Source organism: Populus nigra, chromosome 17 (assembly GCF_951802175.1).
Source record: "Populus nigra chromosome 17, ddPopNigr1.1, whole genome shotgun sequence".
In the NCBI taxonomy this organism is placed as follows: domain Eukaryota; kingdom Viridiplantae; phylum Streptophyta; class Magnoliopsida; order Malpighiales; family Salicaceae; genus Populus; species Populus nigra.
In genome coordinates, this window is record NC_084868.1 from 13,986,427 (window position 1) to 14,102,621 (window position 116,195).

Consider the following 116,195-nt stretch of genomic DNA (forward strand, 5'->3'; position numbering starts at 1 on the left):
TAATAATAATTTTACCCTTTAAATCAAATATATGATTTTTTTCAATATTAATAATATTTTTTAAATTTATAATTATTATATTAATAATATTAACTATAATAAAAATAATAATATTAAACTTGTATGGCCTAAGTTTTTATAGTTTTTAATATCTTTAAATAAAATTTATGGTTTTTCTTCGATAGTAATAATTTTTTTGTTCAAATTTATTAATGGTAAAAATAACAATAATAATATTTTCTCTTTACGATGTGAAAAAAAATAAGAAAAAAGAAAAAAATATATAATATTGGGTTCTGTTGGGGGTAGGACCCAATGCCATGGGGTCCTGCTGGCAACAGGACCTAACGATCCAGTCATAATTTTTTACTTATAAACATCAAAGATAATACCCCCTGAGCGCTACAGTGTCGTACATAATGCAAACACTTTACGAATACAGTATCATTTATAGTGCAATAAGTTTATGTCCACACTAAATACACAGTATTTTGTATAGTGTTTTTCCCATACATTTTAATATATAGTATAATAATAATAATTCACACCATTAATTATGATGAAAGAGGCCAACACATTAATTATTTATTTGAAAGAGCTCAACATTGAAAGAACTTTGAAAAGAGTAAATACAAATAGTGTAATTCATGGTGAAATTATTTATAATCTACAGTAATTGTTGATTTTTTATTTTTTATTTTGTTATAATAAGGAAAACCCCTTCCCTTTTTATGTGATGTTTGTTTCTACCGATTAGCCTACTCATAATTCTTTATCTTATAGATGGGCAGCTCTGCTAGGTTTTCTGTTTGTTTCTGTATCTACCTCTATGAGCTCATATTCTTTAGGCTTAACCCTTTTCTTGAACGAATCCAAAGGTTCCTTAGCTTTGAACAAAATGATTTGAGATGAAATCTAAGTCTTAAATTAATTGCTTTTTTGTTTTTCAATGGATTTTATTACTCGAATTAGTTTCTTATTGTCGAATTAAAAATAGTAGTAGATAATGTAATTTTGGTCCCATGGTTGAAACGACGGTTGGTGTGATAAAATCTTCCATGATTTTGAAGCTAATCCAAACAATTTATAAGTTTGCTTCGTCTGAAATAACATAACATTTGCTGATAAAAAATAAAAAAAAATGACTGTAGTCTACATTATTGTTAATGAAATTAGAATCATCAATTTGTTTTTCAGAGCAACCATGTGCCATGAACATTACAGGAATATTCAGCCATAAACTGCAGTGGGAACCCAACTGGTTCCAAGAACCCTATACAATTTTAAGGATTAGTTCTTCTGTTGAAAGAGATGGTTATGTATGATCCCGTTATTGTTTGTATTTGCCTGATCAGTAATCATCAATATATACTGTTTAATCTTCATTAATTTGGGATTATTGTATATCCAACATAAATAATAAAAAGGGAAAAATCACTGCATGCGTTGAAAGGGACAAGCACTGTTGCAATAAAAATCCAAGTGATTAACGAGAACCTACTGCTAGTAGTTGATTGCAGGAGTTGTGTTTTGCTTTTTGTGAGGAATCGTAGCCCCAAGTCTTTGGATTTTTTCTTTGTTTATGAACTCATAGTTTATTGTTTTTTATAAACATGTGAATTGATTAGAGAAATATTTCTATTGCTGAATTAAAAAAAAAAAATTGCCAGTTATCACTACAATCTTGATCCACTCTGAAAATGAACTAAATTTCTTGTTCCCAGAATAATAATCATCATAATAAGATCACAAAGAGAGAACAAGCTAATAGTTAAGTTAATAATATAGTAGTAGCAGCAGTAACTCTTCTGACATCGCATTGGCAAAAACAAGGTTAATTATGGGATTGTCTACAAATGAAGAGAAGTATCGATATCATCGTCATCAGTAGCAGAATCATCAAATTTATCTAACAAGCCATGACTAGAAAGAGTTTTTGTTGGGGATGAACTCATCAAGGCTGGGGTGTCCAGCTCGCACCAAAAGCCGGCCTGCTTGCTCTGTGGGTTTGGCCGAAGAGAGAGGCATATATGGGGCGGTGACCTTGGTTGAAGGATCAATTCAGGGTGAAAGAACAACCTGCTGGCTGCTGGTTCATATTGCATGGAGGGACTTAATTGCCTAGGACTCTCCACAAGAACTTTTGATAGCTCCTTTTCCTCTCTCATTGCTTTCACTCTTTGTAACTGCCTAAATCTCTCTTGCAATAGAGCAATAGAGGATTGAATGACAACAGGGTCATTATTTTCATTGCCCATTTGAGAAGAAGATTGTTTCTTTTTCTTTTGGTGGCTCTTTAGGGTTTTTGGTTTAGCTATCAAAATGTGTAGTGACAATGGAAGTGAAGAACTCTCTAAGAAGCCTCGAATAGCATTACGTGTGTATTTATAGCATGCTGGCATGGTTGCAATAGAGATGAATAGATTAGCATATGATAGGTTTAGTTTTTCAATAAAATTCTAAATGCTTTAGCAAAGGAATGAGAATCGGCAGCCAAGTTGCAAAATCCAAAAGGAAAAGGTTGTGAATCCAATCTAAAGAGGGTGGGGTTTCTTGGTGAATTGTGAATGGGGAAAGAGGTAAAGTGGAAGAGGGTAAAAAGAAGAGTCCAAAAGAGTGTTGAAATTAGCGAATGGAAGGGTATGTTTGGAGGAATAATATAGGTTGTCTGATACTCTGTCAGCTTGCCGCTCCTACAAGCCCTTTCTAGCATTGGAGATGATGGAGACTATTCCTTCAATTTACAAGTGCTTCTCTCCTACTTTCTTGAGGGTTTCCCTTAGTTGAAGGGAGGAGGGTGAAGGGTAGAGGACAAGGGTTACAAGAGAGAATAATCTTTTGAGGAGCTCATACTCGTTTGATTGAACAATAATGTCTTGACAAGGACAAGGTTACCAACATTCTCTCTCTTTTCATACACTTTTTTTTTTGTCTTCAACTCGTTGGATTGAAATGGCATGAAATTTGAAAGCTGCAGATGCTAGTTTTTAGTGCATGATGGATTGGATGCTTCTTTTTTGCAACATCAAGCGCCCCACTTTGTACTCTTTTTTTTTTTTTTTTTTCTTATTTTGGAATTTCGAAATTTGAAGGGTGAATCGATCGAGAAGATAAAGCATTTTTTTTCTAGGGTTTTTAGACAAGGCGTGCATTTGGAAATTTTTATTATATGCTTGCGTGGTAACCTTTTGCTTTAGGAATAAAGAAATGGAAAAGACACTTTGTAGGTGGATTTGTGGCATCTCTTTCTTGTAATCTTCTCAGGTGATGATGATCATGCATCGACTGCGTTAAATATATATTTATGGAGGATATTCTTCTCTTTAATTCTTGTGTTCATGTTTATTAAACTTCAACCTGTTTCACAAATTCTTCTGTAGTTGGTTAACCCGAGTTAAATATAAAAAAAAAATTAACTTAAAATTAATATAATCAATCCAATTAAAATAAAATAAAATAAAATAATATTATTTTGATTTATATCAATATATCCCATTTATAACCTACACGGAATCTAATTACTATACATAGGGGTAAGATTGAAGGGAAAAAAAAAAGAATGATTAACAAACATAAGCAGTGTATATAGCAGATAATTAATGAAACAATGTTACATGCACACATGATATATCCTATGAATGAGATCGAAAGAAGAGATTCTCTGTATATTCATGAAAAGTGGTCCAATTTTTTTTAAGAAATTAAAAGAAATAATATCATTGGGCTTATTCTTTTAGACTATTTGACAAATACTTGTGATAATAAAGTTATTCACTGTCAGATACTCCAGACGGATGCCGTCACTGGAGAGCAATTTCAATTTTTTATGATAAACCTTGATAATGCACTTGAACATGCAATCAATCACCCAAGAAAATACCCGAAATAAAGCACAAATGCCCCATTTTTCTCAATGTAACCTTGCATTACCTTTGATGATGCCTGAAATCTCTACAAAGGCAACCTGCAGTGCTAGAAGACCTCATGTCGCCACCCAAAACCAATAGTTCTGATGAACGTTTTTAAACACATTAACCTTCTCAATCTCCCTGGAATTGAATTGATTGAAAACCTGTAAAAGAACAAAACTATTGAACATCATAGCTTTCCTGAGTTTCTGGTCCGTGCCATAAATCACCTGTCCTTTGAATTGGACTATCAGAAAAAACACAACCTGATAAACAACTTGAGCTATGATGTTTCTCCGCATGGCCTTGGTTATAAGTGGTTCTGTTTTCTGAACTGGAGACCTGTTCATTAGTTTTTCTCCAGGTGGTTCGGTGATCACAGCCATGCCGCTGAGGACAGGCACAATCAAGCTAGTCCAGGACAACTGAATTGGTGTCACAAGAGCTTCTCCTGATGGTATTGTTAAGATGGTAGTTGTCGATAACCCAGATAGGATCATGGTTAGCTCTAGTTGGATGAATTTCTGAATGTTTTCGTATGAGCATCGACCGCATTTTATGATGTTGGGAACTGGGCTCCAAGTTCCGTCCCATACCATGAGGTCTAAGTAGTCTCTTGCCATTTTTGTGCTCCAGTCTGCCTTCACAAAGCCAATGTCTGCTTGTCTCAATGCTGGAGTGTCATGAAGATCATTAGCTCCAGTCAGTGCAACCACGTTTCCTTTCTTCTTCAAGCACTGCATAAGAAGAAGCTTATCAGATGGGAGACAGTTGCCTTTTGCAGTGATCTGATCCACCATTCCTATCCTCTCTTCTTCGGAGAAATTTTGAAAGTCTTCGCCTTTAAGCATCGCTGCCTCAGAATTTTTTGTGAGGATTTCAAATTCAATAGCTGCAGCTCTCACCACTGAAATATCGTCTTGTGATATGAATTTGACATTTACTCCAGCAGTCTGGCAATCTCTTATTGCTTTTCTTGTCTCTTCAAGCTCATCTTGCGATATTAACTTTCTAGCCAGGTCAGTGCAGATTGTAGTGACAGAGCCCATGGTAAGACAAGCAGAGGATTTGTGACAGAGCCCATGGTAAGACAAGCAGAGGATTTCTGGACTACACCCTTACAGCCACTTGACATAATCTTCCTTTTCCAATAAGCAACACAAAGAGCCATGAGAAATGGCATCTCTTCCTGCATTCCCACCGGCAATACAGTAATTGATGCATATCAGTATTGTTGGAAGCATTAATCAAGAAATCATTAAAGAACACCATAGAGGAGAGCAAGGCAAGACACTGGCCTGAGAAATCCATGGCAGTTAACAGTGATCAATGAGGCATGGAAAAATTGTTCAATGATAATTTTTTCCTTCATGATACTGATTTTTAGAGACTCGAATTAGCAACAGATTTCCGTCGTGATATTTTTAAACTTTTGGGGTAGCTTAACCTTCCTTTCCAATACAGAAAGATAACATAATAACATAAAATTGAAGCTAGTACATTGAGCTGCAAAGAGCACCACTAGCTGAACTAGTTACATCTAGTTTCTAACTTCAGGAAGTTCATCTAGTTTATAATTGATTTAGAAATCAATGCCATGGCACTTGATTGTAGATTTAAAGCAAAGGTTTGGTTTTATGACTAGAAAATTGTTAACAGAAAAATCTGCTTTCCCACGGTTTCTGATTTGGAGTAGCTGATGGTCAAGCCCTGATGGAACCAGTTTCCCTGTTGGAAAATGACTCAAGTCAGAGAATGAGAGTGGCATTGTGATTGAGTGGCTGAGCAAGAATTCTTGAAGGTGGTCTGGTCAATTCTTGATCAGTTGGAATGAGAAAAGTTGAGTCCTGATACTTGTGCACTGATTTTCAGCATCTGTAGCAGCAATGCAAATCCAAAGAAATTCTGTGACGTAATGTCAGTTATTGCTGCTTCTATATCATTGGGGATGGGAGTGTGAGAGGCAGGTTGTGATTGAGAGACTGTGAAGAGAGAAACAAGGATGAACAAAACACAAAGATCCATTTGAGATCAAAAGAGTTTGCAGAAGTGGTGATGGGGCTGGAGATGATTGGCCCCAAGTGGGGTATTTCAAGACATGCATTATCATAGATTAGTTTGAAAGTAGATTACACATGAATCAAATGCTTAACAAAAAAAAAGTCTCACGTTTCGCCTTTCCTGTGCCAAATTAACAAAGAAATGGTCTTCTTTCTACTGCATTGCAAGCAAAAACAGCAAAACTGCCCTGCCCATCCATCTTGCCGTTCACATGACAAAAGATGTAGTTAAAGGCTCATTGCACATTCCATACCTGTAGCTTTTTGAGCAAAAGACCAATCTAGCCATTGTATTTTTCATTTTCTGATGCTATTTAAGCTTTGAACAATGCATAAATGTTAAAACAAACCTCCACAATCTTTCTGAAGAAAAACGATTTCCATGTGCTTATGAAGCAAGTTTTGGTTAAAAAAAATATTTCATGCATATCGAACCATTCCAATCTAAAAAGTTAAATTAGACGAGATATTTTTTAACACATCTTAAACCTTAACTGTTGTGTGTATTAAAGTTCTAATATCATATAAAAATTAATTCAACTAAAAAATTTAAGATGATAAATGAGTCTCAAAGATATAATTTATATCATTCTCTAAATACATAAATTCATAATTGGATTAACATTGGATCATTAGAAACTAGCAACTTGCTGAACATGAAAATATGGTGATGTTTGAGGGTATTGCTGCATAATTACTTGGCAGGACATGAGCCCTGTTAATCCTCTGTCAGACTAGTATTGAAGAGAGAACTGCAGAATGTATATGCACTTACACGAATTGCAAAAAGAAAAATCCAGGGCACTTTAGTTATTGTAAACAAAGCCTGAATTCTTGCCGTAGAACCCAAGAAATTTAGCTGGATTGGAATCTCAACTTTGTAAAAAGTAAACAGCTTTGATGTTTACAAATTTTCTTCATAAACATACAGAAGCAATCAGAACTGTTTGTGATTATATGAATCTCCACTTCAATGGATACACATAAGTTCCTGTCACAATGACAGCAAGTTTTCTAAGGATTCTTCTCCTAGCTCTGTCCTTCGTTGCTTTAATGCCACAGAAATCAGGTAAATCAGTAGGGTTGTGATTCTTTTTTTTTTTTTTTTTTGCCTTGTGATTAAGGTAATGTGCATTTCAATTGTGGATTTTGGTGTTTTCTGTTCATATAGAGGGTCAATTGGGCCTGTGGAAAGGGAGGTGCAGATTGCAGGAAGATACAAAGGAACCAACCCTGTTATCTGCCAAGCACAGCAAGGGATCATGCCTCCTATGCCTTCAAGAACTATTACCAGAAGTTTAAGCATGAAGGAGCAACTTGTTACTTCAATGCTGCTGCTCTCATCACTGATCTTGATCCAAGTAAGATAATTCTTCTTTGAGAAAGCTTCAAATTAGTCCCCCAACTTTTAATCGATACTCAATTTAGCCATTAAGCTACAAAGTTTCTCAATTGGATCCCCAAAGTAGGACTTTGCATCTCTCAATTTAGTCTTCCCTTTAGGATCTTCCCCGTTTTTCATGAACAAACATCATTCCCCCCTCAAATTGCGTCTTTTTTAGTGCATAATATTCATGCAAATTAGATGGAATACATTAATTGATATAGATGCACAAGACTCAATTGAGAATTATTTAATATTTTAGGAATTCAATTGAGAAAATTGATAGTTCAGCACTCGGTGGAGAGTTAGTATATTGTTAGGGATTTATATCATTGGGACCATAAAAATTAATTAATTAATTGATATACTATTTAAACTTTAAAATTTAAGTGGAATCAAACAAAAATACAATTTATTCAAATCAAGGTTATTAATTTATTAAAGATATACTGTATTTCAAAATTTGAACAAGAAATTAACATAACCTTATAGACACCGTAGTGTGAAAGTTATTTGAAGGGTTTTTGGAAACACAGTATAAACTATATTTTTTTATATTTAAATTTTTTTTATTAATTTTTTTATATTTTTAGATTGTTTAAATATATTAATATCAAATAATTTTAAAAAAATATTATTTTAATATATTTTTAAATAAAAAATATTTTAAATTATAATCATTATCATAATCTTAAACAAGGGGCAATAAAATTAGTGTTCTGGGGCATGATTACTAGTTTTGGATTGTTATTTTTTATTATTTTTTTTTTCATTTTAGAGATAGAGTTGTACTGTCGTTGCTTGTTGCATTCGAGTCACGTCCCACATTGATCTTCTTGTAGCTGAGGAAAGCAATGTTGGTGTCACCTTCTTTGAATCACCCAGTGATGCTCGTCACAAGACAAGATATTTATTCAGACAGGATTTGACGCTTCTTAGATTACAAGTAATTATTTTTTTGGTTTTTTTAATGATATTTTTTAATGAATTAAATAGCATTGACTGTATTCTATTTCCTTCCTTCCATTTTCATTTCCATATATAGTGAAAAAGCACTAATTGTATGGTATGATTGTAGTTATTTTTAAAGTATTTTTAACTTAAAAAATATATTAATAATATTTTTTTATTTTTTAAAAATTATATTTGAGATCAGTAATTTAAAAAAAAGTTAAATTTTTTTAAAAGTGTTTTTCAAACACGGTGTTAAACACCATAGAATTGATTCTCTTTAAATTAAGAGCATTAATCTTCTTTTTTTTTTGTTTTCTTCTTTTTCAATAACTCTTAAGGAGTTAAATTTCTGTATTCTTACAATCAATTAATTGATATCTTTAAATCAATTCATATTAAACGGTGACTAATTATAGTTTTTTAAGAGATAACACGCAAATGAAAATAAATAGCAACACATATAGTCATGTAAGCATAGCTTGTAAGGATAGAATTAAAAAGAAATAAAGTTCAATGATCAAATTGCAAAGCAATAAATAATTGAAGGACTTAGAAGGACAACAAATGTAAATCTTGCAGCTCAAGTCTTGCCGAAAGTGTATGGCCAATGTGACAAAGACCCTCCCACTGTCTTCCAGCAGACAGACATTCAATGTATATCTTCTAGCTCAGCACGCGTCCCAGGAGAGGTCATCCGTCTTTTTGTTACCTTTTTAAAAGTATTTTTATTTTTAATAATTGAAAGGATAAATCCATTTGATCTGAGCGAGTCATCCTAGAGAACAATGTCCTGCAAAGTTTCTATTAATATTGCCAGGTGGGACTACAATTTTATGTCTTTAGAGAATATATTTCGAAGTTTTTTTTCCTGGGAATTCTATAGACTATACTCAAATTTGGTAAATTGTATAATTTTTTATCGATTTAGTTGTGGCACTTCAAGAAGTGGGGGATCAGTGATTAAAATCTGGTTCCAAGAAGTCTTTTATCAAGTATAAAAGTCCATGAACTTTATGGAGACGTGAGTGGAAGTTGTTGCTAGTGGAATGGAGTAGGTGTTATCATCTAGCAGGGTTACCCCTGAAACCATTCTGGCCCATAATTATTAGAAAAAAGAAAAGAAAAAAGAATGCAACAACCATTCACACCGATCCTGCTAATTGATTCAAGTTGATGTTTGTAGTGTTTTAATACACAAGTTACGTGTATAAAATGAGTTTAATTGAATAGATTGAGATGGATATATAAAATAAATATTTTATGAGATAGCTTTAAAATAAATTTAATTCTTTTTAAAGTAAGAGGTAAAGAAAACATATTTCTCGTTTGTTTTTGCTATTTTCTATGTTAACAAATAAAATTGATGAAGTAATAAGGTGTAATTCAATTGGTCAAGTTCTAAATTTGTTTTCTAGAAATCACTAGTTCGAGTTTCACGAACTTCAGGGTCTTTGGAGGCTTACATGATTATTAACTTCATGGCCCGTAGAATTAGTCGAAGTACACGCAAGCTGACCCAAACATCCACGTTAATCTAAAATTTTTTTGATGAAATTGATTCATAAATACTATCATAATGTGCATTTATATATAGAGCAATTGTGTATCTTACAAGCTTCCGTTAATGAAGGTTTAACTTTATTGAAAGGCTTTATTGCATAGTTTAATCATCGTGAAGAGCATAGTTTAACTACTTATTTTACGAGCAAAGATGTGTACTTCTAGTAGTAGTGTCCATTTTGCTCTTTCTGCTACATGCTGAAAAACAAAGGAATGGGCAATCATAAAATCCTACCATGAACCCTAAACCCTTCTCTCATTAAGAATATGTTTTGATACACGTTAGAGTTTGCATTTTTAAAAAAATACACTAAGTAAATGTTTGGTTAAAAAAAAAATTACTTACTATGCATGGATCCTATAATAAATTACTTGCGAAACATAGAAAGATAAAAAGATAAAAACCACTGCTGTCTTGTGAGGCTAAGAAATTCAACTATGCTACATTGTTCACTGAACAATATAACATGCCTTCACTATTTAGTGAACAGTGGAGGCATGCTTCACTGTTTCGACTAGATCGGGTCCGGTCCAACGTGCAAAATACATTAAACTGGGTCCGACCCAGTAAAATAATATATAGTATTTGCAGAATTTGATAACAATTCTAATTTGTTCCTGATTATATTTTACAATTATGTTGTTGCGTGTTAAAGAAACCAAGAAAATTGTCGGATGTATTTCAGACATGATGAAATTGTAGATAGTTCAATGAAATAATAAAAAATATTTTATATAAAATATGATTTATTTCATGATATAATAGCAATAGTTAAATCCACAATATTTAAATTTAAAATCTAAATATTAATATATATTTTTTAAAATTATTTTATAACCTCAATTTCAAAAATATTATTAACCAAACAAGTTAAACTATTTTTTCTTCAACCTTAATTTCAACCACAGTTTCAACTAAACATCTATTTTTTTAAACTAATCTCAACTAAAAATATTTTTTATAAAATAATTTTTTTAAAATCACAACCACACTAATTATCACAATACCTCAGACACTTTAAATACTTCTATCAACACACTTTAAATACTTCTATCAAGAGATATTAAAGATGGGCCTCGCCATCTATCTGACCCTTCTCCCTTGGGACAAGCAACTGTTGCCTTTCCCCAGAAAAAGGGAGTCTTCTCGAATTTTCCCTCCTCCACATCGGCCTTAAATGCTGCCCTGAATGTGTTTCAATGCTCTTTCTACTGATTTCTGCACGGCTCCTGCGTTTGACCATTTGGCATTCTCACGGACTTGCATGGCACCAGTTTTTTATAGTTAATTCTTTTTTTTTATCAGAGTATATTCGGATTAATTTAAGTGCCAATTAAAATTATATTATTTTTCAAATGATTTTTAAAATATATTTTAAAAAAAATTATAAATTTAAATAATATTTTTAATTTAAAAACACGGGTATTGCTACAACAATACTTGCATTTCTAAATAAATACTTGAAACTTTCTTAATTTATCTCTCAAAAAGTATAACTTTTTATTAGAAAACAATATCAAATATCAAAGGAGGCGTTAATCTTGTCTATTTATATCATCCATGTCTAGATAAGCATATGTACATGGGAATTTTATTTTTTTTCCTTTTACCTTCCTTAAATTTCAAGCTATATTCAATATAATATAAATGGTAAAAAAGCTTACTAAATGCAAAACCCATGATGACTACCGTAAGTGGCAACAGCATGAGTTCGGAGACATGGATTGAATTCAAACTTTACATGTACATAGCTTGTAGAATTTCTAAATTTATAGACTACAAAGTATAAAATTTATTTTTCAAAGAAATTATAAAGACTTCCATGGATTTTACATGATTGGTTCTAAACCGTGAGGATATAATTGCGATGAGGTAAAATATTCAAGATACCCCACCAAATTGAAAGGTCCACAAAGTCCATTATCATGCATTTGGAGTATAAATAAATGAGAAATTTCATGATACTTGACCTACAATCTATAGTTATCAATATTTATGGAAGCTAGATCATCATAAATTTTTTCAAAAAATTAAACCAATGATTTTTATTTTTATTTTTATTTTTTTTTCAAGATAGGAAACATGCACAGCATTGTTGTTGAGGGGGTGCTGCCTATTTAAGGTAGTGGAGCTTTTTACTTGTGAGATAGTGCCTTGTGTGTGGTGAGTTGAGCCTGGGGGCCTAGAGTTACATACAGAAAGTTTCACTATCTCTTAGGTTGTCTCTAGTTAACTCTTCATCTTCTTTGAGAAAGATAAGGATGAGTTATTTAGGTGTTGGTGTTAGTCCTGGGAATGTACCGGTGTATCATGGCACTGACTTGAAGGTTATTGATAGGAGAGTGAGGCTAGCAGAGTTGGTTTTGAGGTGTGTGATCTGTTGTTTGGGAGTTCTTGCTGCTGTTCTTGTTGGTACAGATACTCAAGTTAAAGAAATCTTTTCAATTCAAAAGAAAGCAAGATTCACTGACATGAAAGCTCTTGTGTAAGATTCTGATCAACCCCTCTCTCAATTTTCTTTCAGAGATGGTTGGAAATTTTCTTACTTTATTGAAAGATGGTTCCAAAGACTCATTCTTTCTGTTTCATCTTCTTTCTTCCTTCAAAAATGGTTCCAAAGATTCAATCTTTCTGTTCCTTGATGAGTTTATGAAGTTTGGTTTTATTTTGATGCAGCTTTTTGGTGGCAGCTAATGGGATAGCAGCAGCCTACTCATTGCTTCAAGGGGTGCGCTGTGTTGTGGGCATGGTTAAAGGAAGTGTTCTGTTTAGCAAACCCTTAGCTTGGGTTATTTTCTCCGGTGATCAGGTATTGGATTTTTTTTCTTAATTTTTTACTTTTTGGGTATGGTGGCATTTAGGTTAGAAATTTAAATAATAGCATGCATGAGAGGTCAGAAACATTTTCTTGTGTTGTTCACTTGTGGTTTATACTCACAATTATCTACTTTCTTATGGGACGTTGTTAGCTCTTGCCCCAGTTTCATTTTGTTTTCAGATTAGTTAAGCAAGTGATATGTTGGGGCCAACCTGACAAATAAACATTAATGCCTTCATCCATATTGTGCCTTTCTCTGGGCTCTTCTTGTTCATTTCAATCTCTACCAATTACCATTTACTAGTTCAGTTAAACAATTGTCTAACTAATTTTTCAAAATAAAAAATAAAAAATTTTCCCTAGATTAGTAAATTTTGTCAGAACTACTCTTAACTATTAAGAGTTAATATTTTTAAGGCAGATGTTTGCATTTAACGTGTTAATTAGAATTAGTGTGTGCATAAGGCAGTTGGTGTCAAGGGCAAGAAGTATATTTAATTTCTGGGAAAGCTGAAACCACATCAGAGCACAAGTAGATTATTATTCTTTGAATGGCATGTCACGAAAATGATTCCTAGCAGTAATGGCTCCCAGTTTCCCACCTAAGTTCATTCAGTGTGACACCATACTTGTTAATTATGAAGTGATCGGTGGAGATCACATGTATTGTTAGAGACAGGCATTTCAAAACTTGCTGCAGGAAATCATTTCTCCTTTGTAATGGTTTGGTCAAGGATTCAAGCTGGACTTAATGGTTTTAGGTATCACATGATTTGAACAGCTAATAAGGGTCTGATTTTAGGATTTAAATGCCAGTACTAGTTAAGTATGGTTTAGCTAATTTGCTGTTGCATGTTTAAGTATCACATGATTTGAATTGGTATCACATTAATAATTTAAGTATCACATGATTTGATACTTAAACAAATCATGATTTGAATTTCAACCATAGTTTTAGGTTAGAAATTTAAATAATAACATGCATGAGAGGTCAGAAACATTTTCTTGTGTTGTTCACTTGTGGTTTATACTCACAATTATCTACTTTCTTATGGGACGTTGTTAGCTCTTGCCCCAGTTCCATGTTGTTTTCAGATTAGTTAAGCAAGTGATATATTGGGGCCAACCTGACAAATAAACATTTATGCCTTCATCCATATTGTGCCTTTCTTTGGGCTCTTCTTGTTCATTTCAATCTCTACCAATTACCATTTACTAGTTCAGTTAGACAATTGTCTAACTAATTTTTCAAAAAAAAAATTGCCCTAGATTAGTAAATTTTGTCAAAACTACTAACCATTAAGAGTTAATATTTTTAAGGCAGATGCTTGCATTTAAGTTGTTAATTAGAATTAGTGTGTGCATAAGGCAGTTGGTGTCAAGCGCAAGAAGTATATTTGATTTCTGGGAAAGCTGAAACCACATCAGAGCACGAGTAGATTATTATTCTTTGAATGGCATGTCACGAAAATGATTCCTAGCAGTAATGGCTCCCAGTTTCCCACCTAAGTTCATTCAGTGTGACACCATACTTGTTAATTATGAAGTGATCGGTGGAGATCACATGTATTGTTAGAGACAGGCATTTCAAAACTGCTGCAGGAAATCATTTCTCCTTTGTAATGGTTTGGTCAAGGATTCAAGCTGGACTTAATGGTTTTAGGTATCACATGATTTGAACAGCTAATAAGGGTCTGATTTTAGGATTTAAATGCCAGTACTAGTTAAGTATGGTTTAGCTAATTTGCTGTTGCATGTTTAAGTATCACATGATTTGAATTGGTAAAGGGTCTGATTTTAGGTTTTTGAATGTCAGTGCTAGTTTGGTATGGTTTAGTCAATTTACAACCAGAGCAACTGAGCAAGACAATTGAACCTGCCAACCTTCCTTGTGAGGGAGGATAATGGAGTACTGGTTATAATGGTGAATTATGCATGCTGGTCACTGGGATCTATGAATATTTGTGGTTCCAAGTGAGGCTCAAATCACTCTCTATTTCCTTAATATAGGTCTTTCTGTTCCATACCGACAGATGCCATGTGTCATCGTGTTTTCCAGGTGTGTGCTACGTGAAAATTTGAGCTGACTGCATTGAGTTCATGGGGTGGATGTTGTTTGCCATACACAATTGGTGAGGACTAATATCTACCACATGACATGCATTCAATTAAAAAAAAATAAATGGTGAGGCCAAGCTATATAGGAATGGAACAGAGAGAATTTCAGAATCAATTACCCCAACAGCACCCATACCTTTCAGCAGTTGGAATACTAGGTGGTGGAAATTAAATTTCTGAATAATTACTAGGCTTCTATCAGATTCATTATTCAATGATATATCTTTGTGACTTTTAGAGAATGAGAAACACTTGTGAATTTCAAACTTATGCTGACAGGCAGCTTTTCTGAATTCAGATATAAAATAATTTTGTTTTGAAGTACGGAAGGGCTCTTAAATATTGTAGGAGTTTGATTACTCCAGCATTCCTGAGTTTACAGAGACAACTCAATACCATCTTGAGTGGTCCTTGGAGAAGTACTGATAAATTACAAGGCCACTTATGTATTAATTAGATATGGAGGAGTTTTCCAGCAGTGAACTAGGCATACACAAAGAAAATGGCAGTAAACTAGTACTGATTTCTTTGGTGAAATTGCTTCAATGGATTTAAAGAAATTGGAGTGCTTGTCAAGGAGGAATCGATTTTGCTTATGAAGCTCTTTAAAGTATAAAATTCATGCGAGTGGAAACAGAATAAATATTCAGAATGATTTGGTTTTCATTTGCTAATTTTGATGCTTGATGATGGTTTTAACATTCCTTGAATAACTTGGGAGATTTTCGTGCTGAGTTGAGAAGAACTAGATGGTGCACTTGTTGCCATCCATGGAAAACAATGAGATCAGAACATTTTGAAACAATCACCTGACTCTTCCACACTAACTTGTGCAGATGATGGCATACCTGACTATGTCTGCAGTGGCAGCTGCTGCACAATCTTCAGTGTTTGCAAAGTTGGGACAGCCTGATCTCCAATGGATGAAGATATGCACCATGTACGGAAAATTCTGTAACCAGGTTGGTGAAGGAATAGCAAGCGCGCTGTTGGTCAGTGTTAGCATGGTTGTCTTGTCTTGTATCTCCGCCTTCAGCCTCTTCCGCTTGTACGGTGGCAACAAGGGCAAGGATGGGGCAAGGTGGTAGCTTCTCAGAGATACCGTTTCTAGTCATTGCACTTGCACCACCAGAAAGTTCTATAATATGGTGGCCTTTTGTTAGATATGAGATGATGGTGAAAAAAAGAGTGCATGCTTTGTGACTTCAATGCTGACAATAAATGAATGCTGCGTGTTCTGTGGATCCATCTACAGATTGTGTCTTTGGCAAGCTTCCTCTATCTCTAGCATTATAATCATCGTTGAAGTCTTCAATTTTGTACTTCATGTGAGAGACCAAAATTCATGAATAATTATACTTTTCTTGGACATGGAAATATCAAAATGGCCATGAGTTCAATTATGATAATAACAAAATCACATCCTTATCCTCCACCAAACTTTACTAAAACTTTCTTATTAAAAATCATTATATATATAAAATATTAATAATTAACCTAAACTCTAAATCGGGGGTAGTAATTGCTTTTCAAAATATTTTAAATTATTTTTGATATCAGTACATCAAAATGATCTGAAAATATAAAAAATATATTAATTTAAAACAAAAACAAATAAAAAATTCAAAATTTTTTAAAAATATTTTGCAACCACAGTGCTAAACATTGCCTAGTTTACTATGAATTGTTATAGTGAATTTATCTTTGTGCCTCTAAGTGGAAAAGTAAGTTGAAAGATTGGGATGAATATAGAGTATTTTGATCTTTTTATGCTGATTTAATGGTCATTAAAAAATTAAACATGAGTATTATTGTCTTTACATATTAGTTTGTAAAGTAAAAACTCATCTACCTCCAAGGTCAACCAAATTTAAACATGTTAACCAAGTGGGTTTTTTTTTTTACTTTGCACAAACTTTAAAATAGCTTCTATGCATTCAGGGGTGTTTCGGTACTTTCACATTGATTTATTTGTTATTTCCAGGATTATGAGGGTTTTTTTTTAGTAATTTAAAATTTATTTTTAATATTAAACTCTAAAAAGTTGGTGGTGCGTGTTTCCCATGCGTCAACGTATTGGTGGCGTCCACGCTCTTTCAACGGCGCGCGTGATGCCACTGTTTGTTCGAAAATGACCTCTCATCATGTCACTGGAAGCACCGTCACGTGATGCACCCTCCTGGTGTGTCGATGGTGGTTCGTTTCTTCTTTCTTTTTCTTACTTTTCTCTCTTTTCCGGTTAAAGTGCATGTTTGTTCTTTCCTCTTTTTTTAAAAAAAAAATTCAATTCTTATGTTTTTTGTTGCTTATTTTTGTACTTTATCCTTTTAGAAAAAGTTTTTTTATGTTTTCAATTTAGTTCTTAAATTACAATTTGTCATATATTGTTTTCTTCAATTCGGTCCTTATTCTTTTGATTTATCATTTTTATCCTTTGATCTTTTGCTAAAGCTTTATTAGTGTTTAATTTCATCCTTAAATCAAAGTTTATATTGATGTTTTTTTTCAAATTAGCCTTTATTATTTTGATTTTTTTCCTTTTGTTAATTTTTTTTCTTTTCAGTTTAACCCTACAATTTATTTTTAAATTTCCTCAAATTTTTTTTTATTTTGGTTTCCACCCTTACTTTTTAATTAAATTTTTTTATGTGGTTAATTTTTTCCCGGATATTTCCTTTGGTGTTTGATTTATTTGGGATTGAGTTTCATAGTTTTTTTCATTTGTAATATTTTCAATTTAATAACATAAGTTATAAGTTTCAAGTGTTAATACATTTAATATTTTTTCCTCATTATATTTTGCTATTTTATCATTCTATATTGTTTTTAAAAAGTTGTTTTGTAATTACCTTCATATTCTTTTCTATCAATTTATCTGTCTCATTACCCAAACCATGAGTTTTGAAAGTTGTTTTTTGATAAAAGTTTTTTTTTTTTAAAGTTGTTTTGTTTTGTGTTTAATTTTTGCTTATTTGTTATTTTACTTTATACAAGTAGGTTTTGTTTTGTACAAAAATAGTTATTTGAAATAATATTTCTTATATATTCGGCTATACATTTTTTTCTTTTTATTTTATTTACTTTGTTTCATATGTGTTTTTATTTCTATTATCTTTTATTGATTTTAATGAATAAATTTAGTGGACACAAATAGATAAATATCTCATTTTACAAGATCAAATATTTTAATTTATGTTCATCTTTTATTTTTTCAGTTTCTCTTTTAGTTATTATTAATAAATATTTTTTATTTATTTACATAGTTAATTATTATATGTTTGGATAAACTTTTCAATTAACATTTATAATTTATATTATGTAAAAAAAAACATACCAAAATAGTATGTATACTCAAGGTTGTTTTTAGAAAGAAAAATTATGACCCATTATCAAGCGCATATCAAATCAAATTTTTAGTTGCCCACTAATTAATGTTTTTTTTCCACTCTTATTTTTTAGATCATTTTTTGTAAGTAATTTTTTTTAATTTCATCTTTTAATATTTGATTTATTAGAGATTTAACTTCATACAATCTTATCGCTCTGCAATTTTTTGTAAGTAATTTTTTTTAATTTCATCTTTTAATATTTGATTTATTTCTTTTTAATTTGTTTTTTAATTTATTTTTCAAGGTGTTTTCCTAATTCATTTAGAATTTTTTTAAATTTTTATACAAATGAAGTTTATTTTTAAAAATAAAAATATTTATTTTTAAATAATATTACTGATGTGTTTGACCTTACATAATATTTTTTTTTGACATGAGTTTATTTGTCAGTTTTATTTATATTTATCTTTTAAGTCATGAGTTTTTTAGGTTATAGATTTATCTTTTATTGATTTTAATAAACAAGTTCAATAAATATAATTAGATGGATGTTTCATTTTATGTGGTTGAATATCTTGATTTACATCTTTTAATTTTATCAATTTCTCTTTTAGTTATTAGTTATTGTTAACTATTTCCCCCTATTTATTTATATAAATGATTATTAATTTATTTAATGAAATATTTGTATAGGTTTTTCAATTTATATTTTGAATTTTTTATGTTAAAAAATATATTAAAATAGCCTAAAACTGATTTTTAAAAAAAAAATTATAAAGCGTAATTTAAATAGCTAATAAATATACTAGAAAAGAAGTTGATTTTCCAGTTCCTATAAACACACGTTACCATTCACTTATGTCTATAATCGCTAAAAAAATTGATTGTCTTTAAAGTAGGGATATTTTCATATTTTTACATAATATATTAATCATTATTAATTTATTTAAATATATTTTTATCTATTTAATATTTTAATCAACAATAAACATTTATAATTTATATTATGTAAAAAAAAACATACCAAAATAGTATGTATACTCAAGGTTGTTTTTAGAAAGAAAAATTATGACCCATTATCAAGCGCATATCAAATCAAATTTTTAGTTGCCCACTAATTAATGTTTTTTTTCCACTCTTATTTTTTAGATCATTTTTTGTAAGTAATTTTTTTTAATTTCATCTTTTAATATTTGATTTATTAGAGATTTAACTTCATACAATCTTATCGCTCTGCAATTTTTTGTAAGTAATTTTTTTTAATTTCATCTTTTAATATTTGATTTATTTCTTTTTAATTTGTTTTTTAATTTATTTTTCAAGGTGTTTTCCTAATTCATTTAGAATTTTTTTAAATTTTTATACAAATGAAGTTTATTTTTAAAAATAAAAATATTTATTTTTAAATAATATTACTGATGTGTTTGACCTTACATAATATTTTTTTTTGACATGAGTTTATTTGTCAGTTTTATTTATATTTATCTTTTAAGTCATGAGTTTTTTAGGTTATAGATTTATCTTTTATTGATTTTAATAAACAAGTTCAATAAATATAATTAGATGGATGTTTCATTTTATGTGGTTGAATATCTTGATTTACATCTTTTAATTTTATCAATTTCTCTTTTAGTTATTTTTACATAATATATTAATCATTATTAATTTATTTAAATATATTTTTATCTATTTAATATTTTAATCAACAATAAAATAATTTAAATACCTCAGAAATTAAATAATAAAAAAAAAACTATATGACACAGTAAAAACTGAACGCATATCACAATGGATAAAAGAAAAGTACCATGCCATAGTAAAGTTTCCCTTTTTGTACAAGCTAGAATCTAAAACAAGGAAAAAAATAAAAAAATTGAATATTCTACAAGGCCTGTGGTGGGCACGTGCATGGAGACAAATATTCAACAACCATGAACACGTAGGATCGATCATTGACTTTCCTTTTCCACACAACTCTCACATCCTGTTCCTGTTCGCGACCAACCTCCCTAACTCTACATTCTACAACCGCCCGCATCATAAGACTTCTCTCTTCTTAAGAACAAAAATAACAGACAGCTACACCGACAGGTCTCATTAGCATTTCTCTCTCTCTCTCTCTCTGGAAAACCCTAAGCGGAATCTCTCAGTTTGATCTTCGATTTCTCTCTCGGGATTATCAAAAACCCTAAATTGATAAACGGCATGTCGGAGAAATTCTCACCGACGTTGAGAATTGGGGATCTGAGTGACTTTATAGCTCCTTCTCAAGCTTGTGTTGTGTCTTTGAAAGGCCTCAAAACGACAGCTCCTAACACTGTAAAACGCGACAAACATGAGGTATTTCTGTAACTTCTTCAAACTCTTGGGTTTATTTTTAGCTAATTAGTTTTTGTTTTGCTTAAAGTTTTCAACTTGGTGAAAAAAACTGGGATTATTTAGTGAAATTATTGATTTTTGTTTTTTGGGTTTTTTTTTGAAGGTTGCTATTGCTAATAAGGAGCAAACTGACCCTGTTAAAATTTCGCTTAAGGACTGTTTGGCTTGCAGGTTTTATTTTTCTACTTTTTTTATTGGCTATTTTTTTTCATTGGTGTTTGTTGTAAATAAAATTAAAACAAAATATGGTTTTATTGAATCTTGGAAATATTGGGATGTTAATAAAGGGAAAATGAAATATGGGATTAATTGGAGTGTGGAAATTTTTTGATGTTTAGGGTTTAAAATTTGTACTTATTGATAGTTAGTTGGGAATTTGGGGTTTTGATATTATGATTTAAATTAGAGATACTTGGTTATTAATGAAGATGTGGGAATTTTGTTAATAATGAAGGTGAAAGAAGATCATTAATGAGATTTTGGAAAATTGCGATATTTATTGTTTAGAATATGTTTTTGCTGCTAGTTAGTGGGTGATAGGTGGGGGTTAGGTATGAATGATTTAATAGATATTTTAAGTATCAGTAAAGAACTGAAGATAACATGTTGGGATTAGTGGAAATTTGGAAATTTTGTGTTGCTTAGGGTTAAAAGATGTTTTTGCTGTTAGTTTTTTAGTGATTGAGTAGAGGTTTAGGATTTATGGTTTGTTGTGATATTGCAGTGGATGCATAACATCAGCGGAGACAGTTATGCTTGAGAAGCAAAGTTTGGATGATTTCCTATCCAATATTGATAAAGGGAAAGCTATAATTATTTCGTTGTCTCCACAGTCGAGAGCTTCTCTCGCGGTTTATTTTGGCATCTCTCCCCTTCAGGTGGTCTCTGGGTTTTATTTGAAAGGATGCGCGATAAGATAATATATAGTGTTTTGTTTGTGCAAGATTATAATGGCTCAAGTTATTTTGATTTTGCAGGTTTTTAAGAAACTCACGACATTTTTTAAGTCTTTGGGAGTGAAAGCTGTATTTGATACAAGTTCAAGCAGGGACTTAACACTTATAGAGACTTGTAACGAGTTTGTTAATCGGTACAAACAGAGCCAGTTGAACAACAATGAAAAATCTAATTCAGCCTTACCCATGCTTTCTTCAGCATGTCCAGGTTAATTTCGTAGCTTAATATACAGAAATTGATGCTCTCACCTTCGCCAAGAAAAGATAGAGGAAACAAGAATAAGAAGAGAATAAAAAAAAAATAGAACTACTTGCCAACATATGAAACTATATCAGGAATGTTTCCGATAGCATAATCTGTAATTATCTGTGGTTATGTACAGGGCTGTGGAATGTTGGGGACATGATAGGAGGGATTGCCTGATTCATAATCACTGATATTTTTTTTAATTTTTTTGTAACTGCAGGTTGGATATGCTATGCTGAAAAGCAACTAGGATCCTACGTTCTGCCTTTTATATCTTCTGTGAAGAGCCCACAACAAACAATTGGAGCTACCATCAAGCATCACATTTGCCAAAAAATGGGCCTCAGGTAATCATCCAGTTTAATGCTTTCTATTCTTGCTTGATCTTTTTTTTTTTTTTTTTTGCAAAGCATAGCTTTTTAGGAATTATAGGTCAGTAAGAGATTTTGTGTCTTCTAAGCATTAACGTTGGAATAATTGATGCTATTTCATGAGGAAACCTATATCTTCAAGTACCTCATAATAGTTATACGCAAGATTTAAGATCAGTAGTCATGATAATACCATTTGATTCCACATTCTTGGTCTTCTTTTGTGCATACTAGGGGACCAATCTCCTTCACTCCTCTTTAGTCAACCCCTACACCTCTTCTGTGCCCCTGAATAAATCAATAAAGATGATGTGAAAACATATTAAAGTAACAGTGCCTTCACTGCATCTGAATTCACACCCTCAACATTTAAAGTAAAACCTGTACTGACCAAAGACTAATTATAGTTCACAGGGCCTTGTAGTCTGTTATGAGTTTTGAAGAATGAAGAAAAAATGAGTTACTTTTCCAATTTCCTGCATTTTTGGATATGTAATTGGTGAAAATTTATTTGATAGGCCTGATGAGGTTTACCATGTGACCGTGATGCCATGTTATGATAAGAAGCTTGAGGCTGTAAGGGACGACTTTGTTTTTGAAGTGGAACAAGAAGATGCAAATAAAAATGGTCTCAGGATTGCAGAGGTTGATTCAGTTTTGACAACTGGAGAAGTCTTAGATTTGATAAAGGTGAGATTGAGATTCCCAATTCTGGCAGTTTATATTAGCTTTGTTGCCCCTCTTTTTTTTTTCACCCCCCTTATTATCCAGCACATTGATAAACAGTAATTGGTGACTAGTGTTTATTCTTTCTTCTTTTTCTTGGGTTCAAATTGCAGTTCAAAGCAGTGGATTTTGAAACCTTAGACGACTCTCCTCTAGATAAAATGTAAGAAATCTCAATTGTCCTGTGAACTACAATCTTTTTATTTTTTGACACTCCATCCATCTGTGGTTGAGCTGTTGATATAAAAGGAATATGTGGTGATTGTTCTACAGGTTGACAAATGTTAGTGAAGAAGGTTATCTCTATGGAGTAGCTGGAAGTTCTGGTGGTTATGCTGATACAGTGTTTCGGAATGCTGCTAGAATGCTACATGGAAGAGAAATCGAAGGCCCTTTGGCCTTCAAAAGTCTTCGAAACATGGATTTTCGTGAAGTGACTTTGGAAGTAAGTTATGCTCTCTTTAATCTGGCACATTTCTTGTAAGAAGTCATTATGCTCTCCAATTTTGATACAGTTTCTTGATGCATCATGGGTTTTAGAAATGCATCATATTCAAGAAAGTTAAGAGGTAAAAGTTTATAATGAAGAAGTTTTTATAAACTAAGTAAAAAACTAAAGCAATAAAGATAAATGAAAGCTGTAAAGGAAAGATGTAAATGGCGATAAGTAAAAGAATGCGATAAATTGTAAAAAGCTTGTAAAAAAATGTATATATAGGGTAGACTCTTTTTTTAACTTATAGATAACCTATTTATAATGTTATAGAGACCAAGTTTCACATATGCTATAAATCTTAGCCCTATACAAATTGTCTATGGATATGGTAGATAAGAATTTTGCAACCTAAATCCTAGTACAATTCACACATCTTATTCATATGCCTTCTCCTAGCAGTTGTATGTTAGAACTCTAATCATACTGCAACATTTGCCAACGTTAACTGCTAAAGAGTCCAAAAACAAAACAAAACGAAGAAAAAGAATAAAGAAAAAAAACATGCTGTTATTAACTTTCCATGTCTTGTTTAACTTAGATGGGTACCTTAAGGCTTAATCACATATACTTGGTAATTCTATGCACATACTTTAACACCTGGTTCTTGCTTCTAATGTGATATCTCTCATTAATGTAGGTGGATGGAAAAGTTGTACTGAAATTTGCTCTTTGTTATGGCTTTCAAAACCTACAAAATATTGTGAGAAAAGTCAAAATAGGAAAATGTGATTATCACTTTGTGGAAGTTATGGCGTGCCCATCCGGTTTCTTTCTTTCCCTTTCAATTTTTACTTTCACTTGATTGGTGCTTTCAGTTTAATCTAATTGGTATTCGGTTTTCACTCGAAATTTGACACATGCGGTACTAACTAGGCTTTGTGATTAAATAGGATGCCTGAATGGTGGTGGTCAAATCAAGCCAAAGCCACAACAATCTCCAAAAGAGCTGCTTCAGTCATTAGAAACTATTTATATGGAAAATGTGAGTTTCACTAACATTGCAGATGGTTTTGTATGCCTTTATTTTTTCTTCCAATCTAGAGGGTATTGTTAAATAGTTTTGGCATCATGTATGATCAAACATGTTACCATTTGCAACTTTCAGCTTACTACTTACGACTCTCGACCTTATGTATCTCTGCTTCTGAGATACTTTTACCATCACAACTGTTCTCAAAGGCAGATATAAAACCTGACCTATTCAGGGATTTGAATTCTGCTATCCTCTTCTAAGTCTTGACATTTTTGGTCGTGTCTTAGATTATCTTTTGTCATGCAAGATCTCATTGGAGATTGCTGAGCATAGTAGAATACCATAGTGACGTAGAAAGCTGATGGTCTGTGGGTAATTACATTAGGACTGCAGTCTTTATTTTGATGGTTGGGACAAACTGTCTTGGATACACTAAAAACAGTGATGGTTACCCCCCCTCCCCAGAAAAGGGTAACTTGAATGGGATTATTTCATGTACATGTTTTGCCTGTACTCTGTGTATAGTATGCTTGTTTTACAGTCATTTTATCTTCCCATGACTATGCTTTTGTTTTTTTTGGATATGCAGGTTTTGATCAAAGATCCTTTCGAGAATCTTCTTGTTAAATCCTTATATGATGAGTGGCTTGAACAACCTGGTTCCGAAAAGGCTAAAAGGCACATGCATACAGAATATCACCCTATGGTAAAAAGCGTAACTGCACAATTGCATAATTGGTGAACACTTTCCAGTCTCTTCTTTCCCTTCTACAGACACAACTAGTTGCAATTTCCATGTGGTTATCATCCTTGGGCTGAGCTCTCCAAGGTTACAGGCGTGATCTCGATTACAACACTAGTCACTGCTGGCAGAATATTTATGTGGGATTTCCTTTAGCAACTCACTCCAATTTTGATAAAGTAAACAGATTTGTTTTTTGTACCCTCCTAACTCGTGTATATGTTTCATACTAGAAGCCTTTTAGGTAGATGATGTAATCTGTACACCTTTGTCATCTGTGTCCAAATAATGTTCTCAGTTCATGTACATGCCTTGGTTGAGCATTTTTCTCATTTTTTGTATAATTCAAAACAAAAAATAATTTCTCATGTATCAGCAACTACAAGTTTAAAGGAATCAAAGCACAATTTTTTATATTTTCCTTTCTATATTTTGATGGATGATGATGATGATTCAGGAGTTCATTTGAGCATTTAATTTCTTTAATCTGCGGTTCATTTGGGTTGCTCATAGCATGTTTAGAAATTGTGTTCTTTTATTTTGAATTTTTATTTTATTAAAAATTATTTTTTTTATGTTTTTAAACTGTTTAATGTGTTAATATTAAAAATAATTTTTAAAAAATAAAAAATATTATTTTAATATATTTTTAAATAAAAAATATTTTAAATTATTACTATAATTTGAAACAACTATGAAAAAAAAACTTGATTCGGCTGTATTTTTTCTTCATTTTCTATTATTTTAGTTAGATAATATAAGCAAACAATTTCTAGCAATGGGTTTTTCAAGGAAATATGAAAAAAAATAAAAATTTAATTTGATTAATTTTTATGTAAAATACTTTACTTCAACAAACATAGAAAATCAGAAAAGCATTCAAACAATCACACTTGCTAAGTTATTAATTATTTTTATATAAAGAAACGAATCAGGATTGGATTTCTTTCCAAAGTCATGAGGAATTTTTTACCATCATCATAATGAAAGGTATCTAAAATAAAATCCTAGTACCCTAATTTCTTTCTTGAAATATTTGCAAGTGAATATTTCATTTTCATTTTTACAAAAATAATAATGAAAAATCCACATTACCTTTTCTGTCCCCGCTTACCGACCCACCTAGTCTCGAGTCAAGGACAACTGGTTATAAGAAACAGCCACATGGTTCCACGTTTTATCTCTAAACTCAACTAGGAGCAGCAGCAGCAGCAGCTCTACTCTTGTTAGAAAATCAAGAAAGCAGAGAAACCCTTAAGACAATGGCACTTACATCTCTCCCCTTAGGTTTTCTTTTCTATTTTTTTTTATTGAACAGTTAAGGGTTTTTGTTGTTGTTGTTGTTGTAGTTTATTGCTCTACATTGTACTTGTGCATGTTTTTGGGTGTATCAGTTGTTATGTTTCAGTTTAGTTGATATGTTGGGTCTAAAAATGTGAAAAGAGGCTTCTTTTGTTGAATCTTGAATAAATGTTTGATTTTAGTGGATCATTTTGCTAAAACTTGTCCAGTGTTTATATATATATATAATTTTTTCCCTTGAACAACTTTTTTCTCTCTCTGAACAGAGTTTCAAATGGGAGAAAAGAAAGACGTGAAAATGGAAATGTAAGGGGATATTTAGAAATGGATATTGCTCATATCAATTGTGTCACAGAACTAAAGTGTTGGTGTTAATGGTAAATGCTTAATTTTGACTTTAGTTTCGCAGTTTCATTGGTGAGCATTGCAGCAAAAGTGTTGATCTCTTAGTGGAATTTCGGCAAGTTTTGCAGTTTTGTTTGCCTTGGTTTGCCGATTGATTGAGGCCTGATGGTCAAAGTTTTGATATGATATTTTTGTTAGTCTATTCACTTGTGTCTTCGCCCGGTTAGATAGAAGTCTTAGAAACCTGTTTTTATTTTCATTTGGATTTGACAGACAACTTCAAAGCGCCTTTCAGAGAGGAAAGTGGCTAAGTTTCAGAAGAACATCACGAGGAGAGGATCTGTCCATGAAACTTCGACCAAGAAAGTATATGACTAACCAGTTGGGCCAGTATTACTTGGATTCTTTGTCTTTGTTGTAATTGGATCGTGTATGTTCTTTCTACCATGTTGAACTCTTTAAATTCTGTCTGTCTCATTGTTGGGCATTATTGATATGAAATTTTCTGCTCAATTTTCCACCCATGAAAATTCATATGTCTGCATATTCCATTTACCGTCATCATCTGCTCTGATTCTGTCTGCATATTGTGAAAGTTTAAGAAGTCAATTTTTGGAGGTGAAAGTTTATCTGTCACTGCTTAAGTGAGAAATAGAGAGATACTGCGGGTGATTTTAGTCTCTCTTCCCCCATTCTTCGCTAAAATAGAGAGATACCGTGGATAAAAGTTTATCTGTCACTGCTTAAGTGAGAAATAGAGATTGTTTGAAAGAAATGTTTATCTTGGTTAGTTGTTAAAGGTACTAAAACATCATTATCTTGCTGTTTCCGAATTGTGTTCTATACTGTATTGGTTATAACTAGATTTGATATCAATGCATCCAGTGCTGAACTTCAATGCATTCCTTTGTGTGTCCTGCAGTTCTTTTTCAGATAATTAGAACAGCTACTAGTGGTGGGAAGGCCTAAGGTACTGGAGATTATGTTTATGATGGAGATCTGCAGCTATGTAATGAGTTAGGGAATAACTACTTTTAAACGCAAAGTTAGAACATTTGTGAATGTCTAAATGAAAAATGATGAATAGCTTATGTTCTCCACCAGTTCTGTACAGTTCTCCATTTCTGGAGTTTTCAGTTGCTTACGCATAATAATGTGTACTGTCTTTCAAGTGTTTCCATATAATATCTGATCTTAGTTGCATCTGTGACCTCATCAATCACCAGACATTGATTTAAACATGATTAATAACCTGCTCTTAGAACTGGACCAAAAACAATATAGGATTTGGTTGTCCATGTAGAACTCTTAAACAGTAAAGATTTTTGTGTTAAAATCATTGAGTAGCTGCTAATTGATTGAAAGCAACAAGCAATAAAGCAAATGAACCTCGTGGAGTTTGAAGTTCTTACAAGGAGACTATAGCTTGTAGTGTCCTGCCTCCAACGCTATTGATCTTATGAACCTGCACAAGGGATTAATAAGCTTAAAGATCACAAGCTAGTGGTACAGAAACCCCAGTAACATCCTGATGGATCAAATTACCAATTCTATCATGCAATGGGTCTTGCTTCATGCAGATCCAGGACTTGTTCATCACAAAACACAAACCACCCTATTTGGTTTGATTTGTGAGACCTCCTCCTCTGAAGGATTATTTTCCAAGCTTAGTTAAACGTTATAAGAATTCCCAACTTTACTAGTGCTCCTACCTCTTCTATACACTATTTGAAGATAATTTCTTGAGAGATAGAGGATTGATTGATGCCTTTTGGCTCCATGATTAGGAGGGGGGACCCAGATATTGAAGTGTTGCCATTTAAGAGAAAAGTATGTGTGAAACGCTTGTCATGTCTGTATCAGTAGGGAAATATGACAGCCACTTGTCTCCATAATGAAAACTTCCAATCTCGGTTGCATGTGGTGTAAACTGCATTACAATGACCTGTGAAAAGACAGACCACCCATATTTGTTCGGACGGAGGACCCTTGCTTCATGAAGACCTTTCCTTTAGTACACATGAAGTCAAGGTTGCTATTTCTTTTCTTTTTTCGGTACAGAATATCCGGTATATCTTGTTTCAATTCCCAAAACAAAACAAATAAGATTAAATTTTCGCTCAAAATTTCAGTTTATTTTAGAAATTCCGCTTGAAATCTAAGCCATTCCATCCCGATCAAATATATATATATTTTTTTTTGCCTTTTGTTTTTCTTTTAAATACTATTCAATTTTACGGTATCAATTATATTTAGTAACTAATTGTTGGATCGAATTAAAATTTTACGAGGAGTCTTCTTACGTATTGTTATATCTCATGTTAGAATTTTAGGTTAATCGAAGTTTAAAAAGATCTTACTAGACTACCAACGATGTTTTTATAATTTTTTTCAAATTCTTAATTTTGTTCAGAAATGTTATTTTATTTTGTTTTTTTAGATTGATTTTTTAAAAAATTTCATCATTCAACAATAAGTTTATTGATAATTGAGTTTTGTAATTTGTTTTATTTTAGGTTGTCATTATCTCATGACCTTGATCACGGATTTGAAAGGTTAACTCAAGTTGATATATGTCGATCCAATATATTGTCGTCTCAATATTATTTTTTTAAATATCATCTCGAATTTTGTTTGAGTTAAACTATATTTTTACTGGTAGTCCAAGTTATTTTTAAATCCGTAAAGTCGATCTATGTTGTCGTCTACTCGTCTCCTACTTTTTTTTCCTTGTGTTTGGAATTTGAATTGCATATAGTTTATCTTTGGATTTGAAGTGAAATTATTTAAAACAGTATGCTAAAACACTCAAAAACCAAAAAATACTGTTCCAATTAGAAAAATTAAACACCAATTGAAATGAAATTGACACCCTTGCATGAAATGGTACTTAGATTAGGCTCAATCTAAAGCTCGGGTTCTATGTCAATTGGATCTGCTACTGGGTTTGATTAGGATAACGTGGGTTTGATCAGGATAACGTCTAAATCTAAAATGAAACCTGACCCGAGCGAAGATTGTTTCTTTCTTTATCGTTATCTTAATGTTTTTTTCTTTTCAACTTGTTTTCAAAATGGTTTTAAAATTATTGAATTTCAGAATATATCAAAACGAAACTTTCTCTGAGAATTCTCAGTTCTTGTTTTTATTTTTTTACACAGTGCGTCAATTAATATCAAAGGATACAATAATAAAGGAAGGGAGAGTGGGAGACCATGTGCATGGTCGTCCATAAAGAGCGGCATCTCATTAATATTAATTGATCAAAGAATATCTGGCTATATAGGGAAACCAGCTTCACAGGTAAAGAACTAAGCCTGCAATTTATGAATATGGATGTAGGCGACGACTAGCTACACCTCCTTACAACATGGAACCACGCCTCCTTATAGCATGGGATAATGAAAAAGAAACAAAATAATGAAGAGAAAAATTATCAAAATGTAGATTTGCATATGTAATTTCGTCAGCATAAAGAAAGACTTTTTAAAGATTCTATGTAGATTTGGAGGGGGAAATATATCTGATGAATTCATGCCAAAATCAAACGCAACCTATTGAAATGTTGAATTTTAGGGGGAAAACGTGTGAAACGTTCGTTAATGTACAGCCATTTGTCTCCATGATGAAGACTTCCACTCTCGCTTGCATGTGGTGTAAACTGCATTACAATGACCCGTGAAAAGACAGAACCACAATAATTTTTAATTTTTTATTACCTTGTATATGTATTCGGCTTGGACGTATCTTGAGTAATCTTATGAGTTCTGAAATTAACAACTATATAAATGTTTAATTATCTTGAAAAGACTTAAACTCATGACCATTGAAAAACAAACTCAAAACCTGACCAGTTGAGTTACTTCTTAAATTTTCCATATTTATTTTTACTCGTACAGATTGAGGACCCTCGATTCATGAAGACCTTTCCTTTAGTATATGAAATCAAGGCTGCTAATTCTTTTTTTTTTTTTGGTTCAGAATATCTGGAATATCTTGTTTCCATTTAAAAAACTAAACAAATAAGAATAAATTTTATCTCATTTAGAATTTTAGTTTGTTTCAGAAATTCCACTTAATTCCATCTAGATCAAATATTTTTTTTTTTTGCTTTTTTAAATACTATCCAATTTTACGGTATCAATTATATTTATCAATCAATTGTTGGATCGAGATAAAACTCTACAAGAAATCTCCTTACATATTGTTATATCTCATGTTAGAATTTTAAGGTAATCAAAGTTTAGAAAGGTCTTAAGAGACTGTCAATGATATTTTTATAATTTTGTTTAGAAATGTTAATTTATTGTTTTTTTTTAAATTGATTTTTTTAAAAAAATTTCATCATTCAACAATGAGTTTATTGGTGATTAAGTTTTGTAATTTGTTTTGATTTGTTTTATTTTGGGTTATTATTATCTCATGACCCGAGTTACGGATTTAGAATTATTGATCCTCATAATTATTGGATGTCATAAAGTTAATGTCAGCATCATTGATTATCGGATGCCATTGTAAAAATTAATTATTATCTGAAATTAACGACCATATAAGCTTCTAGTGGCCCTGAGTAGACTCGAACTCATGACCATTGAGAAGCAAACATAAGACCTTACCAGTTGAGTTACCTCACAATTTCCCATATTTATTTTTACACGGACAGATTGAGGACCCTTGATTCATGAAGACCTTTCCTTTAGTACATGAAATCAAGGTTGCTAATTCTTTCTTTTTTTGGTACAGTCTGGTATATCTTGTTTCAATTTAAAAAACCAAATAAATAAGAACAAATTTTATCTCGTTCAGAATTTTAGTTTGTTTCAGAAATTCCACTTAATTCCTTCCCGATCAAATATTTTTTTTTGCTTTTTTTTTAAATACTATTTAATTTTACGGTATCAATTATATTTATCAACCGATTGTTAGATCGAGATAAAATTCTATGAGGAATCTCCTTACATATTGTTATATCTCATGTTAGAATTTTAGGGTAATCGAAATTTAGAAAAGTCTTACCAGACTGCCAATGATATTTTTATAATTTTGTTCAGAAATGTTTTTTTAATGTTTTTTTTAAATTGATTTTTTTTAAAATTTCATCATTTAACAATAAATTTATTGATGATTAAATTTAGTAATTTATTTTATTTTAAATTATTACTATCTCATTACCTAATTATTGATTGGATGTAAGTTAATGTCAGCATCATTGATTATCGGATGCCATTGTAAAAATTAATTACTGTCAACTTGCTTGTGCTTCATGTCATGTAAAAATAGGTGTCAAATTATCAGGCATGTACCTAACACACTTCTTTCTCCACACACAACCCAAAATGAAAGTTTTAGCAATGGAAAGTTTCTTTCTGGGGCTAGTTCTTGTATGCATGATATGGAGAATACTGTCAACCAGTCACAAAAGAAACAAAACCTTACCACCACCTGAACCCTCTGGTGCATGGCCTTTGATAGGACATCTGAGGATTCTCAATAGTCAAATTCCATTTTTCCGATTTCTTGGAGACCTGGCTGATAAGCATGGACCAGTTTTTTCAATCAGGCTTGGCATGAGACGGACGCTTGTTATTTGTAGCTGGGAATCTGTGAAGGAATGCTTCAAAACCAACGACCGAAAATTCCTAAATCGTCCGAGTTTTGCTGCTTCAAAATACATGGGTTATGATGATGCCTTCTTCGGATTCCATCCGTATGGAGAATACTGGCTTGAGATGCGAAAGATCGCAACGCAAGAGCTTCTGTCGAACCGCAGGCTTGAGCTGCTCAAGCATGTGAGAGTTTCGGAAATAGAAACATGTATCAAGGAATTGCACACGACTTGTAGCAATGGTTCCGTGTTGGTGGACATGAGTCAATGGTTTTCCTGTGTAGTTGCGAATGTGATGTTTCGACTAATTGCGGGGAAGAGATATTGTAGTGGTATTGGCAAAGATTCAGGAGCATTTGGAAGATTAATCAGAGAGTTCTTTTACTTGGGTGGGGATTTAGTAATTTCTGATTTGATTCCTTTTACTGAATGGATGGATTTGCAAGGACATGTGAAATCTATGAAGCGTGTCGCCAGGGATTTGGACCATGTTATGAGTAGTTGGCTTGAAGAACATCTTCAGCGTAGGGAAGTGGGCAGGGTGAGGAAAGAAGAGAAGGACTTCATGGATGTCATGTTAGAATCTCTTGCAGTAGGTGATGATCCCATCTTCGGATACAAAAGAGAAACCATTGTCAAGGCAACTGCGCTGGTAAGTGAACTCACAACATTCTGTATAACATCCTCGTCAACATTATTGCATTTCTAATTGCTGATATTGTTTGTGCTCTGCAGAATCTTATATTAGCAGGCACAGATACTACTTCTGTCACCTTGACATGGGCACTGTCTCTTCTACTTAACCATACTGAAGTGCTAAAAAGAGCACAGAAAGAGATTGATGTCCATGTAGGAACAACAAGATGGGTAGAAGAATCAGATATCAAGAACTTAGTGTACCTTCAAGCCATTGTGAAGGAAACCTTGAGACTATACCCTCCTGGCCCCCTATTGGTACCACGTGAGTCCTTGGAAGATTGCTACGTGAATGGCTATCTCGTTCCTCGAGGCACTCAATTACTAGTTAACGCGTGGAAGCTTCATCGAGATGCGCGCATATGGGAAAATCCATATGAGTTCCATCCTGAGAGGTTCCTTACGAGCCATGGATCAACAGATGTTAGAGGTCAGCAGTTTGAGTATGTTCCATTTGGTTCAGGGAGAAGATTGTGCCCTGGGATTTCTTCTAGCTTGCAAATGCTTCACTTGACGCTTTCTCGGTTGCTTCAAGGCTTCAATTTCAGCACCCCAATGAATGCTCAAGTTGACATGAGTGAAGGCTTAGGACTCACTTTGCCGAAAGCAACGCCATTAGAAGTTGTGCTTACGCCGCGCCTTGAGAATGAGATCTACCGACATTAGAGCATGTCTTTGCTGTCTTTTGTCTAAGAACTAGTGATCTGAATAAAAACTAGTGCTTAAGAGATGTAAATTGAACTTCTATAAAAAAATAAAAAATAGCCCTCGTGCTGAGTACGCATGGCTTAAGTCCAAAAACCACTTCATCTATGACCTTCTTTTCTGAAAGTCTTGCCCATTTTTAACTTTCAACTGTCTACCATAGAAGCTACAAGAAATGTAATGGCTGAGGAATTTGTTGACCATCTTTTAATTCATTGCCAAAAGCAGTGTAGTATCTGGTCAAAATTAATTTATAGGCTGGTGGGGGTCTCTCTTGGTGTTGTCTTGGTAGTCTATCTGATTTGTTTCACTAATGGGAATTTTTGGTACATGGAGCATTTCAAAGAAAAGTCTGGACTATGATATTTTTTGCAATATCGTGGTCTGTTTGGCTTATGCGTAAGATCTCCTCTCCAGCCATTAAAAGAAAATGATGATTTTGATTGTATTTTCTTCTTAATCCTTACCACGCTTTGTGTGCGGGTTAAAGTATTATTCTCATATTTTCCTTATTGTGCAACTGATCTTTTGTTATTTGCTGGTGGCTTGATTAGTGGACAAATTGTCAGAAATCTCAGCCTCTTATTTTATGGTCGGCTCCTGAGCTTTCTACTGTTAAATGGAATGTTGATGGTTTCTCCTTTGGAGGACTTGGGTCCAGCAGGTATAGGTGGAGTCTTACGTGATCACATGGGAATGGTTATGGATGTGTTTTCTATTTCAGCCGGGGTCAAAAACTCCAATAAAGCAGAGTTGATAGCGGTGGTAAAGGCATTAAGATAATCATCTTTGAGAGGTGATTTGTCCAACAATAAAATATTTATTGAGTCTGATTCCTCTAATGTTGTAAGCTGAATGAACAAACCATCTTTTAGGCCTTCATATTTCCATGAGCTGTTCATCCTTTCTGCTCGCTTCTCTTCGACCTTGGGTGCTGTGTTTTCTCTCATGCCCTAGGTAAGGCAAACCACTTTGAGAATGGTCTTGCTAAGCAAGGAGTCTCTCGAGTTGAAGAATTTATTGCATGGATATGATTGAAAGTATTCAGAGACTGTCTTATGGAAGTTTCTATGGTTCATATTCTTGCTATTCTGTGATCTGTGCTCTATAGCTTCAGTTTTCTGTTCTGAAAGTAGCTGGAGATGAGTATCAGAGTTTGTGTTGGGGAGATGATGCCTGCTGGAGGGTTAACCATGTTTTCAATAGCTATCCTTGGTGGTTCGTGTGGTATCTAGTGATTAGGCTAGTCTAGTTTTGTCTTTCGTGGGTGCTAATTAAAATTTTGGCTCTGTGGTTTTCCTTCCTTCCTTTTTGTTTTGCCCATCTCAGGTATTCTATGCCTTCTCAGGCTTTTTCGTTCAGCTTGTATGTTAACATGTGCTTCTGAGCGGGGTTGGTCCACAATTTAATACCTTATGATCCTTTAGTCAAAGAATACATTGTATATGTGAAACTCTCTTGTATGGCTTGAATCCAAACTGAAATTCTATACATTAATAATTGAGAAGGAGATCACTAGATTATTTCTTGCCAGTCCACAAGGTTGCAGAGAAAACTAACTTCCCTGAGTTGTAGCTTAGCCATCGACGGTAGAAAACTTTGAGAGATTCTGGTTGAAACTCCGTACCGTTGAATTACTCTAGACCAAAAATACCAGGAGCAATGACAGTGGAGGAGAAGGTGTGATGTTGATTCAGTAAATCTACTGCAGAAACGACATCTTGTTGCACCCATACTGATGGGATTTCTTCGGGCTAGAAATCCCCTTTCACCAAGTTGGGAGCCATGCTTGTCCATATATTAGCTAGCTCTCTAGTTACGGTCACTCTTGGGAATAGAATTCTGTCTAATATCAAGCTGTAATTTCTTACAATATAAATCAATCTCGTCTTTGCTCGCTTTCCAAATCTTCTTATCTGACTTCACTTGAGATGATGCCTGTGATATATTGAACAATATCCTTCAAGTCCATAAATGTCTTTCGTGTATCGTGCAAGGTTATTTTAGTAATTGTATTTTTTAATGCATAGTAAAATTTATAATGCAACCCTTGAATAAAATAACAAATAACTTCTGCACAATGGTATTTTTGTATTTTTTTATTTGATAGATCAGTAGAATTATTACATTACCCTTGCTATTTAAATTTCCTAACCTTGGTTTCAGGGGCTTGGTTGTAATTTCATCATGGTTTTTTTTGTTATTATTGTTTAGTTCTAATGGTATTTTTGGTTTTTTACAAAAAAAAATAAAAAAGCTGTTAATGCGTGCCTCCCATGCGTACTTGTCAGCCGCTTTGTCACCTTCTGGTAGTCCGTGCGACTAGCTCCAGTGATTGTAACCGTGAATCTGCCGCATCATTTGATTCGTCTCGACATCTTTTTTCTCTCTGGGTGGCGCGTGTATGGCAATTCGTGCCGCTTTGTCACTGTCTGGTGGTTCATGCAACTGACTCCGGTGATTGTAACTGTGAATTCGCCGCACTATTTGATTGTATCGGCGTCCTTTTCTCTTTAGGTGATGCGTGTGTTGTGGTTCGATGTGATTTGACCTAAAATTGCTTTTTTTTCCTTCTCTTTCTTCCTTGAATTGTGTGCCGGCTATACAAAAAATAATACCCACCCTTCAATTTATTGATTTGGTCCTTCTACTCTTATTATTATTTCTAATTGTTTATTTACATTGATTATTTCTAATTAGATTTTATTTTTGATTTCATCCTTGATAATTTGATTTTTTTTTAATTTGTTTTCAAATTTAACTCTCATTCTTTTAATAGATATTTATTCTGTTTTGAATCATTTTCTTGATTGATTTGTTAATTTATCCAATTCCACCCTTAGAAAAAAAAAATCATGACCATATTTGGGTAGAAAAAAATAAAAACCAGGGAGGTGTAAAGTGTGTTTTCCCCAACTACACTGTATTTGCAATAATTAATTGCTGATCTTATGTAAGATTATCAGTATTTGCAATAATTAATTGCCCAATTGACTCTCCAATGCAGATCTCCCCCACATCATGCTCAACAAGGTGAAAGGAAGGCCAGAATTTTTCTTTCCTGCTCCTAACAATTGTATGGGCAAGGCCATTCCATTTTGTCCTCCCATGGTGGCCGACCCCAATTCCTGGATTCAATCCCCAGGTCTCAGCCAACAATGATATGTCCCTTCAGTGTTCTCTTACCATGACTTAGGCTCTGAGGTCAAAAGTCATAGATTTGATTTTATGCAGCATTGCTAGATAACATGCTTGGCTAAATCCATAATCACAATCTTCTTGTGCCTTCAGAGTTTTTTAACCCACATGAAGTTTAATAATATATTTCAATTCGTCAATTGCTATTTAACTTTGTTTTCTTTTTATAGCATTGTTTTGCAAGGTTAACTTCAAGATTTTGGTACAAGAATGAAGAAAATAGTTTGAGCTACCAAAATACTCCTTTCCAAGCTCATGACTTTTTAAACAAAAATAGCTGTAGACTAATACCATAGCACAACCCTACAGCATATCCTATAACATGTTTTTCCACTCACACATATATGGCTTTGCACCCCTTATTCAAGTGCTTAGACAACAACATTTACATCCAGGAGATATTGCAACAATAATACTATAGTCCATAATCATCATAAAAAAAAGTACAAAAAAAGCATCAGTTGATACATATATGCCCCATGAGAACAGAATGACCGGTAGGATGCTAGAAATGTCTTTGTTGGGTTTGCTTTCTGTATGCTCCTTTGCTTTCATCTGACCTGCGAGTTGATCGGGTCATTGTGCTTCCTGAGCTGGAGTTCTGGTAAAAGTCTGAACTATTGGATAACTTCCTCAGACGAGAACTGAAGCTAAGTTCATTGCTAGTTTGCGTATTGCTCTCAGATAAGCTTACATCAAGAGAAGAGTCATAGCCCATTGTCTCAAATTCCTACAAGAAATGTCCATTCTGTCAGTATTTTCCTTACAAGATTGCATAGAGTGCATGTCATAGGATAGACATTTTCGGATTGGATTTTGTCAAAACTCAAAGGAGCATTGTCTGCTGACCTTGGATTTTTTCTCGGCACAATAGGGTGTTAAACATGGATTTAAATCCTTGAGAAGCATGTCATTTGGACTACCCGGTGTTGCACCATCGCAAGAGCTAAATTCCTGAGTTGTTATTGACAGTTTGTCAAAGAACAAGAGCTAAGGGAAAGACAGTTTGAATCAACAGGCATATAAAGCTCGTAAAGCAGAACTTAGAAGCAGATCATGGCATTTCCGGTTCACAACATTTCAGTGCTTAACCCACAAGAAAACTTCAACAATTTTTCCAAATGGCCTACACGGTGAAAATAGTAGAATTCAAAAATATCCTACTCTTTTACTGTAAGTTTAATAGAGTGATCGAACAATTTGAATATGAAATTTGATTTAAACCAGTTCAGTTCGAGTACAGCCGGTATCCTCCCCACAGATTTGAAGACCCACCCCACCTGGTGTAATGAACACTGATGCTTCTATCTGGGATTAAGAGTCATTCTTTTGTATGTGAGAAAATGTGGATAGAAGGCAGGTCCAGATGAGATTATTGATTTTCTATTTATGATGTAAGCAATGTTTCAAGTTAATTATCAAATTATAACTTCATTCTAAAAAAACAAACAAATAAATAATTAAAGGAAACTGTGACTCCTTGCTAGGAATTGAACACTGATGACCTATAATCTTAATACTACAACACACTTAGGAGAACTCTGAAAACTATAATAACTTGTTTGGAGGAGAATTCTGTCAACTATAAATTAATATCTGAAAAGGAAAACAGCACACTTACCAAGGAATTAGCAGTTTCTTCATGGTCATATGATGGTGTTCCCGGTGAGCTGCCAGGATATTGGATGCATGCCCTTCCATATTTATCTGCCTTCACCTTTTCAAGAAGAAAATCATTAACAATTGCACACCCCAAATACCATCATAAAGCAGCACCTTGTTCGAATTTGAAGATATTATCTACACAAATGTGGCAAATAAAGGAGAAAAACAACTGCAAAATTCAAACCTTTTGTCCCAAAAACGAAATCAATCTATTGACCGTGCATAAACACAATAGCTGCAATAATGTTCAACATGTAAAATGATCTATAATCTAATTCTATTAAAAGATATACTAGACCTTAAATAAAGAACCTTACAATTTGAACAGCATTGATTTTAGTAATCTCAGGATGAATCTGATTTTATACTAACATTGAATAAACTAATTAAGATGGAAAATCACATAGAGCTAGCATATGAATTACTGGAGAACCTTAATGCTCATTTATGCAACCTTGCATTCATAGGACTGTCCCATACACTAGAAAGCAGGGAACTTGTACATGCAAAAACTTTAGGTTTCATTTCAACCACAATCGACAAATTTTTTTTTCAAAACATCAACTCAGAATAGTAAAACTTGAATGAAAACACTTAAAATCACTAAAACATGGAAAACTTTTCAGGTTAATACCTCAGCAAGATCCTCTGCAAGGTATTGCAATTGACCTGTAAGGGAAGTGACCTGCTTCTGAAGAGTTGGAATGAGTTGTTTGGCTTGCTTCAATTCTGATCCTTGCTGCTCTAGTAACTCTTGAAGTTGAGAATTCATTGTATCAGGAAAAAGTATTGAACTTTTTAATGACCTGATCTCTTGTCTTTGATTCAAGCACAAATCTTTCAACTTCTCAACCTACAAACCAAAGATCAAAAGCACCAGTAAATACAAAAACCAAAACCCAAAAAGGAAAAAGGAAAAAAAATCAACAAAAACATTACTTGAACTCCACTTACTTCCTTGTTCTTGTCTTCAAGCATCAACTTAAGCTTATGAATCTCCAACTCTTGTTCTTTATTAGCACTCAAAAGCTCTCTCTCACTCTTCAAAACCATAGCTAAAGTCCTTGTATTACTATTCACTTTTGCATCCGTCAACGCCTTCACTCCCTTCATCTCCTTCTTATTTTCCTTCCCAAATAACTTCTTCTGCAACCCCATAAAAGCAGTCCCTTTCCTTGCAGTCTTTTTCAAGTCCTCAGCTATTAAATCCGATGGAATCACCAACCCCACACCCTTACTTGATGACCCTTTACTCGACGTGGAAGATACTGACTTCTTCTCCATGAATTTCTTCACCATTGTGCTTAAATTGTGATCATTTCCATCGTTTTTTACCTTGATTTTTGACAAATATGCTGGTTTGGACTTGATTATTGCGCGTGAAGTTGAGTGTTTGTAGCTTAGCTCAGTGGATGAAGATGGGTCTGAGAAGTAAGAGGAAGTTGAGGACCTTGAATCGTATGAATTGTAGCGGGAAGCCATTAAAGATTGAGTCTTTAGGACAAGGAGAGAAGGAGGGGAAGAACAAGTTAAGAGGACACCAAGAAAGGTGGGGTTTTTGTTGTGTCTGAAAGGTCAAGGACAGATGGCAAAGTGGGCGTGATTGAGTGAGAGCCGCTGTCTGAATTCAAATTTTTGTCTTGGCTTCGAAAGCGCGGGATGTTTTAATGCTAATAATTAGTAGTAAAATTCAACTCTACTATGATGTTAGTTGAATGAATTATTTACAATTGCAATATGTTAATTAAAAATTCGAGTAGAGATCACTGATATAATAGAATGCTTATTTTGCAGTTAAAAAGTGTTTTTGAAATGTTTTTAAAAAAATTCCTTTAAATTAATATTTTTTATGTTTTTTTTATTATTTTAATATGATGATATCAAAAATATATTTTTAAAAAATATTATCACAATCTCAAATATTATCTAAGTGTGTGCTTGGTGTTGTAGTGCATGTTTTTAAAAAGTATTTTTCACTCAAAAATACATTAAAATTATTTTGTTTAAATGTTTATTTTATTTTTAACATCAATATATCAAAGTTATTGAAAAATATTAGAAATAACATCAAATTAATACTTTTTAAAGTTAAATGTATTTTTAAAAAGGACTAAAAAATAAAAATGATTGTAATCTCTAACACTTATTAAATTATTATTATCAATTTAGTCAATTCAAGTTAATTCATTTAATTTATAATCTAGATTTTAAATCAAATCATAGATGGAATATTTATATCAAATAGGTGAGTAAGTTATAATTTAATTAATATTAATGTTTCTCTTTATAATTTTATTTTTTTAATTAAAAAAGAATATAAAAAAACCATATGAAATTATGTCTCTAAGATACATATACATACAATCTTACAAACATAATTTCAGATGGTTGATGAGTTTGGTTTTTTATTATATTTTTTTAATTAAATTTTAATAATTGAAATAATAATTTTCATTTTGAACTTTTCTTTTATAATAAAAAATAGATAATTAGTATTTTATAAATTTTGTTTTTTTATGTTATTATGTAAGATTTAAACCCCAAAACAAACTAATTTTAATCAGAACTAGTTTAGATATAAATGACTATGTTTAAGACATAATCAAAAGAGATCAAGTTTTAATTTGTTAAAATTGTTACAAAAATACTCTAATTGTTTTTTATTTTTTTAAAGTAGACATATTTGACTCTTTTTATGGTTTTGATTCTCATGTTTGAATCTTCAAGTCCATGTTGGAGAAAATATGAGATTATTGCCATGTGCCAGCTAAGAAGGTTGAAAAATGCGAGGGATCGAAGTTTAGAATAAACTACATGCATGTCTGAAGGATTAAGGGACTTGTCTTGGTGAACTGATGAAAGAAAAAAAAGGAACTCCAGCACCTGAGGGCTTCTCTTATCTCAGCCTGTGCTTTCTTTACGACTCTTGGGTTTTTCATGATTTCTTTCATGGCCCATTATATGAACTCCAGCACCTGCAAAGAGCATATCCTACACAAACACAAACATCTCTCCTAATTACCTTCAATTGAAGATGAAAATGATCATGCTATCCAATTAATATTATATAATAATGCTACAAGTTTAGTGACAGAAATGGAAAGATTGTAGAAGGAAGAGAATAGCTGAATTACTTGCCTAGAGGCCAACTTTGATGTTGAATTCTCAATGGGGCACTTGAAGGTTCCATCCTCCTGAAGCCTTACAAGCATATCTACCAGATCTTCCTCTATAGTTTCACTGTTTCCCATCTCCTTATGCTCATTATTGATATTATCCAAGATCTGGTTTATTTGAGCAAGTACTTTCTCCACTTTAGCTTTCATCCCAATAACTCCTTGAAGAAACTCTAGTGAAGGGTACAAGTCATCGATCGACTACATTGAAGCCTCCTGCCAAGAGTGATCTTTCCTTGGTCAGTGATATCATTGTATCTTGGTCTTTGCATTGATTGCCTGATGCTGTTCTACATGTTATCTTCTTACACTTGTTAGAAAGAAAACTTCTTCAGTAAACTCCATTGATCGTCCTGCAGATTCTCCAACGAATTCAATGAGTTTCGAAGCCTCATCATGGCGAATGGCAGAAAAAAACTGAACCTTCTTAGGACCGTAGAGTTCCAATCACCTTATGGATAGAAGGCAATATCTTTGGTCCCAGATGTCAAGATTCTAGAGGCAAAGACAACATCATGGGTCTTCAGCAACTATTTAGCCGTCTTTGGTAATTAATGCAAAATCTGCGACCTGGCTGTGATAACCTCACCCAAACCCATTGATCCTACCATGTTCACATTGCAAACTATAAATTTATTACCAAATAATTTAATATTAAAAAGAAAAATAATCTAGATTATTTTTTAAAATCAGTAAAATATCCAATAAAAAGCAAATACAAAAAATTGAGCCCAAATTAAATTAGTGTTGAAGTATAAAACTAAAAAGACATGAGTTTTTTAAAAAAAGCAAGCAAATTTAGATGAATCTCCTAAATTTAGGTTAAATCCTAAACTCGTAATCCGTGAAATCCTAAACCTAAAATCAATCATAAAGTTAAATTTTCCAATCAATTCAATGTTGAAAGATGAAATTAAAAAAAATCAATTTAAAAAAATTTCTAAAATTATAAAATTATAAAAACAATGAGAATCAAATCTGATAGAAAAATACAAAAAAAAAGAATAAAATCATAAAATAAAATATCAATTATAAAAATTATATTAGATAAAACAAATAGCAATTAAAGAATGATGACAAAATCTAACAAATAAAAACAATTAAAAGATAATGAAATTAAAAAAAAACATTTCAATTTTATAAATTATTTTAAAAAACAAATATTAATAAAAATAAACCAAACTTGAAAGAAAAACAAATTGAATGACTACTTTGAAAAATTAAAGGGTAATGCACTGAAGCCGAGAATAAGACAAAAAGAAATGGGGGAAAAAAACTAAATTGAAGAGCTATTGGCTACACGTGTCGCCTAGTAATAGGAACGCCAATAAAAATATTTGAATGCGGTTGTTATACACGTCACCTAAATAGTATTGATGACATCTACAAACATGTGTCAACTATTTTTTTAAATATTATTTAATATTTTTTAAATTACCAAATTATTTTTACTCTACTTGATTATAACAAAAAACCAAGTTGAAAATACAAAAAAAACACTCATGGATTACAACTTAAGAATTTTTATTATTATTTTAAAGGTAATTCAATCATCTTATTGTGCTTAAATAATAAAAACACAAAAGCTCATTAATGTAAGTTTAAATTTTTTTTTAGGGTAATTAAATTATTTTATTGTAATAAAAAAAAGTAAAAAGACAAATTTATTCAAATCAATTTGATTACAAAAATATCATGTGAAAAATTAGTCCTGATAGCTATTTCATTGATTTTGTTTAAGAAGAAAAAAAATATTATTATATTATTTCAATTTACAGTGTAATAAATCTAGACTCACAATATTTATTGAACCCTTTTTAGTTTTTAGTTTTTTTTTTTAATTTTGCCAACATATAGCAAAAACTCTCAAGCTCGTAGTGGTTCAACACAGATTATTCTAAGCTGTTTTTCTAACATTTATGCAAGGATGACAAATTAAGAATTTCAACCGATTTAAATGGATTCGAACAATTACTTTATTTGATAAATAATAAATAAAAAGTGAATATTCTCAAATTCGACCGAAAACATTCCTCTCTCTATATATATTATGTTAAATAATAATAAATAAATAAATAAATAAAATATGAAGTTTTTAAAAATTTTATTTGTTAAATAACGAATAGAATAGGAATATATATATATATATATATATATATATATATATATATATATATATATATATATATATATATATATATATATATATATAATGAACAATCAAGTTTTTACCAAACTATAAAAGGCCCCCACTTTTAAATTCATCAGAACAATCTCTATCCAAAATCCTCAAGTTTAACAGCAACCCTTTTGTGTTATCTCAATTTTGATGCTAACCCACAATTGCCCCTTGTGTAAATCATTATTAGATATTGATTTTCACTGCTAATTTTGGATGTTCGCCCTTTTTTGAGGTGTCCACTGTTAAGTTTTATCTGAGTATACACATACAGGTACTCGTGAGCTTACTCCGTTACAAAGAGGCATGGGTCGTTCTCGTGGGAATTTTCACTCTACTGATGAAGACCCTACTCAGAGGTTTTTTTTTTTATTTTTTTTAAAGGCTTCTGCTTTCATGGTTTTTGATTCAGTATTTAGTTTGCTTGTTTTTTGTTTTTGTTGTGTTGCTTGTGTGTGTGTTTTGTAATGTTAATTAGTGGGATGGAAAATGCATTGATAGGATTTAGTAATGTTGAATGTGTTTATGCATGATTGAAGGTAATTAGTGTAGATAGTTTCAAGTTACTTCTGTTTATGTGATTACTGATAGTCAATTTTGGCTGCATGAATGTAGTATAACCCGAATTTTGTTGTTGGCATTGCAGATCAAGAAGGAAAAAGAATGCTGCAAGTGGAGAGAATTCGGAATCTTCATCGGCAGGTGCTTTTCCATCCTCGTGGGAAATTTTATTGTTATTATTATTATTATTATTATTATTATTTTGAGATTTGAACTTTGACAGCAACTTGTTCATGATTACCTGCATTACCATATAAGAGAAAATCATGTTGCAGAATTGTTTCATCTAAGGCATTGCTTCTTGAGTTGTGACTAGCATAGAAAATACAAGTTGCAGTCCTATTCTGAACAGTGAAATCTACAGAAGTGTCTTGTAGATGTTATCTAACAGGGGCTTAAAACTGAAATTGGTTGAGATTTTTAGTTGGTTAAGGTGATACTGAATAATATTTCAAAGATGTTGAAACAAATGATGCTTCTGTTTTTACTCAAATTCTTTGTTCTTCGGAGTATTATCATGCATATGATGTCTATGCATCCTGTGGATGTTTGATTCTGTTCGCCTGCGCATTTTTTTGAATTTTTTCTTCATTTTCCTCTTTACTTTTTAATGCGATCAGGCCAGGGAAGTAGTGATGGTAAAAGGGCATTATACCATTGCAATTATTGCAATAAAGACATAACAGGGAAGACCCGTATCAAATGTGCTGTGTGCCCTGATTTTGACCTATGTTTAGAGTGCTTCTCTGTAGGAGCTGAGGTTACGCCTCATAAAAGCAATCACCCTTACAGGGTTATGGTCAGTGCTTCTCCTTCTAACAACTTGCTAATTTGTTATTTTGCTTGTTCCTGTTCATTATTGTTCTTTTAATACTGCATCGAGCTTGTCCCTGTATCAGTGTGGGAATCTACTGGTTTGTTTGATGAAAAATGTAGGAGATTTTGGCTTTCCTGTTCATCTCTATTTAGAATTTGATAACTGTATTATACTTGAAGTGTTCTTTCTCATGCTAGCAAATGGTCACTTCTTTATTTCCTAGTTTAATTAGTTGGAATATCTACAGGTCTCAGTTCCTACATGGGCATAGTGTTCAACCTATGACCTTAGAACACTGACAACATGTGTTTTATTCATTTTCATTTCTACAGGATAACCTATCTTTCCCACTTATTTGCCCTGACTGGAATGCAGATGAAGAAATACTGCTTCTAGAGGTGTTTTGAGTTTTAACTTTCTTTTTTTCAATTTTTTGGAGAACTTTTTATTATTATTATTTCTTTAGTTGGTGATTGGGAACATAATTCTGATATGTCTTTTGTTCTATAGGGAATTGAAATGTATGGATTGGGGAATTGGGCAGAAGTTGCTGAGCATGTGGGGACAAAGAATAAAGAAACATGTATCAAACACTATAATAGCGTATACATGCAATCCCAGTTCTTCCCTCTCCCGGTATGGTACAGAAAACTCTTCTCTTTTCAAGATGATTTTTAATTTACTTCGAAGTAAATAGAATTGAACATTTTCCTTCTTTCCAGGACATGTCTCATGTTGTTGGGAAAAATAGAAAGGAGCTTCTTGCTATGGCCAAGGGACATAGTGAGGACAAAAAAGGTTTGTGTTAATGCCTACCATTATATATCCCTCCTTCTAGTTGTTTTTCCTTATCTTTTTATTGCTGGGCCCTTGGTGGAATGCTACTTTAGTTTCTGCTTGGTGAGAGGCCCCAATTGTGACCCCCAGTATTGGTTATAGAATTTTTCCTTTTAACTGTGGCCTCTGACATAAATGGTGCAGGGTGCTCTAGTGTGCCTTAGTTTCAACTTGTTTGTTTTCTAGCATAAAAGCTATAGGTTTTCTGCATAATTATGAAGCAAAACCTGCTTCGGTGGTGAACTGGCCATTAATGGTCATTTTGCTTTCTTATAATTGCTACTCTTTGCTGCGCTATCCTTTTTCACAAAGAAATTTTTATCATATACTGGGTATGATTTATAGGTTTATAATTGCTACTCTTTGCTGCGCTATCCTTTTTCACAAAGAAATTTTTATCATATACTGGGTATGATTTATAGGTACTTCTATGCTTGGGGAGCATACTTTGAAGGAAGAATCTCCATTTTCTCCTTCAAGAGTCAAGTACGGTTATCATTTTTCTCCGTGAATGCAGTTTCTCTTCTCACCTTTTATTAAGCATGCTTGTGCCAATTTCCTTGATTAATTTAGGGTCGAAGAAATGCACAAAGTAGGTTCCTCTGGCCGATTATCTACATTAAATTCAGGTGATTTAAATAATATTCTCAAATAGCTAGATGTTTTATGAAATGAAATAATCTCATTGCTGCAATTGATCTTTGTTTTTTGAACCTTCAGAGTTAGAAACTGCAAGCTGTCCTAATGGCGCAAATTCTGCAGCAACAGCTGCTAATAAGAAGGCATCAAGCATGGCCCGAATTAATGATGGACCCGGTGTTAAGGTGGAAGGTCTGATACATGACTTTTCTTATCTGAATTGCTTTTATAGATGATCATTTTTTGTGTTTGTCATTGTCCTCTAGATGCTTGATGGTTTGGAATATGAGCTCTGTCATCTGATGAGTAATTGAAATTGATGAGATTTGGATGTTCTTGCTTATTGAAATTGTTTGCTTCCATGCTTCTAGTTTGTAGGGTACTACTATAATACTGTCTGCTTGACGTGTGAACAATTTTGTTGGGGAACAGTTAGTCATCACTTTTGTTCTGGTGGCAGATCCTCAAGTGGACCGAAATTTCAAGGGGAAGAAACCAAGTTCCTCAGGGAGTGAGGGTCCATCATTAATGGAGTTGAGCGGTTATAATCCCAAAAGGCAGGAGTTTGATCCTGAATATGACAATGATGCTGAGCAGTTGCTGGCTGAGATGGAATTTAAAGATAATGACACTGAGGAAGAGCGTGAGCTGAAGTTGCGAGTGCTGCATATATATTCAAGGAGGTAGGTTGTCAATGAATTGACTAAGTATGTTATAGACTGAACTTACTTTGGTAAATTATGCTTGTTCACATGGTAGGACTCGGGAGCAATGCATGTAGGCATAATTGACGTAATTTATTGGTGTAATATGCATGATTTTGTTAATAGACATCCCACCAAGTTACTTGCTTATACTAAATATTTCTCTTAACTCTTTCAAATTCAGTCATATAATTATATAACCTGGCTGGATATTGACAGGCTTGATGAGAGAAAGCGCAGAAAAGATTTCATTCTTGAAAGAAATCTACTACATCCAAGTCCTTTCGAAAAGGACTTGACTCCAGAAGAGATGGCATTATGTCGGCGTTTTGACCCTTTTATGCGTTTTCATTCCAAGGAAGAGCATGAAGAATTGCTTTGGGCTGTTGTCAAGGAGCACCGGATGCTGAAAAGGGTCGAAGAGCTGAAGGTATATGATTCGTGCTGAAAATGCACTTTTATAGTTACTTGATTCCCTCTCTTGAAGTAAATAATATAGGCTGCTATTTCCTGTATAAACAGGATTTAAAGGACTCTGATTTGAACAGTCACAACTAATATTCCAAACTACACACACTTAATACTCTCCTAACATAATTTTTAAATGTGCGAAACATGCATTTCTGCATGAGAATGCTTAATATGCTTTATTATTTATTCAGTTGCTGTAACTATGCAGGACGCCCAAGTGGCTGGTTGCCGCACAGCAGTTGAGGCAGACAGGTATCTTGAGCACAAGAGAAAAATAGAAGCTGAGGAAACTTCCAGGAGACTGAAAGACAATGCTCAGATTGGTCCTAGCAGTCAGGGTGCTCCCAATGCATTCATGTCTCCAGACTCTGTTGGGAAGGATTCAAGCACCAGACCTGCAGGACAGGGCACTTCTAGCTATGCCAATGATTTGGACATAATGGGCTTTTATGAAACGCAGCTACTGTCTGAAACTGTAAGTGTCAAATCTCTTGTTTGTAGCTTTTCTTCGTCAACATTTGTAAGCAATGTCTGTTCTGCTTCATTGTTGTGCTCCAATAACAGACACCTTATTTTTGACCGTTCATCATTCCATAAGGTTAAACGGTAAAAGAACTGTCCAACAATGTCATGTCCTTCCCTGAGGCTTCCTTGTGGATTCCAAAGTATGAAGTCTTTTAAATTGCCATTGAAGTTGCTAACTTTAATTTGTCCGCAGGAAAAACGGCTATGCTGCGAGATTCACCTACCTCCACCTGTCTACCTCAAGATGCAGGAGGTGATGACCAAAGAGATCTTCAGCGGTAACATCACTAAGAAATCAGATGCTCACCCCTTGTTCAAGATTGAAGCAAGCAAAGTTGATGGGGTATATGATATGCTTGTGAAGAAGGGGATTGCTCAACCTTGATGCTAGTTAATTCTTGTTCTCAATTTCCTTTAATTATGCAGCGTTCACGTTCTTTCAAGAAATAAAAATATGCTTTACCTCGTTAGCCTTTCCGAGTTTCTATACTTGCATAAACTTCGCCCCGTGCACATGTACCATGTAGGAGTAGAGTACCCATTCATGGAGTTGCATTCCATTCTGAATGGGAAAACTATACCCGTTGCTGCTTAATTCATGATATCATTTGCGGGTTATGATACCACTTCGCTTGGTTATTTTCAACGCAGGTGCGGCTAGGGTTTGGAAACTCTATCCGCACCCTGTTCAGGGTTCCAAACAAGCTCTTAAACTAGGTCTCTTTTTTACCTTAATGAAAAGAAATGTTTTTTTCCTGACAATAAGATGATTTTAGAATGTACTCTTCGAATTGGTCTACTCTATTAAAATTTAAAAAAGATTTAATAAATTCTCTGAAGCCACTGCCCAAATGAATCCAACTATTCACGAGCAAACTCCAAAAGGCTTTGAAAGTTGTACCTAAGGAGTCACCCAAATGCTGTCACTTTTCTTGCCTTCCAACGGTAGGAAATGACGATAGCAGGTAGAAATAACAACTGCTATGACATTTTATTTCTTTCTCCATACAAAAACAACCTTGTAACCTTTACAGTTAAACCTTGAAACTAAACTGTAAAAATAAGCCTCTACGACCAAAATGCAGACGCGTACTGTAACATAAGCCTATACGACACAAAAGGGCATTCTTAAGTTGCACATACACCATCGTTCACTGGCATTTACCACCCAGTGCAAACCAAAACACAAACTATTACAGACTATCCTAAGATTGAACTGATACCGCTGCATAAACTATTCTATGATTGAGCCGAGCTACTGTCTAGCTTAACTGATCCCGTCAAAGTTCTAAACCTATCATCTTCTGACAACAAGTTGATTTCGATAAAAGTTGGTTTGCATTCCTATACACCTGTCAATTCTCTTGAATTTAGAGAAACTTGCAAGGCTTCTGATACATAGCTTTGACAACCCTTTCTCTATCTTTATATACAGGAAGCCATCTAACCACCTTCAAGATACCTTCAGAGTTAAAACTTCAGTCTAACTGTGCCATCTATTATTCATGCAGCTTGGTTGATCATTTCTAAAGCTTTCGCTGCTTCACTTGTCTTGTTAACAGATTTAAGATCATCCTCCAATAGCAACCCAGTGTTATTCCCAGCATTCTCTTCACCACCACCATCAGCAGCAATGTTCGCTTTCTCCTCACCATCACAATCACCACTAACATCATCATTATCAACACCTCCATGTATTTTTAGCTCATCCTTCTCATTTACATCAGGCCTCTGTCTCAAATAGACCTCCTTTACATTTTTGAGGTCATAAGACACAACTGAACCAGGTAAAGGTTCATCTTCTTCAATAGCTTCAAGTCTGGAAGTTTTGGCAACTTTGTGCTCCAGTGATGCAGCACTATCACACCCTTGTGCCTCGAGCTTGATGCTTGAAATGGCATCTGAGGATAGATAATGGAGTATATCAGGCTTTGCCATTACATCAACCCATTTGTTATCAACCCAATCTCTGGAACTCCTCGTGTTCTTCCTTGGGACAGCCAGGAACTTGCCTTCACCTAATTACATCATTAACTATGGTTATTAACAAGATTAAAATGCATGAGCGAATGCATCTCATGCCAGATGGTCAATGTGATTAAATAAAGAATGGAAAAGAATATTGCTGTATAGTAGCATACCAGGGAGGTAAACTCGTAGACAGTCACCTCCAGAGATGTCTACTCCCACTGCAATGCCTTCCCACCACCCATCACTCCACCATGCATCAATTGGTGTTCCAACCTCAAAAACATTTTCAGCAGAATGATTCTGAGGATGTGGCCGGATTGTCTGGCGCCCAAAACATCTCATGCCAAGTTTATCAGGAGCAGCCACTCTAGAAGAAGGGACCCATTCCTAGACAACAAAAAAAAATTCCAAAAATTAATCCCATCGCAGGTTAGATTTGAAGAGAACGGGAAAATGTTACACATGCGCATGTCCACAATGGAGTCACCAAATGATTTTAATGACCAAGTAATGCACCCCAATATGGTTTTACTAAAGAATCAAAATGTTTTTTGATCACTATGAGGTGATCATTCCAAGGCAAGGGTGAAATAGAAAGTTCTGATAATCTGAGGAAGTGGATTCAAACATCTAACATACAACCTCTTCTATAGAGGGAGAGCATGGAATTAGGCAATTTCATGATCCTACCAGATGTTTGCCCTAGCACCACCAAAAATTAGTTATTATAAGTATAAAAAAGGAGATCCCAGGAGAATTTGTATACCTCTAGATTTCCAGATCCCTCCACATCCTTGATATCTTCATATTGGACTTTCAGATGCTTCTGAGAGGCCTGCAAGACCTTACATCTAAACCAGCAGCCTCGAATGCCACTATCTTGGCAGAGCAGCTCTATCTTTTCATTCACTTTGAAAGGAGCAGGACATTTGGACTGGGGCATAACAAATTCAATGCCCATGGTTTTCTTCGATAACCGTAGCTTCAGTTTTGGGTATCCTGATTTACATTTTGCTATCGGATTTCCACAGCCCCAATTTCTGAGATCTGATCTACTCTCAAGTCTGTCTTGCTCCTTGGAAGTTCTATTTCTCTTGCTACCCACTCTGGTACAGTTATCATGGGTCAATTCTTCATCATCTTCCTTGTACTGATTATGGTACCTAACCTTTTGCTCGGGGACAATAGATCCATCCAAAGCAGAGAGGATTCCTTGATTAGAGTATCCATGCAATTTAGTAAGAGCAAATGGCTTGATCTTGTTGTTTTTAAACTGCCTAAAGCACATGTGGATACCAAGCGTTGATGCATGTGGAACAACAGCCACGCATTTATCATAATGCCTGGGTGTCAATACTGTTGCCGGGCAATCAATGTACTCTGCATTGATCACTTGGACATTAGGTGTGATAAAAACTTCTTGGGGGTGAGGATTCAGTTGAGGAATTACACCCTTGACTTCCTGGTTGTGGTGAAACCATCGCACCTTTACCTTTTTCCGCCCCTTCTTGTCTTCATACATATCTTCCAGGTATCCAAGGTAGCGGCTTTTTTCTTCAGCCATTATGAACACAAAGGAATGGACCTAACCACCAATTTTTTTTTTTTTAAAAAAAGTTAATAGTAATAATCATAATTAATAAGGTTAAGGGTGTGCATGGAATGAATAAAAGCAACACCACTCAACAAAGACAATTTTGTAACTAGATAAAGAAATAACTAGTCAATGTGTTAACACTTACAGTTATGGAAGTCCCATTCCTAAAAAAGGCTGGGTAGTGCCTGAGTTCTTTAGCACATATCCATGCAGCACCAGACCACTTAATGTGTGGATTCTGAACCTTCAATTTGCTTCGAGCCTGAATTTGAAGCGACAGAGTTAAATCAAAGACCAAAAAGATTATTAAGAAATCTAGAAAGTATACATAAAAACTACAATGTATGGATACCATCCGAACTGGTAAATAGGTTTTAGAAGAACACAATCCAGTAATTGATGCTCCAAGTGAGCCTGAACCTTGAGCTGAGCCATTTATCTGTGCATCTGCCATAAGATATTTTAGTATTTCTCATAAAATTCTGGTCCAACAGTTGAAAGGGAGCATCACTCCAAAGAAAATTTATAAAACTCTTCGTGCCCTTTGGCAAAAATTAAAATAACTAGATTTATGCAAGATGTAAAGGAAGAAAAATTTACTAAGAGGACCATTTGTAGATCAAAGACTTACAACTGAGAATGGTTTTTGGTGACTTGGACATCAAAACTAGTGAAAAAAAGACTGGCATGAATCAAGCAAAGTCGAAGACCAGAGATGATATCCTTTGATCTAGAAAGAAACAGCATTATAATACAAAAATCATGTATGGCATATGAGAGGCTGCCTATCCTTATGCCTTTTCCATATATTTTCCTTTACCCTTTTCAAGTATACCAAATTACTAGATGAAGCAACACAGATCACAAACTCATACCCATAATTCTGGCATCTGGTTTTTTGTCTAACGCCTCATCATTAAATCTAGGATGCATATGTGCATTGCTCACAAACAATTTGAATGTAATTATATTGGAAGTTTCCTAGAGTAATACTCTTCAATGAGAGTAACCTATTAACTTCACGACAAATCATGCAATTTTGTATTTTGTCTATGTGAGTGAGTTCACACACATAGGGTTAAATGTCTAAGCAAGTGTGCAACAAAATTCAAAACACAGTTTTGGAATTGTGATTGAAAGAAAAGCATGATACCCACCCTGTTGTAGTGGTTGAGCATGGTCTTTGGTGGCTAAAATATTGACCGTATCAATAGATAAACTAAGTGCATGTTTCATATGCTCCAGTACAGTATAAAATGCAAAATCAGCTTGCATCACAGGGTCCAAATGACTAACGAATATTTTGGCATAACTAGTTTCCACCTTAAGAAATTGAGTTGCAATATATGCAATTTAAAACTCCAAAAATGGCAATGCTTGACCAACTCCTATAACACAGAAATACAGCAAGGACATAATCCAATGATTTAACACAAATGTTCATATGAAATTCAAATCAGAAGTCAGTGCCAATAGTAAAGCAGAATATCACAAGCAATTTACTCCTAAAGCTGTATGACACACTCAAAACTAGATTGGTAAGGCAATGTGTTTACTGTACTCACAAATACAACTACAAAATAAGAACTGTAATTCCTCAATATCATTCCATATAAACCTATGAAATTAAAACCAATAACTTGTAACACATAAAGCACATACTCGAAACATGTAGAGGGGATCCTTCATTTGATACCATCGATGTCAACCAGTCCACAACTTCTCGCCGGGCTCTCCATTTCGTAGATGCATTGATGGACTCGTTGGACCCATAGGCTTCCAAGAACTCGTCGGAAACTACATATGTCATGTGCCTTATGCTTCTCTCAGTCCCTATAACAGCAAGAACTAAATCCCCAAACGTATCCTTCAAGTGATAGTGAACCACACGGCTACCACGTTCATGGCATATAATATGCTCCTCCCATGCCACAAAAGCATCATCATTTGCAGACATACTGATAACCTCCCCAAAAGAGCTCAAAATCTCAACTTTACGGTTTCTATCAACATTTTTTCCTGAAATTCACCAACTCAAGCAATAAACCTTTGATACTAAATAAACTAACCTAGTTCATAAAACCCTAATGGGCACCCAAAGAACTTAAAAAAACAGTTACATACAACAAACATTAACAAAAAACAAACCAAACCCATTTGAGAAAAAACTCACCTTTGCTTGAAAATCTCCCACAAGACACAAACTTTATCCAAACTATCCTCTCTATCAAGCAAACAAACAGCAGCCAGCAACTAGGTTGCAAGTAAAACAGCCTAAAAGAGACTATAAAGACAATATTTGGCTTTTAAACCCTAACAAAGAGGGTCTAGGGTCTAACTCAGCTTGAGAGGCTTCATAGAGCTTAGGGTCAGGGCCATCAATGAGGCACCAACAAAGAAGCCAAAAGGAGGTACTGGTGAGTTCAAGATTGATATGCAAAGACAAAAAAAGAAAAGGGTAAATGGGCTTCAATTGTTGAGAGTTGAGAGTGCAAACAAATTGAGACAAAAACACGGGGGATAAAATGGGTTTATGTTGACAGTAAATGAAGAGAAATTTATGGTGTTGTTTTTGTTGAAAAAAGTTAAATACTTTTTGTTTTTTTAATGAAAGTGTGAAAACCTAAATCCCCTAAAAATGTCTAATTGAGTAAATTATAATTTAGGGTTTTAAAATCATAGCTCCTTGATGGTCTGGCAAAAGTTGGTTGTTTAATTTTTTATTTGAAAAAAATAATTACCTTTTTTTAATTTGATTAGAAAAGAAAGGATGTTTTAAAAAATAATTAAAAATTTTCATGAAAAATTAATATTAATATAAGAACTAACTTACAAAAACATGACAATATAAGGACTCAATAATTGAGTTTTTTAAATCAAAATTTTAGCTAATTATTTCACTAAAATTCAAATAATAATTTAATCTTTTTTAATAAAATTGATTTCAGACCTTTAAAATTCCCTTAATGATTTTAATTAATATTATTAATTATGACCCCCAGTGCTTTAGCTAGGCTGGTAGAGTTGGAGTAGGAATTCAAATTTAGTAATGTTTTAGTTTGTAAATATATGAAAATAATAATATTTTTTAATTTTTAAAAGTTATTTTTAACATTAACACATTAAATAATCTAAAAATATTAAAACAAATTAATTTTAAATAAAAAATCTTAAATTTTTAAAGAATATGGTTTCAACCATGTTCATAAATACATTTGGAGAAACATTAAGCAAAATTTAATACTTTATAAATTAAAATCATCAAGGAAAATTAGTATTTTTAAACTTTACCTAACTTAAAAAATTAAATCGAGAAACAACCAATCTGAAATTCAACTGAGATTGAAATTTAAAAAATGACGTCCCTAACCAAATTCACCAGGTAAAGTAGTGATTTAGACTAGGGGTGAAAACCAATTTTAATTATTTTTTTTTCTTTTCAAAATAACTTTTTTTAAATAAAAAAACAACAAATGACCTAATTTTTATAAGAAGGGAGGTTTAATAACTTTATCAATAAACTATTAATAATGGAACATGGTTAACAATTTTTTTGGAGGCAGGATGGGTCCCATTGCCTTAAATGACAAATACATGAAAGGTTCTGTAAGCATCCACATTGAATTTGGATCCCTACATTCTGAGTGTCCACAAGAGATCACATGTTGGAGATAAGGTGTGTGCATCAATAAATAAAATAAATAAATAAAATAAAATAAAATAAAATAAATACAGCCACACACCACAGAATTCCAATACGTACTCCCGCTTTAAGCATCAAAATAAACAGCATTTTTGTTTTAAAAATATTTAAAAATAATAATTTTTTTTAGTAATTTCAAAAATAAAAATATATTTTTTAAAACATTTTTAACTGAAAAATATTTTAAAAAATAACCATTATAAATTTTTTTAACACCTACTAAATCATAAGATATCAATTTCACCTCTTAGCTAGGATGCACTAATATCACATAGCTAACTTTAAATTTTTCAGCCACATCAAACTTAAAGTGTCGCAAGTGTTTATCTCATGAGCCGTAAAATTTATATAATTGTTAATTTTAGAATTTTTAAGATAATCGAGGTACATACAAATTGATTTGAACACCTATATTAATTAAAAAAAAAAAAGACAAGAAGAAGTAACCCAGGAAAAGCTCCAGCGTGTCCCACAAGAAATTGTGTGCAACCAAGCACATAGACAAGCCACCACTGCTTGAATTCACACCTATAAAACAAGGAACCTCAAGAAATGATTTTCCTCAAGTTTAATTTCCCATATGAGCATTCAAGGTTTCTTGTTTTGGGAGCTTTATATATCTTTAGGGTTTATATGTTTTCTGAAGGCTATGGATGATGAGAAGGTATTAGCTTTAGGTCGTGATGAAGAAGGGCAGTATTAATGGAAGAGTTTTGGGACAACGTGATGAAGAGCACGCACAGGTGCTGTTTACACAATCTTCCCGGCCTATAGGGGAATTGCTCCATTTCTGCTGTACTCGTTCTTCTCGTTTTGGGGTAGTTTCTCAAGTGCTTTCTGTCATGCTTGGCATCTCTGATTTTAACCACGATTATGACATATTTTCCCTTTTGTTACATCTATATGAAGATGAGAAGATCTCTGATCTGACTTCAAGAATTAAGACCATGAGCAAACTGTGGACAATTTCATATTGCAAGTGCTCGCCTTATCTTCTCAAGCAGTAGCATAGGCATTCTTTTATGTGTGTTCATGGTCAAGGCTCGGACCTAGCCTGTGATTGCCTTATCTTCACATTCATATCAGGCCACTATAAATTGGGTGAAAAAGTGCAAGACCAATTTAGCTTCTGCTAAAGCTTTATTGAAGCCTGATAATAACAATGGAGCCTCGGAAGAGAGCCCATTGAGAAAACATTACTCTAAAGTCAAAACTCTACGGGCTGCACTCACGCTTTACTTATAGCAGAAGACCTGTAACTCCGTCTCCGCTTCAGCTCAGTAGACATTAGCCTCAAATCAGAGACTCAGCCACAATTTTTATCAGTACAAACAGAGACATACAAGCTGGGGTTTTATTGGAGAGCAGGGAAAATGGAACAGAGCATTGCAAAGGGAGTTGTCCAAACTAGGGTGTCGCCGCCTCCTCTTCGAATCTCTAATCCTGCTCGTCATTTCACTTACTTATCTTTCGATGTCGAAGCTCTCCCTCCTCGAAATAAGAGTCGTCGACCCATGATAACGCTGTTGGAATTACACTCCATCGAGTCTTGGTTCCAAAACTATAGGCAAACAATATACTCCATGCAATTAGCCCTGATTAAAAAAAGCTCGTGCATGATTCATGAATACTAATTAGGCTGTAAATGACTTGTTTTACTGTCATTATGGTTATTTTTTTTGGGTGCATAATGACTCCGGCTGTAAATTTACATTCAATGATTATTTTTTAAAATATTTTTCACTCAAAAATATATTAAAATAATAATTTTTCATAAACACATAATCATGAAAATAAACCATCTCATAGATAATATTTGAAAACAAGATTGAAATAATTGTTTTTTAAAAATTAAAAAAATTTTCTTTTTTTTTAAATTATTTATTTGTTTCAAATATTTTTAATATATTAAAATTAAAAATAATTTTTTTAAAAAATATTACTTTAATATATTTCCAAATAAAAACACTTTAAACAATCATATCTCCCGCAATCCAAAAACACCTTTTAATAACTCTCATGCATTGTATAATTTTTTTTTTCTTTTGAGCTCATTGCATGATGTTTGACCATTCATACAGGAAAAAAAACAATTTTATAACCGGAAACTCAAATAATTAAGCATAGGGTCCACATAATAGTAGTAAAGATTTGTACAGCTTTCCTAGATTAATTAATATTGATGGTTGAAGATCAAATTACATGTCCAAATTACATGTCCAAAAATACAAAGGACAAGGAAAACAAAAGATTATGGTACTGTTCCTGCCTTGTTGTCAGTGTCCACTAGAAACTTCAAAGAAGCACCCACCAGCCACCCCCACCTCTATTTTTCTTCCGAAGGATCTTCTTGCATTTCTTTATATTTGATGCTTGCAAAAGCACTTTTTATGATAAACTATATTTTAGTCCCTATACTTCAATAACGTCCTCACACTTTAGTATTTTTTTCATCGATTTGTTTTTATATATCGAGGCATTTCTCCTATCTGTGCTTACATTCCTAACTATAGGGTCTAAACTATAATTTACCCAACAGGAGAAGTTGACTCACCTTGTCTTTTCTTTTCTTCTCTTCTCTTCTGCCCCTAATTCTTTTAGAGACTTCCACTTCGTGCCCTCTGCGCATACCATCAAGGTCGTTTCTGTAAGTCTACCAAAGATGGGGCTAGCTTGGAGATTGGTATAAATAAGGAGAGACCCTTCAATTTCATTCAACAATCAAATCATCTCGAGAACTTACCAAACTAAGACCCTAACCCTCCCTTCCAAGGTCACATACCCTTCAGACTCCTGCCTCTTCCAAGAGAGCAAACTCCTACATCTTTGGCCAAGAAGAAACCTAAAAGATGCAGGACCAAACTTTCCAGTACCATTTCTTGAGAAGGACCTTGCAGTTTCTTATCTCGGTCTCTTTATTTTCTTTGTTTCTTTGCTTCTCTTCAGGCTTTTCTTTGTTTCCCAAACCCTTGATTTTATATATTAATACTGGTGTATTCTCATTTCTTAGTCATTACCTAGAGAGGAAGTATATGTTTCTGATTTGTAATGGAATCCTTGCTATTCTTGCTAAGAGTTCAGTTTCTTCTTCAGAAACTCCTGCTTCTGATGACCAGTCTAATCTTGGTGATGAAAGGCAGTTATCATCAGCACCTACCTTATCTTCTGCCAAAGCTGAGGCTACTGTTGATGATCAAGAAGTTCGTGAGGCAAGTGTTGAACCTCTAGAGGATATTGTTCTTGCAACTGAGGAGGAGGAGGAGGAGGAGGAGGAGACTACTTCAAGTCAAGCTTTGATTAAAGAAGAAGAAGAGTACATAGAAGAAAAAAGAGAGTGCTTGGTGAAACAAGAGGACGAAGAAGGAAACGAGGAGTTGGCAAGTACTGAAGAATTGAACAGGAGAATTGAGGAATTTATAAGGAAAATGAAAGAAGAAATAAGGATTGAAGCTCAACAACAACTAATTGCAGTGTAATATATATGCATTTTTAGTTGTTTAAAGCTTTAGTCATAGTTTTTCATGGCAAAGCTTTCATGTCCATTAGCTTTTAGTCCTTGTCAATGCTTCCCGATCTCAAATCCCTCCCTTTCACCATGTAAAAGCTGTCACTTTCCTTGTAGTGTAATAACTTGGCCTTGTACACTCAGCTGTGGTCCTAGTCTCTTCTTCTCCAAATTAGCTAATAAATAATGAGTCCAATCTCTCTCTCTCTCTATTTTTTTTTCCCTTTCTGTCTTGCATGAATCAAGAAGAAGTATGTTTTGCATGAATCAAGAAGATGCTACTATTCCAAAGGGTTTAGGTAGATTTCACGACTCCCAAGCACTGTGGAAAATACTAGAAAGACAAGGATGTGCGTATAAAAAATGGATGTGATGTGAACAAAATAAAATATGATAACTTGCCTGAGATATTCAATATAATTATTGATGCTTGTAAAATTATTTAAAAATTGTGGTCGGTTGTCTTGGTGGTGCAAAACAAGCTAAATGGTTGTGGAATATGTGGTAAATGCTGTCTTCATTACATTCTAGATTTTCAGCAGTCCAAGCTAGAAGTATGTTGGTATAATATAATGCCATCTTTAAATCCAATCCTACAGATATTTTATTTTCTCTACGTTAAAAGGGAGTTCTAGATTCATTGTATTCTATGAAAAGCAGTTCTACTTTACTCATTGCACTAGCTGTAATAAAAACCTGCCACGAAAAAGCACCCTAAATAGGCTACCAGGGAAATTTTAACCAAAAACTAGAGGGACTTCACTTTTTCGACACCAGTCATTTCTTATAACCACAATCCTTCGATGAAAATGAAAACCATATATATATAGAGAGCGCTTAATGCTTATTTTTTATCATCTGGTTAGGCTTCATTTTGAATATTAAATATTTCAAACCAAGCTTTCAAGTACGTATGTTGTAAGATTGCTAGTAGAGTATGTATCTTGCACATCAAATTCCAAAGGATGTAAGAAAGGATAAGAAAAATCTCATGAGAAATGAAAAGCAAACTTTGATATTGATAGGACTTTAATTATCAAATCATATCAGGTATGACCCACAAAGACATTAATCTATCCCAAATTGTAAGAGAAAAAACCCAGATTCGAAATCCTATCCAAATGTCCAGAATGAGAAAAGAGCCTTTAATCAGCTTTTTAAGCATGTAATTATCTATACCACACCCGTTTATTTTTTCAAAAAAATCCTATTAAAGCACCCCCAATTAGACAAATAAATGACACCAAATGAGCCTAAGACCACTTTCCACGTGCTTCCATCTCCTCGCTGCCAAAAGTTCCCTAATTGCAGCTGCTAACTGCCACGTGCTCATGGCCCCATAACATTAACAAGACAAAAGATTAGGGTCCGTCACTTGTGTTTATGCTTATATTTCATGAAAATAATCAGCAATCTTATCAACTTTATATGACCATGCAATAATATTATACAGTGGTAGAAGTTTGGCGAGTTAATACTTGCATTACAACAAGAAGACAATATAATGAAATTGAGAGCAGATATGTATTGCCCTTTTGTCATCTACTACATGGTACAGTACAGAAACCGACCATTCAATGAAGTTGGTATGCTTATGTGGTTAGAACTTGGCAGCTTTCATTTCTACTCCCTCTATTTAATTTTCCTGACAAATATCATGGCCACGGTTTCTAATCAAGAGGGACCCCTCCCTGAATGAAGATTTGAAATAAATGAACCATGTCAAATGCATACCTGCAACATGGGGGATAAATCTAGAAGGGCCTCAATGGGAGAATGGGTTGGAATGACTGGAACTTGGACTCCATTTCCATCTGTCTGCAAACGAAGACAAGACAGCAAGTGAGAAATTATTGCCAATAATTCTAGTGTCTGACAGTTTCAGTTTTACAATCACTCTTAAAGAAAACTATTTTTTAAATGAAAGAATGCATGATCCTGAATGTACAAAAATCAGTACAATAATGTGAATGTGTGGGTCCTTGAAATCCTACCTGAGGACACTTGTATGGTAGGCAGAGTCTTAAAAATCCTTCAGGGGAAAAAATCAAACATGGACATGGCATAGATCAATAAACTAGTGAATCATGCACACACCAATCTGCTATAACTTGTGGTTCTTGGCGTTTTGCGTATGAATGTTTTCAGTAAAAGGTTGAGAGGTAGCAAAAAAGTTTCACACAGGAAAAATATCATGTAAAAAAGGGCGGCAACAGTCGAAGCTTAAACCAAGAAACAATATTAGCTATCACAAAAACACACCTAATTTTCTGCATGCTTCAGTTTGTCCAGAAGCTCTGATGGGCACAAAATTTTTAGAGCAGTGATGCAAATGGAACCACAAACAAACACAATTATACAGTTCATTATCATCTATGATGAACCAGCTTTGACAAACTTCACCTCAACAACTAAAGCATTTGGTTCAAAATTTTGTGGCATTTAGATGGCAAAATTGTAACAAGCATATTGGAAAAATTATTTTAATTCTTCCAGGCATGAGTTTATGGGGAGCCAAGAAGATGACAAGCTGCTCTAGATGTCAATGATTTCAAAATCAACAAGAATTCTACAGCCTACATACTTGGCTACATAGATGCATATGTACATTTATGTGTGCGTAAACAGATACCTGATGCTAGCAGCACAATTGCATCCTCTGGAATTCCAAGTTATATCAAATCATATTCATAACTGTTTAAAAACCTATAGTAATTATCATATAGATCACCACAATTAAACTTGACTCAGATAAGCCTTGTCCATCAGATTGAATAGATTAAAACACAATCAAACAATACAGGAAATAAAACTCTGGGATTAAATGGAGCCTTCTCAAACATCAGACAGATAACACGATCCATCATGCACTTGTTAAAAAATTAGATAAAATCCATAAAGTAATAAGATTTTGTTATTTTGGTGAACAAATCCATCAAAAAGTAACATGGCTCACATGCTCTTATGTTTGGGAATAAATAGATTAATATCATTTCAGTTGCTTGTGGAAGTCCTGACTACTCATAATCAGACACTTGTATTCATTTCTCAATTTCAGATATAAATATTGATTTATATAGAAACTGTTGGCACAACCACCAACACTCTGTCGACCTATTGTACAACAAAAGGTATCAACTGCAGAAGACAGAACAAATAAGGGTAGAAGTTTATGAATAACACAACAGTCAGATCAGTCCTTTATGCTTTTTCTACGAATTAATAACATAAGAAGAAATTCAGTTATTTCAACCAGTAAACTTTAAGCATCATCATTTTTCCTATGATGCTAGTTAGGACAATTAGTAGTAGACTTTCCTAACATCAGATAGCCTATGTCTTAAAAGTGGAATATCTATTATAATATCTACACAACAACCTCAAAAATGTATTATGGTGCGTGATATAAAGGAAACAATAATTGATGAAAAATAAAACTACAATCTCTTCCACATATTGGCAGATAGTTGTCGATTTCCTAACAAGCAGACTTCAAAACATTAAAAAAAGGATTGTTAAGTAATCAGCCACAAAACTATCAAATGTGATTGGGTTTACAGACAGCTAGAATTACTTAATTAATCACCAAATTGAAGAGAGAATTCACAAAGAGCTACAAATGCAGCCTCTTTTTTTTTTGTTTTCCCTCCCTTCTATCTTGTTCCCTTTGAGACTAAAGAAAGAAGATTGAAAACTACAACCTTTTCCATTTGTGCACAACTGGAAATGACCGCAGCAAGAGAAAGCATGGAAAATGCTTTAGCATGTGTTCATGACAAGAACAAGCAGTTAGGCAAATGACATTAAGGTTCTTAGAAAGAAATAAAAAGCCAAGAACACGATAAGAAAAATCTCTTTTACTGTCATTCTTTTGTTTAGCAAAACACATTTTTGATAATTTATGTAGTACATCACCTTGGTTGAGTTCATTTCGGTCAAATTCATATTTATTGCAGTCTTCCATAGTTATTCACAAAGGAAACAATGTCAACTTGTTGCATCTGAGCAACACTTCATGCATCTACTTCAGGTTAGCTTTTCTTTCCAAAATTCTCTTTCTGATGAAAATGAGCAATAAAAACACCCAGACATCTTCCTGCCAATGATCATGTCATCCCCTTGGTAAGTTACCAGACATATTTGCACTACTGGAAATTAACTAGATGGTGAAAGTGTTAAATCCATAGCAGCTCCATCACTTTCTGGCATTTTTCTAACCTCACTAATAAGTCTTTTCAGTTCCTTTGGCAGTTCCCTATGGACATAATCAGAACGCTCCTTTGTGATTGATGACTCTGTTAATAGAGTTTCAGTCAGGGATTGAAATTCTTGAAACCATCCATCATCATTAGTTTGAGTATCTTGATTATCATAGAAAACTAGGGAGCTTTCCCTTCGCCATCTGCTAAGATAATATTTTTCAGGAAGCTGAAAGTAGTTTTTCAGGATGAACACCCGAAGAGTGTGTCTGCACAACATCCCGGAAGACTCAAATTCCTTACAGGTGCAGTGAATCTGTTCATCTTCTGGTATCCATATTACAAGCCGCTCAACATCCATCTTTTTGTAGTGGTGTACAAGATATGATCCATCCGGCATTTCAGACAGAGCACATTGCATAGAGAGCACCAATTCATGTTGGAAATCATTGAAGGCAAAAGGTGTAAGAAAATTACGTGCATGCTCTTCAATAGGCATGCATGTTTTAGTGAGCATGTACTGCATCTCTTGACGCAGCTGGTTTTGGAAATTGGAGGAACTACCAACCTACAAGAGTACCAACAACAACAAAAAAATCAGCAAGACAAAAATTTCAATAAAAACCTTCCCATTCAAGAGTTTCAAAAAAATATATGCCTTTGATATACCTGTTCAAAGAAGCTCCGTAAACATGTTTGTGCACAACAGATTGCTTTCAGAAATGACTCTACAGATTTCAAATATGCTGATGTCGCCATCCGAGCAAGAAAGGAACCTCTCATATAGGATGATGCCCAAGATTCACGAAGAGAATAGAGTAAAGCAATGTGTTTATCTGAACCAAATCCAAACATAGAAACCATCTGACTCCATCTATGTTCAAAATCATCTGCATTCTCAGCATGATACAAATCATCAAACATCGATTTAAATTCTGGATATCTAGCCCCAAGGGAAAGGAAAAACCAACTAGATATCTTGGGTTGAATATTCCATATAGATATAGCGTGTCTAGTGCTAGGTAATTCGCTTCTAACAGCATCCTCAAGCCCCAGTTCAAGGTCAGTTAGAATTGTTTGTGGACATTTTCCTTTCATAAGATGGACAAAAGCCTGTAACAAAAACAGAAATGGTAACTGCAAGAGAAAAATACACAAAGAGAAATAAAATTAACACATGGGATTGAATTAGTAAACCTGCAAAGCCCATGCAAAGGAACGAGCCGTCTCATCCTGCAACAGAACACAGCCAAAGAATATGGTCTTCCCATTGTTGTCAATTCCAAGCCATACCCCTAAAAGCATGCCATATGTGATAGAACGATAACTAGTGTCAAAATAAACCACATCACCAAACAAAGTGTATGCACGAACAGAGTCACCATACGACCACACAATGTTCTCAACCTTATCATTCTCATCTGTTGTGAAATCATAAACAAAATCTCCATCCATCTCTTTGGTAACTTTGCACGCCTCAAGAAGTTCCATACTATCATTCTCTCTCTTTTCAGTGAGCAAAGCATCATTCTCTTGAACAATCTTCTTGCGATTTTGAACAAAATTCCTAACATCCCTCTCTAGAAAAGGCAATTGCCCACCTTGAATACCCTTTTCCAACTCTAACACCTTCACTATTCGATGTATTGGGAACCCAGCTTTTGAAAGCAAAAGAATCCTCTCCTGATCCGCCTCTTGAATCTTCCGATAAGCTGGAAGGAGCCTCACTTGATCATCTTCCAAAAGCTCATGATTATGCACATTGCTAAATTGCACAACAAACCATTGAGAAACCCCTTCAACAACTTCCTTTGACAAATACATTTTTGCATCACATCCACACCGCACCGATTTCCTATCCCTATGGTGTTCTGCAGTCGACTTCTTCCTAGCCGGCGCAAACCCCGAACGATAACAAACAAAATCACGTTTATAAATACCCAATTGAGGGCTCAATCTTGACCTCTCTTTCCTAATAGAAAACCCATTTTTCCTAGCAAAATTCCCATAATACTCGAACGCATCATCATCACCCTTAAACACCATTCCTACATAAGGAGAAACCATTGAATCAGATTGAAAAGTTTCATTTTTTTCCAACTGAGATGCTACAGATGTCTCTTCAACATCTCCTTCACAAGTAACATAACATTTCCAATCCCCACATGGGCATTGCTGCCTCTTTATCCATATATTTTTCGACGGCACAGATGTCATTAATTCCACTTCAAAAACTAAAACCTATCAGTCTTTAACTGTCTCAATTGTACATAAATACTCTCTAAACCTTTCTAAGAAAGCTGGCAGCATAAACCCTTCACTGGAAAAGAAAAACAAGAATCAAAAGAAAGCACTAAACTAACTACCCATTTTATGAAATTTCCCTGACCTTAAGAAAAACAAAAGAAAAATCTAAGCACGTACCCGTGGAAGACGGAAGAGACAGCCGGCGTTGAGACTTCGAGAGCTCTTTAACTTGTGTTTCTGTTTCTTCTTCTTGCAGTAGCTAAAACAAAATGGTTACTGGTGCATTTGGTCCCTCTATTCTTCATTATATGTTATTTTGGTCTCATATTGTTTATTTTCTAATTGCATCCTCTTATTATTACCCTCTCTTAAGTGCAAGGCTATTCTTAGCAAAAGAAGCCAAGATAGTTTTTGATACTTTAATAGCTGTTAATTTTTAAAATGTTTTTTTAAAATTAAATATATTAAATTATTTTTTTATTTTTTAAATTTTATTTTTTTATATTAATATATTTAAAAAAATTAATTATTTTAAAAATCACAGCATGATTGCATATCATAATTAACCTTAATAAAATATTCAAACAACTCTCACATGTATTACTTTTAAATTTAGATTATACAAGGGTTATGTTAAAAGATTTTAAAATTAATCTTAATAAAATATTCAAATAACTCTACATGACTTGAATATTTTTTAAATTATTTTTAATCTAATCTTAGTAGAGTGCTCACCTCTGTATATTAAAAATTAGACTTTAACGATCATGTAAGTTTTTAATCGTCAAGATACATGTAAGTTAATCCGAATACCTATTTTAAAAATAAAAAATTAAACTTATAAAAGCAGGAAAGAATTTATTACATTTTTAATTCGCAAACTTGTCAAATAAAAGTTTTAAATTAATTCTGGCCAGCTTATGACTGACTGATTTGGAACAAATAACATGTACCAAGGATTTGACTTATTAGAAAATCATGGCAGGTTTTGACTTCTTTTGGATTTGGTAACCGCAATCCCAAAATCAGGACTTTTTTACGGGCAAGAACTTAAGCCACATGGAAACATTAGCGTGATTTTTGTGATTATCAATTTGCATTGATCTTTCAAGACATGGGGTCTGAAACATCAACAATTTTTTAAGAGTTTTGTGAGGCAAATCCAAAACTTTCCCTTTTCAATAATTTCCATGGTCTTTGATATCGTTTTCCTTTCCTTTTGTTAATTTCTTTATGGAATGCAAGTTTCAAATTAAATAGAAAAAAATTCATTGGTTTTACGTTTCCGTGCAGGGTGTAATTTGAAGGGCTTGCATCTCTGTTCTTCTTGTTTTTGATGGCCAGTGATGATGCGACGCAGTCATTGCTTCCAGATGAAAAGAATGCTCTTCAGAGAAGTAGATTTAGGCAGCCTATGAATGTCAATGTAACAGAGATCAAACATCCTGAGCAGGATGGCAACTCATCTCTCAAATGGCTTGAATCATTTCTTGAGAATCAAGATTGTAGCTTCAAGAAAGTGTTCCTTGTCTTGGCTATCTATCTAGGTGTAGGCACTCTATGTTTCTCCCTTGTCATGAATCAGATCGAAGGCAAGAAAACAAATGGGATTGTTGATGCTGTTTACTTCTCTGTTGTGACAATGACAACAGTCGGATATGGAGATCTAGTGCCTCATACCACATTGGCCAAGCTTCTTTCGTGCGTTTATGTTTTTGCAGGCATGGCTCTTGGTGGGATAATTCTCAGCAAGGCAGCGGATTACATCGTAGAAAAGCAGGAGATTCTCTTGGTTAGAGCACTGCACATGAATGAAAAAACTGGTTTATCTGAGATCCTAGAAGAGGTTGAAACACATAAAGTCAAGTACAAGTTTCTTCTCGCCCTAATCCTTCTCTTTCTCCTCATGATTGTTGGAACCATCTTCTTATATCTAGTTGAGAGTTTCGAATTTGTTGATGCATTTTACTGTGTCTGTTCTTCCATCACTACTCTTGGATACGGAGATGACAGCTTCTCAACCAGGGCTGGTCGAGTATTTGCTGTCTTCTGGATACTGTGCAGCACCATTTGCTTAGCTCAATTCTTTCTCTACCTTGCTGAATTATACACTGAAAAGAGGCAAAGATTACTCGTTAAACGGGTTCTTGCTCGAACTGTCACAGCCTCAGATCTCGAGGAAGCAGATATTGATCATGATAAAACTGTAAGGTAAGTAACAGCTAGCTGATCATAGCACAATTTATCTCTGCCTTTGTTCCGTTACCAATGCCTTGAAAAATCTGTATGTGCATCCAATTTTTGGCTTGTTGATCAGTGCTGCAGAGTTCATTGTGTACACGTTGAAGGAGATGGGGAAGATAAGCCAGGAGGATATTTCATTAGTGATGGAGAGATTCAGAAAACTTGATGTTGATCAGTCAGGGACCTTGACAGAATCAGATATAATTCCTTCTCAGTCATCTTAGCACAGACATTCCTGCGTATGTCAAATCCCCAATCCTCTTATAACTAGTTGACGAAATTTGTAAAACATTAATAAAAACTTCCCCTCGTTTACAACCATGTAAAGACAATCGTTATTTCAATGAATTTTGTTGGCATAACGATGCTGGAGTATTTTCTTAAAAAAATATTTGGTTCCATGGTTCCAGGAAAAAAAAATTTTATTTGATTTTCTAAATTAAATATAAAAAAAACCCATGAAGAAAAAATATTTTTCTAAATTAAAAAAAAATATGTAAAAAAAATATCCTGCTGCACAGCACGGGTAAAAAAAAACTAGCGAGAATCTATATCTTCAACTGTGAAAGCTGTGAAAATAGAAAATGAGTAGCATGATTGCCTAGTGAAAGAAATCAGGCCAGGCAACATTCTTTTATTAATTTAGATTGATTTAGTAATTCATTTGACCCGGTTTAATCCAGTTAATTAAAACTTGATTTTTAATTTATTAATTTTGAATTTTTTTTTAAAAGTTGATTATTCCAAACCTTGACCTGAACCTTACTAAATTAGGTTTTACATAAATAATCAAAATCAATTCCTAATAGGTAAATAATAGATTATAGAAGTTCATCTATATTTTTATTTTTGGTATAATGCATCTTGATAGTGTACGATTGAATGTTATAACCAAATACACAAATCCTACAAATTACAATATTTAATTTCTTAAACAAATCTACTATTTATTGTTTTAAATCTTATTTGATAATTGACAAACACACATGGCCTTAAAAATGAAATAAATTAATATGGAAATAGAAACTATTCTTAGCTTTTTTAAAAAAAAATGAAAAATTATTTATACCTAAATACAAAAAATAGCAACAATTTATCATTTCCAGTTACATGCACCAAATATATGGGGACTGACACTAATTTTATTATAGATCTAAAGATATTATAGATGGGTCTAACAACATCAAATAAAAGTTTCAACCGTGGTGCATTAGTTCCTTCAATCTTGATGTTCTTTTTTTATTATGTATTTAATTATTCGGTTTTTTTTTATTTTTGTGATTCTTTTTTTTTCCTTTTTACTATTTTTTTTATTTTACTTTTAACTATTTTCTAGTTAGCCTTGATTTTTATAAAAAAAAAAACATGAACCAAACATATCTTTATCGATTATGTTCGATGAATTGGCTCACCTACATAGACTTAAGAATTGAAATAAATTTAATATGCTAAATATGTGCGAAGAAAAGCTAGCGCTCAACGTCTTGTGTGAGCAATTTCTCACAATTGAAGATATGGATTAGCATTATTTTATCATGATTGAAAACACTAAACACTCAGATATTTAACTCTTCAAACTTTTATTCTTTCATATTCAACACAAAATTGAATCACAGTACTAAGGCAGGTTTTCATTCTTAATATTGTAGAGAAACAGGTTGCGAAACAATCATTTTTCAAACTTAATTTTGTCTGAAAATACATATATTTCCATTTCTTGGAGGAAAATAAATTCCTTTAATTTTGAGCTAATCAGGAAGGTGTTTTTGTTCTTAAGAATTTTAAAAATATTAAAAAGAAATTGAGGTGCTAAAAGGAAATATAAGTGAAGTTAATTAGATGCATAAAAAGAACACATATCTTTACAATTATTATTATTATTGGATTTCACCACATCTTCAAGCTGCTTTCTTCTCCTCCTTTTCAGCTTTCTCGAGACAACTTCGGCATATACATTGGCAGATGTTATTCATGATCATCCAACACTAGATTAGACCTCATATAGTCCTGCTCTTGAACTCAAGACTGAAACCATTTCTTCACTCGTATTTTTGTGATTGCTCAATCAACAGTGCTCTGTGGTTGCCCCGCAACATAATCAAGAAGCCCTTCACCTGCTTTTTCACCATGATAATGATCTGTTGCCTGCAGCTGTGGAACACCACCAAAGACAATGACCAGTATCAAGAAGACTGCTGTGGAGGCAAATAAAGGCCAGAAGTAAGCAAGAACGGTGATTAGCCTGGGAGCAGCATATAATAGCAAGGAAAGAACAAGCGGAGCAGTGATGGCTATGGCAAAGTGATATCTGTATTGGAAAACCCTTTCTGGGATATCCATGCTGGCTTCAAATTTTACTAGAAACACTGCACAGAAAGAGAGGTAGGGAGGAGGAGACAAGGAGAGAACGCCTCTGTCTTTCTTTTAAGGATAAATCATGGGAGGGATGTTTCGTAGTTGATTGTCAGAGGGAGATTCCTTTCCTTTTACAGACAATCCTCCTCCTCTCTGTATTCCTAATTAGTTCTCTCCCATATATCTCTAATTACAGAAATAACCTCGTTAACCAACCTATCTAGACTCATTTTAATTAACTGAAATAACTGCCAAAAATGTTTCAAGATTCAAAAAAAGCATTCCACTTTTGTTAAAGCTCAAAACATTAAACATGTTTAATTAATTTCATTTTTTATTCTTTATCTGTTCTTCAGAATGGATTAGAATTTTTTTTGTTTCATTTCATGTCCAATATTTATTGTTAGTTTAATATATATTTTGATTATGTCTTATGATTCAATCTCTTTATTTATTTTTATCTCAGTTCTATCTACATAACATAACTATTTTATTTGTATTTAGCTTACTAACTTAATGTGTGTTTAATATTATATTATAAAATACTTTTTAAAAGTATTTTTCCTGTAAAAACAAACGACAATATTCCCTTTTAATGGTAGAGCATTTGGTTTTAAATAAAGCTAACAACTTTTATATATTTTTTTATATATTTGTACAAAGAAAATATATAATAAAAAAATTGAAAAAAAAATCATAGATGTGCCTCAAGGCAAATAAATAGTCGATCGAGGGAACTGAATTTGGTTAAAATTTTGGCAATTTGCATGATAAAAAATAAATGAATAAAAAATGGCAGATAAATAGTAATAGTAATGAGTTTTGGTGCCGAGGGCAGCGGACACACAAGTCAAGAACACCATTAGAATGCTTAGGTATATGTTCTTTGTCCATTTCGTGAACGGGTCGGCTACTTTATGGCTTTTTTCAAGAAAAGATTAGTATCGAGGGAAGTTACCATTATTATTATATGTTTTTCTTCCATGTGCTTATTATGGGTCTCAAGAAAAGATTAGCATCGCGCGCAGGATAGCCATTTCAGCTTAATTTATTATTAGTTTTTGTTTCATGTCAAGTTGTGAAAAAGGATGACTTTGTGGGCTAACCTTTCATTCTTTCTTCCACTTGAGAGATTCTACCTCTTGAAATCATCATGTAATGCAAGCTTTCGAGCATTTGCCTACCATTCAAGCTTGAAAACTATATTCCATTTTAATCTAGATATCATTTTAATTTGAAAAACCTAACCACTTATGAAACTTGATCCCCTAGCCAACAGGTTGATCCAGGAACATGGATATTAGCCGAGTTTTAAATAAGTAAAACTCGAGCTTGTAATTGGCTCGGTCAAGCTTGGATGATATGATACCTTAGCTGAGTTTTAAATAGGTAAAAATTAGGCTTGAAATTGACCGGGTCAACCCAAAACCTGAATAATTCAAAGTAAGCAGAGTGAAACATGATCTTTTTTATATTTTTTAATAAACCTAAAAAAAATTAATTTATAAATATTTAGCCTCACATAATTTTTGTATAGCTTATATTAATATGAAATGTTTCAAAACTTTTTAATGTGTAATATATATAGTTTACTTTTACATGAATTGTTTTTTTAGCTTTAATTTATATAAATTATTTCTTAATTTTTTTATATAAAATATTAAAATCTTAATTTTTTTAAATTTTAGTCAATATGTGTGATTCAAGACCCAGAAACTTATTTTCTTAACTCAATTAACTCCAAGTCAAGTTTAATAATTATGGCAAAAATTACTTAAATTTAAGTTGAGTATTGTGCTTTTTCTCGAGGCATAATTTGAACTAAGGAAAAATACAGAATTTTTTTTAATAATAACGTGGTCTAAGACATCTACAATTATACCCATAATAATTGAAAGAAAAGGTAGAGATTTATTATTATTATTAATAACATGATATTGGACATCTACTATTATACCCACAATAATCCATCTTATCTATAAAAAAATTATAAATTCATCTTTTTTATAAAGAAAGGATTTGAGGATGGAATGATTTAATTCGAATATTGATTTACCACAAATCAAATTATTTCGTGTAATAATTTTTGAAACCTCCTGATTAATTAAGTCCTTCTGGCTTATGCGAAGTTGAGATTTTGAGCCCTTAATTTGAAACTTGAGGCTAGCCCACTAGACCATCGTCTCTAGTTAATTTTCTTAAGTATCTGCTGTTTTCAAACCTAACTTTAATTTAATTTTCTTTTTAATTTCGAGAAAAACTCAGTCAAAAACTACTAATTTTTTTCTTTAAAATATTAACAATTTTACTTTTTTTATAAAATAAAAAAAGAATTAAACTAGAGTTAATTCAGATGAATCCACTAGCTCGAAACCGAGTTTTCTCTATGTATAGTTCAATCTAGATCAATAAAGCTGCGCACATCAGTAAGATGGAAGTCTGTGTCTACCTAAGCCTCTCTACTATTTGGGACCTGGATACTTCTTCGATCTAGCAGCCTAGCCCACATATGATTTTCCCATCTTTTTTGCATTAGGAAAACGAAGAACAAAACTTTCTAATCCATGAGCCCAAGTAGTACAAATAATTCTATCAAGAAGCTTAACTTGGTCACCATCACATCACTCCAGAAAACAATGCTAGTCTTTATGCTAATCAATCATGTCATAATTAACCATTGAAAAGCCAACATCTTTATGCTAATCAAAAACCCAATTGAGTGTTTTGGTGGTGTTTTGGATTTGGTCATGGTCCCTCTCATGTTTAGGAGCTAAATGGGTGGTGGTGGTGGTGGTAAGGAGATGGGGGCGGCGGCGGCGGCAGAGTCCTGCCTTTGTCATCTAAGAGAAAAAAACAAGAAAACACGAAGTCATGTACTTCAAAATAGCAACACGGCAAAGTGTTAAAGAACAACTGGATCCTCCATGTTAGTTTCCTTGTCTTCATGTAGTTTCTTGTATCCAATCATACTTGCAAGCAAAGATGATGATTTATGTACATTTAATGTTTATATTTACGAAATGTTTTTGTTCTTTTAAGCCTCTTTTGCTTGTCTTTTTCAATTTCGAGTCATCAATACATCATTTTCCTATTCTTTTTCTTTGTTTCAATTCAAAATCTCTCTTGAATGACTTCTAACTAGGAAAAAAATGGCATGGTTTAGCGCTTAAGCAATTGATTTACTCCGAAAGCATGAGCTTTCTATCATCATTACCCGATCATGACAAGAACAATAAAACTCTAAAATGATTTTAATTATCATTATCTTATCTTTAGTCTTTTAATTACTTGTTATTGTTATTAAGCTCAAAATTATCTAATAAATCAATCTAAAACTTCATCGATTCTAACATTTAACTCGAACTGGATTTGAATCATCTAACATTTGATTTGAGCTGGAATTTAAGATAAAACAATATAAAATTGAAATAATCAATCTGGTATATCAACTTATAATCTAATTAAAAACCAATTTGGATTTAAAAAAAAAAGACATGGTTATTATGATAAATCAAGATTGCAAGAAATGGCACCAACAACCAATATCCTTACAGTATACTCCTTTTATATATATATATATATATATATATCACCGATCACAACAATACTTTTCATAGATTAGGTGGTACTATAAACTCCAAACTGTAATCCCAGTAAGGAAAATTCTGAAAATTTGGATTCAACATCACTAATCAAATCTACTTTGAAGGGAAAAAAAATAGTACTCCTTTAATAATAAATAAGAGATATACTCAAATCAGAAACAAAAATGTTGTATTGGATTATCATTTAGCTCAAGAGAATATGAATTTTGAAAATAAAAGGAAGTAACGGTTACCATCACAATATGAATGAAGAGATAATGAAAGCCGACTAGGCTGGCATGTGATGGAAAATGTGGTTTTCATACTTTGCTTCAAACAAAGGAAAGCTCCAAGTCATCTCTTTGATGTCAATTCCTTAAAGGGATGGACTCTTTTGGAGTGACAGATTTTTTCTATATCTTATGTTAATCTCTGACAAAACCCTCTTATATTGTCTAATAAAACCCCGCACCTTGTTGTTATTGGAGCTTGTGTGCTTTATTGTCGTTAAACTTTTGCATTTTGTTTCAAACTTTAAGGAGGTAATAAGAAAGAGAAAAGATGGTGGGGTATTGTAATGAGGAACAATTTCTAGGAAGAGAGGATCTCTCCCTTTCTCACCCTGGCCCTATTGTCCTAGAGCTCAACCGTTTGCAGAACCTTCTCAAAGGTTTGCCATCTTTTTCCCTAAAGTACACCAAGTGAACATGCATTGACATGCACAATGAGTGAGTGCTGGGTACATTTTGCTTGTTAGTGTATGTTTGTTTCTGCATATTTTGAGTTCAATCTGGGTGAATTCTTGGAGTCTTGAGTTCCGTTTTATGATGTTGTGTGTTGACGGACAGTAATTCTTTGAGTAACAATGTATTGGTCAATGACATTTTGTTATATAATGAAGTGAAAATTTGAATGTTGACATTGGAAGAGATTCATCTAAATGACTGAAGAAATTTAGGTAATGCAATTTGTTTTGGTCCTGAATCTATGGCCTGGATAGGCCATTGCTGTTTTGCCTGTGTAAAAAATTAAGAGGCTAGGAGCATACAAACTGGAGAAGGACAGTATATTTCCACTTAGAATGTCTTATGATGCTTGTTTTTCGATATTATTTCAGAGAGGGAGAGAGAGCTAGGTTCTGCTCAAGGAGAAATTAAGGCTTTGAGGGCAACTGAAGCTTTGAAGGATAAGGCTATCGAAGAGGTACTGAGAAAATCAGGGGGGGGGGGGGGGGGGGAATTTTCTGCAGTTCATGCAATTTAGAATTGACAATTCTGCTGTTTCATGGTTCCAGCTCAGGAATGAAGTTGGTAAACTGGATCAGAAACTTGGTGTCACAGAAAATCTTGCAGAACACAAGGTATGTTAGGTTCCGACTGAAATTTCGTAGAGCTAGCAATATGAAAAGATGCCTGAGCTTTGGGACTGATATGATCCAATTTTTTCTGAACCTGATTCAATGCAGAATCTTGAAATCAAGAAGATTACAAATGAAAAGAAAGATGCATTAGCAGCACAATACGCTGCAGAAGCAATTCTTAGAAGGGTCCATGCAAATCAGAAGGATGATGATTCTCCTCCTATTGAGTCAGTCATTGCTCCACTTGAGGCTGAGATTAAAATGTATAAAAATGAGGTGTGCTAATGAAGTGAAATTACTTTCAGAAAACTAATGAGAGTAAGAGAATGTCATCCGTTCTCTTCCGCAGAGTGCAGTTCTCTTATGTCATTGCCTTTTCAGATTGCATCGCTGCAGGAGGATAAGAAGGCGATGGAACGTCTCACCAAGTCAAAAGAGTCGGCTCTGCTTGAAGCAGAGAGGATCTTGCGCAGTGCTCTAGAAAGGGCTTTAATGGTTGAGGAGGTTCAGAACCAAAACTATGAGTTGAAGAGACAGATTGAAATCTGCCAGGTAAGGTAACATTCTGTAAGAGATTTGGTTAATAGTTTGAGCATGCTATGAGGAGTTTGTGTGGTGCTGATTTGGAAGTGTACTGCATGCAGGAGGAGAACAGAATTCTAGAGAAGACAAATCGCCAAAAAGTTATAGAGGTTGAAAAGCTTAGCCAAACCATTTGTGAGCTTGAGGAAGCCATTCTAGCTGCTGGAGCTGCAGCCAATACTATTCGTGACTATCGAAGACAGATTTCTGAACTAAAAGCATGTTTCAGTCTTTCATGAGTTCATCTTTATAATATTCTTCAGTTTATTGATTTGTACTGCATTGATTATAGTCCTAATTTAGTTATCTGACCTTGACTTGCTCAACTTTTCAGGAGGAGAAGAGGATGCTGGAGAGGGAGCTAGCCAGAGCCAGAGTTTCAGCAAACCGAGTTGCAACGGTGGTGGCTAACGAGTGGAAGGATGAAAATGACAAGGTCATGCCTGTCAAGCAATGGCTTGAAGAGAGAAGGCTGCTGCAGGTATTTCATTACCAACAAATTCTTTGAATCCAGTTTCTTTCAGCTCCTCCCTTTTAAGTACTTCCTGTGTTTCATCGAGGAACATGGTTTCTTTTTCAGTTTTCGCGAGTGATCGCCTGTGATAGACTAGAATACGTATCGATTCATTTTCATCGGCTTTGACAGAGAAAGATGACATCTCGAATATACTACATTCATTTGCTTTTGCATTATTTCTAATGTCATCCCTTTGCATGCAGGCGGAGACGCAAAGACTAAAAGAGAAGCTAGCTATATCAGAGAGAACAGCTAACGCAGAAGCACAACTGAAGGTAAACATTGACATCTCTTCCATTTTTTTGCCCAAATTTTATGATGCATCTTGCTTATCAATTAATGTTTCTGTCACTTCAGGAAAAATTGAAGCTGAGGCTAAAGACATTGGAAGAGGGCTTAAAACACACATCTAGTTTCTCTGCAAAACCTAATGCATCCTGTGGATCCCCTAAACCAGGAAGCACCAATAAGATACTAGGATTTCTAAAAAGCAATGCAGGAATGAGAAGGAGATCTACATCACAACCAAGGGGATCCAACATCAGTAGAAAATCCCCTCTCCAGCAGCCAAATATAGAAACTGAAAATGCAAATGTTTCTGGGAAACTAAATGGAGCTGATAGCTTCAAAAAGAAGTATGGTTCTGGAGAAAACATGTTGACAAAAGGTATATGGGTATCTAGAAACAAAGTAAATGATATCAGCGGAAAGGAAAATGAAGAAGTTAAGACAAAAGCTGATTCCTGTATCGATAAACACGGGATTGATGGTACGACAAATTCAGAAGAAACAAAGAACAAAGTTAGTGGAAATGAAGACTTGCCAAACAAGGGAAGTGCCAATTCTGATAGTCAAGATGTTGTTTCAGGATTTCTATATGATAGGCTTCAAAAGGTGGTCATAAATCTACAAAAATCTTGTGAGACTAAAGAGAGGAGTTTGAATGCTAAAGATCAAGAAATTCAGGTGAAGTAACTGCAACCACTCTCTCTGGCATAATTTATCTTTCAAGAGTAAGCAATCCATATTCTATCATGTATTGACTATGTCAATTAAAATTATTTTCAGATGCTCATGAAGAAGGTTAATGCACTAACAAAATCCATTGAAGTAGAGTCCAAGAAAGTGAAGAGAGAAGCAGCAGCTAGAGAAAAAGAAGCTGCATCTGCAAAACTGAACAAACCAGAAAGATTTGGAGTATAAACTATTCGATATGGTCAGTAAAACCTGTTGAAAATATATCTGTAGTCTGTCTCTTTAATTGTTCATGTATAACCAGTAGTAATTGTTCTTTTTGAAGAAAGAGTTTTCGATATTGCAATGACAATCCTTCAGCTATTTGGATTGCAACAGGGATACCAAGTCGCTTGAAGATTGCTTGGATTGGATACAGCTGAAGGCTACCTACCGGAAATTCAATTTATTCTCCCACCAATGTCTAATGATTTTTCAATGTAAATACGAACTGTTTTACTGATTCTAGCTAGTTGAAATAAAGTTCTGAATCAATGGACAAAGAAGTTCTGAACTTGTAACACCTAGGACAGAGCTGAAAGTTGTGTGGATTGCTGTTTGAGATTACTTGAAAGATTTTCAATATGCTTTTGGTTTGTGTATATGGTAACTTGAAGTGTACAAACTTGATGACGATTTGTAAACAAGGAAACAGTTTGATCCAAAAAAAATACAGGTTGATTTCTCTATCATTAATCATTTTATTAATATTTTTGGCTTGCAATTATGTAGCTCCTCCTTTATTTTTTGGCAAGTTTAAAAAATTCCTCCTAACTATTGGGTCAGTATCATTTTCCCAAAAACAAATTTTATTATCAATTTTGTCCCCAAACAACCTTTTGATTTCTCATTTGGGTCCTTTCAGTACAGTTCCTTAACCGAAAACGTTAGTTTCCCTACAGAAAAATGTTGTTTCTTATAAAATTAAAGTATAGTATGGACACAAGAGGGTGCAGATTACATGCCTAAGTCTATTGATTTGATAATGCAGTCACTTGGCACAACCATTTATTTGGTTCAGTGCCGGGGCTACAGAAAGCAAACAATCCATTTTCTGTTAGATCACAAGCACATGGATTTTGATCCTATCTTAAATAGCTTTAAATTTCAGTCCGGAAAATGCATTGTACTTGATATTCCCTCATTCAGTAATTCTCTCAATCAAGCAGACTATTTAAGAAACTGCAACACAGTTTAGAATTTTAGAATCTGATCAGCTATATAACGCTTTAATGGCTGAATATAGTGATTTATCTTAACAATACAAAAATTCCCTATCAAGAGAGAGAATGTCAGCAGCAAAGGGAACTGGAATATTTATAGGCATTAAGAATGGAAAATCTACATTAGCAGGGCACCTATGCAGCTACTGCATCAGCTAATTTTCTAGATTCTAACCATGACTCAGCTGCAACCTTTGTAGTTAAGAACCAGCCAACCTTATCAGGAGCCTCATGGAATGGAGCATTTAGTTCCTTCAAATGTGACTCGAACACATTGGCTAAACCTTTCTCTGAATACTTGTGTTTCCCATGCCCGGTATTGATTCCAAGCAACGGAGGAAGCTGCTCCCCCGCTTCCAATGCCTTAGACAAGTCATTTATCCAAACATGTAATGCTGTCAGTGCTGCCCCGGAAGAGAGACTTTTTAGATTTAAAGACCACTGGGTTGACGTTTTGGACTGTATATCCGTGTAAATTCCAAGTGTTAATCCATGGTCTAGCAATTCACAAGCTCTCTCCAACATATTGAGTTTGACACAGAGGTCAATTAAGCAATTGCAGTACGCTTTCTTTACTTCAGTGCTAATATTATCAAACAGATCGGCAGCTTCCTTCTTAAAATTCCCTTCATTGCCTTGCTCCTCTACCAAAAGTTTTACCACATGACCAAGCTTTGGATTAGCCCTCTCAACACATTCAACAAGTTTGCCAAGTTCTTCATTTGGTGTTTGAGTCATCACATTCAAAAGACAGCCACAGAACCGATCATCTGGAGTTATAAGCAATTCATAAAGTCGGTTAAATGTCTTCACAACATCATCAATGCGTTGGGCTTTGCCATAGCACTGGATAAGTGAAGTCAAGACAAAGATATTAGGCTGAAAGCCCGCTTCAAACATCTCATTCAGCATATTCTCTGCCTCAGACACTTTCCCACAGCATGAGGACATGGTAATCATAGACGAGAAGGTCCAACTATCAGGACTGATCCCAGAATTCTTCATGTCCTCAAAAATCTCAATAGCTTCATCAACAAAGCCAAGATCGGCACACATAGCCAATATGGTATTATAAAGAAGTACATTCAAACTCAACTCCTTTTCCTTCATTTCCTTATAAATCTTAATTGCATCTTCTCCATAACGAGCTCTACCATATGCACGTAAAAGAGCTGCATATGTCGCATAACTAGGTGACAACCCACTGTCAATTATATCCTGATAAAATTTCTTCGCCTGCCAAGGCCTCCTAGCTCTTCCCATGGCATCCAACAAAGTGTTATATATGACCAAATTTGGTTTAACACCTAAAGCCTTCATTTCTTCATAAACGTTCAAACAACCATCGAAATTCCCAGAATCCTTATAAATCCTAATCAACGTTGAGAATGTGGTTGTATCCAGACGCCACTTCTCGGTTCTAGCACGGTCATACAAGCTCAATGCCTTTTCAACATTACCAACCCGCCCATACGAATCAATCATAGTCGAAAAAGTAACATCATCAGGATCAAGTCCAAAACTTGGCATTTTCTCAAACCACTCGACCGCCTTATCAGCCAAATTACACAACCTAGCGCAACTAATTATCGTCGAAAACGTAACATTATCAGGCTTAACAGCTCTCTCAATCATTTCATCAAACAGCTTCTCTGCCTTATTCAAATCCCTACACTTTCGCACAACCTTCATAGTCACATTATAAACAACAACCTCTCTATTAAACTCCAACCTCTCTTGGAAAAACTTTAATGCTAACAAAGCAGTGTCTGGATTCGACATGTTATTAAGAATAACAACAGCATCATGCTCAAACAATTTGTTGCCAAACTCACCCAAGATATTAAAGACATCATCTTTATTTGGGCTACAAGAATTCAAAGACTTAGCAGCTTTAATAAGAGAAGCATACCTAGCATCATAGGAACTTTTTCTGAGAGTTGAAGCTTTAGAGCTTTTGGGGTTGACCCAGATGTAGGATTTTGATGAGGACCCATTTTTTTCATTAAAGTTTGAATCTTTTGAGGTTTCTTGCTGTGTGGTTTTTTGGTCTTGTAATGAGACACTGGTGATCTGAAGTGAGGTTGTTCTTGATTGAGGTGAGGGAGTGTTGAGCTTCAAAGAATGGTAGAAGTTGTTGTTTAAGGTTCTTGGTTTTGAGTCTCTCGAAGAAGATGAGAGAGTGTTGCAGAGAGGTTGGTAGAGAGAAGAAGGTGAAGAGCAGAGGTTGTATGCCATTTTGGGGGGTCTCTGTTTTGGTTGAGGAGAGGGAAAGGAGGGACCTTATCAACTTGAAAAGCAGCAGCATACACAGTGAAAGATATTTCATTATTTTGATAACAATACAATTTGGTCCCTTGAGTTTGTTTTGTTTGGGTTTTTAGTACACTAGAAGTTATTATTTAGATTTTTCTTCAACTCGTCTCCAAATTCATCACCTATCATCGTCTCTAACCTAGTTGAATTGATTCAGGTAGAGGACTTTCTCCATCTAGCAAGTACCTGGTTTTTTTTTTAATTTTTTTAATTAATTTTATAAAATTAAAATACAAACTTAAATGACAAATTAGTAAAATAGAGTATAAATATTAAATCCAAGTATAAAATCATAAAAATCCTTGCATGATAAAAACTCATCATTATATTAAAAAATAAAATTATAACTAAGAAAAATTTTTAAAAAAAGTTTAAAAAGGCTTTGGCTAGAATAAATTTTCATTTTTTATCATTTATTGATTTGAAATAAGACTAATAATTTATCTTAACTGTGAATAAAGACTAATTGACCTTTGAATAATGCTATAAATTATAACAATTTCACTTATTTTATCATACCAACTGCTATATATGATTTTTTATGCTAATCGTTTGATCATAAAAAGAAGGGCAGAGTACACAAAGAGTTCACTTTAAATTATATTAAAAAAAATTGTAAATAATCAATGTCAAAAAATTAGTGAGTATACATCTATGAAGTTATTAGCAAGAGTGTGTAAAGTTATTTGGTATCTTATAATATACTTATTTAAGATTTGGATTTCGAGGCAATTTAAATTCATCTTAGTCAATTCAAATAAGTTTATTTTAAAATCTTGATTACAGAAAAAATATAATTTATAGTTTTTATTTTAAATTTATCTTAGTCAATTTAAATATATTTATTTTAAAATCTTTATTATAAAAAAATTATAATTTATAGTTTTTATTAAATTTATTTTTTTCAAACTACAACGTAATATCCAACACACAATTAATTTAAAGTATTATGGCTGCGTTACACCCAAAAACCACAAAAGATTTTAGAAGGGATTATTTGGGCAATGAAATATACAAATAATTAACTATATATGTTGAAATTAACCATGCATAATATTCTATGCTTATGCAAGGTTGAAAATAAAGAATTGGGGGTTTAGGTGGGTGAGGCTTCCTTGAATTTAAACCTGCTAGTGGGCAAGTTCATGAACATGGATTTAATTTTTAGTGCTTTTATTATATATATATATATATATATATATATATATATATATATATATATATATATATATAATATATATATAGCCAACTGCCTTGTGCCCTCATAATTAATGTGTAATTAATGATCAAGCATCTAACTCCTTTTTATTTTTATTGCATTGCAAGCTAACATGACTATATGTCCATGTAATTAATTAATTAATTAATTAAAGTAAAGTAAATGAAGTGCTTGGTGACAAGATTAAGTCAAAATCAATATCACTCATAGAGTTTGCTGGCTCCATTGAGTGTAAACCTCAATTTCTCTGTCGAGACTGATTGGATAAGCTAATAAATATCATTGTTTTTTTTTTTTTTTTTTTTGTGAAATGACATAGGGCATCCCTTGCCATGCCCCTTAGAAAGCAGATAACGGCAGAGAATTGTGTTAAAATTCTCTCTTTTTTTTCTTATATATTTCAATCATTTCCACACATTTTTTTTATATTTGTTATATTTATTGAATCTAATTTTAGGTTTGATATTATTTTAGTGTGTATTCAAAATAACAAGAATTTCATTTTTTATTATTAATTTTTATCAAATTTAAACGAATTATTCATTTAAACTGTGTAGCTTATGAAATCATGAAAACTTTAGATTGCATTTGAACTTTTCATGATTGTATAAATGTTTGGGCTTGAATACAAGCTTGGTTTGTAAATTTGATTTTCTATGTAAAACAAGATTTCTATTGAAATAGAGGATTCTTTAATATTTAAGTTTGTAAATTGTAGAAAAAGAATACTGTACCAGAAATGAAAAGAGAGAGTGACATGTGTTGTTCTTCTTAAGTGAACTTATGTTCTGTTTAATATTTTTTATTGAGGTTTTCTACTTGATGACTTGAGGCCTTTATACACCTCGATCACTTAATCTTATCCTGTGGAGGGTGGAGTGATAATGAATAATAATTCATTTTCATTACAAGTGATTTGAGAAGTTGAGTAGTTGATTGTTGTGTTCTAGTGAAAATGTTGGCGCTCGAGGGTGATTGACATGAAAAGTGTGTTTGAAAACACGGTATAAATCGTGTTTTTAAAAAAAATTAAATTTTTTTTTGTTAAAATTTAATATAATTTGTACGTTTTGGATTATTTTGATGTGTCGATATCAAAAATAATTTTTAAAAAATAAAAAAAATCATTAACATGTATTTTAGCATAAAAAATTATTTGAAAAGCAACCGCGCTACACCCTACCAAACACATTCGAAATGTTGGCATCCTTTAAATAAAAAGATAAATTGATGAAAAAAAGCCATTTGTGAGAGGGTAGATGTCCTTTAAGAAGATATGTTGTTAGGAAATAACCATCGACGAAAAAGGTAGGCGTTACATTGATAATCTGTATAAAGTGCGATGTCATATTGACTTTCCTGGAGATAATAACTCTATCTTGCAGTGCATGCCGGGTTCCTAGCAGAATTTGTGCGAGATTGGATCCAGTCCTCTTTAGAATGAGGCCTAGTTTGTTTAGGGTCTAAAATTACAGGGACGAATAAGCTATTTTAAATAAATATTTATCTTGTTGTTTAGGCTGCCCAAAACAACAATAAAGGTTTTAATCTCCTACAGGAAGAGGAATGTTGATCTCTTGTTGTCTGGGTTGATAATACGAGGAGTTTATCTCTTGTCATTTAAATTGGTCCAAACAATGAGATGTCTTGTTTTTTTTTTTTTGTTGTTTATGTGGGGCGTAAACCAGAAGTTGCCTATTTTTTTTAATTTTTTTTTTTTTTGCCATAAAAGAGAAGGCAATAAGAAAGTTAAAGAAAAGGGATGCACCGTCAGCATAGAAAAATAGCAAATGGAAACTTTTTCCTTTTATTAATTTATTAAAAATTTCAACAACTTTTGTAACCTTTCAACAGAATATTGGTATACCCATATCACAGATACCTCGATTCATCCTTGTCTTGCATAAAATCCCTACACCTCAAAAAAAAAAAAATTTCCAATACGGACATGATCGTGAGTAATGATCATGTATGACGATGAAATGTGAACGCTTTAATCACTGGCACAACACTATGGATTTTTAATGGTACTTTGAATCCAATAATCTTCAATGGGCGTCGGTGTTTTTGGACAGGATTTTCCCTTCACATGATTCTGCATGAAGAGGGGCTGTGATCATAAACATAATTGCATCTACACACATAATAACCACTTCTTTGGCAGCTACATCCACCACCACCCCAACTATCATACACTGGCCTTCCATAAGGTTCACAATGGGGAGCTGGCCCGCCATAACCATGGTAACATGGCCCTCCACCAAACCCTTGATAGCATTCACTACAACATGTCCTTGGGTAGACCGGTGGCGGGTGCCCTGGAACCGGCGGTGGAGGAGCGGGTTTCGGAGCTGGTTTCGGGGCCGGTGGAGGTTCTTTAGGCTTCTCTGGTTCCTTAGGCTTCTCAGGTTCTTTGGGCTTCTCTGGTTGCTTAGGTTTTTCTGGTTCTTTAGGCTTCTCTGGTGGTTTAGGCTTTTCTGGCACCTTGATCTCAATGCTCTTGACAGCCTTACCTCCTTTGCAGCAGATCTTGTTCTTGATCTTTTCAGGACAGCAGCTAACCACAGTGATTGTCACCGTGCATGCCTTCGTGTCATATATCTGGTTGTGAATTTCTTGTTGACAATCCACAAAAAAAACTAATTCACTTTTCTTTCATTATACAACTCAAACTAAGTTACATGGATAAAGAGAGAAAGAAAGACTCACGAGGGATTTTACACAGCACTTTCTTGATCTTCTTGCGGCATTTCTTACATTCAAGATCAACCCTGATCACCATTGTTGTGACCTGCAGTAATAATTAACAGCACACACACACAACAACAACCTAATCATTCATCGACCCCGTTTAGAAATCAGAAAACTGTCATGATTCATAGACAAAAATCTGAAGAACAGAAACATATTCTCTGACAAGGAAGAATAGGCTACAGAGATGATCGATATTGGTCTAGAAGATGGATATTGGCGAGGTACATGGGGACAAAAACAATGACCAGCAGCGCACAAAAAGAAGAAAAAACCAAAAGGGCTAATTCATAATCAATCAAGTTCCATATCCATCCATGCACTTACCTTTTCTGCCATGGTTTGGTCTTTGCTTTGAGCTGAACCTGATGGGCTTGATGGAATAGAGAGTGGTACTGTGAATGAACAGACTGGATGGGGAAAGGGAGATATCCGAGAGAGAGCCGTATAAATGAAGATTTATCACATCTCATCAGGCAGTGAAATGTGAGAGAATAATCAAATTGTCCGTATATCTAGAGACCAATAATAAGAGGAGAAGTGAAATTGGGGGGTTGAAGTTGATGCTGCAATCATCATCAATATTGTTGTTGGTGCAATTCCCAAGTGCTGACCTTACCTCCAATCCGTCATCTCCATGTGCTGCCTTTGATGGGCACTCCTCACCTTCTGTTCTGATAGATATTCAATTCAAAGGTTGCGGTCTTGAGGCATCCTCCTAAGGTAGGTGCCAACCATACACGTGTCCCAACACCTCTTTCCCCTCATGAAACTAGATTTGTTTTGTTCATCCACCATAGATTAATTTTTCATATCCTCGGAGCCATCATTGGGTTATCTTCTTATGGAATGGATTTTCATGTATGATTTAAACATATGAAAATGAGAAAGAGACCAAAGTGGTTAAGCAACTTGCTAGCTCATGGTATTATACTCTCCTAGTATTATATTATTTGTAGCATTACTTTTTAAATTATTTCTTAATTATAATAATATTTTAAAAAATAAAATACCGCACTCAGCAGCCTACAGGCACATCTCTTACAACTACGTACGTATGTATCCCAGTGCCAGGAGACACGAAGGAGAAAGTTAAGGGGGGGAACATAAAAGGTGGGCCCCACAGGTTGTCCGTGGGTGCCATCTTCTGGAAGCTGAAGTCAAACCTAATTAAACGGTCAAACTCTCCAACCCAAAGTCCCGAGAATTGAGAGAGAGGCCAAATTCTGTAAGGACGAATCTAGTTTGAGATTTGTGCCCCTCCACGTCATGGAAATAAAGAATCCAAAGCATGGAGCTACACAGCAATCCATCCTCCATTTCTCTCTTCTTCTTTTTTTGTTTTTCAGTGACAAGCTGGATTTCGCCGAGCCCGTGTTTCACAGGGCATTTTAATTATTCAATAATTTTAATATATTAATATTAAAAATAATTTTCATATATTTTTAAATAAAAAAAACTTTAAAATATGCAGCCATCATCATCATCTCCCTTGCACTACAGCGGTGTAATTGCAACATGTATAAAAAAAATGCCATGCGCGTGGACACGAGGAATGTTAAAAAAGTGTAAGCCTTTTGCACGAGGAAGGTTCATAGTATCATCTGAAATTATTTTATTTTTCATTTTCTCAAAGAAAGAATATTTTATTACTCTCATTTCCTCTTAGTCTGAAAAAAATGATCTTACTTCTTTTCTTTCCCCTTTTTTATGTTTAAAATATATCTTCCATTCTTTAGCATTTTTTTTATAAGTTGTCATAGGCAAAGGTTATATTTTGTGCATTAATTACAGGCAATTATGAGATAACATAATCTATAGAGAGATTAACAGTTAAAATCTGAGATTTTTACAAGAATTTCAAGCCCACACACTACATTTCAACAAAAATAGGCAGTCGTATATACAATGATCTAATGAGCTTAATGTATTCGTACTTGTCATCTGGGCATTGAAAAGATTATTTGAGCCATGAAATGTACAAGTAATTAACTAAGTGATGCATAAAATCTCTCATGCTAGCTTATGTAAGATCACTTAACCCAAAAAAAAATGATAATTTGGGTGGTTGGCATGTATATGACCAAACTTGAATGGACAACATGAAGCATTACTATTATTAGTAAGAGAAACGAAACATGAAGCATATTTAGGAATTGGTGAAGCTCGATCTTGGTCTGCAAATCCATGCATGACATGGTCGTGAAAACTCGGAAAGAGAAGAGAAAGATCGATAGCTAGGTTCAAAATGTTTTCGAAATTAATTAAGAACAATTCTAACAGGGTGATGATAGTCCAAATTAATTCCCTCAACTACTTTGAATTTTATTTTTTTTAATTATCATCAAGGCATTATATATATATATATATATATTACGTTTATATACCCCACAAAAGGAATCGACCAGTACTTGCCATTGAGGATTAAAGAAAGCAATTAGAATAGGAGATAGATGTACCATGATCACCAGGGAAATGTCAATGATTAAACTTTTGATTGTTTTTTTCTTTCCATTAATTTCATCCTATGAAATTTTCAAACTTACCCTTTTCATTAATTTATAATTAAGCCACGTACGTATATATGTAGAAGTGATAAATATTGCGAACTCGACGAACAGTTTAATTAGAATTCGGTCGTTAAATAGAGTCATGATCTGAACCCTAAATTAATAATCTAATTAACCTTTTGAATTGGATTAATATGATTCAGGGCCAACCATCGTATTGATCAGTAGTATTAAATTTGCAAAATCCTGAATTTAGTAATATAATTAATAAATAAAAATGTCACTTTAAATAATTTTAACCTTTTAATTATTCAAGAAGAAGAAGAAGAAGAGACAATCCAGTTGTTTTCATTCTCTACTCTTTGTATTCTCTTTTTATGTTTTTAATCATTCATTTTGTCTGCATAGATATTTTGCCTATGAGTGGATGCATGATTTCCTAGCACACTTGCTGTGTATGACGTTACAGGCCACTTACATGGCACGTGGCATTCACAAGCGGGGCAAGACCATAAATCAGACAATCCTCATCGCATTGTAGAAATGGTTTCGCAGTTGAATAGTTGGTGGGGGTGTGGTGGATTGCCGCAGTATACGTTGGAAAATATTGATTTTTTTTTTAATTTTAAAATATATTAAAATAATATATATATTTTCATTTTTTTAAATTTATTCTTGATATTTAAAAATATAAAACTTAAAAGATTCAAGAATCTTCAAAAACACGATTAGATGATAATGTCCAAAAATGTCTAAACTAAACAGGTCTATAAATATAAAAAGCTTACCTACTTTGTCTATTTGATTCGAGACAATAAAACGGGATATATAACAGAGAAAAATATATTTCATTAAAGGAACAAAATAAAAATATAAAAATAAATTATTTTTAAGATAATTAATTTTAAAATGGATTTTTATCATTTTAAATTAAAAAATATACAAAAACATGTTTTTATTTTATTTTAATTATCTTTATTTTTTTGTTCGGAGATAATAATATATATATATTGTCTTATAATTAAGCCATGTAGTCAATCAATTAACCATCTTGTGATGCAAGAACACTCCTCCACACGGATCATGCACAATGATGAGCAGTGCAAAAAGATATTTATTTCTCTGATTTGATTAAAGATATTCTTGCCTTGCCTTGATTAGAATTCTAACTTTTGTGCACATGAGATCGAGTTCAATGGTATAATTAATGTAAATTGCGAAATTGCTAAGCAGGTCGGTCAATCAAAGAGGGGACGCCATGGATCTTGTTTCTTAAAGTTGGGCCATTACAACTTCCTGGGTTGGATTTGAAGGTCGGTCAATCAATAGTGATTGGATTGTTGTGTATAGTTATTGCTCTAGCTTGAATAAAAAAAAATTAAATGTAAAAATAATATTTACATCACAAGAAATTATTTTATATTGCTATTAAACATTATTTAATGAATTAATCTTAAAACCTCTCAACCGACTTCTTATCTAATATGAGTTTAAAATTAAACCATGAAAAAGCTGTCTTAAAATGACCTTGTTAACTAGACGAGTTTAAAAATAATTAAGATGATTAATAAAAATAGTGATTTGGCTTTTAAAAAAATCCAATAAGATTTTTTTTTTAATATTGAGACGGCGACATATTAAATTGACTCGGATTTTGCTACTTAACTTGCCATATTCGCGATTGTGGTGATGAACTCAACTGAGTTTAAGTACTTTTTTTGGACCAGTTTTTACTTAATTATATGATAATAAAAATAAATGCTTATAAAATTAAATACAAACTAAATATCAAAATGTTTATTTAATATTATGAAAAACTCATAAAAAAATCAAAAAAATTTATAATTTTTTTTTAAATCAAATAAATATTAAAAAATAAAGCGTGAAAAGAACAATGAAAATAAAAGAAAAGGAGAGAGGTGAAGACGCAAAAAGAAAAAAGAAACCTTCACTCTTTAAAAGTTTTAAGTAATATGTATTTATATAACCATTAAAATTTATAAAAGAATTTACACTAGCAAAGTTATATATTTACACTACAAAAAATTCATTAATTAAAAATCGATTTTTTTTTAAGAAACCTATAGCTTGAAGCTACACACACACATGCACAGCGGCATTTGATTTCTGATTTCATGGTCTTAAAATTGCCGAGCAGAGCCACAATTTCATCAATATATAATGGATATATATATATTAGGGTTACTATAATCTATGATCAAGGAATTAAACAAAGCATAATCTCGATATTCATTAATTCATAGAAGTGCCTTCAATTGAGGAAAACCTGCAACCTGCAAGACTATATATGTGCTCAATTGACCATCATAGTCTTTCATTTTCCTCTGTGCATCGTCCCCCATGGCTGACCACTTACCTTCCAATTTGTACAAGGAACTTGCAGTTCTGTCCTTTGGAAATTCTTTGATTGTGCTCCAACTTTGTTTCGCATGTCCATTTTCATTTTCAGAGGAGAGCACTGCCACTGTAGCAGACGATGATGCTTATCGTCACGCATGTCATTCATTGAATGGCTGCAAGATCACATAATTAAGGGGCCAAATCTTATCTGTATACGCCCCATCTCTCCATTCTTGTCTTTCCAAGATGCTGATAGCCTTACCACACCGACCATCAAATTGGGTTTTAGTGTTCATCATAGCTTGGGGCTTGGAATCCTGAATTGAATCGTGGGCTCCGTTTCTCGTATGATTGTTCACACCTTTTTATCCTTTCACAGTCATGCACCATATATAGAAATGGAGTTTGTTTTTATCAGTATTTTTTAAATAATTATCACTATTTTAATATATTAATTAAAATTTAATGATTAATTTTATATTAATATGTTATTATATCATGAATTATTAACCATAAATAAATAAAATAAATGATACTAAAGTTTGATATTAATAGGCTAAAAACAAATTTTAATGTTTGTCATGCTATTTAATGCGCTACTAAATAAGTATTAAAAATATTATTTTAATGTATTTAAAAAATAATTTAGAAAAATCTTAAATACTATTTTATTCTAATGTAATGAAAGGTTTTCCCGGGCGGGGATATTCCAAATTAAAGAAAACCTTATCGATATCTTTTTGGACTTTTATCAATATATACCCTAAAGAAAAAAGTATAAAGTTCATGATCGATATGATAAAAGTCCAGCATTTCGTGTAAAATAAACTACTACGTATACATATTATTATCATCTCAAGCTACTTTAATGAAAGAAAACTCCTTTTATGTCATGACTGCATCATCTTAATCGATCTTAGGGCGTGCATGAACCTTTTTTGATCAAATAAATACACTAACCACAGGACATGTAGATGCCGCCCCCCATCATTGGAATTCAATTGTACATGCAAGAGCATTGATGACCACTATGTCCTACAATGTTACCCTCATGAAGGACATTTTGGAGGAAATGAAGGGCAGTCTATGAGAGGCTGAGTCAGCTAAAGGACACAATCTACTCTGCATTAAACAAATCCACATCAGATTTGCAGAATCCCCCACCTTCCATAAATGTGAGGTCCTCCACCACAGCCACTTAGAGAGAGGGGGAGAGAAAAGCTAGAAATCATTGCTCATTGTTACTGAATATACTGAGTGTGTGTACGCATAAGTAACTCCATTTGTCAAAAGCTTCTGAAGTGGAGAGTACTTGAGAATCATCTCAGAAATGGGTGAAGTAAGTTTCTTTGTTTTCCCTTCTCTTATTCTTTATGTCTGTACAAAGATTTCTTTATTTAATATATAGAACAAGTGCAACTTAATATGTTAGGTTTCTCGTATGGTGATTTTGGGGTGGTGATTTTCTTTGTTAGGAGAAAAAAGAGGAAGACAAGAAGGAAGAGGCTAAGGAAGAAGAGAAGAAGGAAGAAAAGAAAGAAGAAGAGCCTCCAGAGATTGTGCTCAAGGTTGATATGCATTGTGAAGCTTGTGCTAGGAAAGTTGCAAGAGCTTTGAAAGGATTTGAAGGTGTTCTTTCTTTACCACCTTTAGCTGATCAACCATATTATTGAATGCTCCACCCTCTAAATGTAGAAAATTTTCTTAATTAAGAGAGAGACATAGAGGGATTTTCTTAAAACAAATTTATACACCTAATTAAGGTTAAATTCAATATTATAAATTAATTAATTGATGCAGTATAGTTGTTTTCTTTCCTGTGACATCAAGTACTGGTTTTCTTTGTTTGTTTTTATAAAAAAGAGCTTTGAAGAGAGGGAAAAAGGAGTCAATTCATATTAACTAACAGCTTTATGAGCATCTCTATTTTAATTAAAGAAAATCTACAATATAATTAGTGAGTTTTCTTTAAAAAATCAGTGCATATTTTGTTCTTAATACTTTCATATTCAATGAAACGCGGGTTTCACCGAATGCCTGTTTGGAAACACGGTTTCACCTGCAGTGTAACCTGCATTTCCCAGTCTAAAAGCATGGAGTTTCTAACGTTTCCTGAGTGAATGTTGGGTCACAGGAGTGGAGGAAGTAACCACAGATAGCAAAGCAAGCAAGGTGGTGGTGAAAGGCAAAAAAGCAAACCCCATAAAGGTATGTGAGAGGTTGAGAAAGAAAAATTGGAGGAAAGTGGAGCTAATTTCACCCCTGCCAAAACCACCCGAAGAGAACAAAGAAGAAAACAAAGATCCACCCAAGGAAGAAGAGAAAAAGGATGAGGTAAAAATTTCAAAAGATACTATAATTATGCTTACCGCATTCTTCCACACAGCTAAAAGTAAGCCCTAACTCTCTATTTATGACCAACCAAAGTTAGGGTTGATAATCCTGTCTTGAGCCTTCGACCTTAGGCTGGCTTCAACTTGATAGTGCTGTAAAGCAAGAAGTTATTTTGGCCCTTTCTAAACTTTACCCACTTGGCTACAGTGAATCTTGTGACTGCCCTTTCAATGCTGACATGAAAGTAACAAAACAAGTCAGCAATGGGGCACATTTTGCAAGGAAAGAGATGGACCATTTAGGGTTTTGACCCCACAAGTCCTCAAATTTATTGTCATGGGCCTAATGCTCAGAGTTTTTTTTGTTCTGTTTTCTTGCTTAAAGATTATGTGATAATCTCTCCAGCTTGTCTTAAGGATTTGTAAGAGCAAGAGCATCCGAGGGAGGAGAAGAGCCCATTTCCTTATGATTGATTACCTTTTGTTATTGTTAGCAAAATCATCAACATGCTAACAAAGATTAATGGATCTTATAAATCAACTGTTTGGGTGGCATAATTAGCAGGTGTCTCGAGGATGGGTTTAATGGAATTTGGTGGTTTCTGTCTCACTCTTATTGGGTATTGAGCCTCTTGGCTTCTTATGGCCACCATGGCATTCACCCCTTCTTGAAAATAAAAACAAGACAAGAGTCAGAATTGATCCATACTTAAAGTTAGATTATGGGCTCTCTTTTTAAAAAAAAAAAAACAGCTAAATGCTATTTAAGTTACACCAAAGTTATTAAATATTGTTAATTTAAGAAAAAAAGAAAATGTTCAAAAAGGCTAACAAAAAGGTTTCCAACTTTTCTCAAAAACTGGTTTAATTCCTGCTTTTAGATGAGCTAGCACTACCTGAAGCTAAGAATTATTTATATTTAATTGTATATCCTGGCTATATTTTTAATTGCAATGTGGTGGCTGCAGCCTCCTCCTATTGTAACAGTGGTCTTGAACGTTAGAATGTATTGCGAAGCATGTGCTCAATTGCTACAAAAGAGAATTCGAAAGATCAAAGGTATTTCACCTTCAATCATCTAGCAATTTACAATCAATTTCTATGATTTTTTCCGAACGGTAACGCATACACTACAACATATGTTGATATTTTCACAAATTTTTTTAATGGATATTTCTTCATCCGAATGTTCATTGAACTTGAGATTACATCACAAGAGTATCGATCTGACATGATTTATCATCATTTTAGCTACTTTGAACAGGTCGACGACTAATTACTCAGAACAACTGATTATTTTATTTTTTGATATTAGCAATGTATAGTGATCAAATAGGATTATTTTCTTCTCAAAATCTTTTTTTTTCCTCCACAATATGGGAGTTCATTAGAGCTAATTCTCCATAATATTCATGTATCCTAGAGCAAGTTGAACATTGAGTAATTACTTCGCAATATTGATGCAGGTGTAGAGTCAGTGGAAACAGACCTAGCCAATGGTCAAGTAATAGTAAAAGGGGTGGTTGATCCATCGAAGCTGGTGGATGATGTGTACAAGAAGACTGGAAAGCAAGCTTCCATAGTGAAAAATGAAGAGAAGAAGGAAGAAGAGAAGAAGGAAGAGAAGAAGGAAGAAGAGAAAAAGCAAGAAAAAGAAGGAGAAAAGAAAGAAGGAGAAGAAGAGAAGGAAGGGGATGATAAGAAACCAAATATCAAAAAAAGTGAATATTGGCCATCAAAGTACTACTCTGATCAGTATGCTTATGCTCCTGAATTTTTCAGCGATGAAAACCCTAATGCTTGCTCTATTATGTAGCTAATAATTAAGATTGCCCTTTTCGCGAACCTTTAAATTAGTTTAGCTAATGTTAATCATAATGTAAGCAATTTTGCCATGTATAATATGGTATGGTAATAAGATATTCAAGGACAATACTTGATGTCATATGCATTAATTCATATGAGATTGTAATCATATGAAAAAATGTGACCAAATCGGTGGTCCTTGAATTTTTACTTGAGAAATTTGGAAATTCTTATGTACGAGGACACTATTTGCTTGCATTTGTTCTTGATGTGAAGGGGCGGCGTTCCCATTCCAATGCCTTCATCTCCATCCACAGTGCACAAACTGCAAGCGGCCACTCAAACACATGATTTTATCAGAAAATACACTAACATGTGCCGCCCGCGCATGATCCAAGACAAGAGCAATCTAGCTAGCAGCAAATCCTTAAAAGAAACCTCCCTAGCAAATTCTTAAGTTGTTGGATGTGGAAAATGGGTTTGTTCCTCAGGTATCTTGATTCCGAATTCAAGAAAGGAAAGGATCGCAACAACACAATTTCTTATGAATGCACACCATACATACAAGTAACCCAGTTCATAACATGTGAAAATTAATCCAAGAATATGATAACAACTAAAAAAAAATGCAAGCAAAGCAATCAATTTAGCACATGAAATATTGGCGTGTATTTTTTTTCTCCGAGTGAGAGGGATTTGGTGTCAAATAATTACATAGCTGAGGATGACACACACTCAAAGGTGGGGGGTTTCCAACATAACATCCAAGAGGGAAACAGTACCAAACATCGGACCACAAAGCCACTAGATTTCACTTTTGACTAGCTAGGAGCTTAAAGAAGGAAGACATAGGCAGGCAGAGCACACGACAGGTTATAATGGGACATGTTAGGTCACACCAGCTGCGGGCATGGCATGGGATATTGGTACAATAGATATATGGCTACGAGTGAATAATAAAAAAGTTGAGAGAGTACTTAAGCACATGGCGAAAATCTTGTGGCACGTAGGACTTATGTTTCAATGTGATCTCCCATTGACATATATAGTAATCTTTTATGTTTATAGTTTGAAAAAATAAATTTATAAATTTTACATTTTTTTATGAGGGTTTCAAGAGAAAACGGATACATGTAAAATTAAAAAGTATATTAATTAACTAAGCACTTTTAAATATATATTAGATAAAATATAAAACGCATTATATATATATATATATATATATATATATATATATATATATATATATATATATATATATATATATATCCGCTAGCTACTCATAAATGGTCAATCATGGACCCTCATGAGTTCATTTTTTTAGTCCTGGCAAGGGATGTGAAAGTGAGAGAAGCTTTAGTGGATGCCTAAATCATGGGACCTGTGGATGGATCAAAACAGCATGGATTTGTTGAAAGATACTTGGGGAAAAAAGGTAACGAGTTCCTTAAACTTGAAATTGGAAGGTGAGCCGTGAGCCTACTTTTTTTGTTTGGTATGGTGGATCTAGATCGATGGCAGGTCTTAATTTTATCTAATTAATACATGTTCCCCGTTTTCTTTGTTTAACTTTCTGGCTGTTCTCATATATATATATATATATATTGCTATTTAATTGAACTGCAATCTAATTCTAAAAATAAAAAAAGGAACTACAAATTTAGAATCACGAAATGGGAAATAAAATAGGGTTTCGTAAAAGCTTCTTATATTGATGGATTTGGAGAAAAATTAGGAATTCTTGGGTCTCTACTGTAGTTTTAATTTGAGGGGGGAATCCAGAGCACGGGTCAACGCCATAGGAGCCACGGGTCCCTGGATCCTCCACTAGAGAAAAATTGATCGGTCCATAGTTCTCGATCCGTCAGCTGCAAAGATGCACCACCGGCCTTTCGCTTTGGTTCACTTCCAATGGTGTCAGAAGGACCACCTAGCTCTCGAGTCTTGATGCTCGACAAAACTAGGCAAAATCACTCACTGGGATGGTTCGGTTAATTACCAGCTACTTTCTTATATTTTCTTTTTTTTTTAGAAAAAATAAGGGACGTAGTATGCTAGAATAAAAAATGATTAAAATATATTTGATTGGAGATGAAAATAAATTTTTATTTTTTTTCAGAACAGCTGTCAACCGTTCCTATCTCCTCTGCTATCCATTTTGCAAGATTTTTGAAATAATTTCTTTTTTTGTATTTGTATTTTTATACGGCAGTAAGGTTTAAGATAAGCTATCTATTGTAAGTAATTTTGATAGTTTCCATTTCCAACGTTGGTATGTTTGACACGTGGAAGCCACCAAAGACCATGGGCGAAGCACAACCTTTTCTCCTCCGTGGCACCGTTACTCACCAAAGGAATGGCCCCCCACCGAACACAGTAACATTCCACGTAGGACCCACAACAATTCCACGTGGTCCACCACGCTGGCACTCTCTAGGACCAAGACAAAAGCGTGCCTTGTCGTTCTTGACATGTGGTCTCCACGCATGCATCGGCCATTAGCGTTTTTTTTTTTCCTGTCAAAAGAGAATTAATATCTTGTAAAATCTATATATTTATGGAATTAATTAATCATTGGCCATATTTTATAATAATCAATGACTCTCTAATAAATGCGAGCGTCCAAGTGATGATTACTGCTCTCGGGAATTATAAACAAGCGCTAATTAACTAAAATAAATCTCCTATTGATTGACAAAAATTCCAAGAGGATAATATATAGTTATCACATAAGTCAGTGATCAAGTCAGCATTCAATGCTGTATCAAGCCAGAGGACCCAAGAAATTATCTTTTTTACCATTCTAAAAATGGTAAAAACCCTATTTTCCAAAGGCTATTCTTGTCCCCCAAAAATATTCAGTCGTTGCTATATATTTCAACCAGCCTGAGAAGTGAGAACCAAAGTACTCAACTTCGAGTTAGAAACTCCCTTGTCTTCTCTTCACTTCTTCTGAAGTAAAAGAGAAGGGCCAAAAAGAAGGGATTTTTTTTTATTACAGTTTGTGTCTTTATTGGTCAGCAATGGCAAGTCAAGAGAGTACTGATGGAAGACACACAAATGGGTTGCGGTTAGATTCATCTGCAGAACATCATGAAAGATGTCCTGTTGAAGAAGTGGCTTTAGTTGTGCCTGAAACTGACGATCCAACACTTCCTGTCTTGACTTTTCGTGCATGGTTTCTGGGTTTAACTTCATGCGTAATACTTATCTTCTTGAACACTTTTTTCACTTACCGTACACAGCCACTTACTATCTCTGCCATTCTTATGCAAATTGCTGTGTTGCCTGTTGGCAAGTTCATGGCTAAGACTTTGCCTACGAAAGATTATAGGATTTTGGGGTGGAGTTTTAGTTTGAATCCAGGGCCTTTTAATATGAAAGAACATGTGATTATCACTATTTTTGCGAACTGTGGTGTCTCTTATGGTGGTGGTGATGCTTATTCTATTGGTGCCATTACTGTTATGAAGGCTTATTATAGGCAGAGTTTGAGTTTTCTTTGTGGGCTGCTCATAGTCTTAACTACTCAGGTGAAGATGAAATCTTTCTTCTTTCTTCTTTGTGGCTAAACAGTACTGTTTTTTTAAGGAAGTGAAACAGTGTGTTTGGTTGTTTTGATTTCCTTTTTCTCCTTTGTTTCTGGGTCTTGATTTGCAGATATTGGGATATGGATGGGCTGGGATGCTAAGGAGATACCTGGTTTATCCTGTAGAGATGTGGTGGCCTTCCAATCTTGCTCAGGTTTCTCTGTTCAGGTCTGTGTTTTCTACTACTAGGCCTCTACTTTCCCTTCAATTTTTCTAAATGATCTGTTTGGTTGATGAAAAGAATATTGGAATCCCATATTTTAATCGAGTCTCTTCAGTTTTTACTTCTGGGTTTACTTCTGAGTTCGTAGTGACTTGATTGGCTTGGACAAACATAGCTGTGTCAACTTCAAGAATTTTTTTTTTAAAAAAAGAACGAAACTATGTGGTTTCAATAAAATAAATGACCTGTTGATCTGATAACCCAAAACTTTAGTCGAGTTTGACAAATATAATTCAAAGACTGTTTTGTGGTTCAAATTTCATCACTGAAAACGCATGTGAGAATATTTCTAGAAATAAACAAACAGAGGCTGAAAAAGGACATTGCAGAATTCTCTCCATGTTGTAATGTGTGGAGTGAAATTAACTCGAGCAATTTACTTCTCTTTTTTTCATAATAGAGTTGAACATGACAATAATTCTAGTTGAATAACCTTATCTTGTTGGTATATGATTACAAGTGCATGTTCACTGGTTAAGAATCTGTTTTGTAGCTTTCCTTGACTTATGGGTGATATTCCACAGGGGACAGAGTGCGTAATACTATAAACATTGAACTTAGTTTGTGCTGGTTGTCATGACTTTTGGGTAAAATCATGACTTATGGGTGAAATTCCTTCTTAATTTGTAGTGGTTGTCATGAGTTTGCTTGGGATCATATTCCTCAAGTCATTGGTGAAGCTAGAACTTCCATATTTGATTAGCTTGCACTTTTGGCAATAATGTTGTCATATGCTAACCATTTTGTCTCTGCAGAGCACTGCATGAAAAGGAGCCGAAAAGTAAAGGCATGACTAGGATGCGATTCTTCCTCATTGCCATGACAGCAAGCTTTTTCTATTACGCAGTCCCTGGTTACTTGTTCCCAATCTTGACATTCTTCTCGTGGGTCTGCTGGGCATGGCCTCACAACATGACAGCTCAACAAATAGGGTCAGGATACCATGGCCTTGGTGTTGGTGCCTTCACTCTTGATTGGGCTGGGATTTCGGCCTACCATGGCAGCCCCCTTGTTGCTCCTTGGTCTTCCATTGTCAATGTTGCGGTTGGCTTTATTATGTTCATCTACATTATAGTCCCTGTGTGTTATTGGAAGTATAACACTTTTGATGCTCGGAAGTTTCCAATATTTTCTAATCAGCTGTTCACTTCTAGTGGGCAAAAATATGATACTACAAAGATCCTGACCCCAGAATTTCAACTTAACATTCCTGCTTATGATAGCTACAGCAAGCTTTATCTTAGTCCTCTATTTGCCCTGTCGATTGGATCAGGATTTGCAAGGTTCACGGCAACTCTCACCCATGTGGCACTGTTTAATGGAAGGTAGTCTGGTTCCTATCATGGACTTCCACACGCTGATAATATAAATGTAGATGCCCTTTTTACTGGATCTTAATAAATGGCATTATGTGGTTTCCATTGTCCAGGGATATTTGGAAGCAAAGTAGGAAAGCAATGCAGAATGTGAAATTGGATGTTCATGCAAAATTGATGAAAGCTTACAAAGAAGTTCCCGACTGGTGGTTCTATATTCTGTTAGCAGGGAGTGTTTTCCTCTCATTGTTAATGTCTTTTGTTTGGAAAGAAACTGTGCAGCTGCCATGGTGGGGTATGCTCTTTGCGTTTGGCTTGGCTTGGCTTGTTACCCTTCCTATTGGGGTTATTCAAGCAACTACCAACCAGGTATCGCCAATTTTATTAATTTTCTGTCTTTCTTCTCTGCCTGTTAGACACAGCAAACTTTGCTTTCGATGTGTAGGCAAATTCAATGTGAAGTTTTTTCTTTTGACCTCATAATGTTGTGTTTGCATTGCAGCAACCTGGCTACGACATAATAGCACAGTTCATGATTGGATATGTCCTACCAGGACAACCAATTGCAAACCTGCTTTTCAAGATTTATGGACGAATCAGCACGGTCCATGCTCTTTCTTTCTTATCTGACCTTAAACTTGGACACTACATGAAAATTCCACCACGGTGCATGTATGTAGCTCAGGTATCGTGATACAGAAACTTGTGCAGTTGTGCATTTGAATTTGTTTTTTGTCCTGGTTGTGTGGATTATTAAAAAAAGAAATTGTGTTTTCCTCAGCTTGTGGGAACTTTAGTTGCCGGTACAGTCAATCTTGCAGTTGCGTGGTGGATGTTGGAGAACATTGAAAATATCTGTGATGTTGATTCGCAAGATTCCAACAGTCCCTGGACCTGTCCTAAGTACCGAGTTACTTTCGATGCTTCTGTAATCTGGGGCCTCATTGGACCAAAAAGGCTCTTCGGACCTGGTGGCCTCTACAGGAACTTGGTATGGCTGTTCCTCATTGGAGCTTTCTTGCCGGTGCCTTTTTGGGTACTGAGCAAAATGTTCCCTGAAAAGAAATGGATTGCATTGATAAACATTCCAGTTATATCTTATGGTTTTGCCGGAATGCCACCCGCTACTCCCACCAACATTGCAAGCTGGCTTATCACTGGAACCATCTTCAACTACTTTGTCTTCCGATATCGCAAGCGCTGGTGGCAGAAGTACAATTATGTTCTGTCTGCGGCATTGGATGCTGGGACAGCTTTCATGGGTGTTCTATTGTTCTTTGCTGTGCAGAACACAGACAAAAAATTGAGCTGGTGGGGTGCAGAACTTGATCACTGTCCTTTGGCTACATGTCCAACAGCGCCAGGAATTGTGGTTAAGGGATGCCCTGTCTTTTGAATAGCTATGCAGCCATTATAGTTAAAGGTAAAGCTGGTTTAGTGTAGTTTTAAGAGATGGAGAAGAAATTGGAAACAGTGATAGAGAACTTTTAGGTATCAATTTTCATTTTGCATGCTTGTACATGCTTCTTTCCATACTGAAAACTTGCCGTTCTTAGCATATAGCTGGCGACAGTAACTCTTTTTCTACAACTTGGAAATGAATTCATAGCAATCCCTACAAAGCTCCAATCATAATGGTTCTGTTATCGTTTGGGAACTTTGGTGTGAGATGTTTGTTGCATATTTTATGCAGCAGAGATGCCTCGTGCAATCTTTATATTGAAAATAGCTAACCACATTGACATAGACAATAAGAAAAATGTTCTATACAATTGACAAAATTTGATTATTACCAGGGATTAACCTTATTTTGATTACTGGAATGAGGAAAAATTTAGAATCAACAGGCAGAAGTTATAAATATGTCAATAAACAACTATAAGATTTCATCCTTTTGGACATTCCTAATATTTAAGCCAAAAAATAAAAATATTACAACGCAGAAAAAGCAGCTTCAAGTTACCTTCTTTGTTCTGTCTGTATACATATATATGATTCTAATTGGAAACCCTTTAATATCTTTAGACTGTAGTGTTGTTGGATGGTCTCAATATCAAGCCCCTTCATCTTAACCACCGACTCAACATGGCCCTTCAATGTGTGAAGCTCTCTTAGCCTGCAACATTAACACAAGTTCATATGCTTTGTGCCTTCAAGAAAAGAAATAGCACATAATGAATACATGTAATATCATGAGCTTGATTTTCAGTTCTCGAAACAGGTCTTAAAGGGCTAATCATCATGTATGTCCATCTTTAATCTACATTTCAGATACTGATACAAGCGATATAAGTTATCCCTCGTGCTCTAATCTCGGTACAGCTAAACTTTATACTGATACAATGTGTGTAATTGTTGATGATAAATGCTTACAAGACCAACACACTCATTTTTTATCTGTTCCAAGGGAATGTCAGCCACGGTGAAGGATCAAAAACAAGAAACTTAAGCTTGGTTAATTAATCCCTTGGGGTTATAGCCCTCGAGTCTCTTTCAAAAGGCCTTCTTTTCTTTGTTTCATTGGCCTATCAAAGAGACAGCAAGCATTGGTTCTTAACAAAAAAGCTTAAAATGCATAACCAACTTCCTTATCAACAAAAGGAGTGAAAGCTCGACGAATTCGGACATGTTAGTTTTGCACTTGTGGTTTGTCCATTTCTGGATGATGTTAACGTTAGAATACAGAATAAGGAAGAAAGAAAAGGTACTTTTGTTGTCATTTCTTCTGTGCTATAAGTGTAATGTACTATGATATCGTGTCAGAAATAATGTAATCTACCATGATCGATTTTAGTTTGAGGTGTTCTTTAAAGCTTAACTGTCAATTATTAATTACCAACCACCTCAATAGTCAGTAGTTCATGTCAGAATCTAAGAGAGATGATCCACTTATTCAGCTCATCCAGGGATCACAGTAGTAGTATTAACGGTCTGATTCATCCTAGGCCATTTCTAGGTCAGGTGGTTAGTTTTAAGCTCATGATATCGGTCTGATTAATTACCAACCACCTTTTCTTGTTTGTTTATATTTTGAGAGAACTTGTTGCACCCTGTGAACGCTAGCAAAATGTTCACACACACACACACACACACTAATATTTTGAATGTTTTAGTTTGTTTATTAGATAAAACTAGGTTTTGTTACCGAGATTCGTTGCGGGACGGATAAAAACCATATGACTGCATTAAAAAATTTAAATAACTTACATGTAATGAAATATTTGAAATAATGAATTAAAAATGGACTAATCTATCAGAATAAATTAATTGATCATCATAAATATTAAAAAATAAAAAATAAAAATTGGTGTGACTTATTCGACAAAGCGGGCAAAGAATAAACTGGTTGCCTCACTCAAATGGTGATCTAATTAAAATAAAAACGCTTTCGTCATTTTAATCTTGCCAAACCCTGGCTTAAATGTAAAAATAAAGAACTATCAAAAGATTAAATTAAGAAAAAAATTGAGAGAGTGAAATGAAAAAACAACGACAAATTATATCGTCTCAGGTTAACACACAAACATTACAACTCGAGTAATGGACATTACCATAATCAGTTAAGTCAATTGGATAATTTGTATTTCTGTTTCCTCCGTTTATTCTCTTTTCGATTAGACCGTCTTTATTGACTACAAATTAAATTAAATTAAAAAATAAATAAAAGAGTTATAAAAGAAATTAAGTTAAAACTTTAAAAATATATCTTGATCTTAGTCAATTTTAATTAACAAAAAACATTTAGAACAACATTCAAAATATTGTCATAACTTGTCAAATCACCAATTTATGCTAGGACTCAACCAAGTTTAATGATTTATTTTATTAAATTTATGTTTGACCTAAATAAAGAATAAATAGAATTGTAAAAAAATATCCTCATAAAAAAGCCCAGGGGCACAGGCCTAACAACTTAGTGCATCTGGGCCTATATAAAAAAGCCCAAATGTTTGGGCTTGGTAGCTTAGGCTTGCGTGTCTGGACTTTATATTTTTTTTAGTATTTAAAGGGGTCATCCCTTTTATTTTAAAAAATAAATCAGACGACACGTCGCTTGTTAAAATAGACGATGTGTCGCATGTATGTAGGGAATCTAGGTTAGAAAATCAAGCAGAGATATTATTGCTCAAAAATCCCCCTTTTTAAAAATTCATTTTAACAAAAAAAACTCCTCGTAAACATCATCACAACACCTAAAAATTAATTTATCAATATTAGAAACTCCAAAATCAACACCAAAACATGAAATCAAACTAGGTTAGATTTTTCTTTCTCGATTTTGATATACTTTTTAGATAATATTAAGGTTTGAAACAATCATCATCCAACTTCTTTCATTGAAATGGAACCATTGGACACCAATATCAACTAATTTGGTTACCAAAATGTGTGAAAACAATAACTTTCTCTTGGAATTCGATGAAAATTTCTCTTCTTAAAAAGCAAGGGACTAAAAAATAATAAAAATAAAGTTGTGTACCAAAATTGAATTTAGAAAAACATAAGGGACTAGTCTAAGTTTATAAATTGGGGGATTAAAGTGTATTTTATGCACCATCTCTAAACTTTTTCTAAATTGATCCTCTATCTTTCAATTTTTTCCCTCTGCTAATCTTGCAATTAAAGGACACAATAAAAAAAAGTTAAAGGACTAAAATAAAAAAATAAAAATAATACTGCTCCAGATTACAATACAATATGAGTATACGAACAGTATTTGTCACTGTTTAAACAAACCCTTCCGCTTTAGTTTGTTTTGCTATAACAAAACTCTAATTAAATCAGTAGATTATTTTTCGATCATTCATTGAGTGATAAACAAATGATAGAGATACATCATTTAAATTATGAAAGATCCAAATATTATTTAAAACCTCCACCGAACCAGTCTCATGGGCATATATATATAACATGTTTGATGAAGCTCTATCCTTGGATTTTGCTAGCAAACATAAGAAGATGAGGCATCCATTTATCTTAAATTATGAAATGGTTTGTCTTGGCATCAGGGGAATGTGTTGCTCTAGTAGTTTTACTTTGTGTTGGCCTTGAAAACCAAACACATGCATGCATTTCAAGAATACTTTCTCGTTTTTGCAAATTGAACTATTGAAGCTTATAGAAATTTGTGTGAAAAGGACTGAGATCTATTGGGCATTCGATTTGCAGCCCATGCATAATGGCTAGACTTCAACACATGCATTTGTATGGGATCTAAATGCAAATCTTGCCAGACTTCCAGGATATGAACATGTGGAAGAAATTCAAGACAAATCTCCCACGACTGGGCAATCAAGAGAGTCTCTTCTGCTAGATAAATAAATAAATAAATAAATAAATACAACCGCACCAAGATTTCAAGTTTCTAGCCAGTTTCTTCTCGGAAAAAAGGAGAGGAGAACAAGGCCAGTTTAAGGAAGTTCCCAATCCACTTAAATCAATCGAAGACTGCGATAATGTGGTGAAAGCATTAGATGAACCTACGCAAGAGAGTTATTAGCTCTTCTTTTTCCCCATATGATAGCAGAGAACAACTACATAATGTGATAAAAACAAGCAGCTAAATTGACTAACAATGGTTATCAAGCATTTGTATTTTGTAAAATACAATCTTTTTAATGCTTGAAGTGACTCCTTCCTGAGCTTACTTGTGCCATTGGCATATCTTAACTACATTTTAAGGATGGTAAACTACAACTCCCACACAGATGCAGTAAATTATTACCTCTGCAAAGACTTGTAAAGCACCACAGTCACATACTTGGCTAAGAACCTGTGTGTTGAACCAAGTGCCACCACAGCAGGCCCACTCTTTCCCTTCTGCATGTAGAGATGATTAAGCACGACATGTTGAGGTCTTGACAAAGGAGGCGGTATCTCCATGCAGGATGATGGCACATTGAGCAGTGTCATTTGTAAGTGCGGAGGAACCATTGGTGGCTCCTTCGCAAAATCCTCGTTACTAAGTTGCAAGTTGCTGTAGCTTGACTCTGGAGAATGAGGGGGTTCAAAACCAGATATACTTTCAAGGTCCTCTGGAACAAAGTCCTGACCAAAACATCAAATCGACAATACCAAAAGCTATCAGAAAATACCCATAACCAAGTAGCTATCTATATTTTCCTGCATACTCTTAGTAATGGAACTATGTTCATATGACACTTTACAAGAATACCATGATAAGAGAGCTATGCTTTTTGAAGTTGATGATAAAATAAAATAGAAAAATTAATATGCATGTGTGACTTAGAAGGAAGCAATGCAAGAAAGATGGCAAGCACAACAACACAAAATTATACTGAATAAGGATCAAACAGAAATCCTAATTTAAAATTTTATTACTAGATTTTATCTCTTCAAGTAGTTTGCCTCTCTAAGAGGTTTGCGACTCCCTAAATAAACTTTAAAACTTATATAAATCGATAAGGACACCCAAAAATAAAGGAAAATTAATAAAAGTCCTAAACAAACTAGAAAAACATCATAAATAAATCTAGAAAAATAATAAAACAATTTTAAACTAAATAGAAAAAAATAATCTTAAACCAACTTGAAAAATATAGCAAATCTCGAACGGTAACTTCTAGGCATGAGTGAAAGACCTCAATTTCCGATTGCTATGAAATTTTAACTCTATATGAAACAAAACATCTAGAATCTCCTAGTAAATTTTTTGCTCGATTCAACGATCGATAAAACATTATGCTTAATAACATAAAACTACACATTAGAAAAAAAATCTTATGCATCAGTCTCTCTAGATTGAAAAGAACTCGTCTTCAAGTTCAAATTGCTCTTGCCTCGATCTCATGGATATCCAGTCAAGAATCTCCAACCCTTTTTCTTTCTTCTTCAAGTATATAATAATTTTAGACATCAACTTCAATCTCGTCATCTTAAAATTTATAAAAGAAACAACAATTGACAAATTATTTCTCTTCCATTTGCTTCTAGAGTAATAAATTACAAACCTCAAACTTACTTCATGAACATGTGTTGTATCCATATAACCCTTGAATATATCTATCTTTATAATAACAATAAACTTGTAATAAAAAAAATCAACATAGTTTGAATCAATAATTTTCTTTTATTGAACACCTTTCATGTTTTCTTTGCACTCAACATCTAACTTATCAACAAGGGCACCATCAACGACATCACTACCATTATAGTTATTATTTATGATATCATTATTAACATTATCATCATCAAAATAAACATCATAAATTGATGGAGAATATCAATTCATATTTATCTCACCATAAACGAGATCACCAAAACGTTCACAATATTCATCCCAATCAAGAAGATGTCTCATTCGCTCATGTTTCTGAAATGGGTTTTCAAAACTAGTCATGGACATGTGATCTCTCCTCTCACAATCCCCCGGACTCCTCAACTCCGTTAATTGACGGGTTAATTTTGCAATTTATCTTCGCATGTTTTCTATCACCAGTTCCTCAACACCTTTTTTCAATTCTATAATGTCTTTGCATGTCTTATATTACCACCAGCTCCTAAACCTTTCTCTCTTGAGGAAGAAACTCCTCTTCCCCACTTAACCTAAACACATTTTGCTCTGTAATCTCTTCCAACCATGGTTATTTAATAGCACACATCAAACAAAATAACTTGAGATTGTAGCACATAACAAACAATAACCTAGATCGTTGGGCTCTAATAACAACACAAACGGAAGCAACACAAGAAAAACAACAAGCACAAGAACATAAAATTATATTGAATAGGGATCACACATACACTCTTATTCAAATTTTTATTACTAGATATTTTCTCTTCAAGTAGTTTGTCTTTCTATGAGATTTACAACTCTTTAAATAAACTTAAAAACTTACCTAAACTAACAAGAAAACAGGAAAATAAAGGAAAAGTAATAAAAGTCCTAAACAAACTAGGAAAAAATTTCTATTTAATTTTTTTTAAGAAAATAATAAAAAAGTTCTAAACAAAATAGAAAAAAAATCATAAAACAACTAGGAAAATATAGGAAATTTTGAATGGTAACTTATAGGCATTAATAGAAGACCTTTTCAATTTCTGATTACTGAGAAATTTTAACCCTATATAAAACACCTCCTCTAGAATCTACAAGTGAAATTTCAACCCGATTCAACAGTCAGATCGGAAATTATGCTTAATAACATATAACTACGCATTAGAGAAAAATCTCTTGCATAAATATGTGTGCATGCATACAAGCATGTGTTAAAATCAACGCAGAACATGCTTAACCAATCATAATGTTAGCAGGACAAAAAGAAAGAAAAAACACTTTAGTTTTGACTTATGTAAAGACTTTAAAAACAATTTTTTTTGTAAACAGCTGTTCAAGCAATCACCACTGCACATGCTGGTTTCTTTCTTTTACTTAATCATGCATCTCCAAAGAAAGGAAGCCACGATTCAGAATATCCTAGTAAAATACTACAAACACAACATACACTGTTTTGAAGAACAGATCATTAAACCTACATGTAGGCATGAACAGCAATCACATACACCACCTTTTATGAGAATAAACTTATTCCTTTCTTCAGTGAAGGAGAACTGAAACTACGAGTATAATCTGTACTACTACAATTTTGGGAAGCTCCAAATGTTGTTTAAGTTTTAACTAAATACTATCCTTATTTTTCTGTCATTTATGAAGCTCTCAAAAATAGGCACAAATAAAACTGACTTTATGGAGGCAGCAACACAGGAAGATAACCCAAAATTAAGTTAAAGATGGTTTCACCTTATGCATTCATGATAACACCAAGAGAACTGAAAGTAGGCAAGTGTTGCAATGACACTATACCACCCACCCAATTATTAGAATAAACTGCTTCATTTCTTCAGTGAAATTACCCAAAATTACATTAAAGATAGTTTCACCTTGTGCATTCACAATGACACCAAGAGAGCATATGCTGGAAGCACATAAAAAGCACAAGGTCAAAAAAGGATGGCAATATTAAGTAAGGTATCTAATGTTTGAAACACAACCCGCAAACTATTGGAAACCTAATTATATTTTATTTGTTTTATTCTCGGTTTTGATCTTCATGCAGATTTACTAGCTTAAATGACTACAGGATTACATTTAAATCAATCTTATCCTAAAGAAATAGAATGAAAGCAAGTCTGCTTCATGTGAATATGTCAAGGGGAATCTTCATATAAACCTTTCACTTGAGTCTCAGAAATGGTTGCACGCTCAGACATATGTTAGTTTGAGACCCATAAATTCATATACATACTTTACCTGCATGCGTTTATACTTCTATCTCAAGCAAACAAATAAACCAAAAAATGTAGCAGCTCTAAAGATGGGGATAAATATCTTAAGTCAAATTCTTTCTTCTTACATTTTAAGTGGTGGATACAACATTTTTGGACCTTTAATTGCAGATGGTATCACTGTCTTAGTGAAAAATAAAATTTTGACTTTTTGAGACCAACTCTGCACTAATTATCAGATAAGAAAAGGAAAAAAGGAGAGAAGGTGTCCATACAGATACAATTGATTAATTAAAAAGGAAAAATTTTACCAGCATCCCCTTAATTTATTGGAATTATTAAGAAATTATGCTGCAATACCAAGGGGACGGGATGAAAGGATTACCTGCAAATCCAAAGTATTGTAAGCATTGCCAGAATCATCTTTGGCCCAGGGCAAGTCAGGGGCATACCTCCATTGTCCATCAACAATAAACCTGTATTGATAAACACCTGATGGCAGAACTTTCATTATAGTGTAGTCTTTTCCTGATCTTTGCAAAGGCATTCTGATCAACAATGTAAATGGGATATATTAGACAGTCAGAAAGTGGATCCTGAAGTTGTTATAAAACAGATGGGGAAAATCTAAAGCATTGAATTTCAACCTTGTTTTCCAGTCATCCCATGATCCCTCAACAGCTACTTCCTTGCCACCATAAGTCCATGTAATCATTGTTGGAATTCCTTGCTCAATACACATTTCTTCATACCCTAAAGAATTTTGCATCCATGAGTGACTTGGAACTTGAATCTCATCAGGTCTTTGCAACGGAACCACCGGGACCTGACAAAGAAAAACATGCAATGAAAAGATATCAAATAGGGTTGTAGATGGAAGCACACACCAGAATAGAAAAAAAGAAAAAAACGCACATGACTCAGCTTAACGAAAATATTTTCTAGGACATGAAGCAAAGCATGTTACATGAACATAGCACAAAATATTAAAATGACTTCCAAGCAATGAATATCACCAGGATCCAACAAAGTTCAGTTCATGACAACCCTTGATCTTGTCAGATTGAAACTAACAGTTCGCTCCCTATTTACATCAAAACAAAAGACATACTTTGTTCCGCATTGACAGCACAAGCTACTTGCTACCTTATTAGAACCCACTAACATGTCCACTCCCAAGTAGAATCTCATAGGAAAGAACCCGATGGCTAATGCTATACACATCTTTTAACACATTCAAAGTAGGTAAAGCAATTCCCTTTCCGCTGATTCCCACACAAATACAGCCAAGTCAAGACTTTCTAAGCAAGTATCAAATTCTCCAGCATCTAAGAGAATCCCACAACAAAGATAATGTGATACCAATCCAGTATCATCTAAAAAATCTTCAAAAACTACCAAAACCGATCAAACTCTCAAAAAAATTGCATCCTTCGAAGCCAGAACCACATTCCAAAACACACCAATTCTACACAATTTAGTTGACTCCTTCATAAAACCTTCGAGAGAATAACAAACAACAGCAACCGAAAACAGAAACAGAAAGGCCGTAAAAGACAAACCTGAGGAGTGAACATAAGAGGTGAGTGAGTAGCTCTTGGGCTATGCGGAGGTGAGTGTCCCATCATTTCAGAAGGAGGTGCAGGATATGTAACATGGGACTCATCTGATGCAACCATAACCTCGCTGCTGTTATGGCTTTCTCCTTCACCACCACAACCACTTGATGGACTGATTGCTCCTTCTTCTTCTCTTCCATTCACATTCCCCATTTATTAATAACTTCAACTCACTTACAAATTAATGATATTTATTAATGTTTTAGCTGTTGTTTATTACAGATTGGATTGTATAAAAATTGAAACTTTATTAAAACCCACCAACTATATACATGAATTAAATTAAGAACAATCCAAAAAGAAGCAATTTTGGGATAGACCCAGATGCCAAAATTGAATAAAGTTTATAACTTTGTTATTTTTGTGTCAAGTAACTAAGGAGTATGCTTTTTTGGGGGGGAAAAGGGGAGGAAGGAAGGAAGGGAAATTTTGGAAAGGATAAAAGGAGAGTGATCTCCAGTGAATTGGGAAAATGGGTTGAAGTAAAAGGAGGGAGTGGTGGTGGTGGTGGAAGGAAGAGGTGGAAATGGTGGTGGTGGTGGGGCAAATGGGTGATGTGAATGTATCGAATCTAATGTTGTTGTTTTTCTTGAGTCAGTGAGTGTGTATGCGATGAGGGGCACGTCATTATTTGACAAAGTCTTTTTCCTTTAAATTATTGCTCTCTTTATTTTCTTTAAATAGAATTTACTAATTTTTTTTTTTTTGAGAGATTTTTGGATGTTGATATAAGATTCTTTTTTTGGGGTAAATTATGAAGTAATTATGTTCCTATGTATAAAACTTATCCTAGCTCGGCAAATTAATCCAAAATATAGTTAATATAGGATTCAATCCAGTTTGGATTGAAGAAAAAAAAAATATATATATATATATATAATTCAATTCAGTTAAAAATATTAATTCTTGAATCTAGTAAAATATTATTTAAATTTTTTTATTTTAAAAAATTTAAAATAATATTATTTTGATCATTTAAAAATAATTAAGTTAATCATCTTCATCCTTAACTCAAATCTGGTCATGAATCAATGAATTTTAAAATTATAGTTATTCCATGTTGAGATTTATAGAGAGAAGAGAAGAGAATCAAGAGATGGGATTTTTTGAAAAACACCTAATTTACTAGTTAAATTTCGAGTACTTAAACTAAATTATTTTCCATCTAATTTTAGATAAAGTGTTGATATATAGACTTATTTATCATAAGAATTCTTCTTCTTTTTTTTTTCCTTTTTTTTTATATTTAACTTTAGATGATGACATGGATAATAAATCAACTCCCTGCGTTAGTCCAGTCATAAAAAAGGTAGGAATTTTTTTTTCATGACAACGTATTTAAATGTAAATTAAATAAAATTTTAAAGATACATAATCAAATTGATACAGCTAAAAATAAAAGTAAAGTTGAAATTTTATTCAATTGTAAAATAAAAAAAGGTAGATCAATAAAAAAAAAAAACTAGAAGTTTTATTTATCAAAGACAAAATATAATTTAATATGGGGGTAATGTAACCTAAAAGAATAAATTATGAAAATATATGAATTTGTCTTCAACCAAATAATATTATAGTTTTTGTTTTTTTTTGAAGAATTGTCATCTATCCTTGTTCGAGGTTTAATAACAAATGGATTCAAGAGATGGGCTTAGTTTCGATCCATGAAAACGGAAATATTACCCATAAAACCATTGAAAAGCAGCAAAAACTAATATATTAGCACAACGACATCGTTTGCTTCACCCCCATTTAGCACTCTCCAATCTCCATCCACATCATGCAAGGACCGCCCATGAGACCGAGCTTAAAATTGACAAGACTCTTCCTTTCATTAAACAGGGAGGCTTCACTGCGGCTATAAATCAAACACCTGAACGACTATTCTTTTAACTCGAAAGTCAATACCCACAGACACAAAATCTCGTGAGTAAGCAGTTGATAGCTTTTTCTGTCAGAATTTGTTGCTTTGACGTTAGTGTTTTTAAACATTAGATTTGAAAAAAGAAAAGGGCCTGGAAAGCGTGTGAATTAATATATGTAGGAATCATGTTTGCATGAGATTGGTTCTTGTGTTACTTTCCACTGTGGTTTCCTTGTCAATTTTGAATGTGATATCATGCATTTAACTATGAATAATGTCTTTTTTCTGAAAGCTGTAAACTTTGAATGATTTGACAGATTTTGCTCTTGAGGGTCTTTTCCTGTTCAGTTTTTAGCCACAATGCCAAGGTAGACTTCCCTTTTGTAAAAATTGTGTGTTTTATAGATACTTGATTTCTTTAATCTGGCTAGTAGTGCAAGATGATGAATTATGAGAAGCAAGCAGTAAAAAAATTTTAAAAAATTCTGTGGTTTCTTTTGAATTGTGGATGCTTGTATTTGTATGTACATTCAGGCCTTAGTGCTTTCTTTTCACTCTAGAAATTTTCCTGGTTTACATTTTATTGATTAAAATTAGCTCCTGCTAGCCAGGACGCTACCTGCAATTCTGGTTTGTTGATGTAATGCTTCCCTATTGGTTATACGAGTGTGTTCTTGAATTTTGATTATGGTTCAGCTGTCAATCATGCATATGTGCTGTCTTGGCACTGCTTTTACGTGATTTGATTTGCACATTCTGATTTGAGTGACTTGTGTTGATTTCCAGCTTGTCTAAAAATGCAAAGCGTAAGAAACTCCATCTTGAGCCACATGGGGCTGAGGGGTTCTGCAGAACAATTGCTGTTTGCTCAGAGGGGAAATGTGTTCAAGCAACTTCGTTGGCAGATGTGTACATCAGCAGGAAACAGCCCTGATCAAATCATGGATCGAGTCATTGAACTGGTTAAGAAGTTTGATAAAATCGATGCCAATAAGGTAACTAATTGACGGCTCCCTTGTAATTTTCTTTGTTTTTTCTGTTTCCTGTCCATTTTATGATTCTTTTCAAATGGACGTCTGACCTTTACTCTTCATTTGATTAAATTTACATGTACTATTAACCTGATTGTTAGGTGACACTTTATGTCAAAACAAAGAGGCTTTTTACTTAATTTCAACAAATAATCACTTTGTCCGTTGCACATAGGTCAAAAGAGTAATGTTGATTTCATTTGACCTCTGAAACAGGTTACTGCAGCAGCTGATTTCCAAAAAGATTTGTCCCTGGATAGTTTAGACAGGGTTGAGCTCGTCATGGCTTTTGAGGAAGAATTTTCCTTTGAAATCCCGGAGGAGAAAGCAGATAAACTTACCTGTTGCGCTGATGTTGCGAAATATATAGTTTCTGGAGGTGAACAGAAAATTGTAAATCCTGAGTGGTAGTCAATTTTAGGATTTCCCAAAGGTGAAAGGGTGCTCTTGGACAATTGTCTTGTCTGTTTTTCATGCTTGTTCATTTTTGTGAATCAATAACTACATATAATGTTTTCCAAACCGTTTATATCTTACTTTTTCATCGCAGCCAGGGAAAATTTCCATTATACAATCTTTTTTCTACAATTACAAACACTGCAAGCTTGCTATATTAAAAGATATCATTATTTATCTACATGCTATATAGTTGCCACTCATGTAATTTACGACTGGTAGAAAGGAATTGAACCTTGTTACTCAATGCTGTGACTAAAGCGCCATCTAAGTGAGCCATGTTCTTGTATTCCAGTCTTCTTATAAACCTGTTATCTAGTACGCAATCTGCTTATCGCTGCTTCCTCTCTGGGTGCATGCTTGTAAAGGTTTAGATGTTACTTGAAGAAATTTGATCTCCCCGGCACTGTAATTACGGATGCCATTCCCAACTGATGATAATTCCAGTGCCTTCTGTTTCCTGGCATGAGCTGGTCTGCATACCGAGTTCTGTGGCAATCTTAGAACCTTAACTGAACATGTTCTTTCCAGGTTCGGAATTCCATGGAGGTGGGAAGGTAGATCAATTAGGAAATCTCCATATTCATCTGTCATGGCTTGTGAAGAAGTTGTTTTGCTCCACTTCCCACCAGTGTGGCATTCCACATATACCAAAGCACCTTCAAGAATTTCAACATAATTTTAAGAATTCATGTTCTGCCTTTCAAATTTTGTGAGCATAAAAAATAAATCTCTTCTCAATCAGGATTGAATTATTTAGGTGAAATGATCTTGCACTTCATTCAAATGGATTTTTTATTTATTTATTCCTAAATTGTCAAAATAAATTCTGAAATGCATTTTCAATCACAATTTATGGTGAGATGTTGCTGTTTATGTGGGCTTCTCCATCTCTCTTCAAGAGCATCTTCCTCGTCAATGTTTAATTAAAATGATTAGCACATCCTAATCACTTGGGCCTTGACTGTGGTGACAGCAAGTAGTGTGTGTTTTAATCCAGGGCTTCTATCTACTCGTATCCAAAGCAGTGCGTAAAATATGGGTGGTTTGGATCATAGTAGTCAAGGTCGGTGGATCTTAGCTTTGTTTCCAGGCATTCATTTATTAAACTTTGTCGGGTTAATCGGGTTAATAAATTATATTAAGCTCGAGTTAAAAGATAGATTAATTAATTAAATTTTGGATTGATTCATGATGGTTGGATTTAATAACTATAAAAGACATAAAATTATATATATAAAAATGTAAATGTGTGATTGATTAATTTGGATCAAAGGCAAATTAAATTCCAAACTGAAGGCTTCAAAGAAGAACAATTTTCTTACACGAAAAGGAAAGATTTGGAAGTGCCTAAGGAGGCACAACCTACCCTTTTAGCATTCAAATTTTTTCTATGGGCTAGAGATGAAATTATAAGCCAGAAATCATGTTAAATTTGTAGCTTCACCCTTGTTCTGATGAAGGCTTATAGTGAGTGAAAATAAATAGAAAAAAGAGCTGTATTTTGATAATAATATGTCTTCGATCGTCTATTGCTTCATTTTGCAGTTGCCTTGACACAGATAGCCATGATGACTCTTCACCTATATATATATATAACCCATGATCACACACTCCCTAGTTGTAGCTTCATGCTTAATTAATTTTTCCTTTGATGACAAGTTTGGCTGAAAACTATGTTATTTCTACCCATGATAGGTTGAAAGCTAGTGACCTCTCAAACAATTAAAGATTATTATTCAATAACTAAGTACGTACAAGATTAACAAGAAACCCTAATACAGTACCAAACCTTATGCAAAACTAGCTAAGAGTTAAGGCTAAGATCATAAGCCTAGATAAATTAAATACTACTTGTACACAAGTAATTAGGGGGAGGGTTAATTAACAGCTCCAAAATTGTTGAGGGTGTAACTCGACGAAGCATGGAAATTAATTTCCATGAGAGGAAAGCTGAAAGAAATAGATAACACGGGCTAAAGAAGTGAAGAGTTATCACATCAATATGTTCATGGCCAGTTTCTATATATAATGATTTGTGTTCAAACTTGAAAAGAAACACTAAATGCATGTAATCAGGATATTAAACTAGATCAGTTATCACAATATCAATATGTAACTAATTAATGAGGAATTAACATGAAAAAAACAACCTGATACTGGCCATGCATGGAGTTGAGTTCCACCATTCAAGCAAGCCTCACAAAGAATCGTGCCTGTGACTAGCACGGTTGATAGCTTTTCCTCCCCATAACCAGCCAATTGCACCAACTCTTCTCTATTTGAGAACTCTTGCAATGGGTTCTCTGCTTTGGCCATTGATGCTTGAAAGGTGATGATGAAGATGATGAAGATGGTGGAAATGAAGTTGGTGATCATCGTAAGATTGTTGCAGCCGCTAAAGTAGCTCATCTTCTTTGTGTTTGTTGCAAGATTTTCTACTTGTTTTCATAAGATGTGGCATGGAGAAACAATTATAAAGGGAGGATCCTCTTTTGGTTTTATAAGGGGCTTTAATTTGTGTTCATTCCCCCTTGGATTTTTTTCTTATTACAATTTTGCCCTTCATGAGTTGACTTGGATGGTCAACCAATTTCTCTACTCAATAATATCCATGAATCAAATTCCTTTATATATGGCCCATATAATTGAGAATAACAATGAGATATATATATATATATATATATATATATATATATATATATATATATATATATATATATATATATATATATATATATATATTTCATGCCTTGGTTGCTTAACTAATTGAATTGAAGAAGTTGAACGTTGACACATGACCGTCAAAGAGAAGGAGAAGAAAAGAAGCTTGAAGATGAAATGAAATGGAAGGGCAAGTGGGTCATACGTACCAGCAAGCATGCATGGCTTCACCAATTGTACAATGGCAGAAGTTGGAAGATGGAAGTTGGAAGATGGAAGTTGGAAGGGACGTTGAATGGAGGTTGGTTGCCTACTCTTGTCATCTACGTATTCTCTTTTATAGCT

General features: G+C 33.8%; 18 protein-coding genes, 2 long non-coding RNA genes and 1 pseudogene across 34 annotated transcripts; 12 read left to right on the plus strand and 9 right to left on the minus strand.

Annotated features, from left to right (window-relative positions):
- Positions 1-3,982: 3,982 nt before the first annotated feature.
- LOC133677010 (putative calcium-transporting ATPase 13, plasma membrane-type) lies at positions 3,983-4,957 on the minus strand. Its single transcript, XM_062098832.1, has one exon. It carries the CDS (start codon positions 4,955-4,957, stop codon positions 3,983-3,985), a length of 975 nt encoding a protein of 324 aa, XP_061954816.1.
- A 1,944-nt stretch (positions 4,958-6,901) lies between these two features.
- On the plus strand, positions 6,902-9,029 carry LOC133676530 (uncharacterized). Of its 3 annotated transcripts, XR_009835625.1 has the most exons (4): positions 6,902-7,037; positions 7,140-7,329; positions 8,195-8,298; positions 8,886-9,029. It is a non-coding gene; the product is annotated as an uncharacterized LOC133676530 (long non-coding RNA). The 3 variants fall into 3 exon arrangements; XR_009835626.1 differs by lacking the exon at positions 8,886-9,029 and having other exon boundaries at positions 8,131-8,474; XR_009835624.1 differs by lacking the exon at positions 8,886-9,029 and having other exon boundaries at positions 8,195-8,462.
- A 2,879-nt stretch (positions 9,030-11,908) lies between these two features.
- LOC133676668 (CASP-like protein 2B1) lies at positions 11,909-16,172 on the plus strand. Its single transcript, XM_062098384.1, has 3 exons — positions 11,909-12,352; positions 12,544-12,676; positions 15,640-16,172. The coding sequence occupies exons 1-3, from the start codon at positions 12,129-12,131 to the stop codon at positions 15,889-15,891; spliced, it is 609 nt and encodes a 202-aa protein (XP_061954368.1). The 5' UTR covers positions 11,909-12,128; the 3' UTR covers positions 15,892-16,172.
- A 4,015-nt stretch (positions 16,173-20,187) lies between these two features.
- LOC133677417 (protein NAR1-like) lies at positions 20,188-25,438 on the plus strand. Of its 2 annotated transcripts, XM_062099476.1 has the most exons (11): positions 20,188-20,472; positions 20,615-20,682; positions 21,236-21,389; positions 21,489-21,675; positions 21,935-22,061; positions 22,604-22,775; positions 22,925-22,974; positions 23,085-23,256; positions 23,945-24,071; positions 24,198-24,289; positions 24,870-25,438. In XM_062099476.1, exons 1-11 carry the CDS (start codon positions 20,338-20,340, stop codon positions 25,020-25,022), a joined length of 1,437 nt encoding a protein of 478 aa, XP_061955460.1. In that variant the 5' UTR covers positions 20,188-20,337; the 3' UTR covers positions 25,023-25,438. The 2 variants fall into 2 exon arrangements, with proteins under 2 accessions (XP_061955460.1, XP_061955461.1); XM_062099477.1 differs by lacking the exon at positions 20,615-20,682 and having other exon boundaries at positions 20,335-20,472.
- A 685-nt stretch (positions 25,439-26,123) lies between these two features.
- LOC133677418 (uncharacterized) lies at positions 26,124-27,872 on the plus strand (annotated as a pseudogene).
- LOC133677419 (uncharacterized) lies at positions 27,732-28,432 on the minus strand. The gene is made up of 2 exons (XR_009835781.1): positions 28,215-28,432; positions 27,732-28,134 (listed from the first exon to the last, which is right to left on the minus strand). It is a non-coding gene; the product is annotated as an uncharacterized LOC133677419 (long non-coding RNA).
- A 3,526-nt stretch (positions 28,433-31,958) lies between these two features.
- Positions 31,959-33,878, plus strand: LOC133677716 (cytochrome P450 CYP82D47-like). Its single transcript, XM_062099846.1, has 2 exons — positions 31,959-32,926; positions 33,010-33,878. Exons 1-2 carry the CDS (start codon positions 31,967-31,969, stop codon positions 33,634-33,636), a joined length of 1,587 nt encoding a protein of 528 aa, XP_061955830.1. The 5' UTR covers positions 31,959-31,966; the 3' UTR covers positions 33,637-33,878.
- A 3,218-nt stretch (positions 33,879-37,096) lies between these two features.
- On the minus strand, positions 37,097-40,663 carry LOC133677717 (uncharacterized). Its single transcript, XM_062099847.1, has 5 exons — positions 39,493-40,663; positions 39,173-39,391; positions 38,495-38,590; positions 37,723-37,827; positions 37,097-37,603 (listed from the first exon to the last, which is right to left on the minus strand). Exons 1-5 carry the CDS (start codon positions 40,018-40,020, stop codon positions 37,379-37,381), a joined length of 1,173 nt encoding a protein of 390 aa, XP_061955831.1. The 5' UTR covers positions 40,021-40,663; the 3' UTR covers positions 37,097-37,378.
- Positions 40,664-43,959: 3,296 nt separating this feature from the next.
- LOC133677266 (transcriptional adapter ADA2b-like) lies at positions 43,960-48,917 on the plus strand. The gene is made up of 13 exons (XM_062099190.1): positions 43,960-44,252; positions 44,540-44,595; positions 45,075-45,253; positions 45,604-45,669; positions 45,782-45,907; positions 45,994-46,069; positions 46,531-46,594; positions 46,682-46,737; positions 46,829-46,939; positions 47,208-47,430; positions 47,671-47,881; positions 48,131-48,397; positions 48,641-48,917. The coding sequence occupies exons 1-13, from the start codon at positions 44,200-44,202 to the stop codon at positions 48,830-48,832; spliced, it is 1,680 nt and encodes a 559-aa protein (XP_061955174.1). The 5' UTR covers positions 43,960-44,199; the 3' UTR covers positions 48,833-48,917.
- Positions 48,918-49,413: 496 nt separating this feature from the next.
- LOC133677264 (uncharacterized) lies at positions 49,414-54,520 on the minus strand. The gene is made up of 7 exons (XM_062099189.1): positions 54,189-54,520; positions 53,678-54,034; positions 52,368-52,462; positions 52,161-52,277; positions 51,185-52,003; positions 50,589-50,805; positions 49,414-50,465 (listed from the first exon to the last, which is right to left on the minus strand). The coding sequence occupies exons 2-7, from the start codon at positions 53,970-53,972 to the stop codon at positions 49,951-49,953; spliced, it is 2,058 nt and encodes a 685-aa protein (XP_061955173.1). The 5' UTR covers positions 53,973-54,034; positions 54,189-54,520; the 3' UTR covers positions 49,414-49,950.
- Positions 54,521-58,194: 3,674 nt separating this feature from the next.
- Positions 58,195-59,432, plus strand: LOC133677415 (uncharacterized). The gene has a single exon (XM_062099473.1). It carries the CDS (start codon positions 58,568-58,570, stop codon positions 59,192-59,194), a length of 627 nt encoding a protein of 208 aa, XP_061955457.1. The 5' UTR covers positions 58,195-58,567; the 3' UTR covers positions 59,195-59,432.
- Positions 59,433-60,215: 783 nt separating this feature from the next.
- Positions 60,216-65,929, minus strand: LOC133677414 (putative protein FAR1-RELATED SEQUENCE 10). 8 transcript variants are annotated; one of them, XR_009835780.1, is made up of 8 exons: positions 65,847-65,929; positions 64,620-65,742; positions 64,092-64,535; positions 63,442-63,990; positions 63,139-63,319; positions 61,856-61,929; positions 60,958-61,041; positions 60,627-60,868 (listed from the first exon to the last, which is right to left on the minus strand). XR_009835780.1 is itself a non-coding variant. In XM_062099470.1 (6 exons), exons 2-6 carry the CDS (start codon positions 65,637-65,639, stop codon positions 60,449-60,451), a joined length of 2,190 nt encoding a protein of 729 aa, XP_061955454.1. In that variant the 5' UTR covers positions 65,640-65,742; positions 65,847-65,929; the 3' UTR covers positions 60,216-60,448. The 8 variants fall into 8 exon arrangements, 3 of the variants coding, with proteins under 3 accessions (XP_061955454.1, XP_061955455.1, XP_061955456.1); XR_009835779.1 differs by lacking the exon at positions 61,856-61,929; XR_009835777.1 differs by having other exon boundaries at positions 60,958-61,929.
- A 795-nt stretch (positions 65,930-66,724) lies between these two features.
- On the plus strand, positions 66,725-68,235 carry LOC133676598 (two pore potassium channel a-like). The gene is made up of 2 exons (XM_062098293.1): positions 66,725-67,880; positions 67,987-68,235. The coding sequence occupies exons 1-2, from the start codon at positions 67,006-67,008 to the stop codon at positions 68,135-68,137; spliced, it is 1,026 nt and encodes a 341-aa protein (XP_061954277.1). The 5' UTR covers positions 66,725-67,005; the 3' UTR covers positions 68,138-68,235.
- Positions 68,236-72,681: 4,446 nt separating this feature from the next.
- LOC133677048 (microtubule-associated protein 70-5-like) lies at positions 72,682-78,017 on the plus strand. 2 transcript variants are annotated; one of them, XM_062098889.1, is made up of 12 exons: positions 72,682-73,194; positions 74,392-74,522; positions 74,970-75,055; positions 75,147-75,212; positions 75,318-75,488; positions 75,594-75,764; positions 75,857-76,012; positions 76,129-76,275; positions 76,515-76,586; positions 76,669-77,277; positions 77,380-77,527; positions 77,647-78,017. In XM_062098889.1, the coding sequence occupies exons 2-11, from the start codon at positions 74,414-74,416 to the stop codon at positions 77,512-77,514; spliced, it is 1,722 nt and encodes a 573-aa protein (XP_061954873.1). In that variant the 5' UTR covers positions 72,682-73,194; positions 74,392-74,413; the 3' UTR covers positions 77,515-77,527; positions 77,647-78,017. The 2 variants fall into 2 exon arrangements, with proteins under 2 accessions (XP_061954873.1, XP_061954872.1); XM_062098888.1 differs by lacking the exon at positions 72,682-73,194 and having other exon boundaries at positions 73,984-74,522; positions 77,665-78,017.
- A 501-nt stretch (positions 78,018-78,518) lies between these two features.
- Positions 78,519-80,833, minus strand: LOC133677457 (pentatricopeptide repeat-containing protein At4g16390, chloroplastic-like). Its single transcript, XM_062099537.1, has one exon. The coding sequence runs from the start codon at positions 80,784-80,786 to the stop codon at positions 78,684-78,686; it is 2,103 nt and encodes a 700-aa protein (XP_061955521.1). The 5' UTR covers positions 80,787-80,833; the 3' UTR covers positions 78,519-78,683.
- Positions 80,834-83,859: 3,026 nt separating this feature from the next.
- On the minus strand, positions 83,860-85,491 carry LOC133676529 (protein PYRICULARIA ORYZAE RESISTANCE 21-like). The gene is made up of 3 exons (XM_062098207.1): positions 85,162-85,491; positions 84,793-84,874; positions 83,860-84,698 (listed from the first exon to the last, which is right to left on the minus strand). Exons 1-3 carry the CDS (start codon positions 85,171-85,173, stop codon positions 84,169-84,171), a joined length of 624 nt encoding a protein of 207 aa, XP_061954191.1. The 5' UTR covers positions 85,174-85,491; the 3' UTR covers positions 83,860-84,168.
- A 5,270-nt stretch (positions 85,492-90,761) lies between these two features.
- Positions 90,762-94,102, plus strand: LOC133676808 (heavy metal-associated isoprenylated plant protein 7-like). The gene is made up of 5 exons (XM_062098554.1): positions 90,762-91,044; positions 91,181-91,334; positions 91,840-92,039; positions 93,007-93,097; positions 93,505-94,102. The coding sequence occupies exons 1-5, from the start codon at positions 91,036-91,038 to the stop codon at positions 93,852-93,854; spliced, it is 804 nt and encodes a 267-aa protein (XP_061954538.1). The 5' UTR covers positions 90,762-91,035; the 3' UTR covers positions 93,855-94,102.
- Positions 94,103-96,724: 2,622 nt separating this feature from the next.
- Positions 96,725-100,602, plus strand: LOC133676595 (oligopeptide transporter 3-like). The gene is made up of 6 exons (XM_062098286.1): positions 96,725-97,377; positions 97,505-97,602; positions 98,413-98,982; positions 99,087-99,342; positions 99,476-99,658; positions 99,755-100,602. Exons 1-6 carry the CDS (start codon positions 96,868-96,870, stop codon positions 100,367-100,369), a joined length of 2,232 nt encoding a protein of 743 aa, XP_061954270.1. The 5' UTR covers positions 96,725-96,867; the 3' UTR covers positions 100,370-100,602.
- A 3,656-nt stretch (positions 100,603-104,258) lies between these two features.
- Positions 104,259-110,414, minus strand: LOC133677635 (SNF1-related protein kinase regulatory subunit beta-2-like). Its single transcript, XM_062099751.1, has 4 exons — positions 109,782-110,414; positions 108,867-109,045; positions 108,605-108,767; positions 104,259-105,021 (listed from the first exon to the last, which is right to left on the minus strand). Exons 1-4 carry the CDS (start codon positions 109,989-109,991, stop codon positions 104,695-104,697), a joined length of 879 nt encoding a protein of 292 aa, XP_061955735.1. The 5' UTR covers positions 109,992-110,414; the 3' UTR covers positions 104,259-104,694.
- A 1,101-nt stretch (positions 110,415-111,515) lies between these two features.
- Positions 111,516-113,266, plus strand: LOC133676942 (acyl carrier protein 3, mitochondrial-like). 4 transcript variants are annotated; one of them, XM_062098757.1, is made up of 4 exons: positions 111,516-111,765; positions 112,017-112,067; positions 112,486-112,694; positions 112,947-113,266. In XM_062098757.1, exons 3-4 carry the CDS (start codon positions 112,497-112,499, stop codon positions 113,139-113,141), a joined length of 393 nt encoding a protein of 130 aa, XP_061954741.1. In that variant the 5' UTR covers positions 111,516-111,765; positions 112,017-112,067; positions 112,486-112,496; the 3' UTR covers positions 113,142-113,266. The 4 variants fall into 4 exon arrangements, with proteins under 4 accessions (XP_061954741.1, XP_061954740.1, XP_061954738.1 ...); XM_062098756.1 differs by having other exon boundaries at positions 111,517-111,761; XM_062098754.1 differs by lacking the exon at positions 112,017-112,067 and having other exon boundaries at positions 111,517-111,765.
- Position 113,267: 1 nt separating this feature from the next.
- Positions 113,268-115,742, minus strand: LOC133676941 (uncharacterized). The gene is made up of 2 exons (XM_062098752.1): positions 115,340-115,742; positions 113,268-113,845 (listed from the first exon to the last, which is right to left on the minus strand). Exons 1-2 carry the CDS (start codon positions 115,596-115,598, stop codon positions 113,502-113,504), a joined length of 603 nt encoding a protein of 200 aa, XP_061954736.1. The 5' UTR covers positions 115,599-115,742; the 3' UTR covers positions 113,268-113,501.
- Positions 115,743-116,195: the final 453 nt, after the last annotated feature.

What these genes read in the sequence shown, in the direction of transcription:
- LOC133676942 (XM_062098757.1), top strand. Translation starts at nt 112,497, where the DNA reads ATGCAAAGCGTAAGAAACTCCATCTTGAGCCACATGGGGCTGAGGGGT. An exon ending in ATAAAATCGATGCCAATAAG is followed by an intron (nt 112,695 to 112,946) that starts GTAACTAATTGA and finishes CCTCTGAAACAG; the next exon opens with GTTACTGCAGCAGCTGATTT.
- LOC133676941 (XM_062098752.1), bottom strand. Translation starts at nt 115,598, where the DNA reads ATGAGCTACTTTAGCGGCTGCAACAATCTTACGATGATCACCAACTTC. An exon ending in CCATGCATGGCCAGTATCAG is followed by an intron (nt 113,846 to 115,339) that starts GTTGTTTTTTTC and finishes AAATTCTTGAAG; the next exon opens with GTGCTTTGGTATATGTGGAA.
- LOC133677266 (XM_062099190.1), top strand. Translation starts at nt 44,200, where the DNA reads ATGGGTCGTTCTCGTGGGAATTTTCACTCTACTGATGAAGACCCTACT. An exon ending in ACATAGTGAGGACAAAAAAG is followed by an intron (nt 46,070 to 46,530) that starts GTTTGTGTTAAT and finishes TATGATTTATAG; the next exon opens with GTACTTCTATGCTTGGGGAG. An exon ending in CTGCATATATATTCAAGGAG is followed by an intron (nt 47,431 to 47,670) that starts GTAGGTTGTCAA and finishes GGATATTGACAG; the next exon opens with GCTTGATGAGAGAAAGCGCA.
- LOC133676808 (XM_062098554.1), top strand. An exon ending in AGCTTTGAAAGGATTTGAAG is followed by an intron (nt 91,335 to 91,839) that starts GTGTTCTTTCTT and finishes GTTGGGTCACAG; the next exon opens with GAGTGGAGGAAGTAACCACA. An exon ending in AAGAAGAGAAAAAGGATGAG is followed by an intron (nt 92,040 to 93,006) that starts GTAAAAATTTCA and finishes TGGTGGCTGCAG; the next exon opens with CCTCCTCCTATTGTAACAGT.
- LOC133676529 (XM_062098207.1), bottom strand. An exon ending in AGTGCTGTGTAAAATCCCTC is followed by an intron (nt 84,699 to 84,792) that starts GTGAGTCTTTCT and finishes ATTGTCAACAAG; the next exon opens with AAATTCACAACCAGATATAT.
- LOC133677717 (XM_062099847.1), bottom strand. Translation starts at nt 40,020, where the DNA reads ATGGCTTCCCGCTACAATTCATACGATTCAAGGTCCTCAACTTCCTCT. An exon ending in TTGAAGACAAGAACAAGGAA is followed by an intron (nt 39,392 to 39,492) that starts GTAAGTGGAGTT and finishes TTTGGTTTGTAG; the next exon opens with GTTGAGAAGTTGAAAGATTT. An exon ending in GTGCCGAGAAAAAATCCAAG is followed by an intron (nt 37,604 to 37,722) that starts GTCAGCAGACAA and finishes CATTTCTTGTAG; the next exon opens with GAATTTGAGACAATGGGCTA.
- LOC133677716 (XM_062099846.1), top strand. Translation starts at nt 31,967, where the DNA reads ATGTACCTAACACACTTCTTTCTCCACACACAACCCAAAATGAAAGTT. An exon ending in TTGTCAAGGCAACTGCGCTG is followed by an intron (nt 32,927 to 33,009) that starts GTAAGTGAACTC and finishes TGTGCTCTGCAG; the next exon opens with AATCTTATATTAGCAGGCAC.
- LOC133677414 (XM_062099470.1), bottom strand. Translation starts at nt 65,639, where the DNA reads ATGACATCTGTGCCGTCGAAAAATATATGGATAAAGAGGCAGCAATGC. An exon ending in CCTTTGCATGGGCTTTGCAG is followed by an intron (nt 64,536 to 64,619) that starts GTTTACTAATTC and finishes TTTTTGTTACAG; the next exon opens with GCTTTTGTCCATCTTATGAA. An exon ending in ATTTATCCCCCATGTTGCAG is followed by an intron (nt 60,542 to 60,957) that starts GTATGCATTTGA and finishes AGCACGTGGCAG; the next exon opens with TTAGCAGCTGCAATTAGGGA.
- LOC133676598 (XM_062098293.1), top strand. Translation starts at nt 67,006, where the DNA reads ATGGCCAGTGATGATGCGACGCAGTCATTGCTTCCAGATGAAAAGAAT. An exon ending in GATCATGATAAAACTGTAAG is followed by an intron (nt 67,881 to 67,986) that starts GTAAGTAACAGC and finishes CTTGTTGATCAG; the next exon opens with TGCTGCAGAGTTCATTGTGT.
- LOC133676668 (XM_062098384.1), top strand. Translation starts at nt 12,129, where the DNA reads ATGAGTTATTTAGGTGTTGGTGTTAGTCCTGGGAATGTACCGGTGTAT. An exon ending in ACTGACATGAAAGCTCTTGT is followed by an intron (nt 12,353 to 12,543) that starts GTAAGATTCTGA and finishes ATTTTGATGCAG; the next exon opens with CTTTTTGGTGGCAGCTAATG. An exon ending in TTATTTTCTCCGGTGATCAG is followed by an intron (nt 12,677 to 15,639) that starts GTATTGGATTTT and finishes TAACTTGTGCAG; the next exon opens with ATGATGGCATACCTGACTAT.
- LOC133677048 (XM_062098889.1), top strand. Translation starts at nt 74,414, where the DNA reads ATGGTGGGGTATTGTAATGAGGAACAATTTCTAGGAAGAGAGGATCTC. An exon ending in TTAAAATGTATAAAAATGAG is followed by an intron (nt 75,489 to 75,593) that starts GTGTGCTAATGA and finishes TTGCCTTTTCAG; the next exon opens with ATTGCATCGCTGCAGGAGGA. An exon ending in CTAAAGATCAAGAAATTCAG is followed by an intron (nt 77,278 to 77,379) that starts GTGAAGTAACTG and finishes AATTATTTTCAG; the next exon opens with ATGCTCATGAAGAAGGTTAA.
- LOC133677264 (XM_062099189.1), bottom strand. Translation starts at nt 53,972, where the DNA reads ATGTCTGCAAATGATGATGCTTTTGTGGCATGGGAGGAGCATATTATA. An exon ending in ATCCCCTCTACATGTTTCGA is followed by an intron (nt 52,463 to 53,677) that starts GTATGTGCTTTA and finishes ATCTTATGGCAG; the next exon opens with ATGCACAGATAAATGGCTCA. An exon ending in AGGGATCTGGAAATCTAGAG is followed by an intron (nt 50,806 to 51,184) that starts GTATACAAATTC and finishes TTTGTTGTCTAG; the next exon opens with GAATGGGTCCCTTCTTCTAG.
- LOC133676595 (XM_062098286.1), top strand. Translation starts at nt 96,868, where the DNA reads ATGGCAAGTCAAGAGAGTACTGATGGAAGACACACAAATGGGTTGCGG. An exon ending in GCTCAGGTTTCTCTGTTCAG is followed by an intron (nt 97,603 to 98,412) that starts GTCTGTGTTTTC and finishes TTGTCTCTGCAG; the next exon opens with AGCACTGCATGAAAAGGAGC. An exon ending in TTCAAGCAACTACCAACCAG is followed by an intron (nt 99,343 to 99,475) that starts GTATCGCCAATT and finishes TTTGCATTGCAG; the next exon opens with CAACCTGGCTACGACATAAT.
- LOC133677415 (XM_062099473.1), top strand. Translation starts at nt 58,568, where the DNA reads ATGCAGGACCAAACTTTCCAGTACCATTTCTTGAGAAGGACCTTGCAG.
- LOC133677635 (XM_062099751.1), bottom strand. Translation starts at nt 109,991, where the DNA reads ATGGGGAATGTGAATGGAAGAGAAGAAGAAGGAGCAATCAGTCCATCA. An exon ending in CTCTTATGTTCACTCCTCAG is followed by an intron (nt 109,046 to 109,781) that starts GTTTGTCTTTTA and finishes TTTCTTTGTCAG; the next exon opens with GTCCCGGTGGTTCCGTTGCA. An exon ending in TGGGATGACTGGAAAACAAG is followed by an intron (nt 108,768 to 108,866) that starts GTTGAAATTCAA and finishes ATTGTTGATCAG; the next exon opens with AATGCCTTTGCAAAGATCAG.
- LOC133677417 (XM_062099476.1), top strand. Translation starts at nt 20,338, where the DNA reads ATGTCGGAGAAATTCTCACCGACGTTGAGAATTGGGGATCTGAGTGAC. An exon ending in AAGGACTGTTTGGCTTGCAG is followed by an intron (nt 20,683 to 21,235) that starts GTTTTATTTTTC and finishes GTGATATTGCAG; the next exon opens with TGGATGCATAACATCAGCGG. An exon ending in AAGTCTTAGATTTGATAAAG is followed by an intron (nt 22,776 to 22,924) that starts GTGAGATTGAGA and finishes TTCAAATTGCAG; the next exon opens with TTCAAAGCAGTGGATTTTGA.
- LOC133677457 (XM_062099537.1), bottom strand. Translation starts at nt 80,786, where the DNA reads ATGGCATACAACCTCTGCTCTTCACCTTCTTCTCTCTACCAACCTCTC.
- LOC133677010 (XM_062098832.1), bottom strand. Translation starts at nt 4,957, where the DNA reads ATGGGCTCTGTCACTACAATCTGCACTGACCTGGCTAGAAAGTTAATA.